General features: G+C 31.9%; 6 protein-coding genes and 1 long non-coding RNA gene across 10 annotated transcripts; 3 read left to right on the top strand and 4 right to left on the bottom strand.

Annotated features, from left to right (window-relative positions):
• Window positions 1-6212: 6212 nt before the first annotated feature.
• Window positions 6213-15570, bottom strand: LOC121119648 (condensin-2 complex subunit G2). 4 transcript variants are annotated; one of them, XR_011780841.1, is made up of 9 exons: window positions 14931-15570; window positions 13234-14866; window positions 12917-13158; window positions 12562-12841; window positions 12050-12505; window positions 11643-11966; window positions 10427-10626; window positions 10008-10366; window positions 6213-6390 (listed from the first exon to the last, which is right to left on the bottom strand). XR_011780841.1 is itself a non-coding variant. In XM_040714377.2 (7 exons), the coding sequence occupies exons 1-7, from the start codon at window positions 15084-15086 to the stop codon at window positions 6279-6281; spliced, it is 3486 nt and encodes a 1161-aa protein (XP_040570311.1). In that variant the 5' UTR covers window positions 15087-15570; the 3' UTR covers window positions 6213-6278. The 4 variants fall into 4 exon arrangements, 1 of the variants encoding a protein (XP_040570311.1); XR_005864805.2 differs by having other exon boundaries at window positions 11643-12505; XR_011780840.1 differs by lacking the exon at window positions 10008-10366.
• Window positions 15571-17636: 2066 nt separating this feature from the next.
• Window positions 17637-19190, bottom strand: LOC121119298 (uncharacterized). The gene has a single exon (XM_040713928.2). The coding sequence runs from the start codon at window positions 19112-19114 to the stop codon at window positions 17942-17944; it is 1173 nt and encodes a 390-aa protein (XP_040569862.1). The 5' UTR covers window positions 19115-19190; the 3' UTR covers window positions 17637-17941.
• Window positions 19191-19649: 459 nt separating this feature from the next.
• On the top strand, window positions 19650-21715 carry ppan (Brix domain-containing protein peter pan). Its single transcript, XM_040713927.2, has 2 exons — window positions 19650-20203; window positions 20268-21715. Exons 1-2 carry the CDS (start codon window positions 19955-19957, stop codon window positions 21648-21650), a joined length of 1632 nt encoding a protein of 543 aa, XP_040569861.1. The 5' UTR covers window positions 19650-19954; the 3' UTR covers window positions 21651-21715.
• Window positions 21716-21774: 59 nt separating this feature from the next.
• LOC121119299 (metallo-beta-lactamase domain-containing protein 1) lies at window positions 21775-23001 on the top strand. Its single transcript, XM_040713929.2, has 4 exons — window positions 21775-21919; window positions 21984-22124; window positions 22356-22480; window positions 22534-23001. Exons 1-4 carry the CDS (start codon window positions 21775-21777, stop codon window positions 22708-22710), a joined length of 588 nt encoding a protein of 195 aa, XP_040569863.1. The 3' UTR covers window positions 22711-23001.
• Window positions 23002-24903: 1902 nt separating this feature from the next.
• On the bottom strand, window positions 24904-26778 carry LOC121120391 (uncharacterized). The gene is made up of 2 exons (XR_011780839.1): window positions 26026-26778; window positions 24904-25940 (listed from the first exon to the last, which is right to left on the bottom strand). It is a non-coding gene; the product is annotated as an uncharacterized lncRNA (long non-coding RNA).
• A 15010-nt stretch (window positions 26779-41788) lies between these two features.
• LOC121120358 (A disintegrin and metalloproteinase with thrombospondin motifs 3) lies at window positions 41789-50729 on the top strand. Its single transcript, XM_040715203.2, has 6 exons — window positions 41789-42815; window positions 44093-44430; window positions 46946-47115; window positions 48986-49607; window positions 49676-50028; window positions 50097-50729. The coding sequence occupies exons 1-6, from the start codon at window positions 41828-41830 to the stop codon at window positions 50518-50520; spliced, it is 2895 nt and encodes a 964-aa protein (XP_040571137.1). The 5' UTR covers window positions 41789-41827; the 3' UTR covers window positions 50521-50729.
• Window positions 50730-57681: 6952 nt separating this feature from the next.
• LOC121119711 (cyclin-A2) lies at window positions 57682-62039 on the bottom strand. Its single transcript, XM_040714468.2, has 6 exons — window positions 60540-62039; window positions 60105-60470; window positions 59806-60029; window positions 59532-59736; window positions 59142-59389; window positions 57682-59060 (listed from the first exon to the last, which is right to left on the bottom strand). Exons 1-6 carry the CDS (start codon window positions 60702-60704, stop codon window positions 59015-59017), a joined length of 1254 nt encoding a protein of 417 aa, XP_040570402.1. The 5' UTR covers window positions 60705-62039; the 3' UTR covers window positions 57682-59014.
• Between the last annotated feature and the right edge of the window lie 46280 nt (window positions 62040-108319).

Below are 108319 nucleotides of genomic sequence, written 5' to 3'. Positions count from 1 at the left end.
TAGCTGTCTTCTAAAAGGGGGGAGGGAAAACCAGTTCATCAACTTATCTAGCCAAAACTGCCGCCCATTTAATTATAATGACGAATATAATTAAAGAATAATAATAATCGTCAAATTCTTATAAGCACTTTTCTTCTCTTCTCTTTTTTTTCTCCTCTCCCTTAAAAACACGTGGTTCATAACAATAATAAGCATTATTCATTCATGATTTCAGAGGAGAGGGGGAGAAGGAAAGAGAGAGAGAAAGAGCGGGCCCTCGTACTAACACTACTAAGTTATTAATATTATCAAACGAATCTCCCAAAATCATTGTGAAAAGAATCTCTCATTATATTTTTTATAACAAAACATGGAAAAATTTCATCAATTATTATTATTATTACTATTCGACAACTTGAGTAATTTGTACGCAGACATCCTTACAGTTATTCTCCTACTCCTCCTCCTTCTGTAGAATGACGCAGAAAGTGTCAATTTAATTGACACTTTCGCTACAACTGAAGGGTACTTGTTTGTAAGATATAAATTATAATATTATCTCATCGGATAGTTTTTCAAAATTTGAGGATTGATTATATTTACTAAGGGGATTTCAAAAAAGAAATTAAAAACTAATTCGTCAAAGAAATACGATTATCAATAAATCGTCTACCTATGTACTATTTTGCTAGTAGCCTGCTATTGATTCTATATATATAGGTAGCAGGCTACTCGGGGCCCTTGAGCACCACGATGCATCTTCAAGTGCATTGAGAGAGATTACTTAAATCGAGCATTTGGTTGAGCAAATATAATTTACTGTAAGATATTAATATAAATATTATAGGGCTCTGCAGTTATGAAAAGGTTGGGTACCCTTTTATCAGTAGTATTAATTATCGGCCCTATTTAGGGTAAGTCATCCATAATCACTCCAATCAGGTCCTCCTAATAACACAACCATCATACTAATCAAGCAAGGGTTCAAAAGACAAACTGATATATCCACAAATACCCATATTTGGTTCATAGTCTTTAACCTAAAGACCATTTTAATCCAAACAAATTGAAATAGTACGATATTTCATTTAGTGATCGACCAACTTTCAGTCGACTCCGATAGAGTAATATAGCCATGAGTAGTGTTGTGTCAGTCTTATTTATTCGGCCTAATCCAGTCTTAGAACCAATCCTATCGTCCTTATGCAGGACTGAACTGGACGGGACCGAGACTAGGGTTGGCAACTCTCTGAAAAATAAATAAGAGGTACCGAATTGGCATTGTCGGCCATCCTCAGCCCGCCATGGGCTACAGAAAAAGTTCCACAACACACCGTGCAGTGCGCTTTATATACACGCACATTTTCTACCGAGGTGTTAGCTTTGGTTGTAGGACTCTTACCTCCCGACCAACTACTCCCCTGCCCTTTAACACTCCTCCAATTACCTCCTTTTACCCCCGAGCCATCTACCTCTAGCATTTTACCCCCTATACAATAAATAGCAGCCATACCACCAAACATTCAATTTTTTAAGAACCATCCTAATGTAAATATTAATTTAACTTATTAATGTAAGTATTACCCTTTTAAGTGCATATGAATAGAATGTTTTCATTGATGTCATAAATTGTACCTTAATAGGAGAAAACGCCATCTTGACTTCTCAAAGTATCAAATGTATCGGACTTCTCTTGACCTGATCACTCATCACCTCTTGAAAGTTAGAGGAGTTTTCAATTAACTATAGAATTATTTATGATTTATTAATTGTTATTATAATAATAAATGTATAATTTAAAATACAATGGTCAATTATTGCCAGATGTATGAACTTAGGCTCAAGGCTTACGACTGACTTGGAATTGAGTCCATGTTTTTAAGACGATCTCACAATCAAAGACTCGAAACTTTGACTCCATAGATAGGCCTCAAATTCGACTTGGACTCTAAAGCTAGAATATTGTGCTCTCAAGAAAAACCTTAACACTATGGATTCTGTATTATAGATATGGTCTTGTAATGAGCTTGAACAAAATCTCAGGATTTGATGAAAATATTCAAGGACTTGGATATGCCATGATATTTTATGTGGACTTGCAGTATAAGGACTTTGTCCCTACTCTGATTAATGCTGTGTCGTAAGCTACAGGAATGGGAACGACATTCCGAAATCATTGGAAGCTATGGCTTAAAGATATATCTAGAAATGATTAGACACGTACTAGAATATATGTGTGGGCTCATTACATCTTCGAACAAGGACATATAAGAAGGACCTATCGTTTTAAATGTTATGGACTAATAAAAAGAAGCAAACTCAAAAAGATATATTTAGTTCCATCAATATTTGTACTCAAAACACACTCCTTAATCTTGCTAAGGGTGAAATACAAATTGGATGTCTTCAGAAGAAAGACGCTGGAAATTATTTGAATTATAAAATCAACAAATAGACGCGTTTCACTCCTGCGATCAAATCAATAATTTGTCAGATATCAATTAAGATTGTTTTTAGAGAGCTGACTTTTTATCCTTACATAAATTATAAGAAGCTTCCAGTTTCAAAGCTTGGGAATATTGTGAGGTCGAATAAAGTTTTTGATGCAATTCATAACGTTATAGCTTATTTGAATGGTAGAAAGATTATTATGAAGAACCAAAAAAATGACTACGAAAATTGAGGAATTGATTTCTTCTAACGCCTCGTCTACAAATAAGTTAAAATTTGCTCATTATCATCAATAAGGGTGGAGGAAGACTAATATATACAATGGATCTGGTTTTTAAGTGCTATGTGTTGTATCTTGACGAGGTTGAGGAGACACAAACTATTTAAAGATGGAGAGATCCAGGACGACCGAGGGAAGTGAGGAGAAGCAAAGGCGTGGAGGAATATACAACGGTTATTTATAAGCACATCTGTATTTTTATTAATACAAAAACCTACTCTAATACATACATAAAAGACACGACTTAAACAAGGTAAAATACTGTACTTTACACATATATATATACAAGAAAATAAGAGAAGAGAAGAAGGGGGAAGAAAACACTCATACATTACACTATGTGCGCGTAGTAAAATTATAGGATGATTTTTAAATTGGTTGAATGAATAGCCTATAATACGTCTAATTTTATAATTAAAAAGTATCTCTGTTAATGTGCAAGAAAATAGAAAACGCACAAGAGACAGAGTGATCCTGGAGCAAACTGTCAAATGTATCTTGAATTGTATGGGTCTAAATCCAAAAATTATTGAATTTAATATTATAATTGTATCATTAATACTATGGCTAGTAAATGTGCATTCCATTTCTGAATTCAGCGTGATATATTATTTTTATTGAATAAATTATTTAAACGGATGAATTTGTCTTTCAAAAATAAAGTATCAACTTCATTTTGTGTTTGTATAAGATCATTATGTAGTAAGTTCCTTTCAAATAACTAATCAATATGAAATATTATTCTTCGATTGATCTTTCAATATTATTGTGATTATTTCATAAAGTCACTATATTTGCACAATTATTAAAATTGACTTGGAGTCGTGTTATTCAAATCCAAGATCACAAAATATTAGATATGTGTATTTTAATAAAAAATTTTATGTTGATTTATTATTTTAGGGGCTAAAAATTTGAATTTAATTTCTAGAGTATGATTCGAATAGTTTCTTGAGGTTGGATTTATAATATTTAGAGATCCCGGCTCCAAACCTGCAGGTATTTTGCGACTTCAAATCATAGATAAATAAGCATATTTTCTGTGTTCCAAACTGACTTCGTAGTAAATAACACATTAGTCCTAATTATTACTTAATCGGAATTAGATTTAAAAAAATGGAATTGTTGCTTAAAATACCACGTGATGTTGAGACAAAATTACAACTACGACAAATATTATAATTCTATAATCGTACAAAATTCGTATGAGTTTACCAAGTAGAATTTATCATCAAAAATGAAATGCATCTAAGTCAGTATTTTGAAACTTTCCATTATAAATATGCGTTTAATTTTTACTTGAGAAAATTTGGGATGATTCTATTTGACTTTTGTAATGTTGAAACAAAAATATTAAAAATTAGATATACGTAGGGTTGCTAAATATATTTCTGGCCTAATAATGAAAATGAGAATATTTATCATCAAAAATGGTTTTATTGTTTTTCAAAGTATTCTCCAGCATGATTAACACACTTTTGCATGCTCTCAAACCAATTGTCGAAGCTCTTTTTCCACTCCGATTGAGACACCTCCAAAACATAGTTTTTAAACGCTTCAGCAGCATCTTCTGGCGACGAAACTCGTTAACCACGTATTTTTTTTCTTGGTGTGTGGTAATAAAAAGAAGTCATTGGGTGCCAAGTCAAGGCTGTACGGCAGATGACCCATCAATTCAACATTTTGGTCACTCAATATGCGCTTGTTTGAGTCGATGTGTAAGAGCTCGCATTGTCATGGTGAACAATGATTCGTCTTCTCTTGTTCGTTTTTCGAATTTTTCCGAAGACTTCAGGCAAACAAATTGTGATGTACCACTCAGAATTGACCCTCCTACGATGTTCAAGTGGAACAGTCGCTACATGACCAGTTTTGCCGAAGAAACAGGCGACCATTTGCTTCGAAGTGCTTCTTCTACGAACAACTTTCCTTGGATTTGGGTCGTCTTCCAAGACCCACACGGTTGATTGTTGTTTTATTTCGGGCTCATACGCGTAGATCTATGATATGTCACCTGTGACGATCTTATAAACGTCTTTTAAAGTGCATCAAGCGTATTTTTTCAACATTTCTTTGCACCAATCGACACGAGCCTTCTTTCGAGCGATTGTCAAATTGTGCGGGATCTAACAAGAACAAATTTTTTTACGGCCAGGTGTACATACAATATCAAATGTATGCTAGTAGAAGAAATGTCCAAGGATGCCTCTATCTCACATGACGATCTTTCATTATCACTTCACGCACGGCATCAATGTTATCTGGCACAACGGCCGTTTTTGGACGGAATTCGTCTTTGAGCGAGCATCGGCAACGATTGAATTCATTAAACCAGTTTTTCACAGTGCTATAGGATGGTACTTTATCGCCATACAAAGATTTAAGTTCATCAATACACTCTTGTCGTAATAATCCCCGTCGAAAGTTGTGAAAAATGATCGCACGAAAATTTTCTCCACTTAATTCCATTTTTTTCCCAAATTAATTTTTTCAAGTCACTGTAAACATCACAAATGATGGTCGTACGTCAAAACATTCTTGGTACGATTATGCTACAAAAATGTCAAACTTACCAAAGGAAATGTCAAATTGCACCTGGAAAGATTTATTGTAGCCTAGGCCAGAAATATATATAGCAGCCTACGTAATTAACAAATTTATTTTTGACTTCAAAAATATAATCCTGCAGACGCCACTGTAATGTAGCACTATAGATAATTATAATTCGACGTTTGATTAAAATCGTTTAAAATACCGATGCATCGATGTGTTTGTATATCAATCTATGGAGTTATTAAAAAAATACATTCTTTTTTTTCCTCAAAAAATCCATACATTCTATTATTAAAAACAACGCACGCCTTGACAAGAAACGCCATATTGAAATTTGATATTCAAAACAGCAACTTACGAAAATAGACATTCATATAATATCAATAAGCTAAAACCATGAATTATAATATTCCTACAGCTAGAGCTTTCAAGTTTTGAAATTAGTTAGGCGTGGGATTTACCACGTGACGTCATCAAATAAATATTGAAGTCAAATTTGTCGAGAAGACGGTTTTTGTCAAAATTTGAAATAAAAAAATCCTTGGAACGGCCTTCAATCTTATACGTCAAGTTTTGAAATAATAGGACAAGGCCTTACCTCGCTAACACAATAACGTACAGAGTATTTTTTGACACCTATTGATGATAACCCCCACCAGTAACCTATATTAATATTGCAAAGTTTTTCTGTGTTTCTTTCTATATGACATCTGAGAGTCATTTTTGATATAAGATTAAGTAATACGTTATTAGTGATGATTTCTTGGGAAGTTATCTTTTATATTCATAAAACAAAGTGTGTGTGTTCTTCAACTCCTAATAACTCAGGACAATGCCTCCAGTAAAAAAAGAAATAAGTAGTGATTTTATATCACACTCAACCGCCCAAAATACATAAAAATCCAAACATATTTGGCATCGAAGAAGCTTATAATAATTTTACAACATATTGTATAAATTATAATAATTATTAATAAATTAATTTGCGTAAAAAAACAAAAAACAATGAGTATAATTAATCAACTTGGGAATCTAGATGAGATTGAATGGACTTCATTAATTCCAGACCTCTTGGATCCTTAACTTGTAGTTGCTTCAGTTGGACAAAGCAATTTTGTAGGCTTGTTCTGAAAATAATTTATAATTAGTATTTTTTTAAATATTATGTTTTAATTATCAATATAAAGACTTTTATTACCCCCCTGCACAAAGATATCCAGGTACAAGTCATTATAATTTGATAACAAAAGACATTTTGGTTCGAAATCGGCCTCTTGTATCGTCTCAAATATGAGGAGGCAATGAGTCTAAAATTGTACTTTATATATTTTTTAGTATTTGGTTTATCAGTTAAAAAATAGAGTTCGCCCAAGGTTAATAGAAATACAAGGTTAGAACATCATGTAATCGAGCTTGCTAGAATTTTCAATTTGATGTACCGTACCGACTGCCGGGCAAGACAGACAGGTTATGCCATCATAGAAAATAACAGCAGTTCTCTAAAAGTAACAATCAAGGAAGGCGACATATAGCTACTCTTGATCAAAATTATACTCTTTGAAGTCACCATTAAAAAGCGTGGTGGAAGTCAAACACCACTCGGAAAAGCGTTATGGTATAACCTTGAGTACACCTTGTTCTTGATAATTTAAGGTGTATAAGATGTCAGATATTCTCAAAAATCCATTGCTATTGCATTTTTTTTCAAATATGATCTTTTTCTGGTATAGCTATACAGAAAAAATTTCAAATATAAAATTTTATGGAATTTTTTTCAAAAACCATAGCTTTTCACAACTTTTTTTTTATTGCTCTGCTCCATAATTTACTCGAATGACTTTTTTTAAAGAAAATAATTAGAGAAAGAAAAATAATTACCCTTATTTTCGCAAAAAAAACAAAATTGTTTAATTCCACAATGATTTAAGGTTTTTGCAATTTTTTACAAATTAAAATAGCATGAACCTCCCAGAAAATGATAAGAGAGACTTATAACTTTGCCTGCCAGTTTTTTATATTGTCTCCAGCAGACAGGGCATTGTGGAGGAGAAAAATATTCACCTCAAATGAGGACATTCAAATGTATACAATGGAACAAGGGTTCATGATGATGACCCTGGCTTGATAATAAGAAACAATGTACATACTTTTGGGGAAATATTATTTCCATTTGAGCCTGAGCAGGGAAGTATTGGATAGTGGCATGAAAATTTTATAACTCTCTGAGACCTTTATCATTTTTGTTACATTATTTTGGTCCTTTAAATAAGTTTTTTCTGGACCGGTCTTACTCCATAGATGATATAATGGGTGTTTCAATAATGTGAAAATCGGAACAATAACGTCATAAGCAAGAACCGGACCGACAAAGTCGAACCGAGACGAAAATATATTGCCTATCGGTCTCGGTTCTTGTGATTTTCTTCCTTTATAGAATACATAAAGAAAATACAATATATATTATAACAAATGAATTTGATTTAACCAATAAGTCAATTTTCTATTTTTTTTTTTTTTTGATATGGAAAGTGGTTTTAGGTACCGGACGGCGTAAATAAGAGGGAAGGGGTGGGGTTGATTATTGGTCCATGCCCGTTACTAAGCTTGTCGGGCCCCAATAATATTTCTTAAGCTGGGGTTTCCCAAACTTTACTATGCCAAGGTCCCCTACTATAAAACATTTTTAGCTGAGGCCCCATTTATACGAAAAAGTGTACTATGGATGTGTAGACTGAAAGCAATTCTCAATTCTCCATCTTCCTGCACCCCCTCCCCTCACGGCCCACTTTGAAAACCATTGTCTTAAGCAACCTTATTTTTCGGGGCCCCTGGTGGAACTTGGGACATTACGGCCCTGTTTGTCTAATATATCATTTCTTGGGACATATTTTCCTAACGACGCCCCTTGTTTCAAGTGTCAGTTACCAAACTGAGCCTGTATAAAAAAGGACAGAGACCGTTGAAATGGAAGAACTGAGGCCGCGACCGATAGAACCGCTGAACCTGAACCGGGAACAACCTTGATCATAACAAGTTAAATGTGTTGCATAAACCATATTTGGTCAACTTATAAATCAGAATAGAGGAGAAAATAAGTACATAGATTGAGACCGAACAGGGGGAAAATCGGTCTAAGCCCGAGTCTCAACACTAGTAGTAAACTCTTATTAAGTTTTTTGTTTTAATTGAAATGTTATTGGAAAAAAAATTTAAAAAATTAGTGCGGTCTTATCTTTCTGAAAAATCTCGATTTGAACGAAATAACATTTAATCTAGTAATACATCTACGAATAATTTGAAATCCTTTAAGTTGTATTTTAAACAACTCTGACGAGAGTTTCAAAAAATATGACCTAAAATTTGAGTACAACAGAATACGTGATGCTTATTCAGATTTACTTGAACAAAATGGTTCTTCATGTATGGATTTCATCTAATTGACAACCACAGAGGTGGGGAATAGAAACTCGACTTGATCACAGACTCTTCAGATTTGATTTGCATTGGAAAGTCATTTCAATTTTTTCAATGCATATAAAGTACTCTTTCTAGTACATTATATTTTATCAGTACTTGAACAATAAACATGACTCAATGAAAATTTTCAAGGAATTTCAGTTAAAGGACTTTTTCCCACCTCAGCACTCACAACATACAAAATTGTTAAACTGTCCTTCTTTTTGAGGGGGAGTTTATCTAATTGAGACAATTGATATCATGGTCGCAATTATATAATATTTGTAGTGAGGGGTTGTAACCCGCCCTCCAAAATATGGATTTTTTTCTTTTAACTGGAATTTTTTGGTTGTTTTACTTTTGAAATTTTTTCCCCCAAAATTTAATTTTGTTGTGAGTAACAAAGGATTTTAGATTTTTTTTCTCTCAAAAAATTTAATATTTAAAATTTAATTTTTTGTTAACAGCTGTGGATTTTTGATTCTTTTCCCAAAAAAATTAATTTTTTGTGAATAGCTATGGATTTTTAAAAAATCCAAAAAATGTAATATTTGAATTTTTATGTCAATATCTATTGATTTTTGAATTTTTTTTCAATTTTTTTTAATTTTTGGATTGTTTTTTATCCGTAAAAATTCCAAAAACAAAACTCCCTTCTCCCCAAAATATAATCCTCCGGACTCCCCCTGTATAAGGATCTGTTCCATCAACATATGGGTCTTCTAAGAGTCCATTTTCACATCTGGAGATAGGCGACAATAAAATAACTCCTAACTTCCAAAAATTCTACCTCAGACACACAGGATTTGTGTAGGATAACATATAAACAGATCATGACTTCTTCTATCAATATTGGTGAGACCGATATTAAAAATATCAAAGTATGAAACATACACATACTATGTTGAATAAGCCGAAGTGTATCCAGCTCGGAAGAGAAAAATTGAGACTCATTGTACAAGCCTACACTAGACATGGTCCTTTTCTAGCCCACCTAAGCAAGTGGAAGGACGTAAGCTCAACATGCAATGTATGCATGGAATAATTGCAAAGTACAGACCATCTCATCAACAGATGACCCGCCCTTTATTACGAGAGACATCAAGCCATGAATGAGGAAAACGAAGACATTCGTATTTCAAAATTTATGACATGTAAAAAAAAATGATTTTAGAATCTGCTGCAGGAGCACAAATACCCCGTTGTGTGATCATGTTCGTTGCACTACATTTGTACAATTTTATATTATCTCTATATGTAAACAGTAATAAATATTTAACTGACTAACCTATAAACAGATAATAAACTACAGCTGTTACTTCAAAGAACCCTCTATATTCCTCATCAATGGATTAAGCAGTATGAATTTGAGGCGTCAAGGCAGATTTAAAATCCTCACCAACACTTCAAGAACCCTAAAGGACCCCATCTAATTTATCAGTACTTTTTTTATAATGGCAACTTCGACTAACAGTTTTTCTGCAGATGGGAAAATTATCTACGTATCCTTAAGATGGGTCAGATCCATCTGTAAATGGAACATATTGGCAGATACATATTTATTATAATATTCCGGAGGGGTATATTCCTAGAACCAATTGATACATAAGGTTTACTACAGTGGATAGCACACGCCGAAGTTCCACTCTATTCTTATGATGACAATAGTTAATAAATTATAAAGTATAATTAATTGGCATAACTTACGTAGATATTTTGAACTCTACATCAATAACAAGGATATATATAAACCAAATAGCCGAGAGGATGTCCTTCTCACTCAAGGATTTCAATTGTAGGGATATTCTCAATTCTTCTATTAAATGCTTGCCATATTTGGGGACCAATAATTGGATCAGAAAGAGGGATAAAGGAGGTAGTTCTTTGGAAAAATTTGGAAGAGGCTCCTACAAAAAAGAAACATAATTTAATATATGAAATACTATACCTTAACAAAACATAGATTATGATAAAATCAATCAGAGAGAAGATTAGATAATCATACATATCAGTGAAGGATCAACTTTTAACACAAAAAGTATCCGTCTCAACAATGCAAAAACATATCTTTCATCATTACAAATTAAATAGGAAATACTAATTAACCCTATAACGCTCACTGTATGGTAATAATTTAATTGAAGAATAACTGCCTTATCTGTTCTTGCTGATGTATATTAAAAAATGACACTGCTGTGTACAAGTTGGAATTTCTTTGTCTTAAAACCAATTGTTTAATTATAACATGGGTTGTTCTAATATCAACTATACATTGGTACTATCATTTCCTTTTGATTTATCAAAATAAAAGTTTCAAGAATCTTAATATATTCATGAAAAATTCCAAAAAACCATAGCCATTCATAGAAAATTAATTTTTTGGAAAACAATTTGAAAAATTAAACTTCATATATAAAAATTAAAAAAAAAAAAAAAAATTCAAATATTAAATCTTTAGGAAAATAATTATTCAAAAATCCGTTGCTATTCACAGAAAATTAAATTTTTTGGAAAAAAATTAAAAAATTAAATTTCAAATATAATTTTTTTTAAATTTTTTCTTCTTCAAATATTACACTTTTAGGAAATATTTTCAAAATTTCATAGTTATTCAAAGAAAATTAAATTTTTTTCTCTGCCTCATAATTTCCCCGAATGGCGAGAAAAATTTCTAGTAAAAAGCAAAAATTTCAAATATTAAATTTACCTTATAATGTGCTACAGAATACTTAATTAGTAATTTGTATTATTATAATAGTCAAAATGGCATTATTAATATAGGATCATCTATGGAATATTCTTTATTGTATGATCCTTATCAAAAGTACCTAAATCCTTCAAAGACATCAAATAAGATATATATATAGCGCGTTATAGGGTTAAAAGTAATCCCCCCCCAAAAAAAAGGCAACTTGTACAATACCTCTTCAAATTTCTTCAAATATGCGTTCATATCCTCTATGATCATTTGCGAAAACACTTTCATTAAGTTGAAAAAGGAATCGGGTTTGGAGGTATACAATTTACAGGAGTCAACAAACGAGTTTAAACTCTGTTTTATATCACTTGTTATGGTATGATTTTCGTCACTTCCGAGTTTTAGATTCTTTAAAATCCCTACTAGACAACCTTGAATTGATTTTAAAGTGGCATTGATATCGGTTAAAGACTTCTGATGGAAAATCCATTCTTGAATTTCACCCAAAAGAGCCAAACACAAATAAGATACTTCCATGGAGTCGTCTTCCTCCACAGCATTCGGAGAATTAAAATGGTTAATAAAAATGACCGTCTCAGTAAGAACTTCTTCATTACTATTATTCAGCTTACCCAAGCTAAAGGCGTTACTTAGAAATAAAAGGAATGTGCAGAGGACGTAACTCCGAAGATTTGACGAGGATGTGCTTAATCTAAGATAATTAAGCCACTCAAAAACAAATGAAGAAATAACACTATTATCATCCTCGACCATTAGCATAGTCTTTAGATATGTTTCCCATGTATAGAGAACATATTGCTCTGTGGCTGCATCCTCGTTGAAATGATTTTGTTCTATCTCCCTCTTGACGAAATCCTTAATTTTAGACAGTTCAATATATATTTCCTTCAACTCCTTCATATTCTCAGAAGTTACTCTTTGCTTGTTGATTGAATGGCGAAATACATATGTTAAGAAGGATATGGATCTTAATTGTATCTTATCATCCTTTTCTATAAAACGAACACTCTTGCGACGCTTGGCTGATGAAGCTAAGGATAATGAGAGTCCATTGATGTTTTCAAATCCTAAATTTAAAAAGGAAATATTCAATAATGCATTTGAATCAATAAAGACTTATTACCTTTTTCAATTCCATAGAGTATGAGCTCCATAAGATCTTGTCCTTTTTTCCAATTGCATAGAGCATCGATGAAAATAGAAAAGTTTTGAGGTTCCTTCGAGAAAAAATTTCCTTTCCATGATGAAATTGCGGATTTTGTATCTAATTTAGTCCCTCCTTCAATTAAAGCTTGAAAGTCACAAGTCTTTAAACTGGATAGGCAATACTTTACAATGGTATTGACTGATTTTTGGGAAAATAAACTGCAAAGGTAAATAATCTTTCGAGACATATCTGTTCCCTAAATGGTAAAAACAGATATATATATATTGTTAATATACCAGATTATAGTACACATAATTAAAATGTATATTACCTTATATACCCTGAACATATTCGTCATGATTTTTGTGGTTTTCTTTTCTAAAACTGCTCGATACTCCGTATTTTCTTCTTTCAACAAATCCTCATATCTTGAGATCCACATAACAGTTATAATATCAAGAAAATTGTCCATAATAATGAAATCAGATAAAAAAGAATCTGCTTCAACTCGGGAAAACGTATTTGATATATCTTGTTCGCTATTGACTAGATTGCTTGGTTGTTCTTCGTCAACTATAAATAAAATATATATATTAAAAAATAATAATAATTTAAAATAAGATCTCAAACGTGAGAGTAATTAAGTACCGTTTTCCTTGTTTGAAAAACTATCATCTTCAATACTATTTTGATGCGAGTTAAAATTAGGAGCAACACTCAAGTGTCTCTTAAAAGAGACTAAAATTGTCAGCATAAACTTCACGGAATCGACCAATTCCATATATTTATTGGAATACTTGTAAAATTTATTTGCTGCTGATACATTTTTCTCTATCAAAAAGACGCAACGTTCTAATTTCACGGACTCGGGTTCTTTCATGGGAAAGAAAGAATTAAATATTAACTTAACGAGTCTCCGACAAACAGCAGGAGAATTATCTCTTGAAAGACAATAGAGGAGATCATCTAACGAACATATTTCCCAATACGCGATATATTTAACACTCTTCACAATGGATAGTAAATCTAACATGGAGAGGCGAACATGTTCATTCACATCCCTAAGAGAATCACCCACTTTGGGAAGAATGTTTTTAAGGTACACATGACTGGAGGGAGCATCTTTTATAATATCAGAGAGTCCATTGAGAACAGCAACACGGATCTGCACAGAATCCGAATCCCTCGAAGACTTTTTTATAAGAGTCATCATTAACTCGTTAATGGAGTCGCTAGAGAGAAATGCCCAATAAGTGGATAAAACTTGACATACTCCTTTCACACCAATAAGGCGCACAGAAGGTTCTTGATCAAGTAAGAGATCATTCATAACTTTAATTTGGTTGTCATGAACTAGAGTTCGCTCTTCCAGATTCAAAAATGGATTTTCACATGGAAATGCACTGAATAAAAATTCTGCTGCATTACAGCGGACATTGTGATTGGGTGCCTTTAAATTCCTCCACAAAATCGGCTCCCACAAATTGTAAAGCATAGCTTGAATATTCTTGTTATTTTTATCTTGATGAAGAGGATCTAGCAAGCGTAAGATTTGAGGAAATATTTCATAATCCTTGGGAAGATTTCTATTTGCAAGAACACCATGATACATTAGGTCCTGAATGCAATTTTGTTGGAAATTTTCTCTTTGGGACGATGTATATTTCAACCATATTTTCTTGTATAATTCCCCAATTGCATATATATTCTCTATTTTCATGCCGGGGAGAATGGACTTGGTCATCTCATGAAATTGATTGCCATAATTATATTTTGATTTTACAACTACGAAAGCCAGGCATTTAATACCTTCCTTATTTAGATAATAGGACTTTTCGTTGATAGTTCGTAAAATCCAAGGTTTCAAAGTGGGTTCCAATGTTTCCATGATACGAGTCTCTGTTAGTACATTAATAATTCGTTTAGCAGTACTTGCAGAAAAGTTATCATCTAAATTTTTCCTTAGTAGATAGATTATAAGATGAGATACGAAGACTTGATCAGATATAAAGTCCTTAAATTGTCGGTCACAAATGCTTAATATGTTGTTTCTTATCGTATCCGAATATTTATCAGAAGAGAGGAGAGGATTGATAGTTTTGATAATGGAATGGAGCGGTGGAACGACTTTTTCGTCCTGTAAAGAGGATTTGATGAGATTCAAAAATATGCTGAAAATGGCGGGATCTTGATCCGTATACAGTTTTGACCAATTCTTCCAACATTCTAGAGTTTGGCTCTTATTTAAATTCTTAAAGAAGGACTCTAAATGTTTAGTGCCCTAGTAGTAAAGGATTTAAAAAAATCATAATTAATGGGAGAAGAACGAAGTTAAAAGAACCTACTAGTCCATGAAAAGTCCCGATAAATTCCTCAACGCTATTTCCAGATGTTGCCACAATGTCATCGATTGTTTCAGCAGGAATAGGACCTGCCAGATCCAGGGATGGGACTCCGGATTTTTTCTTTTTTAACCGAATAGAAGTTCGAGAGGAAGACATGAAGATTGAGGATTGATGTGAAAATGCAAAGAGATGATAATATCCCGGGCTCCATCTCTTTATTATTCAATATTATAATATTCCTCCTTTTTGGAAGTTATAAATCACCAAACCTTTCATCCCAAAGATAGTACAGCTCACATAGTTGCTGCTAGCTGAGTAACTACATGTAGCGCCCACTGGGACAGGGATCCAACTATTAATATAAACACTTAACCAGTGACAAGCAACACTTGACATATTCATTCTTCTAAATTTATATTATATCAATGCAACTCCTTGAAATTAGCTCTCTTCTCAAGATGGTATTAACACCGAATGAACGAGCAAAGGGTCTTATTGTACACATTTTTTGTAGTACACGTACTAATTTAATTAACATACTATAAAAGTTCGTGTTTTTCTAGACTGGCTACAAATTTTTAGTTAATACTCTTTGTCTGAAATGTCTTGTTATCTGATTCAATGTATGAAGAAACCATACAAGTGTCTTGATTAAGGTAGTTGTGATGAGTTAACACAAAAACAATCTTGAAAAAAAATCAAAGAGAAAGAGAATGTGAAATTCAATGCCCATTTTTGTTTTGTTTTGTTTTTACATAGAGCCCAATATTTCATAGACATATTTTGGTCAATTATAGGCTTTGTATTCAAATTTATGGGATATCTTGCGATACCCAAGAATGTTAATAATATTTTAGTGACATCATTTGATTTAAGAGATTTAATTTAGCCCCGATATGGCCTTCTAAAAAAAAAACACCAATCAATTTCAAATTATTTCATTCTGACAGTGTGAATGTTTACTACTTTAAGGATTAATCAGAGTATTTTATAGATAAAATTAACAATAATTCATTGCCAAATACTAATATATTCTTGCTTCAATATGGATAATAATTATTTTAGCTTGTTTTTGTGTTGACAGGTCACACTATTGTTCGATTTTTTGAAGAAATCTGTTTATAAAATGATTTGAAAATATAATAGTGTGGATTTCAAAACTCATGAGCTCTGTAAATATATTATTTCAAGCCAGTCAGCGTGAAAAAATAATGTAGACCCCGGCTCTTCTATGAATATAGGTCTAGTTATGGGACCTGGGGCGTACACAGGATTATGTATATATATATATATATTTTTTTTTTTTGGGGGGGGGGGAAGGGCTTGGTTTTTTTTTTTTTGAAAAAATTTGAAAAATCCATGATACATAATCCATCTATACATAAAAAATTTCAAATATTAAATTGTTTTTTGATCTGCTCCATAATTTCCCAGAATGACCTTTTAAAAAAAAAAAAAAAAAAAAAAAAAAAAAAAAATTACCTCTATTTTCTACTAAAATTTTTATATCCTGACTAATTTTTTTTTTTGTAAAAAGGAAAAGTTCCTTAAAATGGGGGGAGGGGAGCTCCCCTAGGGATGCCCCTGAGGACTGTATACATTAATTAGTTGAGGTAAGTAATTGAATACTTAACGAAAATTCGTATGAAACCAAGACAAATTAAGAGGGCCTGAACGTTTGGAGTGATGTATACTCAAAGATTTGAAAATCAACTTTCGAATTATGTATATTTCCACTGTTACTAAAACTAAAAGCATATGAAATGAATAGAGCAAGATAAGTTAATTTATGATATCTTGCTCATGGGTTCACTGGAGTTAACCTCATAGGCAGCTTAGAAACTTTGCAATACGTAAATAATACTTCCAGAGATATAGGTGTCAATATTTGACTAGACTCGCATTACAACGATAAAATCTCCCTCAATTTTTATTCAATTATGTTGAAAATTTGTATGTACTTAAGCATATAAATTCCAAAAATGCAATTTGTATACTTATAAAATGAATAAATGTAGATACATAGAAACTCAAAAATCGTTATTTCCTACACAAATATTCGAGGCATATTTAAGGTATGTGGGGGAGAAATACGGATTACATTTTCAACCATTAAATCATGGAATTCTAGAAACCTTGAATAACCACGCAGAGTTTTTATTCCTAGATGAGGGGAATACTAAAGGAGTCACTATTTTTTTTCTCTCCATTCCTTCAAGAGGGAAAACATAGAAAAACAAGCTAAGCTATATAATTCCATTAGGTGAATAAATACACTCAACTAGTGTTTTGTCTGTCCCTATTCATTCGGTCCAGTTCACTTTACTCTTAAGGGTGGTCCTTACGACTGTCAGTACTACTAGAACTGATTAAACAAAGAATAAATAAAGTAGGGTGACGTCATCAAGGATCGAACATTTTAGGACTAAATTAGAAGGGTCTACGGTTTTACAGTCCTAAATAAGGACGGACATAACACTACACTCAGTGACATGATGGTAAAAAAAAAAACAGCTAGGAAATTCAATCGGTTTATTCATGATCCTAAATTATTTTATTTCCAATCACAAAATTATAAGAATAATTTTAGATATTTTGTGATTATTTATTAGTTTCTATTCTATAAACTAATAATGGAGTTCTCCTACCCTTTCGGCGGATTAATGAGCTAATAGGGCAATAAATATTTTCATGCAACTTAAGAGCTTAAATCATAATGATATATTACATAAATACATCATTTTTATAAAATAATTGTATCTAAGTTATGATAACTCATAAAAACAAATAGACTAAATTAACAGATATAGAAGACATTTTCCAACATCATTAAATATGGGTAATGTCACTTAGTACAAGATATATATATATATATATTAAAATAATGAAAATATTACGTTATGGGGCCAAAAGTAAGATGGACTCTATAATAAGAGGGAGAAGACGCATTCATTAATAGCTTTTTACAACGATGAGGAGCTTGTTGATATATACATGGGGATACATATTCATTATTCATTTGAACTATCCGAGTGATGAGCTAAATCCATAATTCCGTCGCTGGGCGAAGATGCAGTTTCCGGAGTACCACCTGAGGGGACAGTGATATTCCCACCACCTGGAGTACCAGCATTCCCTGTAACATTCTGTATCTGAATCCCTTCCATCATTTCCTTTTTGACGCCATGGACTCTATTTAAATGAGAGTATAAAGAATTTTGGCTTGCATATTGTTTACAACATTGTGGACAGATGACAAAAGTATTCTCATTCTTAAAGTGAACGTCCTTTATGTGCCTTTTGAGAGACATTTCATGGAAGTCTTTATGGCAATAGCCGCATGTCTTGCGGTTATTGCGATCTTTCTTGGGTGTGGATGGGGATATAACTTCAGTGTGTGTTGGAGTTAGATCCTGAGGTTCATTCATTTTATCTTCAATCGTGACCATTGCAGCGGGTGTGGGTGTTGTTGGATCCGTGTTAATCATAAAAGGATGAGAGGGAAGTGAAGGTATGAATTCCCCATCGTTGGAAGATATAAATTCAGTTACAGCGGAGGAGGGGACTTCTTCTTGATTCGCAGCGGATGTAGCGAGTATTATGGGAGCATCTGTGGTTTTATGGGGATGTTGTTGAATGATTTGTTGAGTTGTGCTACGTAGAACAGAGGAAGTGGTGGTCGTCATGAACTTGGCTCGTTTACCATGACCCGTGGCCACGTAGACTGGGTCTTTTTTAGGTATTTGAAAAGTCGTCTCACAAAGTCCCTTGATGCGCAATCTTTGTGCTACAGCAAGGAAGGAGCTCAGGGCCTCATTGTTGATGTTCACCTGTCCTAAATACATAAAATCAAGTAGGGCGTGAAGATCTCTGGGGCGGACGTCCGTGAGAAGTAGAACAGGGTGCACATGCCAGGGACTCAGTGTCTTTATTAAAAGTGAATGGAAATAGGAGGAGCATGCACTCAGAATCACACGATGGGCCTTGAAACTCGTGGACGAGTCGTCTTCAGAGGAACAGCCCGCAACCAATGTGACGTCTGCGAAAGATTCGTCGTCTCGCAAACTACGGAAAGACTCCGCGTATTTCTTCTCATAATCGTTTAACCGCAAACAGTAGTTTCTCTCATGCACTGCGGCGTTGGAGGTAGGATTGGACCCTCCCGAAGGGCCCATTCTTTTCATTCGGAAGGAAAGGAAGGGAAAAATATACCCAATCGGAATTGGAGAAACCTTCTTAAGTGTAGAAGAGTCCAAATCGATTAATAATAGTTAGTTAATAAATAATGTAGTAGTAAATGTTTGATGCTGTAGCAGAACAGCCTGTGAGACGAGTGACTGCTCAAGCTGTTCCTATAATAACAGGCTAGCAAGCTTATATAGAGTTCCTTGAGCAAGAAATAATAACACTGGAGTGTCACGAGAATTTTTCACTCAACCTCTTTAATAGAAACACGGAAAGGAAATATTTTATTTTAAACTCTAGAAACTCAAATGACAAGCTCTAAGTACAATTAATACTCTTACCTTCTCAATAGTTCATACAATGAATCCCTCTTACTACTAACAGACATTTTTTTCAATGTTACATAAAAAACCCTCGATTGACTAAGTATTTAGACCTAGGAATTGGGAGGAGGATACAGACATTTCCTTTAACGTTGTCCTTCAAGCCCATCACATAAAGAGTTTGCAAAAGTATCGACAATTTTATTTTATACATTTTGACAGTGTGAGGTTGAGTGACTTTACATTGTTCCTCATCAGATATTCGAGTTAACCTTGTTCTTCTCCCCTTAACTACGCACGTACAAACAAATAAACAAAAATATAAAAAACAGCTGCATTTTTCAATTTGAATGTACAACTCCTGACGTCAGAACCATTCTAATGACGTCATTCCAAACATTCTCACATTCCAAATTCGGTTGTAAATTTACTGACAGCACGTGTGCGTATTAAGCACTTCACTTATATTATTTATACTAGTTTGTAGTATCGAATTGTAAGTATAATTGAAGCGAGATGGGACGTCGGAAGGGTCGATCCACTCGGAAGAATCCGAATGTGAAAGAATCTGCCAGAGCAGAAGATGAGAGCTTGGTGAATGCACCGCATTCCTTCGTCATTTCCCGTGGAACGAAGCTTGGAAAGTTTATTCAAGATCTCACAATTGATTTTCGAAAAGTCATGGAGCCCTATACTGCTTCGGACATTAAAACACGGACTAAAAATGTCGTCAAGGATTTTTCACATGTTGCTGGACTTCTAAAGGTATTAACATTTATAATTAATTATATAAATTATGTAATTAATAACTTTGTCGTCAATCTCCTAGGTATCACATCTCATAATGTTTACCCGAACGGAAAAGAGCCCCTATCTCAAAATAGGGCGATTCCCTCGTGGCCCCACAATGACCTTTCGAATTCGTGAATATACTCTCTCTCGAGACGTTCGCTCTTCCCTCAGAAAACAAGTAACCCATGACCGCCAATACACAAACCATGCACTTCTCATTCTAAACAACTTTTCCGGCTCAAGTATCCCGAATGCAAAGCCTGGAGAAAATACGTTGGGCTCTAAAGAAATGGAGCTCATGACCTGTATGTTTCAAAATATGTTTCCATCCATAAACATAACTACACTTAAATTGAATTCTGTTCGTCGGTGTGTACTACTAAATTATGACTCTGAAACGGGCTTGGTTGAGTTTCGTCACTACACTATTAAAATTGTACCTGTTGGAGTGTCACGTAGTGTCAAAAAGATTGTGATGAATTCAAAGTTGCCCAATCTATCTCGCTATAACTCTGTATCTGACTATTTTGAAGGTGGAGGAGGTGCTGGTTCGGAGTCGGAGGCTGAAGGAGACGAGTCATCTCATGTCACACTTCCTCAATTTATTTCTTCTAGAGGAAACACTGCGCAGCAGAAATCTTCAATTAAATTGGTTGAGTTGGGGCCTCGTCTTACGTTAGAACCAATTAAAATTGAGGAGGGCCTACTCGATGGTGAGGTTCTATATCATAAATTACTTACTAAAACTGCAGAAGAACGGCAAAAAATTAAAGTAGCTCGCATGAATTGTCAAAGTGAAAAAGATAAACGTCGTAAACTACAGGAAGAGAATGTGAAGCGTAAGGAAAAGGAGAAAAAATTGGCAAACGCTAAGTCTTTGGAAGGTATGCATAAAAAAAGAACAAATCTTCCTGAAGGTTTCAAATCCGCCCCGGATTCTGATCCACAAAGTGAAGAAGACAATGATGCGGAGTGGTATGAAAAAGAAGTAGGGAGTGCTCCCGAGAAAGATTTGTTTGATCCAAAATCATCTTCCAATAAGAAAAGAGGAATGCCAATGGGTCTCCCAGCAAGATTTAGTAAAAAATTTAAAAAAGACACAGGGAAAAATAACTTTATGTCTAAAGACTCTGGCAAGACTGGCTTTAAGCCCAGAGACTCATCAGGCAAGACTAGTTTTAAGCCTAGAGACTCCTCAGGCAAGCCTAGCTTTAAACCTAGAGACTCTTCAGGCAGGTCTAATTTTAAGTCTAAACATACAGGCAAGACTAATTTTAAGTCTAAGGACTCAAATAAAAAAGGAAAGCGACCTAAGGATGTGTTTAACAACCAAGGGGTTGGACCTAATTTTAATAAAGGCAAAGTTAATAAAGGTCCTCGAGTTACATCCGTCAAAGGAAGAAAACCTAAAAGAAAGTGATTTTTTCTTGTACTTTATGATCTTAAATTGTTATGAATAAAATTGTGGTTTTTTTTAATAGAAAATATGAATACTACATTAATTATTTTAGATTATGTATTCGTAATCATTATTATTTTTCAGAATGTATAATATTCACATACTATCTGTTGGTTATTCCAAATTTGAAAAAGACACTTGTCTTGCCAATTGCACTAGCACGCTTATAAAAAGCCCCGATATCAACATTGTAGTGGATACAATGACTCCCTGGGATAAGGATAAGTTAGGTATTCATTTTCGAAATAAGCCTCGTTATTAAGTGTTGATTAATTATTCCTTCGAATATCTTAGTCAGGGAGTTGAAGACACACAGAGTCGAACCTGATAATGTTGATTATTTGATTTGCACTCACGGACATTCAGATCATGTTGGAAACAATAACTTATTTTTGAAAGCTAAACACATTGTTGGGCATTGCGTTCACTTCAAGGGTAAGGGAATACTATCTTAAATATATAAGGGTATCAAATTTTAACGACTACGTTTCTATAACCTTTAGAAAAAAGGAATATAAATTTTGGATCTTATGTTTGCAATGCTCTTATAAAATAAATTTTTATTGAGGAACCATTATTATATTGTCTAAATTGATATTGCGAAATTCTTTGCCACTAAATATTGTGTCATCCCTTAACTAATACTCCTTTTAAATATTTAAAAAGATGTGTTTGAAACAACTCCATTTTTTGAGAATAACGGTGAATTCAAAATTGATGGAGATAACTTAAAAGTCTTTGGTACGCCGGGTCATACTATGGATAGTATAAGTGTAAAAGTTCAGACTAAAGTAAGTAACTAATGAATAAATTAGAAGGATTAAATTATTAAACTAAACTTTAGGAGGGTGTCGTTGTGATTGCTGGAGATACATTCGAAAAAGAGGATGATGAAAATATTTGGGAGCATCTTGCTGCTTCTGAAAATCCAGATGAACAAAGAAAAAGTCGTGATTATATTAGGAAAATGGCAGATTACATAGTTCCAGGACATGGAAATATTTTTAAAGTCAAGAAATAATATGGTTTAGCATATTTATTGATATATCTAATCAAGCAAGGCCAATATAATACGATTATATCAACTATAATTTCTACAGAAACCAAGTTGTTAACCAATTATTACCCAAGTGGAAATAATACATACAAAATTAGTGAAAATATATGTATCTATAAAATGATTGTCGTTTCTAAATCTTAATACTGGATAAGATAAAATATTTTTTTTTATAGACGAGAAGTTAATCTTCTCCGGATTTTCTCTTATCCGAAGTTAATAAAAGTATCTTAAATTTTTGGAAACTTATTTAAACAGCTGGATAAAACTTTTTTTATATTTCTATCTGAATATGTTTGCTCTTGTGCCAATTAAAGAGTGATTTATTATAATTTTTTGGATTTTATCAAAGTTTGCACCGTTAGTTCCATTAATTTGAATATATCGTTTTAAGGAGTGAGTCCATCATATTCAGTTTTTCCGTAAGTTGTATTGTTTCATTTTCTCTCTCTTGTCAAAAATTATCAGAACCGAGTGCATTCAGAATGGATTAATTGGAATAATAGAAAAAAATTACTTCATGTTACTTTTATGCAAAGAAGTAAGAGAATTGTGTCAGAGAATCAGTTGTTAAATGCGAATTTTTCTCTTATACAGATTTGACCGTATTAAAACTAGTTGAAATTATGTTCCAATTTTTCTACGGTCGTATCCCCAAGTACTGTGCATAATATTTAGATTTTTTGTTCTCAAAAAATTTGAAAAATTAAATTTTTATTATAAAATTTTTGGTGAAAAAAATTTGAAAAATTAAATTAAATTTCAAATATTATAATTTTTGAAAAAAAAATTCAGGATTGAATTTTCTAGTAAAAAGCAAAAATTATTTAATTTTTTTGGGGGGGAGGACGCCCCTGATAATGGTAGCTCATGTTACAAGTTTAAATTGCTAGAAAAAAAATATTTGATACGAGCTACAACCAGTCCCAGTGGCCCCTAATCCAAAGCGCCCATTGGCACCCACTTTAATATAATTTTTATAATTATAACAATAAAAAAATCTTCTTGTAATTAATTTTTTTAAATTTCATAACTTTTAGGGGAAAAAAACATTCAATTTAATTTGGTTATTCGTGTAAATTTAGTCTCTTTCTAAAATATTTAGTATCTTCCAAAAAAACAAAATGTCAAATTCTATATAATGACTGGTTTATAAAAATTAATTATCCTAAATAAAATAATATTTTATTGGCCATGTTCTCTAGTCTCGTCCCTAACATGACAAACTCAAACATTGTTCATTGCGACTAACTAATAAAATATTTGTTGTAGTCACACGAATTGTTAAAACAAAATTGCTTTGTCTCGCAATCGTCATGCACAACACGTTTGTTGACATAATTAACACCACAAGAGATAAATATGTTTTTTTTTATCTTCGGCAGTTAAAGCAAAAACACATATTACCAATTTTTAAAATTATCAAAATGTCAGTTAAATCCTTTTATTTTTGTCGTAGGACATTAATCTATTCTATAATATTTCCAATTCAAAATGAGAATAATCAAACTTTAATTGAAAATGGTATAGTATAGTTCAAATCGAAACCAAATGACGAGAACCCAAATTGATTAGTGCTACTCTTTAATCCGCTATCTGAATGTATCATTCAAATAACCTAATTGGAACTCTGAACCAGTTATTTGAGTATTTTGGCAGTATCTACAATGCTAAAGACAAGCTAGTAAGTTCAGTGATTAATTAACTCTATAACATTGCATCTATGAAGATTTTAAGCTAAGAAATTATCACGCCCCTCGAATGGAGGATTCCAAAACTCGTCTCAAATATGATATGTATGACGTTATAGTGTTAATTAATAATGCATTATTTGCATTCTCCTGAACGATGCTTAATATAAATGTTTAGGGATGCGAAAATTCTCCAAATCCTCAGGAGCATTCATTTAAAAAAGAAAGTATTTGATGGTAATCTGCAAGATATTAGTGCTCTTTTTCTGTAGATATGTCGTCTATCAATGTTGTCGACATATACTTTTCTTTTTGATTTAAACACATGAGGATTTAGACAATTTTTTACATCTTTGTAAATATTATATGAATCGTTTGTAATATTATATTACATGCTAACTCGCGAGCTGAGTTTACCACACAAAACCTGTTCTGTAGATTAGAAATTAGAAATTGTACTACAATCTAAAAAGGCTACAATGTATTTTAAATGCTCACAAAACAAGAAAATAGAATAAACATTAACAAATACAAAAGTTAAATTAATTAATATAATATTATTTCAATATAAACAGGAGTTATTTGATCTTTGTTATATGAAGTGTACTATCAATCATACTTGGGTAACGATAAAAGATATTACAAACTTAATAGAAAAAATATGAAGCTCAGGAAAAATCATGTACGTTACTATAGAAATAATAACCCATACGTATAATTAATTAATAATGATTAAAGCTTCTGTACATTAGAAAATAAATCAACGCCATTTTGAATGTTGATATTGAAGTGAATACTTTTAGCACTAACATAACATAATACGTATTTAAAAGGGGGAATGTGAGTCATAGCATTTAATGGAATAAACAAACTTGTCTGAAGGAATGTATTTGATTAAATATCGAAAAAATGCTTATCGTTTGAAACGAATATTCACAGATAATTTAGAGCTTATGTATCATGGTTCTAAGTAGGGGGTCACGGATGGACTTAAATCACAGATACACGTCATGAAATTATGTTACAATCAAACATGTACAACTGTTTTAAACATCAATATCAATGTACTGATCCATATTTTTATCCAGGGTTATGAGAGAAGTCCCTTTTCCATTATATGCAAAGTCATCCGACATCTTATGAATCACAAAGCAAGACAAGTATATTAAATGAATTAAAACCACAATTGTTAACAAACATATAAGACCCAAAATAATGAAAGGTACACTTCTAAAGTTGTATTGTGTGCTGAAGGGATGGAAATAGAGTAGTCCAAGGATTAAGAATCCCAAGAGTATGAGGAGCGCTATTCGTTCAAATTTGATTTTTCTTTTGACTTCATGCTTATATTTATTTCGAACAATCCGGAGTCCCAAAGAGCTTTGAAATTGCTTAGGCGTAAGGTATTGCTTGTGTAGGTCGGAGTTGGGAATGTTTGTAATGATGTACTTGGGCTCCCGAAGGGACTCTTCTAAGTTATACATTGGATTTGCCATGAGGAGGCTGTAACAATAATAAAGGGTCAAGACACAGCCAAGACGGATAATGTTAACAGGGTTGCTTATTTACACAATAATATTAGTATTACTTTGAGTGAAGTTTGGAGTGATACATCTTGTTCCAGGCTTGTACTTTGTTCAATATGAATGACGTATTAGGCTCTATCTACACCACCATGAGCGTACGCGTTGAAGAACCCAATGTACTACGGAATACGCCCTTCAACATCCATAGTTTTTTGTTTTTCTCAGTAGCACTCTACATTAAGAATATGGAGACTAACTTTTTTGGGCGTACGAGGTGGATATGATGAAACTTGTATTGATTTTTTTTTAAACAATGAAAAACCAAGCATTGCATTTACATATTATTTTATAGTGTTTTATCTCTAGTAATGAACATCCCAATGATCGGAATTAAACATATTTGCATCTAAATTATTCGAATTCCGGAAGCATGATAAATAAAATGCTATATATAATAAAACGCAAATGGGGGCTAACATTCCAAGGATGAAATTTGTCACCTTTTTATTTTCTAGGTCATGATGATGGATCTGCTCTGAGGAATTCTTCCACCATAGGGTAGCTGAGAAATAGGGCGAGGGGGAATCAAATCGAGGATGCACGAATATTTTCAAATTCCCTTCGTCATCCATTTCTGCGATTTTTCCTGGTGTTTCATTTAAAAAAGTGAGGATGAAATTCTCGGATCTCTCTACATGCTCATTATCATTGTCAATAGAAATACAGGATCCTTGAAGAGTTTGATTGATTAACTGATTAAGGCAGGACTCCTTCCTTGTGATGAGGAGATTTAGTTGTAGAAGGCATGAATAACTAGAGGTCTTTATGCGACGTGAGGTAGCTTCAAGGCATTTATGGATTTGTATGAGTTCTGATGTTATGATGAATACAGTTGTGTTGTTGGAGCTGCTGGGCCCTTCATTTTCAGACACTGAAAAAAACAAATATTGGAATTTATGGCCTCTTTAATTGATCAGTTAGAATACACATTATATATATCCCTTAAAAACTATATTAATAATTAGTGCAGTAAAAAAGTTATGAGTATTTTCTCACTTTATTTTGACGATAATATTGAAATAGTTAGAATTATCTCATTTAGATGGTTTCAAACGGTTTTTGGCTAATTTTCAGTTCCTGGGCAATAGAATAAGTGCTCACATGCCGGTCCAACTCGACGATTTCCATTATTTTATCGATATCTTCGACGTCCATATTACCAGAATGGAATTGTTAGAACTATCGCTTTGCTGGTGCATTCGATACTGGATTGCAGGGTGTCCACAGGGGGTGGACTGGAGGTAATATATCCCCCCCTAAAAAATCTTTTTACTAGAAAATTTAACACTTGAAATATAATTTTTGAAATTTTGTACCTAAATCATTAATTTTTTGCGAACAACTGTAGATTTTTGCTTTTTTTTTTACAAAAATTTAACATTTGCAACTTAATTTTTTATTAATCTTTTCATCTTGGTCGTAGTAATACTGAAGAATATATGGAATTTTCTTTTTTATACTTCCATTTTGGAAAGTTGTGACATACAACTGGTTACACCAAACTGTAAATGAACTTTTTTTTTAAGTGTGCGCTTAACCATTAAGTATACTTTATGCTTTTTTTGATGCAATGTATTAATTTGGGAAATAGATCACTAAAGATATCCAGTGAAAAACGCTTAGATCTTATTACTTAACCTAATATTAATTGATTATTCTCTAACTAATATGTATCAATCTAATGTACGTCATGTGTTCCTTATAAATCATACATAGTCTTATTTCCTTCCCGTTACTCCTTGGTCGTCCTCGATTCCCTATTACTTAGAATGTGTCTTAAGACGCCTTGTCAACTCACGACACCATAAGACCTTAAGTCTAATGGACCCGGCAACTCATATGTTGTCTTTCTAATATTTTTAGGAGCAACAATTTAGCATCCTGTAATATTATAAGTTGTCCGTAAAATATAGAAACTTTTTTAATGTATTATGAGAACTGGAATGATTGATTCTTACTAGAAAATGTAATATTTGAAGTTTAATAAAATGTTTCAAATTGTATTCCAAAATATTAAATTTTTTAAGAATGGCTATGAATTATTGATTTTTTTTTGTAAATGGCCATGGATTTTTGAAATATTTTCTCCGAAAAATTTGATAATTGCAAATTTTCCCAAAAAATTTTATATTTGAAATTTAATTTTAGAAATGTTTTCCAAAAATTCCTTTTTTTGTGAACAGCTATGAATTTTTGAAATATTTTTTCCCAAAAATATCAACTTTTTTTGAATAGTTAATATTTTTGAATTTTTTTTTTTAAATTTAATATTTGAAATAATTTTTTAATTTTTTTTCAAAGAAATTGTAAAAACCAATGAGCTCATTCTAATTTAACCAATCAATGTTTAGAATACTGGCCAAGAGAAAAGAAGCAAAAACATCTACAACTGACGATGGAATACACAATTTTTGTGATAGCGAATTAATGCCGTGCAAGTAAATCAACAGGATTATATTTAAGGTGGCCTTTTTTCCAGAAGAGACAAAAAAAAAGGAATTTTTATGGCAGTTAATTTTTTTAGAAGAGGCTGAATTTGACCTAATGACCTTTATAAGTTGAGAAAAAAAAAAAGAAGATTCTGAGCCTTTTTACCTTTAACTTTTGTTCTGAACAGCAATAATTTTATAAAGTGCTGTCCATAAATATTTTTTTAAGGGGCTAAGGCTTCTCCATCCCACCCCTGTGGACGCATCTACCGTCCGGTAATACAAAAATATAGACTAATGTTAGCTGTTACAATTATGTTTCTTTTCTCTTCATCAGTGTTCTGGATATTGATTGGTTGAATTAGAATTAGTTCTGATATACCGTGAGCACTACTTAAAAATTATTGAATAAGAATTAATTATACAGTTGGTAAGAAATGGATAAGTACAAACTGATTTTGAGCTTTTTTCAGGGTTCTTTTCGGAGGAAAGTTTGCGTGACACAATAAAGGTAACGACATGTAGGTTTGTGTTGGTCACTATTTATTCAGTCTAGTCCAGTCCAGTTTAAGGACCGATCCTTAAGACCGTTTGTCCTTCATACTATCAGTACTAGAACTGATAAAAAAAAGAAGAAATAATACTGAGTGACTTCATCATGGACGGGAATGCCGTCTTCAGTCCTATATAAGGACTGACAAAGCACTGTGTTGTACTCTTGTCACGATAGCAATATTTTCGTACCAGTTATCATATGAATAATTGAATCAAATATTGAATTATTGTTTTTATATTGATTAATTATCTTGGCAAAGATTGGAAAGGGGATGTAGGTTGGGGAAACGCATTCCAAAAATGATGCTTTTCAATATTTTAAGTACTATAGAATTTGTTATTATTTTATTAGTAAAAAAACAATTTAACTTAGAATATATTTTGTCTGTATATGGAAACTTATATAACCAAAAAAGGGGTGTCGATTGGGGGTCCCAAATAGATATTACATAGTATACTTTTAGAATTGTTGCATATAATTTAATTTTATAAAGTGCTGTCCATAAAAATATTTTTAGGATGCAATGGCTTCTCCAGCCCACCCTCTGTGGACGGACCTGCCGTCCGGTAATACAAAAATATAGACTAATGTTGGCTGCTATAATTCTGCTTCTTTTCTCGATTATGAGTCAAAAATGATCACTGAGCGCCTGTACTGGAAAATCCTTTATCTCCGTATTGAAGGTAAAATTAACTGGTGCAATCAAATTTCTTCAAATTTATTTAGTTAGATTACTTTTTAGTGCTCTAGGTGCACTGAGAGTATCATTAATTATCGGGTGGGCCATTGAAATCTGAATACTTACTAATTCAATCATTAATGAAGGATAAAAATTAATTCATATTATAATATATTGAAGCATAAAGAGTTAATTAGAAAACAAAAGAAACCTGAGCTCTCTAGCTTACGTACAATTCGAGAAAAATACAATTGAGCGTTATCGACGAATTTCTATTCGTGCCCTCCAAGCAGCTTGGCGTTTCCAGGACCACTGTTTACGCCGTCTGCAAGTCCTAAACGTTGGAGGGGAAAAAATGTCTCTCCCAAAAAGGCCAAACTGGACCCAGAGGAATAAAAGAAAACATGCCGAGACGAATACCCCCTCCAAGTCCATGTGGGCCCTTGCAAGAGATCTCGGGGCTTAACATCCAACTGTCTAGAGATTCATCAAAAAAGTGGATGGAAAGAGTGAAGTGTAGAGGCGCTTTTCATACCAACAATGAAAGAAACCCATCTCCTCCGATGCAAGACTCTTTTGAATGAGTATTTAGAGTTATTTTAAACTCTTTTTTTTTGAAAATTTTGGCCCCTACAACGCTAATGCCAACCTTTTTGACTATACCTTTGGGTACATGTTAAGGGGAAGGCCTGTATTGTCCATTATCCAAACACCAAGGCCCTGAAAGCCACTGTCAGCCAGCACTTGGACGCCATGACAGAGGAATACATACGCAGTGGGTACTAGGCCTTCTTCCACCGCCTGGAAAGCATCATTTCCGCTAAAGGGGTGCTACATACATCTATTCATAGTATTAATTTTGTTGAAATTCTATTGTTGATTAATAAATTATATCTTATTGAAGCTAAAAATTCAAAGTGTTCAGATTTTAATGCAGCACTCAGTACTCTATTACCAACAATGCAGCTTCCATGAATTAACCCTTAGAAGAGTTCAAAAAGTGTAGAAAACATAGTCTATGTCACCCTTGAAATCGAAAGAATAGTTTTTTTTTGTAGCCAACTCAAATTGGACAAAATTCATCATGTAGTCGTCGTTTCGTTTCTTTACAATGTTACTATAATCCCGTTTTCTCTTTTTTTAATTCAATTTGCTTATCATTATATATTTAATGACAACTTTATTTTTTTGTTAATGACCTTGATAAAGCATAGCTCCAATTATTACGCAATATAAAAATTGTGCACATCAGATAATTTTGTAGATTGATCACGTCGTGAGTTTGATTGTATCTTGCAACCTTTCTTCCAAAAAGAAACAAGGGATAAAGGGCCAAATTAGTCTATAGTAGTTAGGTTATTCTTCCCTACTATGAAATTATTATTCAACCAGCATTTCCCGGATTAATTAGGGGTCAAAGAACAGGCAAAACTTGTTTTAATAATATAGGAAATAACTACCAAAAAAATCCACAGTGTTACTCTCCGTTTCTCATGAGTACACTCATACGTCACTACTCAATACTTACATGTTACTCTCTTCATGAATGAAATAAAAATAATAACAGCTGAAGAAAGAAAAGAAAACATTGCTCAGCACAAACAAAACAACAACAAACAAACACCCCACACTACAAATGCTTAGTATTTACAGCCTTAAATATATGTACTGAGTACTCCCTCTTCTTTTTAATATGCCAAGATAAACCATGTAGGACTTTAGTCTCTAGAACACTCCCTTGTTGCTAAGCCACATTCATCATTTTTATTTTATATAATGTACTTCTCTTTTTAATTTGAGTTTTAGCTAAACGTGCTCGATGTTAAAAATGAGTCCTCAACTCATATTTTATAGAATCTATATAGCATTGAGTTGTATGCAATAATTTTTAACTTCAATAAGATATATTTGATTAATTAACAATAGAATTTCAACAAAATTAATACTAGAAATAGATGTGCGTCGGAACTCTCTTAATTATTAATGTAGCACCTATTTAGGGTATTGATGTTTTCCAGGCGGCGATGGAAAGCCTCGCACCGGTTGAAGATATAGCCTCTGTCATGACGTCCTAGTGCTGGCTAACAGTAGCTTTGAGGGTCACGATTTTCGGATGACGGACACTGCAGGCTTCCCTTCCAAATGTAACCAAAAGGTGTAGCATGTGAGTTTTTTATTTTCTCAAGCAGTTATTATTATTTTTGAGGCGAAGTCATTGAGTATTAGTGTTAGTGTGCTCTAGAAAAACGTAGAGTAACACTGAGCTTTTCTTGGGGAGCTAGATTCTATATTAATAAAGCAGTGTTTGACTAATAACACGGGGAAATGCGGCGGCGTTACCTCGATGACACTAAAGCTTGAAGTTTCTTTTCTTCATCGGTGTTCTGAATGTTAATTGGTAGCTCTTTTTTAGCTGTGAACAATTTTCAACAATCATGGAATAATAATTCCATGGTTGGAAGAATTGGCTTACTAAAAACTAATTTTGAGCCTTTTTTACCATATTTCTTTCCGGAGTGAAGGTTGCGCGCTATAATAAAGCGTGTTGAGTATTATTGATAGGCCCTTTGAGTTGTAAATTATCAGTATTTTTGGGAGTGTTAGGTTTTTTAATTTTGTAATTGGAAATCTGAACAGTGTTTTTTATAATGTTAATATATTATCTTTAAAGCAATGGTCTTAAAAGAGTAGTAGCTGTACCACAAAAATCATTCAATTGGAAGCATTTGCCGATTAATAGATAAAGTGAGCGATTAATTGCCTATCAATTGGTGTATCCATAATATTGGCCTTTCAATTACAGAAGAGAAATTGTTTTTAAAATGACTAGTTCAGCAAAAATATTGATTTCATTTCAATTTTGAGGCAGAAATATTTCATAATTACATTTGAAAAGAACAACAACATTTTTTTGTTGACTTGTGTAGCTCAAGTCATGGAATTCTTGTGACCTGGTATAAACCCACATAATTTTTATTCTCGTATGAGGGAAATATAAAAGTAGTGATTGGTTGAAAATAAGGAAAAAAAAAAAAAAGAGCCAAGGTCATTTTTACTCAATTCCGCCAAGAGGAGAAATACAGAAAAACAAGCTAAGCTGTATGCGTGATTATTCCATATGGCTAGAATTCCATACGGAAGCTAATAATTCCAGTTCTCATAATACAATAAAAAAAGTTTCTATATTTTACGGACAACTTGTAATATTACAGGATGCTAAATTGTTACTTCTAAAAACATTAGAGAGACAACATATTAGTTGGCGGATTAATTAGACTTAAGGTCTTATGGTGTCGTGTCTTGACAAAGCGTGTTAAGACACATTCTAAGTAATAGGGAATCGAGGACGACCAAGGAGTAACGTGGAGAAAATAAGACTATGTATCATTTATAAGGAACACATGACGTATATTAGATTGATATATAATAAATACTACTCTACAATGTGAAAGGTGACAGGTTATGTATGACAAAACACGCAACCACTCAAAGTATATGACGTTACTATTGCTAGAATTTTCAATTTAATGTATCTTACCGACTTCTGGGCAAGAAAAACAGATTTTGACAAAACACACAACCCCTTATACACTATGACGTCAAGGTTAAAAGTGTGGGGGAAGTTAAACATCAGTCGTGCACGCGTTATGGTATGACCTTGTATTTCTATAAGTTTTGATGAACATGATAATATAATATAATTAATAAGAAAAGGTAGAAAGAAGTAGAGAAGATCCTATGATCCTTATTACATACGCAACATATGGGATACACACTTTTTTAGAATCAGTGTAATAGTTTAATAATAAAATTGTAAGGTTGCGTGACTATGAAGTAAAAATTATATAATTTGTCCCTGCACTTGGAAATATATCCGGTGATTCTGGTATATAATATCGTAGTTGTGCAGCATAGAATGCGTTAGGTATCATTATCCAAAAGAGGCTGGTTATTAATAGAGGCTGGTAATTTGGCCACGTAACATATTTGCCGAGTTATATTTGGTTCTAAGAGGATTCGCCTTGAATAGTTTTGCCTTGAACGTTTCCGCCTTGTAAAACTTTTGTCTTGAGACGTTTTTGCTTTTCACATTTTCGCTTTTTACTGTTTTTGCCTTGCAACGTTTTCGCCTTGATACTTTTTTTTCTTTGTATAATAATAAATTGAATATTACTTCTTCTTAGTTATACTGGAATTTTTGCCCATGTATTCCAGCTTTGATAAATTAAAAACAAAAAGGTAAACAGCTAGACAGTCAAAATTATTCTAAACGTTGTAGGTTTCAAAGCATTTGAAATGGATCACCGAATTACTAATACTACGGTATATTGCGAACAATCATTGCAGGGGGGTCCGTAATTGATCAATGAAAAAAAAAAATAAGATGGAAAAAAGGTCATTAAAGGATCAATTTTTTAAGGACTTTTTTCCTTTAGAAAAAGGTAATTCGTTAAAAGGAGGGCGGTGAAAACAAACTCCCCTCCCGCCAAATATAGTCCTGTAGACATCCCTGCATTGGCGTTAATATGCAGTCTATTTCTTCATCCAAAGGCCATGAAAATATATATATTGAAATCTCCACTTACATCAAGGATTGTTCAAGCCTTATAGATTGAGGTAAAATTACCTAGAACCAAAATGGATATAGAAAGAAGATGCTAAATTTGAGTTCATACAAATATTAATATGCAGGGGCACCAGCACAGGGTATGCTGGAAGCAGTAATTTTTCCAAAAAATTTAATTTTTTGTGAATAGCTGTAATTTTTGAAGAAAAAAATTATTTTTTGTGAATAGCTCGAAAAAATTTAATTTTTGAAAAAAAATTAGAAAAAATTTAATTTTCAAATAAAATTTTTGAATTTGTTTTTCTTCAAAAAATTTTATATTTGAAATTTAGTTTTCGATATTTTTTGGCAAAAAATTGATTTTTTTGCCAAAAGCTATGGATTTTTCAAAATTTATATACGAGTAGATATATATAATAATGACCACTTTGTGCGGAAAAAATAATAAATATATATGATGATGATTCATGTTTATTTAAAGTATACAAGGGCCACATAAACTATGTTGAATGTTTATCAAAGTACTAATGATATAACTAATTACTTAATTTGCATATATTTATGGACATAGGTGGAAACAAGTTCCAAAAACATGTGACATCACTTTCATTCGAAATGGTTCCCCATTGCCTTTCCCACAGGCTGAAGTCTCTCAGGAAAGGACTTGCATGCTACACGCACTATTTTCATGGAGATGAAGTGCCAGGCAGCCACCAGTTTGACCTTCAGGTTGTCCAAATTCTTGCTGGTGGTCAAACAGGTTATTTTCTCAATAATGGACTACATGGAGTAATCCATGACGTTTAGGTAGGGGCTAGAGGGGGCCAGATTGTCTTGTCCCAGAAGCCACTCAAATTGGGCTCACACCCCCGCTGCGTCTCTCTGGATGTGTGGGAGGGAGCACCATCCTGTTAGAAAGTATATGACTCATTCTGGATATCCTGTTGGGCCCAGGGAACAAGACCTTCCTCCAGGATGGCGCTGATGTACTCCTTGGTGTTGATCTTCACCCTGGCTGGTACAAACACCAATGGGGACTTCCCTATCTCAGTCACGGTAACCCAAACCATCACAGACTGTGGTTTCTGCACTTTATTCACTCCGTTGTCACCCAACTCAACTTTTTTGGCCAGAATCAGATTTGTTTGGGGGTTAAAAGCTTGCTTGACAGGTGATGTCGCATCTTCAATTTGTAGGCATACATCCCAAGGTCATCTCAAATAAGGTATCTCATTGTTATTGTACCCATGTTGAAATCCTTGGCAATCTTATTGAGGTTCCTTCTAGGATTTCTTTCCATCCTTGCCTGGATCTGTTCTTGATAGATTCTTTCTTGTAGTACTTCATAATGGTTCTCTTGATGAGCATGGGGTTGACTTCTAGCCTCTTCAGGTTTCTCAAGATGGCTGGTCGAGATTTGCCCTTCAGGTACTCCTTGATCGTAGCATCTCTCTCGGCTTCCACTGTGGTTAACAAAACTGTTATTATATTCAAAACTATTTGTCTTGATCTAGTTTCGATGGAACTAGAGTTTAAACATAATATCTCGCAACCTTACATATCATTATATTATATGAAGTTAATGTGATATGCCTTTCTGTGCACTCTGTCAAGTGTTTAATTATTTTGCCACGAATTGCGATGATGAAGTCTTAATTAATTAATAATTTATGTAACAGTGAATTGGTTCGAACTGCTATTAGAATCTCTGGAACAAAAATAATGACATCCACTCAATGAAAAAATTAATTAAAACGATACAGTTTTTCTTAAGGGACAGGGAATGAATCAATAAATATTGAGACACAGAGGACAATGCGAATTAATCAAGCGTTTGGATCAAGTGTGTTGCAGCTCCTATGTACCTGGTCAAGTCCCGATTGACCCTCCTGTATTTCGAAGTCGTCTCTGACACTAATTATCAAGATGTGATTGTCATTGGAGTCACGTAACTTTTCCTCCGAAAATAAATGGAAAAAAGGCCCATAATCAGTTGGTAGTTATCCTATTCTTCCAACTATGGAAATATAATTCCATATTTTTTCAGAATTATTCACTGCTTAAGAAAAGCTCTTTCGTTTTCAATGAATCAACGTTCAGAATACTGATAATAAGAGTAAAAGAAACAGAAAAATCAACAGTTGACAATAGAATATTAGATTGAGGAAAAAGTAATTTCGTATTTTTCTCTTTATTTCAATGCTTATCAAAGAAGTGCTACAATCATCCGATTTAAGTCAAGTATTTCCGCTCTGTTCGATAACTTGTTGCCAACGAGAATCCAACTTCATAATGCCCTTTTCCTATTAGCAAAAAACTCGGACAATCAATTTTCACAGGTCTCTATTGAGACCCAATTTGTACCACAAGCACATTGGCCATATATAGGAACAGGTTGTAGTCACTTGGTACAAGATCCGGACTGTTGGGTGGTTGCATTTGAACTTCCCAGCCGGGCTCCTGAAGCTTCTGGCACGTCATCAAAGATGTTTCCATCTTGATGTTGTCTTGATAAAACACGATTCATATTCTATTCGAGTTTCTTTTTTTATCCAGCCTTCTGCAAATAGTTCAAAACGATTCTATGATCGATAACAGCTCCCAGGCGATTCTACGAATTCTAAGATAATAATCTATCTCGATATTTTCACCGTAAGACCTGCCATTGCCTGGTGCCATTCACCTCCACTACATCAAACGAAATCGCTAGAACCACTTTTACGCAATACGAACCCAAAGAATATCGGTACGTATACATTGAAAATTTTCTAGATCCCTTTTTGACGTGTTTTTCCCTTATTGGTAATAAAATATGGCGAATTTCTACATTTGTAACCTCTACTCGATGCACCATAATTCACAACTGAACTGGCCAAGCGCAATACTGTCAAAAAAAAAAATAGTTTGTAGTATACTTAGTTAAAAAAAAGGGGCAAGAAATACGAAATTTATTTTTCCCCAAACTATTACAATGTGTATGATTATATAATTTGGTTATTAAGGACTTGTGCTGGGACGATTAATCGGAATCGGAGAATCGACTGTTTTTTCTGGGATCAGAATAGAGATCCCCATTAGGAAAATAAAGGTTAATTTGCGATTCCGATTCTGATTAATTACTGGTATTTAAGTATTTATTACTTTTCTAAGTTATGAAAAAACAACCCCCCTCCCCACAATTTAAGGAATTTTTGTTTTTCAATAGAAAGTTATATATTTGAAATGTAAAAAAAATAATTATATAATAGAAATTTAATTTTTGAATTATTTGTCCCAAAAAATTTATTTCTTTGAGAACATCTATGTGTTTTTGAAGTTTTTCTCTAAAATTTTTATTTATTGAGAATAGGCAGGAGTTTTTGAAATTTGTTTCCAAATTGTTTTATTTATTGAGAGTAGGCAGGAGTTTTTGAAATTTGTTTCCAAAAATTTTTATTTTTGTAAATAGTTGTGGATTTTTGAAAAAAAATTAAATATCAAATTGTATATTTGAAGACTGTTTCCTAAAAATGTGATTTTCGGTTTTTTAAAGAAACAAGCCCCCAAAAAAAAAAAAAAATAAGATATATATATATACATATATACTGTGGACGTCTCTGATAGCAATTTGTATTTTTAAACTATTATTTAAAATATTAAGGAATTGGAATCGGGAATTTTTACAACAATTGCATCGAAATCGGCATCAGGATTTTTTTAGGAATCGTCCAATCCCTATTAAGGACCCTTCTAAGATGTTCGATATCCAAAAAGCTATAACACTCTATATTAAAATGAATGAAAGGGATTAACATACTAGTTACGCGCCGTTTCTTATTCAATTTGTATACAAAAATAATATATTCACGCTATAAAGGAAACCAAAAGAGTTCCCATTATGATTTATACATAGTTATAAGTAAAATTCATTCAAAACTTGGACGACTCAGGATTATATCCAAATATATTACTATAATAAATATTACATGAAATTTGTAAGGTTTCTTGAACTTTTATTCATTATTATTTTTTTAAATAAATAATAATTGATTAACATTGTAGTGTTGGATTCAAGTTATAAACAGGGTTGTGAGGATTTGGAGGAATTATAACGAATTCGACTCGACTTATGTGAATTATTCAACTCTGACTCCGACTATTTGAAATTATTTGACAGTGACCCCCAACTTTTTGTAACTTGTTGACTCTTCCTTAGCGAATTATAAATGAAATTTTCAGAAATCGTTTCCTTATGACAAGAGATGTAATTTGTGTAAGAGCGCCAGGGGAAGGCGGGAGTGAGGTAAATTGTATTACTGAATTAAGGCCCTTGTTAATATCAGCTGTCTGTTATATGATTTTGAAGGAGAAAATAAAATTACTTCTATTGAGAGAAGAACCTTCTAGATTTAAATTAGTATTTATAATTATGTTTAAATTCAAATATATTTATGTCGTGATACATTTTTCAATCAATTTACACCAAAAATAAGCAAAAATTCTTCTTTTCGAGGGATAAGTTAACACACCCGCGACTTATTTAATAATGAACTAAAAAGAAGAGAAAACACACACGTGAACCGTTTGTCTTTTTCTAACACTATGCAACAGCATTTTTGCACGCAGGCTGAAACCCACATTTATTATTGTTATTTAAGCCGTACAACGCGAAAAATTGAAGACCTGATGAGTTATAACTATTCACAGAGGTTGAACACTAATCAATTATTTTGAATAACAGGATCTATAACCTTATTTAAATCCCCTTACGTCTAAATTATTAGTTATATAGTTAGAAATAAACTTATAGGCAATTCAATTTTTTCTACGGAATATTATTGTAATCTATATTCAACGCAACCTAACCAGCTTATTTTATTACATTTCTTAATAAATATTAAAAACTAAATTTAAAAAATTTCTCTCATGTAGCTGGCAACTTTAAGAACACTCAGATATATGTTCTCCCATACACACTGCCTGGTCCTTCTTGTGTAGAGATACCGTTGGAAGGTAAATCTTATTTTTTTTTGTAAACGAATTTTCCCAACTGAAATACGATTTTTTTATATTTTTGTGTAGTAAATTGATTTAAGATCTCAAAATCTCATGCAAACGTTTGCTCAAAACATGAGAAACTTTTATACAAGCTCAAGCTAATTATCAGCTTATCTGGATGATTTTATACGAAACCTCGTGAAAACATGTTCCCTAAGACTGTGCCTTCCAAGCTTTTTGTGCCCCAAGGCACACCAATTTTTTTTACACACCTTCTTTAATTAAACTAATCATTTGGATTATTATTATATTAATATTAATAATAAAGAACAGTCGAATTCACATGCACCTATAAGACTAAAAAATGAGCGCAGCTAATTGAGTGGGAGCGCGCTCAAGTTTATTGAGCGGACTAATGTTCTGCGAATACATAATAATATTTCAAGTTTTAATCATTGGGGCTTAAGTTTAGTGGAGTTTTTCAAATACAATTTCGTGCAAGTTCGAGTAATTTTTATAAATTGTCTACTTTAGTAAAATCGAACTATTTTTGAGTTTCAAATCCAACATTAATAAACAGTCAGACCAATATTTTTCTTACCAGAGTCTAGCATTGGAGGAGACAATATCCAGCTATAGGATACATTCGGTTCTTTCATTTTAATCCAACAGTTTATATCCATATTTGTATCCTCGCCGCGTAGTTGTATATTTCGATCGATATGCACCCTCCCAATAGTCGATTTAGGATTTGCAAGGACAACAATCACACATCCAAATAGAAATGTGAGTTGCCACTGAACCATTTCAAACTATCATGCACGACGTGTCCTCACTACTAACTCACAAATTTACACACTATTTCGTTTTCAGGTGTCGATCTTTCCGCTTCTTTCTCCCACATCAGTGTTTTGAACGTTGATTGGTTGAATTAACCCTTATTAAACTGTGAAATATTCTCAATAATGATTATAGAATAACAAATCCAAAGTTAGGGAGAATTGGCTCATTTCTGCCAATTGTTTTGTGGCCTTTTCCCTGTTTCTTTTTGTATGAAAGGTTACGAGATAAAATAAAGGCGCTCACGTTAATTGCATAATAGTGTTTAATCAATTATTGATATAATTATTTTATGAAATAAAAATCTCCTTCAAACTAACAAAATATATATATAAAGTGCTTTGTGTGAAGGATTAAATACTGAAGGTGAGATGGCGTTTTTATATTTTTCCTGCTTTAACTGTAAGGTTTCCTTAGCATTGCATGTAAGGTAGACCGGGAAGGTTGTTAGGGCTGTGACTAGTGTTGTATGGGTCCTTATGTATTTGGTTCAGTGTTAGGAGAACTCCTTAACTGTAGGTATGTCCTGGGCGGACTATTGGCCGAAAACATTGTTGTAGAACGGATATTTTGGCCAAAGACTATTTGGAATATTTTTTCAAAAAAAAGATTTACGCGATTGTATATTTTAATTTAATTTAAAATGGCACTATAATAAATAAGTATTCTTCAAATGCTATACATCTCATATAGGATACATAAATGAGTAGATTTAGGATTTTTGAGCAATTTTCATGCCCAAAATGAGTACAATTTACAACTCTAACTATGCTCGTCCTCCCGCGCGCCTGATACCATTGATAATTAGAGTTAAGCAAGGTTAATAGAAATAAAAGGTTAGACCATCATGCCCGAATTTTCAATCTCTTGTATTTCTATTAAACTACAAGTTAAGCAGCGTTTCATGGAAAAACTACCTTTAAAAATTAATATAGGAACCGTTGGTGCGTGTGCTCTTTCTTCCTTTTTGTACATTATTTAATGAGTCGCCGCAGAGTTTTACTTCTTCCTCTGAAGTATGCATTCTCGCCTATCTTTGGTTAAATTGTTTTTCAAATGCATTATGAAATATATATTTATATGAAATTAAATATAATTAAAATATCTTCCCTGTATTAATGCTATTTTTAAATGTAGAAGGTTCTCCTTTTTATATCAGTAATTCATTTTCTCCTCCCAAATTCATATAAAAGGCAGCTGATATTAACAAGTGTCTTAATTCATTAGTACCAAACCACTCACTCCAGTCTTCACCTCGCACTCTTTCTTTCCTTACATATATTTCAACTCTTTTAATAGATGTTCGCGTTGTTAACTTATCCCTCTGAAGTATGCATTATTACCTATCTTTGGTGTAAATTCTTGTGAAAATGCATAATAAAATAAATATAAATGAATTTTACCATAATTATAATATTTTCCCAGCACAAGCGCTATGTTAACGTAGAAAGCTCTCCTCTTTATATAAGTAATTCGTTCCCCCAACCCCAAACAAGGGTCTTAATTCATGTATACGATATATCTAGCTATTGCCTTATCCTCTGTCTCTTTTTTATAGCAAATTACTCAACTCTAGGGATAATGTATGCATCTTTTCTACAATGCTCATAATGTAATGAGCATTATGTCTCGATTAAGACAAAATATATTATACACTTAATAGTCTGAGAATGAGCGTGTGTTAGTAGTTGATACTTAATTGAATAATTGGCGAGACAACTAAAAAAATAAACATCGTATCAATTGTCAGTCGAAAATGAACATTCTAATTTTATTCATATGTGTCTTTATCAGTGCCGGTTCATGTCATTGTAAACAGCAAAGGAAGAACCCCGATGATCAAACTCATGGGATCCTTGTTTTTCCAAGGATCATAGCAAGTACTCGCCAAAAACGAAGTTCAGCCACAAACCAGAAAGACAACGAATCCCTTATGCGACTCCATTTATCCAATGGCACTTTGTTACAAGAATATCGGATAAGAAGGAATGACCATTTGATTTTGGATCAATTGCAAATTGAGGGATTCGTCTCGAACAGTACATTACCACCAAAGAACTGCTTTTATGTGTCTTTAGAAAGTTCTTTTGAGAGAGCTGCTCTGGAAGACTGTGATGGGGCCACAATTCGAGGAGTGGTCACTATTCACGGGCATATGTATTATCTTACTCCATCTCATGATGGCCATGGTCACCGAGTAAAAAGAAGTGAGGAGTCTGACAGCGGATATTACCTGGACAAATTTTGGAAGACTACGAGAAAGAGAAAAAAGGATGCAAAGTATAAAAAAGTTCCAAGCGAGGTTGTCTGCAATGGACCCTACTGTGAATATTTTCGAGTAAAAAGAGACGAGCCTAAATGGTTAGAAACAGTTGTGGCTGCAGATTACAGTGTTATCGATTTTCATGGTAAGGAAACTGTAACAAGATATGTTCTAACTTTGATGAACATTGTGAGTGCCATTTATGGAGATCAAACTCTTTCTGCTAATCTCAAGTTTGTGATTTTGAGATTGATTTTCTATGAAAAGCCAGAGGACTGTCCTATAGTGGAAGGCCGCTCCAAAAAATCACTTGAAAATGTTAATAAATGGAACTATAAACTCTGGCATAATACCTCAGAACATCGTCGACATGATATAGCGTTATGGATCACAAAATTAAACATAGGAGGACCATCAGGGTATGCACCTGTAGGGGGAGTATGTGATCCTTCTCGCAGTTGCTCCTTAAACAAAGATGAAGGTATACCCATACAATCATATATATATATATTTTGTGAATAGTTATAGATTTTTTTTTCCCGAATAAATTTAATATTTGAAATTTTTTTTCCAAAAATTTAATTTTTTGTGAATAGCTGTGGGATATTTTTTTACCAATAAGTTTAATATTTGAAATTTTTGTCTCAAGAAATGTAATATTTGAATTTTTTTTTCATCTGAACAATATTTTCTATTATTGACGAAATAAAAATATATATTAAATGTTACGAAGATGGGACGAAATATGATGAAACATGACGAAAATAACCCCTGAAATTTTGCCCAAATATTTGTGTCTAGCACTAGTTTTTTTTATAGAAAAGACATTTTTTTTATACCGTTTTTTAAAATAATATATGATTTAAGGAAGTCTTTTTTATAAAAATTTTAAATGGCGTGTTTTTTGTTTTGTTTTTAAAGAAAAGGACAAACCTTTTTATGAACTATTTTGATTAGTTGGCTCCATACTTCATTTAATGAGGTGTTTTTTTATTAAATAAGGATAGCTCTTTTTATATTTTAAATGATCTTTTTCAAAAAGAAAATTATCATTATTATGTATATGTAATATATGTAAATTATATCCCAGTCGTAAACAGCCCTTGGTGGTGAGGGGCAATTTTCCACATACCCTGTAAAACACTTATGTATATCATAAAGTTATCCATTTTTAGTATGTTAAAAAGGAAATCCCAAAATTATCAAATAGTTAACCTGTCAATTTTCATTTAATTTTAATTGGAGAGCAGTTTAGCTGTCATAAAGTTACATTAAGTTATCTGCAGATGAAGAACATAAACGCAAGTCTCACTCCGTATCAAACAAAGACAAAGGCAGGAATCACTTCGTTTTCGATCCAAGAGGGACTTTTTTTTCTTTGGAAAAAAATTAAAAAATTCAGCTATTCAGAATGAATTAAACTATTCGGAAAAATATTTTAAAATTTTACAGCTGTTCACGAAAAATTTAATTTCTTTATGAAAAAAAAATGAAGATTTTTTTTTTGTAATTTGGATTTATAGCCAACCCCTGCTACATGCCAATAACAATTTTAGATTATTCTTATTAGCAGGAGTCATTTTATAGCAAATATAGACTATTCGAATAATATTGAACCAGAGCAAAATAGACATATTTCTGAATATTTTGAGAAATAATTCAGTGAGACAAATAAGAGGAATGTTGTTCAAATATTGTTAAGATTTATTTTAAAAAAAATGCTGTGTCACAATTCAACGTTTGTTCATATTATTCTAGGTCTATCAAGTGCTTTCATAATTGCACACGAACTTGGTCATCTTCTTGGTTTGTCACATGATGGAGATCCTGGAGCAAGTAATAATTGCAATGATGAAGTAGACGAAGGAAGTATAATGGCCAATACCGTGGGAGCGACCTTTAGTTATTTCCATTGGTCACCTTGTTCTGCTGGAGAGTATCACTATAAATCATCATCGTGGAAATGTATGTTTAATTATCCTCATGATTATAAGAACTCTACTTTTATCGGAGATGTTATTGAGTTCACCTATAGTCTGGACGATCAATGTAGAATGGAATTTGGAAATGGTTTCATATTTTGTATGAGCTTTGAGGTAGGTAATAGTTGGGTGGGGTCAAAGGGATGTGTTTTTGCGTTTGAAGGTTTGTTCCCAGAAACAAGGACCAAGTCCCAATCTGAATATGAATCACCGGCGCTTGAATGTATTTGCAAATGGAGGGACAAATTATATACTGGTGACGCAGGATTTTTTTGAGGGGAGTAGAGCTGTCACTAGGATTTTTATTTGCAAAAGGGTGTTGGGCTATTTCGACAGAATTTTTTTATAAAATTTGACAAATAACTTTCCTTTTTATAAAACTTTTTTTTAAACATTTTTAAGTTGTAATTTTTTGGTAGGGCTTAAAATGAGCTTTTTGTCATTGAAAATTTATTTAACAAGATTCTGCCGAAATAGCCCAACACCCTTTTGCAAATAAAAACCCTAGTGACAGCTCTACTCCCCTCAAAAAAAATCTTGCGTCACTAGGATTCAACATTTAAGAAAAATGATCTTATTTTTCTCTCTAAAAATGGAGTTGCACTTATTAAGTATAAGTAAACATTATTGTATCACATTTACTCGAACTAACCTAGGAATCTTCTTTTAAGTCCATATTCGATAAAAAATACGGAACGACGTAGATCAATGAACAATGCGCTCTGGTGAATTTATTAATTGAACTCAATCTGCGTAGATTTGCGCCCGGTCGTTCCTAGAGAAGGAAATTTTTTAAACGAGTATGGACTTAAAAGAAGATTCCTAGGTTAGTTCGAGTAAATGTGATACAATAATGTTTACTTATACTTAATAAGTGCAACTCCATTTTTAGAGAGAAAAATAAGATCATTTTTCTTAAATGTTATTTTTTAGCATTTAAAAATCTCATTTTTCTCAAATGTCCTTTTCAATTTTTCTTTCAAATCAAACGCGTGACCTAAGACAGCCCTCCCCAGAAACTGAGTTAACTTTTCTAATGTTTCATGTTTGTTTGTCAGCATTACAGATCCTTGTTATTAAATCCTCCTACGAAAAAATAATTTGGAAAGAAATGAAATTATGAAAGTTCAAATTAAAATTTTACCATTTTGTTGGGTCAAATACCCAGTAAATGATTTCCTGGGTAATTTCATTTAAATTAGAAGAAAATCATGAAAGCTCCTAAAACTATATTATTTATTATAAAGGAACTTCTACCTAATTGTTATTTTTGAGTTTGAGGAACTCTAATTTGGTTGATTTTTTCCTTTAATATTTTAAAATTTGATGATAATTATGCAGTTGATAACCATAACATTTAAGGAAAGCATTAGTGAGCGCCACTCAAAATTCTTGAGCAAGAGTGTGCTCATTGTTTTGAATAACAAGCGAGAGCTCGCTATTTAGAACGGCGATAAAATCGCTCAAATTTTCGCTTATTTACATAAATTTGTAATATTTTTTCTGTTTCTTAATCTAACATCAAAAAATTTGTGTGTTAAAGAATAACTTTAAAGATTGCAAAAAAAAGATGGTTGAAGTTATGTATCTAGATAAAATTAAAAAAAACAACTCTATGGTGTATCTCTGGCTCCCTGGCGTCTTCGGTTGTCAACTTTGTCTCTCATCTAGCTGGTCACTCTAAGAATACTCAGATATCAGCTTCCTCAGAGATACTGCCAGCTCCTTCGTGTGTGGAGATTACGTTGGAAGATCAATCTTTCTTTTTTTGTAAACGAATTTCCCCAACTGAAATACAATTTTTTTGTATATGTTTATGTAGTAAATTGAAATAAGATCTCAAAATCTCACGCAAGCATAAGTTGAAAAACTTGAGAAACCTTTATACAAGCTCAAGCTAACTATCAGGCTGAACTGGATGATATTCCTCGAAACCTCGTAAATGCATGCCCTCTAAAACAGTGGTTCCCAAACTTTTTCTGCCCATGGTTCACCAAAAGACAAATAAACATTTATTGACACACCTATTTTAATTAAGCCAATAATTTAGGTTATTATATGCTATTTCAAATAATGCATGGTTATCACAAATCGTAGGGGACACTTGAACTTGCCTCAAGGCACACTGTTTGGGAACAACTACCAATATTTGTGCTTCATATTTGCATGATGCAATGAGAATTATATCAATCTAATAATTTTTATTCAAAGATATTTGAATATTTGGCAGAATTGCCATTAGATTTAATTAAGCATAAATTTTACCTTCGGATTTATAGACTGCTGTCCTTTACTGCTGTTGAGAGAATATTTTCTAAAGGTGGTCAATTATTTAAGGATAGATGCCAGAGTTTAAAAGATGAAAACTATGAAAAAAAAAAAAAAAAAAAAATTCTCGATGAATCAAATATTTAATAGTTTAACAATTGAATTAATCATTTAATGGATTTTACTTATTATAAATATAATTTTAGATCTTTTAGACTTCTTGAGCCGACCAATACTATACATTTTGTATAATTTTTGAAAGTAAAGATTAATGAACCGAAAACTAAAACACAGTCATTTGACAATCCCCCTACCATATTTTAATATGTATACTATTCCATTACAAAAATCATAAATTTAGTTGAATGATCCGTGTATCCACCTATGGTGTAGTCACAAAGACAGTCCAAATCTATGTAAAACTAAAAGAGGATCACCCATGGATGGGACAGAATGCGGCAAGGATAAGTGGTGCATTAATGGATACTGTGAATCCATTTCGACTCGAAAAAAAAGCAAGGACGGTCTATGGTAACTACAAGATAGCAAGATATTAGTACTACAAAGTTCAATATGCGTGCGTTCTAATATCTCTGTTAATATGCGAGTTCGAATTTTAAAATATATTTATACTTTTAAGCAAAATGAACAAGTTTTCACTTTTTAATAATGATGAGATATCCAAATTTAACTGCTCTTTTAGCTATCAACACTTGACCCTCTTGGTTTTTTGAAATGATATTTATTTTTGCTGCCTTGCCTCTGTGACCAAGTACATCTTTTCCAATCAATTCCATCATTAATTAATGATATAAGGATTGTACCTTGTCTATAAGCCAGATCAAGAGAATCGTGTCGAAGGTTCGGAAAGGATCAAAGAGGTGGATCCTCTAACAAAATCCTAAATTCCAGTTTATCCAGTAGGTAAAGATAATTATGAATAAGGATCGTTGTAAAACATCTAAAATGGCATTAATTTATCTCAAATGACTATCATAAATTGCATTTATAAAGATCTTGGTCCTAAAACGGCTTAAAAGGCTCATTCCCTCCCTGGACGACTACCCTATTCCTTCATTTTATCTCTGGTCGAATCCCATCACCTTTTACCTCCCAGTATTTTACTCCACCACGTACCATTTACCCTCTGAACCATCTACGCACAAGCACTTTACCCCCTCTTAAAATAAATAGGAACCATACAACCAAATATTTAATCTTTTAACAGCCATACAAATGTAATTAGACATTTTACTTAATCGCGTAGGTATTAGTGAAATATCAGACTTCTCTTGACGTCATCACTTGTCCCGCGGCAATTTATTTAAACTTTATTATAATTTCATTTTGGAACTGGAAAACCTCCAATCCAATTCATATTACGAGCAATATTTTTTTCCTTTCCTATTGTACCATATGAAACGTTTTTTACTAGAGAAAAATACTTTCAACCCAAAAAAAAAAAAATAATAATAACATTTCCACAGTTAAGTATGTTTTAATCTATTTGAGTATGGGAAAGCTCGCCTCTAATAAAGCAACTGTAACTGTCAGAGTGTAGGCGATCCTGAGAGCTACACAAATATTAAGGTAAAGCTCACAAACTTAATTGCTCCCCTAAACCTCGGCTGTTGATGACTTAATTAAGTATACATGCCTATTACATTTCCTTGCAAGGAAACTAATATAAAAGGGGGTCCCCCAGCCCTAAGGGGTTCGAGTTCTTTTATATATTTTCCCTGGAGTTGAATGACTTTACCTTTAAATGAAAATATTTATTGATCCTTTTTGCGTTTTCTTATGTGTAATTACTTTCTGATTCGAACTCAAAAGTAGCATTGCTCAACAATTGCTCCTTACAAACTTAAAGTTGATCTATGGCTATGGCCATCTATCGTTTACTAGTAGTACTTCTCTCAAAATTAACTATAACAAATGATGGGGCCAAAGGGTTTAGGGGTGGATGGCTCGGGAAGTGGAATGTTAGGGACTAAAAGGACAGCGGTAGTTGTCTGAGGTCTGTTCCCTTAAAATGATTTCCTTGATATTTTTTCATCACAGCACTCAAATGATAGAAGGAGATGCGCAAATAAATAAATCCAAACAATAGACCATCCAAACTTGGTCATAATAGACTTTTTGTTCTCAAAAGTAAGTAAAAAATGACTGCCAATCTTTTAGTCTCTGCAAGAGATACCGATCATACCGAGTCTAAAAGAAAAGACCTTTAATAAAGGCTTTAGAAAATGGAAAACAAGGATCTCAAAAAATTATACTGAAAAATAATATTTATATTGTATACCTTTGTCTAAAATTAATTAATTAGTTATCGACTCACACGCATATTCAACTTTGTTACCTTCCTATATTGACAAAAAAATAATAAATATTTTTCCTATAGGCATAACACAATGGATGGAAGTTGGAGTGACTGGAGTTCATGGAGAAAGTGTTCCCGTTCATGCAACGGAGGAGTTCAGTTCAGAACAAGACTTTGCGATAATCCTAGACCAGCTTATGGAGGGGCGCCATGTCCAGGAATTCGAGAGGATTTTCGTTTATGTAATATTGATCCTTGTTTTGACAAACATTCTGATTTTCGTGCACAGCAATGCAAGGAGCTCTTTAGAAGTATTGATAACAATTCATCTCGTTCTCAGAGCCGTTGGCATCCATACGAACATGAAAATGGAGAATATAAATGTAAGCTGAGTTGCTTTAATCGTCAAAATGCGGAATACTATCAGAGTGGGGAAAACGTGATTGATGGAACCTTGTGTAGCTATGATGATCCATCTAACATATGTGTTCAAGGAAAATGTCTAATCCTAGGATGCGATAAAATTGTGGGGTCATCAGTCAAAGAAGATGCTTGTGGTGTTTGCGGAGGTGATGGAACCAAATGCATTGTTAAAACTAAGAAATTTGTTCTAAGTATGGCAAAGGATAACTTTGTGAAAGTCTGTAACATACCCAAAGGTGTTCGAAGTATTGAGCTCCAGTCAAATTCTCTTTCTAAAAATGTAAATACAGGCTTTTTAGCCAAAAACAAGAGTAGTTGTAAGTTGTTAACTGAGACATAAATTTCCAGGTTGATGTTAGTATTGGTGTTCGATCTCACTCTTACAGCGGATTTCTGTTAAAAAACTTCGAGCACAATTATACTACATTTATTTCTGATGGAACTAAATTCACATACAAAAAAATGCATGGAAATGAGACCCTCAGTGCAAGGGGTCCCCTTCAAAGTGGAATATTTATATATCTATATAATGAGGGACCACTGATTCAAACATCCATGACCAAGTATGAAGTAAATTTGAAATATATTGTGTCCAAGGAGAATGATCCTCTTTTCACGATAAGGCGATATGAATGGACCTCCACGGGATGGTCTAAATGTTCCTCAAAATGTGGTGGGGGAACTCAAAAACTCTTGATGAGGTAATATTTGCCATTCAGCCCCAGATACCATTTGTTTTCATCATTAATCAAGTATGTATTTGATTTAGATGTGTAGATAAAAAAACTGGTCGGCGGATTCGTCGCCATTCGCAATGCAGAAAATCCAGACCAGCTATAAAGAGACGATCTTGCAATAATTTTAGTTGCCACTTTCAATGGTTTACAACTCCATGGGAAGACTGTAATCAAAGTTGTGGCATGGAAGGGCATCAGATTCGACGGATATTTTGTGTACCTCGGAATAACATGTCAACTTTTCATGATCCCAAATTATGCAAAGGCAAGGAGCGTCCAGTTCGAAAACGATTTTGCAATCGAGTTCCTTGCCCGATGCCTTGGCTAGAAAAAGGATGGCGGCAGTGTACTTCAGATGAGTGCGGAATATTCGGGAAGAGAGAAAAAATCCTTTATTGCCCTAAAAAAGGGGTTTACTACTTGTGGTATAAAGCCAATAGTAAAAGAGGATTGTAAATTGCCGTGTCCCAGAAGCAGTATCAGTTGTCACGGCGATGAATTTGTTTTATGCAGTGATGAGACTCTACTAAGATATTGCTCCATTCAATCATATAAAGAAAAATGTTGCAGGAGTTGTTCTTCCGTAAACTATCTGAATGTACTCTAAAACTGATGTTTTATTATTTAATTAATTATTATTAATAAAATTATTACGTCAGACTTTACATATATTGTTTGTTCATGAGTCAAGAACAAGTATTTCTCCCAATGAACAATACCATATCCACATACCTATATACTTAACGCGAGAGATTTCAACCCTTTCCGACTAGTGTTCTATCAGCCATTATTTATTCGGTCCAGTCCAGTTTAAAAAGCGGTCCTATCTAATAAAAAAAGAAGACCTAAAGTTGAGTGACATCATCAAGGACCGAAGCTGTTAGGAAAAGTATACTCGACTAGATTTTTAATCCAATCTCATCCTCGACTGACGTAAGGGAAAGGAAAAATTTGAAAAAAACAACAACAAAAAAACGTATGGCCTTTTGTATTTTTCTTGTTGCCAATTGTTACTTATTATTGAAAGAATAATTATTATATAAATTGAATTGGTAATTATCTTAACACTGACGGAGTATGAAATGGCACGAATCCAAAACGAAGGCCTTTGATTGATATTAATTAATATAAAATATTAAATCCTTATGTAATACCTTTTTTAAGTTCATAATACGAAGAGTCAGCTGCTTTAAATCATAAAAAAGTGAACTTATGAAAAGTAACTAAAAGAGATGAAAGAAAAATACACAACATCTTTGTTTCATTCAAAAATTGAGGCTTGATACAAAACTGATCTGGACAGGAACGAGACTGAACTGTGCGAGACTTTAGTCCCTAGTTCTAAAGAAGACGCACACAACAATACTTGTGACACATAATACATACAGGGTCTTTCAGAGTTAGAGCACAATTAACATTTTGAATTTTAAACTTCAAAAGTATATAATTTATTAATTAACAATATAATTTCAATCAAAATAATACTATAAATAGATGTGTGTCTGAGTTCTTTTTACCATTAATGTAGTCCACCCTTAAAGGCAATGATGGCTTCCATGCAGTGGAAGGCCTGGCACCTGCTGTTGATGTAGTCCTCTTTCATGGCGTCCCAGTGTTAGCTGAAAATGGCACTGAGGGCCTCGGCGTTTGAATGAAGAACACTACAGGTATTTGCCTCGACATGTCGAGGGGACTAGCATCAGTGCTGTAGGGGACCAAAAGTATTAAAAAAAGAGTTCCAAAAAACTTAAAAGAATATTAAAAGGAAGGAGATGGATTTTTTTCATTACGGGGGTAAAAAGTAGCGTCTTCACTCTCACAAGGCGCTTTCCACCCACCTTTTTGATAGCTCTCTGAACAGTGGTGTAAAACCCCGAGATCTCTTGCATAGGACTCGAGGGAATTGGCCACGGCTATTTTCTTTTACTCATCCGGGTCCAGTTTGGCCTTTTTGACAAAACCCTCTTCAACGTTTCGGACTTGCTGATGGCATATACGGGCGTCCTGGAGACGCCAAAATGCTTGTGAATGGAAATTCGTCGATCATGTTCAAGTATCATTTTCTCGACTTGTAAGTAAGCTAGGGAGCTCAGCCTTATTTTGTTTTGTAACTAACTGTTTGTGTTTTAATATATTATAATATGAATTAATTTAAATCACTCAACCTTAATTAATTATTGAATTAGTAAGTGTTCAGATTTTAACGGATCACCCGTTATGTGTAAAGATTTCGTTACCCACATAAGATGTCAGCAGAATGAGGTCCTAGTCCACGCTGCAAATGAACAATGGTCCAAAGATATTTTTGAGTACTTTCGACACAAAACCTTTTGGCTACCCTCATCACTTGATCTTAATTCCACATACTTATTCAGAAGTGTTTACAGCTTTGTCGAATTACATTTTGCCGGAACGAACACTGCCGAAACAAATAATAAATATATTTGATGACGATTCATACTATGTTTATGATTCCCATTCATTTTACATTAATTTTAATAGATAAAATGTTGAATTATTAGCTAATGCTGATTGATTAATAGTTGATTCATTTACCTATAAGGATCCTTCATCAGTTGGCTCAAACCGCTATTAGAATAAAAATCATCACAACTGTATAATAATTAATTAAACAGACAAATTTGAATGAGAAAAAACGTTTAAACAAGGGGAGAAGTTAATCAATGATTGAGATTCAATAGACATTGCAAAGTTAATCAATCGTTTATATCAAATCTGTTATCCTATGTATCTGGTAGAGTCCTGATTGACACTCCTTTATCCCGAGGTTGTCCCTGACCTTATAATGATCAAGAAGTGTTTTTCATTAGAATAGTCTAATAGATAATTATTAGATAGTATTGCAATATGAATCATCATAAAACAAATTTATTAAAGTGTTCTTTTGGAAAAGGGTCTTCGAACTGCAAAAAAATATATTATGACGTTTAATCACAACGGACGATATTACACTGAGTGAGTAGAACTTCTTGCAGAAATTAATAAAAATATAATTTGTTAATTAAACAAGTATATATATACATTATTTTACATTCCTGGATCCAGAGATTTGGAGTAGTTCTTATGCTTTAAGTCTAAGTTAAGCCTCAAGTCTTTGCTCACATAATTACTAGACTTAGGATTTGCTTAGCTCAATCGCTCAATAAATTGTTTGCTATACCCTTTTCTGTGTGAAAATTACTCATTTTTCCAGTCTGGAATGAAATAAATATAGAAAGCTTGGGCTTTACTTCGAGTACACAATAGCTTTTGATGATTCCTTAATTATATTTTTTGAGAGAAAATCCAGCTGCAAAAACCCTCCTTCATTAGGCTCTCTTTTTGAAGGTAAAATTATATATATGATGCAATCAGGGTTATGATTACATGATCGAATATTGATGAGGGAGCCAGATTCCACAATAGCTAATTAGCGGAAGGGGAAATTTGGCTCAAAATTGACTGTTGAATGATCCCAGTCAATCTTGAATCTAATTGCCAAATCCAGATCTTCCATTAATGCAAAAGGTTGGATGTATTATCAGTGGTGACGATGATAAGAAATCTCGTACTAACAAGATTCCTGAAAGTCAAACCACCTTCAAATTTGCTCCAACTACAAAAAGTTGAATGGTCTTTAAGTATGTTTCAAGCTACCAATCATGATGGAAGAAAATCTTTCTGAAATCTTGATTTGTTGATATAATATAGCAAAATTTATGAATAAATTAAGATAAATATAAAATAACACTACTTACTTTTAATTATCTTTATAAAACTGTATTTTTCTTTAATTAAAAATTGCTCAATTTTGATATTATGGGTGCTCATTTTTCTAAATTTTAGCGCTCGTTCTTGGCTTATTTTTGCCAAAAAAAAAAAAAATCGCTCAAAAATATAATAATTACTATATACTAAAAATAGTCTATATTATTTAACGGGGGCGTTTCTAGCTTTCATCATTTGGAAGGAGGCTTGGCCCAAAAAATTATCAGCATCGCAATATAGTCTGTATATATATTAGGGTGTTCCATAATATTAAAAGTAATCTTTCAAAAATGAATATTCCCCACCCCACCATTTTTTTATCTAAGTAATATCAGCCACTCAAATAGGGAAAAAAAAACCTAAAGCAACGATAAAATGTGCCAAATAGAGCTTTAAGTCAATTCGATTACTTGTCCCTAGGATGACAGGTAAATTTACACATTCAAATGAAGATTACAAAAAACTTTCTTATCAAAAATGTATTTTAACTCGTTTAACTATTAGTATATATATGTATGTCTGTTGTGTAAAACTTTGGTCCGTCTAATATGATATATCTCCAACTAATTTAGTAAAACGTGCTTCAACTTTTTCCAGTCCACTCTACTGTATAATAAGATTACATTGCCAATTAATTTGCATGGGTGCCATTTTTGAACCTGGTCAGGCTAACAAGGGGTTCCCATTTTGGGGAGGGGGGAGGGTTATGTAAGGAAGTTGTTTTTGGAGCTCAAGGATAAGGAGTTGAGTTATAAATCTAAAAGTGGCCTATGAATTACAACATTATCTAAATTTATTCAAAATCAAAAAAGTTATGGGCAAAAAAAAAAGAAATCTGTGAAAAGTATAGGGTTGTTGTTTTTTTAGATGCAAAAAAAAGAAGAAGATTTTCACAGAATATTGGAGTCATCGAAAATATAAAGTTTGTAGAAATTTGTTTGGAGATTCGTTTGCATATAAATTTGACAAATAAAAATCGATGTTTATCTAAAATATCTTTCATTTTCTGAATAATTTTTTCAATTTTCTCTTTTTTTCATCAAACGTCAATTTTCAATTTTTTATTAAGAAATGCCACAAAACGATGCATTTTAGACCTAATAGTTAAAATCGTAATACTACACTGTAATATTATTATTTTCCTGAACATTTTATTACATAACTTTTTGATTTTTTTCAAAATGAACCAGCTATCATGGGTTATTTGTTCGACAACATTATTATCCATAACTTTTTGGTTTTGCTTGTACCAATAAAATCTTGCTACGTTTGTATTTCTTTTTACAATGCCAATAAATGCTACTACGTCTTTAGTTTTGGCAAATTTTCGACAAAAATGAAAGATGGAACTTTTATTTAGACAAATCTTTTCATGCATATATGTTGGTATATTATTTGAAGTTTATAACACAATATTTAAAAAAAAATTAATAATAATGATATATTTTATGTAATATACAAGCAATATATTGTAATAACATTGACCATTGTCAATGTGATTTTCCGCTTCCTCCTTGGGCTGAGCAACGTCGGTTAACCCTTTGCTAGTTATTTATATAAATAAGTATATTCGTTAAATATATATATATAAATTTCACAAATAATATCCTTTGTACGTATATTCAATATAAAACTAGGTACATGATGGTGGAAACATCTAAGAGGGTCCTCGATTTTTTGATTTTTTAATCCGGCAAATTTATCATTCGAAAAAGTTTGAAATCATTCACTATTATTAATAATTCATCTTAGAGGCGTCTGTAAGGTTGGCTGGAGCTCTCAATCGAGGAATCTTTGTCGTTTAAAGTTTTATTTTCTTTAAAAAAAATAATTTCTTAAAATTTTAATTCTAGAATTTTTCATGTTCCTTCTAAAAAATAGAGTCCCTTCAAGGAAAGTCCTGCAGACGCCTCTCCATATATAGGTATACATTGGCAGAACAAGGTTAAATACACAGAGTGGACCTTAAATACTGATAAATTTAAAATCGTATATAACTTTTTTATTGCGATAATTATTAACCTATAATTTTGAATAAATATTACTGAATGTCATAGGAATAGATAATAAAAATATATACAAAATGGTCGCCTTTTAGAAAATGTACAGTCTTGAGTAGGCATGAGCCACCCTCTTTGAAATTTGGCATCATTCCTTAATTAGGAGGGCTTTCAGAACATCCAAATTAGGATGGGGCTTCTTGCAGACTGTCTTTTCCAAAATGAACTAGATTTCAAAATCCATTGGACTCATTGAATTAATCATTTTATGATTTTTTTAAATATAATTTTAAGTTTTATTTCTTCTGGTACTTTATTCCTCTTCATTTTTGACATAAATAATATGCATAAATTTTAAGAATTAATTACAAAAATAATTAATATGATGTCCTGTCTGCCCTAATCATCGCTGTAGCCCCCTTGGCAGCAATGATGGCTTCCAGGGGTCCACGGAAGACCTTGAACCCATAGCGGATGTGGTTCTCAGACATGGGATCCCAGTGCTAGATGACGGTGTCCTTCAAGTTCTTGATATGTGGTTGACGGACAGTGCAGGTCTTTTACACAACATGCACCAAAAAAGTGAAGTCCAATGGGTTGGCATCTGGTGCGTAGAGGGGGGGGGCACATTTTCTTTGACCAGAAAGGTAAGTTGTCCTCCTACCACTTCTGGCCCATAGGGTACTCTGGAACTCCATGTTAGGGCCTATGTACAACGTACACACACAAGTAGGAAGGGGCTTGTATGTGCGAACTTTATATCTTTAAAAAGTTAAAGAATTGCGAACATTTTTATACTTCCTGGCTAATGTTATCAAATTTGTCAAAAAGACACATGTTTTTGTCAGATTAATTGAAGAATTTTGATATTTCAAAAAATATCATTGAAATTGTGACTTTTTTCCTTAAAAAAGGTCAACTGTTAAAATTTGCCCTTTCAAAAAAATTATCATCAAATTATACTTTTCTAAAAAAAAGTATTTGTCCAGTGAAAAAAAAATCCTTCTTTTTTATTTGTCAAATTTTTCTCTTCTATTAAAAAGTTATTAAAAACATTCAGTTTGGATGGAGTTGAGGTTGCAAAAGTTGCACAAACTTGCATATTTACTTTGTAGATAACCCCTCATATGATGGGTTTTCGATCTTGAAGTCCTAGGCCCATACCATTTTTGTAAACAGAGCCCATTCGTTCTTACTCAGTCCCCCCATAAAAAATTTTTTTTTACAATTAATATGAACTATAGTAACAAGAAATAAAAAACTATTATTTTTAAAGGATTTTTTTTTTTAAATTTTTTCCCATTAATGTTTATCTCCTGAGCAATCAAACAGTAATGACGGATGGACTCTACGATTTCCATCATTTTATTCACGTATTTGGCTGTTACAGTATCAGAACCAAAAACACTATTCATATTTGTATGGATTACATTTTCGTCTTGCTCTAAGACAAACTGTAAAATATGGCGTATTTTCTCTTTGAGACACATTCAACCAGTCCTATATTTATATAACAAGTTTTTGATAGTGCAACATCTTTTCTTTTTAACGCCATCTAGAGTAAAAGGATTTCTTTTTTTCTTACCCCATACAACTGGGATGGGAAAGTCATGATTGTGTCGATCCATATTTAGGACTGAAGAGTGCCGTCCCGTCCTTAAACTGATAAAAGTTTTTCCTTCATGGCGACACTCAACTGTATTCCTTTTTTTAAATTGGTTCGACAATCCTAACTGGATAAATAAGGACTGACATCACTACATGGATCCAGGATTTTATAGGTGTATGACTATGTCCTCAAAGCTAATAGTACCCATGACTGAGCAAAAATAAATCAAGCATGCAACACTAATATTGAATAACGTTTATTACAGGAGATACAAACAAAAATATCTATATAAAACACATACTTCTTGACAATAGTGGTCTTTTCTGCAAGAGAAAAGGCATTAAGCTCATCATCTAGAGGTATTTAAGTGTATATGATGAAGACAACAACATGGGAGGTGGGATACAGTAGTAGAAATAATAATATGGAAAAGTATTAAGTGAATTTAAAAACGTGGAATTGTGAAATTAATGTAGGATATTATTGAGAAAATGGTAATAGTATGTACGATTGGAAATAAATGGAGCCCCAGAACTGTGCGTACAAAGCAGAGAAGACTGTCTTTCTCATCACTAACCAATTTTAGGAAAATGGTTGTAAAATAGTATTATAATACAACACATATCTTGCCCACTTAACTAAATAGCCAAGACGCATAGTAGACAAAAAAATAATACCCCGAGTTTTTAAAACAAATTTAGCTTTTTTTTTTATTGCAAAAATGATAACAAAATAACGAATAAGCTTATTTATATCTTTGTAAAATTATTAAATAATTATATACCAATGTTATACATTTGAATTGAAGAAGAGTATTTTGTTGGATGAAAACAAAATGGACACAGAGGTCGGAATGAGATCAATTGGAATAAGCTTGAAACGTACTTTTCTAATCTACTATATGAGAGAATATATATGGAAAATAGATAGATTTATAAAATACAGATTTCACATTTAAAAATTAATTTATCTCCTTTATAAAAAAAAAAGTAAGTAAAAACGTACTACTACAAAATATATGTATACGAAAAAAAAGCTCTTCAGAATGAATATGATCTTAAAGAAGATGATGATGAAATAGATAACCTAATTTAATCTTTGGAATTGAATATATTTATGGGGAAAAATATATATACAGATCTTGCCACAATATTATCCTCTTACACAATTGAAATAAAAACAGAGGTTCATAGTAAGTTACCCCAATTACTCTTATTAGTTACAAAATGTAATGCATTTCACACACGCCAATATCGTCCACTTTGTACCAAGAGATTAAACATTTAATAAAAGGAGAAAGAAGGCATTGAAAGGTGGGCATTTCAACTAAAAAAAAACTGGGATCATGTATAGCTTTGCTCATTTTGCTTATATATATATCAAGAAATATATAAATAAAAAGGTAGACAATACGTCCAAATCCCCAGATCTGCAAGACGACAAATGAGTACATCGTTACTCATTTATGTTTTAAGAGTTGACACTGGATGAATTTGATTAACTAAAGAGCGATTATAATTGAATGAACGACATTCCTAATTTTGAATTAATTCGGCTAATGCTTTGATAAGTTTTAAGAGGATATGGGTAGTGGAGTCATCTCGGATACATTCTTATATCTAAAAAAGAAAGGAGATTTATAGAAATTATGCTCTGAATTAATTCCTTTCAATTTGCATTCACAATAGACGTTTACTTACTTATCTTGCTTATATTTTTCTCTCATGGCTTGCTGCTGAGATTTTGGTGCATCCGTAAAAGTCTTATGAAGGTTGACTAAACAACTTTGGAAATCCTCTACCCGATATCCCGTTATTTCTTCCATTTCTTGCGGCCAGGGTGTGAGTTTACACGTATGACGAGCCAAAGTCAATGATGCAGCACCAACGATTGAGGGAGTATAAACCAAGTAACGTTCTCCATCCAACAAGGTAAGTTCACTCAAGTACTATAAAAAATAAGATAATTAGAATAACTTAATAATAGATTCATTGGATTTTGTAAAAAAAAAAAATGATGACGTCATAGTTGATGGTTAAAAAATCTCGAGGGCAACTAGCGCCCTCAATAATCAAGTAATATCAACTTACTTGTCCCAAAAACGTAACTTGTTCTGAACTTTTTGAGAGCTTAGAAAATTGATTTACGAAGAAATAAGCTGTTGGCATCGTAAGATCAAAGCCAAGTACTTTAAGGACTAAATGTTCCATTCGTAGAACCTGTTTTTTGCTATATGTATCATCCGTGATATAAGTAAACTCGTTCACCTCTGGAGGATAAATTTCTTCGTATTTACTGTTGATAAAAGAAGAAGACGTTAGTTATAAACAATTATTTCCCACACTCAAGTGACAAACGTCTTACGCAGCAATGAACATACAAGCAGTTCCAACCAACTGCAACTTGGCCCTTTGAACTGACATATAGCTGAGAAAACGATCAATGTAATTGACAGAGAGGTACAGGGTTTCAGTACATAAATTATATTCCTCAGCTACTTCAACAAGCCAATCCACAAGGATGGAACGCATGGTGAACGTAATATCAGGTTGCTTGGTCATATAATTCCACTTGGGCATGAGTTTGGACTAGAAGAGAAAAAGAGGCCGAGTTAGAAGATTGAATAGAAAGAAGGCTGTAGGAAGAAGAAGGAGAAGACGCACCTCTGTTCCCTTGAGGTAATGAAAGATATCCAAAGTATACTCTTGAATCTCAATAACTTGACTATAACTGACAGGAGGAACGCGATTAATCTTCCAATTGTCTCCTGAGAGACTTGTATCCAGAATCATGGACTCCGCGCCATCATCTTCACTTTGCGAACTAATACTTGATTCAGGATTATAATGGGTGGTGGTGGTCATTGAAGGTGGAGGTTGGATTAAGGGTAGTTTGGCCACTTTATCCGCCCAAAAGTCCACTTCCTTCAATGGTGCTCGACTTCTTGTTCTCTTGGAAGCGGAAGACAAGGAAGCACAGCTTCCAGCCCCTCCAAAGGACTCCTTATCATCTTGATATATGGTAAAAGCCTAAAAGAACGCCAAATAAACAAGAATTAGTAAATTGTGCAAGTTTAATTGAAATAAGGCGGGATTTACTTGAGGTTTGAGGGGTTCCTTTGAGACACAAGGTACGGAGCTTTTATTGGAGAGATCCCCGAGGACAGCGCGTCCACCTTGACGTATAATGGGACCTGCGGATATTTTGTTAGAGGGTCCACCTCCATTATTTTCCTGATTAGAAGAGTGTCGCAGAGTAGCCATCTTGTTCTGTCGAGTATCTTAGTTGATGAAGATGAACGCGCACTATCAAGTAGTAGTAGTAGTAGTCCTAGTAATAATCTCCGTGCTGATGTATATCCTCACAAAAACAACCTATCTTTTTAATTCAGGTTAATTATTACACATATTTTATTTCTAATTTCTCAAATTATGACGGTGATCCTATTGTTCCTAATTAACTGCGCCAAATGTGATAGTATAAAGTACACATTAACCACACTCTGTAAGATCCAGGAGCCAACTGAACAACTCCTTTTTTTCCTTTACCTTTTTCCTTTTTTTCAAACGAAAAGCACTCTCTTGTACAGCCGTTAATTCATCGCTGCTACTTCAACTCTAGACAACTTATAGCAGGAGCGCGCCCGCATATCTTTCTTTTTCTTTTTTTCTTACTACATTTTTTTAATATATATATATATGAAAGGAAAACACAATGATGATTCGCTACAACAGTTCTGATACACATAATAAATAGCACAAAAACGCGAGGGGGGAGTCCTCTTTATATCATGATAGATACGCTAATTTAGTTATTTAGGCCCTACTACACAAAAATTAAAGCTCTTATAGGGACTATTTCATTTATTATTAACAATATTCTATATATATTTTCTTAGCCAATAGATTATATCTCTCGGCTCAGATGGTATATTCAAAATACAACTTTTTTTTTTTGAACGAGTACACAACGTTGCCCACATTACTATTTAGCTTCTTATTATTATTTCTGAATATTATTATTATAAGTCTCTACAAGCTTCTAATCCGTTCGATCATGGAGTTTTTATGGTACTCTGTTCATCATATTATTTGCTGATGTGTAATTTTTTTTAATACTGATAAATAAAACATTTGTGATAGCGATGAAAACTGCATGGGAGAGGCAATTCGTTTAATAGTTAGATTCGAAATTAAATAGCAAGTAAAATGATATTTTTTTGGTCACACGTACATAGATAGTTTTTATTTATAATTTTAATTCGCGGGTGGATTAACAAATCATATTCAAGGATCATAGTGTACATCCATGACGTCACAACATTTTAAATGAAAGCCCGCGTAATGAAAGAAGAAGAATTACACATTGATGATGGGACGACATTATATTTCTTTATATAATATACTGACATAAGGGGGCGTGCAGAGAAACTTCCACGAAAATGGATCGATACGGATGCAATAATAACAGCAAAGCAACCCCTCTACCCCCTCCTCACCCTACAAAACGACACTTTCTCCTTCGATCTATTTTTTTTTCAACGGTTAAAAAATTTCTTTTTTTAGTCTACACCATTATAACTAAGTAACCGACGACTCAGGGATCTTCCGTGTGTACATATATGTTGTTCAAAAATAAAAAGAAGAGAAAAAATTTCATGAATTAGACGCTTGAGGGTTTTTCTCTCTTTTTTCATGACCGTTTTTTTCATAGTCATAATAGTAGATTTGAGTCAAGACATTTGTAAAATGTACACGGAGTATTCCATAGATTCCGAGAGTTCCATCATGTTCTCTTCTTTTAAAGTACCTAAAGAATGTCGCTAATCCTTCTGCATTTCTATGATTCCTTTTATACCAAATACAATTTGTTAAAACCGCCATCTGTAGGCACAACAATATACTATTTATTGTAAATTTACTAAACAATATTATTACGTGGTATTGAGCCATTGAGTATTTTGTAAGAGTAAAAAGTACCAGATATTAAGAATGATTTTTTTAATCATTGTCAATCGCATATAAAATGACCCCCACGTACGTTGGGATTTTATCGCTATGTGTACATATATGTTATATGAGAGGAGGTAAAATGCTAATTTCCCTCTTAATCAGAGTCTCTCAAAAGAGAGCTGCTCCGCTGCTACAGACGACATAAATACAACAATATTTCAAAAAACTTCCCCCCGCTTCACATAGAAGAACTCATATCCCTAAGTTTCAACAGCGAAATTATTATTACTGCTCTATAGCCAAGGGAAGCAGATGTGTAAATGAAGAAAGCTGAGGACTCAAATTCTCATTCGGAGGGATGTTAGACCGAATTCAATATATTATTCATAAATGAAAGGTTACAAATAATAATGCTTTAAAGTCTGGGGTTTGCTCCATGTTAATTGATAAGTCTATATAATAACAAAGGCTATATATAGCCCTGCAATCCCTTTAAAAGGGGGACATGTAAATCAATAACTATTAGATTACTACATAGTGTTAATAATGTTTTGTTCGGTTCGGTTTTATGCAACTTTTTGCCTTTTTTGAAAAAAAGGTCACATATATATGATATATTTTTCACTAATAAAAACCGTCTTAGGACCGGATTAAATTCGAATTGTGCTACTACTGTGCTACTAAAAGACCGCTCCAGACCGAATTAGTTAATACTATAACGGTCTTAGACCGGTACAGATCCAAAACAAACGCAAAGTACAAACTATATGTATTCTCATTTCCAAAAAGAGGACACGGGAAGAGATTAATATTTCGAAAATAGGATTTTAAATATATTAATAAATTTAAATTATAAAATATTTAAAAATGAATTACTTGTACCACAGAAAACCGGGCAGTTCATTGTAAAAAAAAAGTACCCGTGCACTCCGGAGCGGATTTTATAATGAAGACAATACCTCCTCCATGATAAAAAGACGGTGGAATAGTCAACAATGGTGGACGAATAGAAATCCCACGGATCACACGCATATCTCTTCCCGCCATATTTTCTGTAAAATATCTTTTTACTCCATCATTCTGAAGACTGAATGCAAGGTCAACTGACTCTCATAGAAGTAGGAGGGAGTAACTTCTATGAAAATACATACATATGAATCAAAGGAAATGGATTTCCGATCTTGGTGACCTTCAAATCCAATGCATCACTATTGCGGGAAAAATGTAGGGAAAAAAATAATAATTCAAGTTCAGATGTTCATATGTACTGTTAAAAATAAAAAGAAGAGAGACTCAAAAAAGATAATATGAGGAGGACTGTGAACTTACCTGAAAAAAAAAATATATATATTATAAAAGAGAACAGCAGTTGTTGCTCAGTCATCATTATTTAACCGTTCTTGACCTTCCAAACGATGTTTTATATTAGGTTTACTTATGTAATACTTTGATCATGTTGCCATGATATAGAAATTATATATATGGTATATATATAAATGGGCTCAAAAATAATTTACAGTTAAAAATTGCGAAAGAAAATCAACGTTTACATTCCTTGGTGTAAACCAGGGGTCGGCAACCTTTTATATTCAAAGAACCATTTGGACTCGTTTGGATATCTAAAATGAAGCTTAATAATAAGTCATTTTTAGGGTAAAAGTGTGTTTAAACTACGATTTTTTTAAAGTTTCAATTCTTTATTTTGTGTCGTTTGAACAAGAAATTTGAATTTGTGAGCAATTTTGCACAATAATGACTGTTTTTGTGTGACAAAGATTTTGAAATCCCAATTTTGTAGACTTGTACAATCTACAATGTACATTACAAAGACCATTATTATGTTAAAAAGAAGGATAGTAGACAGGACTTTAAACTAAAACTGTTTGTTCTGTTGAATCTTCCATAACTTTTGTACAATGACTGTTTAAAAAATATGCCTCATGTGACAAATGGTGAAATTTTATATGGTTTAAATTATTTTTCATATTCAAAAACTATATATTTCAAAACTTTATAATTTACTCTCTAAACTCTTAAACAACTAATAAAAATGCATAGTTAAAGATCTGTTTCATATAAATTAAAAAGTTACACATAAATTCTAACCATACATGCACTAATAAATAAAAAATGCTGTTAGCTGTAAATTTAGTCAACCTTTGGGCGTTTTTGAGACGTACATGGGGGCCTTGATTTGAATAGAAAAAACAATAATTCACTCAAATGAAATGTTACAGTTTAAAAAAATCCCATCCCAGAGCCACAGCATATGGATGAAAGAGCCGCATGCGGCTCTGAAGCTGCAGGTTGCTGATTCCTGACTTAGGCATATAATATAGACTTACGACGGATGATCATGTGAGTCAATAATTATTTGATCAAAGTCATGACTACTTACTGCTGAGAATCGGTTGGAGACATGGTTTTTAGTTTCGTTTAGTTATTTGTGACTGTTTCTAGAGGGAAAATTCTTTTTTTAAAAAGGGACACAAATATAGATATGTTTTTTCACTTAAAAAAATGTAGTAGGATCGGGTCAAGATCGTATTTTACTGCTACGAGACCGGTCCAGATCGAATTCGTTTATATTATAACGATCTCAGACCGTTATGGATCCGTAATCAAACTCTAGGACGAACCATATGCATTTTCCTCTCCAAAAAAGATGAGTGATTATGAAGAACATGATAATAAAGAATATTTATGTGTTGGACACGATTAAAATTTATTATTTCTGCTTAAAATATAACAAGAATTATTTCAATTTCACATAATTTAATTTATACTGACGAGATTCTGCAGTTTCCTGGAATACCATAATTCACAAGTATATAGAAAGTACGTACGCAATTTCCTTTCCCCCTCCCCCTTTAATTGGTCAAATGTAGTTGCACTGATTAAGTATAAGGAAGGAAGGGATTCCTGTAAATAAAAAAACTAAGTATAGTGCTTTACAAACGGAAAAACGGTTTATTGGAGTGCTCTTTTTTTCATTTATGTAATAAGTCGTGGTGTACTAACAATTCCCTCGAAAAGAAGAATTCTCATCTATTTTTGGTGTAAATTGTTTCCAAATGCGTAGTAAAATTAAAATATATATGAATTTAAATATAATTACAATATTTTCTCCGCACTAATGCTATTTTAAATGTAAAAGGTTGCCCTCTATTTTCTCTCCCCCCTCCAATCATATAAAAGGCAGCTGACATTAACAATGCTCTTAGTTCAGTAATAAAATATGTATCGCTCCCGCCTTGTCCTCGCACTCTAACACTAATTCCATCTCCAAGTATGGAAGAAATAAAATAGAATTACACTTACTCCGTCTGACCTGGTCTACTTTGAAGCCCATATAACATATAGTATATTTCCTTCTCTTGGAACGACCGAAACGTGAACTTATGAACGTTGAGTTCAAGAGAATCATTTTTTTTTGAGCGCATTGTTCATTAAGCTACGTTGTTCCATAATCAACCCTACATCCCCTCCTATCTACCTCCATAGTCCTCATGATTAATGTCACAAAATATTAACACAGTCCCTCCCTTTCTATAAATTGTCAGTGATCGGACCATATGTCCTCTTTTTCAGAAAATATATGATAATCCTACACAATAGCGTTGCTCGCTCCGTGTTAGGGTTTAAGGCTGTATTTAGGTTTTCAATTATTCTCTACCGTTATAGTTCTTTATTTGGGATCCCAATGACGTCATCTGTATTGCTATTAAATCTTTAGTTAGAACTGAAAATCCTTGTTGACTAACCTTGTTTGAATTATGGGGGTGTCAAAGCAACGTGACTGTATCACTTTTCCTCGTGACGTATGCAATATTAACCTCCTTTTCGGGCAAAAAAGTAGCCAATTAAATTTGAGCAATATTGACCATGTGATTGACGTTCGGCCATTTGCTGTTATCATACGCTCTGTACTCCCAAGCAGACAAAAATTGTCTTTGGCTCAGGGATCAAAGATGTCTATCGAGAACAATATAAAAAGAAACCGCTATATGAACGCTGATTATATATTTTTCCGTTCAGACGCTCAAAAATGAACATTTTCAATTCAATCCCCAAGTCTTAATATAAGAATTACAACTCAATATATAGATAAGTTACCCATTCAAAAACCATGACTTGGAAACACATTTATCGAATAATAATAAAAATAATATTATAGTACATGAGTGACGTCAATGGTCACATCTTGAGACAGGATCATTGAATTCTCTCTATCAATAGGAAAAGAAAATTTTGAACGCTTAAAATAACTCCAAATATTTTTTCCTTCCCCAATTTTCTTTCTTCCTTTTTCTTGACCTCATTTCTTTTTCTTCATTCCTGAGAAAATGGGTTGTTATATGGGTACAATATATAACTATTCCCTCTTGACTGCTGGGAGCTAAAAAATACGCAAAAAAAAAACAACCATAAAAATCCATTTTCCTTGCAAAAAAAATTTAAAAGAAAAACCTTTTTTTTTTTTGCTTTGACCGAATTCAATGCCTTCAAATGTTGATCTTGACACATTATTTACAAATGAAAGTGGGTTTTTATATATGTTGCAAACAAAAGTTCTTTCATGAAGAAATTGGGTCATTCCAATTAATGATGTAATTTTTACTATTTAATGAAAATTACTAAAGATTATTAACTTATTAAGATTTAAATAGATTCAAATCATAGCAGACATATGAAAGTATGTTTTTATATATGTGCTGTACAAGTTGCGAACAAAACGTTATAAATGAAGAACTTGGAATAGGAATTGGATATAGGTTCATTCCAATTAACAGGGGTGCAGAATTTTTTGGTTTTTAAAAATAATTTTTTTTAGAGACAATTTGAAAAATTAAATTTTTTGGGATAAAATTTGAAAAATTAATATTTTTTTGAACCAAAATTTCAATTTTTTTTTTTTTTTTTTGGAACAAAAACTTGAAAAATTAAATTAAATTTCAAATAATAAATTATTTGAAAAAAAATGAAATATTAAATTTTTTAGTAATTCCAGTTGTTTTTTTTTGGGGGGCTACAACTCTTCCAGCCCATACCCTGCGAACACCTCGTATCAATGATGTAATTTTTGACTATTTCATGAAAATTAATAAAGATTAATAATTACAATAAAAAAAATGTACAAGTTGTAAAATACTTGCAATCAAAAGGACATAAATGAAGAAGTTACAAAAGGATTACAGATGAGTGTTTGGATTTTTTTTTTTTTTTAAATAATTTAAAAATTAATATTATTTGGAAAACATTTCAAAAAAATTAAATTATTTGGGAAAAATTTCAAATATTAAATTTTATGAAATAAAATTCTATTATTAAATATTTTCGAAAAATTTCAAAAATCCACAACTATTAACATCAAATTAAATTTTATAAAAAAAATTCAAAAATTAATTTTTTAGAAAAAAAGTTTTTTTAAACAACTCAAGATTTTTGAAAAAAAATTAATTTTTGTGAATAGCTATGGATTTTTGAAATTTGTCTCAAAAAAATTTAATATTTGCAATTTAATTTTTCCCAAAATACTTTTTTGTGAAGAGCTACTGATTTTTGAAATTTTTTTCCAACAAATTTAATTTTTCAATTTTTTTTCAGGAAAATTTAATTTTTCAATATATATTTTTTTTAATCCAAAATTGTAACTTTCACAATATAATTGTACAAGTTACAGTTTGTACAAAATACCAACTTGTACCCAACATATATACGTATAATATGAGGTGTCCGTTACATAAATTCCAATCGTGTTGTCCTCAAATATGTATTTTAATATTGTAAATACAATATTTCGAATAAAATGTCCAGATGTTTTCCTTTTTTGTTCTCCTTGCTCGCCTTACACCCCGCCACAACCTATGGTATGATTAGATGCCACATGTCACAAAAGGACCTATCTTTATATATACATAATTACCATGTCTCTTTCATACTCTATATATGTAGTATACATAGCCTTTCAGCTTTGTACTTAAACAATACAATATTTGTGTGTCGCTACATAATAACAGAGTTGATAAATCGGCGTTATAAGTAACGACGTTACTTATTTCAGTAACGAAGTATCTAATTTGATTAATATTTTACCTTTTATTTGTAGGGACTGTTGAATGGTCAAAAATAGTCCTCTGTTGAATCAAAATCTAATCTCAATGGAATTACAATTTTTCCATTTGACCTATAAATTGTCTTGGACTGAATTAGTTCGACCGAAAAAAAATCGTTCCATAGAGTGGGAGCGAATCAAAATTGGTATACAAAGTGAGACCGAAAAAAATCGGTCCACTCTCTGATACCGCAGTCCCGACCGAAAAATTAGCCCAAATCGGTCTAGAAAAAATCACTTTAGACCGAACCGAAAAAAATAATTCAGTATTGGACCGAGTCTCAATACAAAAAAAAGTATTCAATTTGAACTGTCGTTGTTCGCTCATCTATCGTATTATTGTCAAAAATCCTTAGTTTTATTCTCCCTTCTCTTCTTCTCTAAATCTTATAATCTCCTTTGAAAAAAAGTGTGCAAAGACATATACCAACATGCAGCGAGAATCATTCCTAAGATTTTACTGTGTTTATTTTTTCTTTAATATGAAATAGTTGTTTATAAGTAGGGGAGGGGGAATGCAATTTTAAGACTGCCAGTGCTATGAAGATTTAAAAAAATGTTCCCAGAGCCATCTCTTGAGCCTTAAGAACATATATAAAAAATGTCAGTAAAATCCATTCATTGCTTTGGTCCTGATTCCCAGACGCAACACAGACATTACCATTTAATATATAGATTTCCTTCTTCGGAAGCGAAAGAGTATGAAACTTATGCACATGGAGTTCAAGAAAATAATTTCTCATGAGTGTGTTGTTCATTGAGCTACGTCCCTCTATTTTTTTTTTAGATGGTTGTTTGTGTTAAAATATTTGGTAAAAGACTACATTTGAATGAATATCAATTTTATTTTTTTAGGTAAATTGAATTGAATTATTTAGTGATGTATTGGTTCTTATTTAGGACCGAGGACTGCTGTGTATTGTTCCTTCCAGGAACAATACAGTCAAATCCCACTTATTGGTCATAAAATAAATCCCTTGTGACGTCATTGAGGGTGTGTTTCCTTTATTTAGTTATTCCGTGATGTATTGCATTGTAAAGAAAATAGGAATATTTTTTGGAAGTTATGTGCAATGATCAATATACATAAATATTTTATTTGCCTTAATAAACCATCAACATTTTATGAAAAATTTCAAGGACCAATAGGTCCTAGGATTGGACTGTACAGAATAAATAAGGTCCGACACAACCATACTGATAAGTATAAAAATTATGAAGAATGCTGGGCCACTGTCCCCTATCGTTCTAGAGCCACTGTCACATGGTACTCTGTTTTGTAAGCACCGCTGTTAAGGGATAACTATCGTGAATATCGGCTTTACATTTTAGTCCGAGTAACTAGAAATTAAACAGGGGCGTCTACAGAATTATATATAAATATATTGGGGGAGGGGGGTTGGATTTTTGTAGGGAAAAAATGCAAAGTTCATCACTAAAATTAAATTTTTTGTAACAAAATTTCAAATATTATATTTCTTGGAAAAAAAAACTTCAAAAATCATATCTATTCAAAGAAATTTTTTTTTTTTTTTTAAATTCATAGCAATTCATAGAAAGTTATTTTTTTTTGGAAAAACAAACTTCAAATATTAAATCTTATCGAAGAAATATTTCAAATATTAAATTTTTTCGATTTTTTTTTTCAAAATCCATAGTTATTGACAAAAAATTTCAAATACAATTTTTTTTTGAGAAAAAAACTACAAAAATTCATATTTATTCAGAGAAAATTATATTTTTTGGAAAAAAAATTCAAATAATACATTTTTTGATTTTTTTTTTAAATCCAAAGTTATTCACAAAAATTGAATCTTCAAATATTATATTTCTTAGAAAAAAACCCATAGCCATTCATAAAAAAATTTTAGATAGTAGATTTTTTTTCTCTGCTCCATAACTTGCTCACAAGACTTTCTTTTAAGAAAATAAATCTTTCAGAAAATATTTTTTATCCCTATTTTCGCGTAAATTTTTTCCTCTTCACGACAAAATTTCTTGTAAAAATCAAAAATTCTTTAATTTCTTTGGGGGCTAGATCCCTCTGGTCCACTCCCTACCGACGCCCCTAATTACTTATTTCAAGTAATGTCTCAACTGAGTCGAAGAGGCTCTTCATCAGTAGTCAACCTCAGGGATTTGTTGCAAATTAGCAACTAATTATCCTTTGACAAAAATCATCAAAATTGACACTCTAATTTGATCAATGGAATTTATAAATAATAACAATAATATTATAACCAAGGTTGAAATTGGACTACGGAATCATAAATCATATACAATGTGAATCTCATAAAAGTTATTCTCAAGAGAATCTCAAAATCTTTTTTTATTATTTTATTATTGCCCATCATTTATGCAAGGAGATTTAAGTTTTAACCCATGAGCCATTGTATGAACAACAAAATATTATTATTATTTTCTTCGTATTGTTGTACGTATGTAGTTATCAGCAGATCGCTGTTGTATCTGATTTTTGTTTCTTTCCCGCCAATTTGTTTATTAAATAAAAAAATACAAAAACTCATTTTTTTGTATACTCATAAATTAGAGTAAAAAATCACTTGAATGTTTTTTTGAACAGTTCTGTATGAATAATTATGTATCCGTGTTCGTTAGTGATGTGACCGTCCTTATTTAGAACTGAAGACTCTTCTGTTAACTCCTGGTCCAGTCCAGCTACGTCCTAAAAACTTATAAAGTTCGATCATTAATGACTTCCCTCAATTCTATTTTTTTTTTTAAATGAGTTCGTGTAGTGACTGTCCCAAACACAGGTCCTCAGACTAGTCTGGAGTGAATAAATTAGAAATTAAGCTAATCACTCCCGAGAAAAACTATTTATTTATCTAAAGGATGATTAAGTTTAAATTGTGGTTTTGAGTGTGTGTGTGTTTTTTTTGAGGGGGGGGACTGAAGCCAACCCTTAATAAAGGGATTGATGGAGCTGTATAAAACATGACCCTAGTGGAATGTAAAAAAGAATGAAAAGAAACCGAAAGGTAACATGGTAACTCTGACAATTTGAATAATGTTTGAAAAGATAGGAGCTTATCTATAAAGATGTTTTGTATAATTATCTTCGACCAAGGAAATATACACAATTCTTACTCTATATTTAGTAAAGCCGTATATAGACTGGTCAAGTACCAAGGATTGATAAAACCCGTCCTAAGACTGGAATGAACTAGACCGAATAAATAAGAACCGATGCAACTCTAATGTTAGTGTTTGATGGGTGTAAATAAACTAAAAGGCCTGGAGTCCTATCAGTCCGGTCCATATTAATTTCGTCAGTGCTCGGACAGGTACTTACTGGTCATTTATGGTAACTATCTGGTTTCAGCTCCTCAAGTTTAATCATAACCTTATTTTCTTAATACCAAATTTGGTTCACTAGATCTGGACCGGTATCAAAGAAAAATTAGATCTATATCCCCCCTCCCCCCCTCCAAATGGTAATGATCTGATCTTATAAAAAATCGTATGGATCAGTGTCATTTAAAGTTTTATTTAAACGTATTCTATTTATGAATTGTTGACGACCTCATTTATGTTTGAATATTGTGAAGATTTACCGACACAATAACGTCATATGAAGTTAAATGTGCTTTGTTAATTATGCTTGGACAGCACATAAACAAAGATAGCTGAGAAAATCAGTTCATATATTATGACCGAAAAAATATATCTACAATTTGAAAACGAATAAATTTCAGTCTTCAGTCTGAGATTGCTGTCTAGACCGAAATAACAGAGTTCAAATCCTAAATTTAAAAAAACAAACACTTAAGACCGAGCTGAGAAAACAATTTGGGTGTTGGAACGATTAATTATTTGCTGATTTGAGCCTTAAGGCTTGTCTTGAGATGTCTCGTATAATTAATTATTTAGTCATAATAAATCAAAAGTAACGGCCAATTCCCGAGACAAATCTCAATTAAAATAAGTAGCATTTCATTAATATTTTTGCTACCTATTCTGACACAAAATTCAGGTACTTAACTCAGCGTACTTTACATCCACAGAAAAAAAATATGAAATGATCGTATCCAGAATGAAAGGTATACAGTTCAGGAAAGCATCTAAGTCTTTTAGTTTTCGTGTACAAGTGAAGTCTAAGGGTCTTTGATTTTGAGCTCATATCAAGTCTTGCAAATTTAAAATGGAGTTTGAGTCGAGTATACAAAGTTGCGAGACTATAACTTTAATATGAAGGGGGAGGGGGGATTGTTTGGTTACTATTTAACAAAATTTCTAAAATGGACAGTTTTTGACAAAATATTATCGATTTTTTTTAAAGACATACACATATTTTTTATTAGTATTTTTTTTTTACAATACTACTTTAATTAAAAATGAATTTCTAATTTGGAAACAAACAAAAAAATTATATATTAAGTTATGAAAGCGTTTTAAATTTTGACAATCGCTTCTTTTTACGAAAAATATTTAAAAATTTGACAAGAAAATGTTTGTATGGATTTTTTTGGGTGTACTCCTTTTTACACATCTGTTTAGTCACGCGCCTCTGAGCATCAAATTCCCATGTCTGGAGCTTAGTGATTATAACTGTGAATCTCTATACATCTTCCTAATCCAAATTTGGATGAGAGGAGCGGCAGAAATTATTCTCCAAGATGCCCTAAAATGCAAAAAATGACACAAAAATAGAAATCGGTTCATAGATTGAGAACGACAAAATATGAACTCGATTTGAAACGATTATATTTCAGTCTACGGTCTGATATCAGGGTTTGTATCAAAATATGGGTCCAGATCAGTCTAGAAAAAATCAATAAGACCTCATTACAAAAAATCTATCTCGGACCGAGTCTTAACACTAGTAAATCAATGACGGTTTTGCGCTTGTATATACAACAGTCTTTTATGTTTGTCGTTCTCATTCCGAAAGGGCATTGAGTTGTGTTTTTCTTTACTCCCGTTTCTCAAGAAAAACAGACAAATTTATTGCAAAATAAAATTCGTCTTAGAAAAAACATATTATGTACAATTTCAAAAAGGAAAAATACACTTTCGGGTTTCTTAGAAGAGAGACAAGTAAGGGTCGTCGGATCTGCTTTATATACATTATTAGTATACGGGGGATATACACATATTATATGGATTTTAAAGCATTGTAAAAGGCTCCTAAAAAAAATGTAATTTCTTTTCTCACACATCTTCATTTTTTTTTTAAAGGAAATACTTTAATGATTTCTTCTCGTTTATAAGTTGTAACTTGTGTCATATCAACATAAAAACAAGCTGGAATTGAGTGTGGATTATTACATTTGCACTCCTCAACGAATATTCATCAGTGGCAATAGACAAATTAGGCCTTTGTGTGTATTGCAAATTACGCAAAAAGTATTTTAAGCATTTAAAAGATGTCATATCGGGGCTAATACAAGTAAGTATCTTATATAAAAAAATGGTTAAAATCTAAAGTTAAAATTCCAGGGTATTTTAACTCATCCCAGAGACATTTGAATAATAAGCCAATAATTGGCTCAAATATCTATATGAAATATTGAGTTCTATGTACATTTGGAATAAAAATTAATTTGGGATTTTCTGGTTTTTATCAAAATTGTTTTTATGGTGTAACACGACACATTTTGAATCTTTGTAAAATAGCTGATGAAAATATAAAAAACTGGGATCTCAAGTTTTGAAATCAGTTTGATTTGATATTTTTATCTTACTTACGAAAGGTGACGTAATATGTAATATGACGTCATTCTACTGGTATTCGAGGAGAGTGGGCTGGAGGGGAGTTTTTTTCTACTCTGAAATATCAAAAATCCCCAAAATATAAATTCTTCAACTATTTTTTTTACAAAAAATTTAATTTCTGTGAATAGTTTTGGATTTTTAAAATAATTTTTTTTGAAAAATATACCTTTATTTTGGGAAAAAGCCAAAAGCAGTATAAATATGAGCCATTTTGGACACTAATTTGAATTATTTAATTCAATCGTAAATGGATAAAGGACTTCTTTTATAATATCTGGGCAATATAAAATTAAATAAGTGAATAGATAATAAAATTAAACATAAATGATATTGCCTCACGACATCTTCATTCAAAATTATAATACGTCATAACTCATATGTACGTCATACATAAAGTTATTTTTATTATTATAAAAGTATAAAGTATTGTATGATCACTTCATATTTTCTTTCCCTGTAATAATCAATTTGATTGATTTACTGCCCCCGACAATAGCTGACATGAAATGCTGATAGGACAGCGACTGAAGGAATCTATAGTTATCTACAGTTCTAGAGTACTCACAGTCCAAGGGACAGGTCTTAAGACGGGACTTGATCAAATAAATTTGGAGAGACACAACTCTATTTGAGAAACGTCTGCAGGATTATATAAGCATATATTATTATTATTACTTTTTTTTTTTTGGGGGGCTTGGTTTTGGATTTTTATTAAAAAGAAAATTAAAATTTTTGCTTTAGGAATTTATGAAATTATTTAGAAATAATTAAGAAAAAAAGAATTTTTCAAATTATATTAAGTTTTTTCGAAAGTAACTTCAAAATTCCAGTTATTCAAAAAAACTAAAATGTTTGGAAAAAAATTTCAAAAATCTATAACTATTCTCAAAATAATAAAACTTTTTGAAAAAAAAATTCAAAAATCTACAGTTGTCGAAAAAAAAATTCAAAAATTCATAGATATTTTCCAAAAATTTTATTTTTTGGATTTTTTTTTAAAAAATCAATTGCCGTTCACAAAAAGTTAAGTTTTTTATAAAATTAAATTTTAAATATAAAATTTTTTGAAAAAAATTTCAAAACCATAGCTATTTACAAAATATTTATTTTTTTGAAAAAATATAAATTAAAAAATTTCATTAAAATAATAGTACTGTTATTTTTTTAGGGGGGCTTGGTTTTGGAAAAAAATTGGAAAATAATTTTTTTTGGAAATAATTATTAAAGATAAAAATTTTCTCAATTATATTAAATTTTTTTAAAAGAAATTTTCAAAATCTATAACTATTCTCAAAAAATTAAAGTGCTTGGAAAAAAGTTCTAAAAATCTATAATTATTCTCAAAAAATTAAATTTTTTGGAAAAAAAATCAAAAATCTACTGCTGTTCACAAAAAATTTCAAAAACCAATAGCTGTTCTGAAAAAGTTAAATTATTTTGAAAACTATATTTCAAAAATATAATTTTTTGAAAATAAATATTGAAACCATATTTACAAATAATAATTTTTGTTTGAAAAATTTCATTAAAATTATAATACTAAAAAAAATCAAATATGATTTTCTTATAAAAAGCAAAAAATCCTAAATAGCGGAGGGGGTGGAATGGGCTACAGTTCCTCCAGCCCACCCTCTGAGAATGCCCCTGTACTTGGAACATTTTTATCAAGTAAACTACTCAAGTGGTGGTGTTAATTTTTGTGTTTTTTATGTATATATTAAAGTCTATCAAACAACGTCAACAAATATAATAATATTTGTTTTCACAATTTAACAATAAATCCGTACATAATATTATTAAGAACAACAGTCATGATTAAAGAAGAAAAAAAAAGTTAACCGTTTTTCTTTCCTTCTTTCATTCAAGCCCCTTTTATTAGAACTACAAGAGGATCAACCTTGAGTAATAATAATTCAACGGTCTTTATAAGCTCCTCGCAAGAAGAGAAAAAAATCTTTTGTACTTGCTAAATCTTTGTGATTTCTAATTGAGAATAGGCACGTGCAATACACTTATAATATAGGTAGCTAAGAGATACAAAGACTGTTTCAGTACTGTACACATTAGTGTTGCGACTCGGTCCGAGACCGATTTTTGTTCGGTTCGATCCAAAATAATTTTTTTATACTGATTTATAACAATATTTCCGTCCAGACAGCGTTCCTAGAACATAGAGAGTGGGGACATACAACTTGCAGTCATTTAATTACGATTTTATTCCCGTTATTTTTAATTGCCAGGTTTATTTACTCAACCAAACAACAGCTGAAACAAAAATAAACAATTTGGTTTTCTTGAAGACTAAAAATGTCGGAGCATTAACAAAAAAGCCTTGCTGGCTCCTCATACTCAGTTCTTTTTTCGGGCATGCCTCGGCATGCAACATGAAGGAAAATTCGAGAGGGTGGGCATCTGAATGCCACATTATTTTCGTCCAGAACGGAATGTTAGTTTCTAAGAGGACTGTGTAACCTAGGTTGTGTGTGCCGATGTGTTGAAGTACTACATTCCCTTCTGGATCCAGTCTCTGATCACTAAAATCAACTTAATCCTCATCATGTCAACTTAGCTAATAGTGTTGAAACCTTTACTCATTTTGGTACCAGATGAGTGGCATCGCGTATTCATCGAATGAAACAAATCCAAAGCGCATACGAGTCTATATTTACTTGGAGAATAAGATGGGTGGACACCATTGTTAACAGACGAAATGTTGGGTTCCTTTGCGGAAACAACCTTCTGGACTTTGCAGTTGGGGGTGTCCTGGAGAATAATACATATATGCATCTTCAGTTTGAGCTGCCGCCATGACAGCGTGGTACTAATAGGATTTATGTAAAATATTACACTTCACATGACGTAATTGTAGGTCTAAGTTCACAATTTTAAAACACAACTCCCTTCATCTATAGAATCACTCAAGACCGAATTTTAAATTATAATATTTTTTCTTTCGGACCGATTAGTTCGCTCCTCTACAAATAAGAGCGAACCCCAGCTCTAGTACACGTCATGTTTTTTTTTGTCTAAAGAAAAACAAAACTTAATCTTTATATGAATCGACTTATGTAGTTAATACCTGATAAGTAATGATTATACGAGATTAAAAAGGAGAAGATTTTAGTGAACTGAAAGTTTATTGCAAAAATTACTTAATTACATAGGGGGCATACCTTTATGAGATTCAGTTGACAAGGGAGGGGGTTATACTGATTTAAAAAAAAAAAAAAAAAAATAGGACGAGGGGGTGTATGGGATATTTCAGAGTACGCTACATTGAGAACCGATCACTGTCTCAGTGATCAACAAAAACTTTTCAATATTTCCAAACGATGGAATTTTTGTTATATGATAAACATTTTGGGTTGGTTAAAATTTACAGATACCCACACACTATATATTTAGCAGAGATGGAGAAAATATGGAATATTTATTTGGTCATTGTTGATTCATAATATGTGGCCCGTGAACACAAAAGCAAGCAACATATATTTATATCAAAGTTGATTGTAAATTACATTTGTATTCGTTGACACCTTATTGTTAATCTCTATCAACAAATTTTTCCTATGAACCCTTTATTTTTGAACCAAATTGAAGTTAAAGTAAGCAAAATCTATCGTAACAATATAAAAATGAAAAATTGAAGGATTTATTTGGAAAAACCATATCGGGTCCAATATAAGTATCATAAATCAAATGAAGGCTCTAAATTATAGCTATAGATCTTGGGTATCTTTATTCATACCAGAAATTTGAATAATGAGCATATAAAGTTAACTTAAAAATGTCAATAGAGAGGAAGCAAGATTATAAGGGGGATGGGTTTTATTTTTTGCAAACAAATTTTTAAAATTAAAATTTTTAAATTTATAATATTATTTTTTTTTGAAAACAAAATTCCAAATTCCACAACTACTCAAAAAAAAAAAAATCTTTTGGAAAAAAAATTCAAAAATCCATAGCTATTCATTGAAAATTAATTTTTAGGAAAATAATTTCAAATATTATATTTTTTGATAAAATTTTTCTCAAATCCTCAATTATTCACAAAAAATCAAATATTTTGGAAAAAAAAACAACATAAATCCATAGCTATTCAGGGAAAATCAAGCGTTTGAAAAAAAATTCAAAAATTTAATTTTTTCGAAAAAAATTTCAAAAATGAAGTTTCAAATATTATATGTTTAAAAAGAAATTCAAAAATTCACAGATATTCAGAAAAAATTACATATTTAGAAAAAAAAATAATTAAAAATGAAGTTTTAAATATTTAATTTTTTTTTAAATTTCAAAAATTCAAATAATAAATTTTAATTTCAAAAATCCATAGTTACTCATAAAAATTTCAAAAATCCATATCTATTTACAAAAAGTTAAAATTTTTTGGGGAAAAAAAAAAAAATTAATTAAGAAGTAATTTCTGCTTTTTACTAGGAAAAAACAAAAAAAGAAAACAGAAATTACTTAATTGCCCCTCCAGCCCACTCCTTCGGACGACCCTGATAAAATATTGCCCTGTCTGTATTTTATAATTTGGGATTTTTCCTTTTCTTGATTTCTGTTCAATATTGTATTTATGTTGATCAACTAGAAATGATAACTGATAAGACTACAAACATATGAGAAATAAACCCAAACTTATTATATTGGATTATGCTGTTCTTAGCTCCTTCATCAATTATTTCTTTCATTTCATTCTTCAATAGTTGGAATTGTTCACAGAAATTATATGAATTTCCACGTCTAAGGATGTGCGTACACGTCACAACGGGTTGTGATGGACAATTTGGGATTTGGACTCAACTTGGGCCTGAGCTCATATTTTGAAGACTTACAACACAAATTCATAACACAATCAAAGACTCAAGACAAGACTTGAAATTGAAAAGGTAATACTCACGACAATACTCGAAGTAAGTGTCGCTGTACCCCTCACACTTCTTTTAATCTAAGTGTAATAGTTCTTTAATAAAAAAAGAAGTAAGGTAGGTTGTGTAACTATGACGCCACTATTATAAATTTACACCCCCTCCCCCATTTGTAAATACAATATTTGCCGCGGCTTGTACACGTAAGTTATTTCATACTATTTATTTCAAATTTAGGGCAAATATAATTTTTCTAAGCTATAATGCTTCAAAAAAAGCCAATCTGGCACCTTTTTCTGGTGCGTCTGCAGAATATATAACTATATATATTGGGGGGGCTTGGTTTTTATGAAATCGTTAAAACAAATTACCTCTGTTTTCTAAGATTTTTTTCCCCCAGGGCGATAATTAGTCAAAAATTACTTTAGACCCTCCAGCTGTCCAGATTTGTGACAATTCGGTCGATGGACTACGACCAGGTACTCAATCAAATTATTGTCATTTGATAAAATCAAGACAAAGATATAAATTTGCTATAAGTCTAAATTTTGATAATAAACTTAGACTTAATTTTTTTCCCTACTATCGACGCCTCATTTTTGAAATTGCGATTTCTTTCTTATAACTGTTTGACAATCTGATCTATAAAATGAAAATGTAGGTACGAGTGTGTGTATTTAAAGCTCAGCACGTTATATTAAAAAATAAATATTCTCTACTTGAATAAAATAAAGTTTGTCTGTCTGTCAATGCTTTACTCCTCCAGTAATTCTATAATTAAGATAGCATCTATTTTTTTTAAATAAATATTTTAAATTCTACTAATAAAATAATAATGCAGCAAAATTACCAACAGCAAAAAAATGACATTAACATGAAAACATGAACGACTTGTCGATCTAAAAAATCGGTATTAGTTTACCGAAAAACTCGGTCCACAATTTGAAAAATCTATATTTATGTTTCAATCAACATATTGTTATATGTAGAAATATCAATTCAGACCGAATGGGGAGATAAAAACCGTCTTGGACAGATGTTCAACACTACCAAACTCAAACATCCCTAGTTTTTATAATTATGATCTTCAAAGTCGTAGATGAATTCTACATTAATTAAAAGTTTGGGTTGATCTTTTGAAGAAGAAGAAAAAGAAGAAAGAAAAATGATTAAGAAAAAAGTATATAAGAGAGGCCCGCCTTCATTTCATCTGAGGTGGTCTTAAGCCCTGAAATATGTAACTCAACTATACATTATCATCATCAGCTAACCCCCTCCTGCTTATGGAATTTGCTGGGTTTTTTCTTCAGCTATTTTTACTCCAGTTCAAAGGTTTTATTTAGTGAACTTTCTGTATAAAAATATCCTTATGATTTAATTAAAATCTCAGAGAGGAAAATATCTATGTAGACATTTATGCAAAGTTGTGCCCTTACCCATCTAGTAGTTTTAATGGTTTAAGCTTTAATCAATAAGTCAATTTTCTGACTATAATATTTATTAAGCCAAGGCCGAGACCGAAAAGGTTGAAATAAAAGAACCGAGACCGATAGAACTGCTGAACCTTGACCGGACAGAACCTTCTATTTAAGTAAAGGAATTTTTTAGGAGGAGATTTTTGTATCACGAATTATATATGTTGTGTCTAATAAAGTATGTACATTATGCCATTAATTGAGTTGTATAAATCATCTTATGAAGGCGAAGTGACTTTTTATAGTAACAACTTGAACAATTATTATTTTATTTTCCAAAATCGTTATCATTATTAATTAATTTTTGAAGACAGAACGTCTAAGTATAAAGTAAAAACCAGTGCCTGTGCTCATAAAATATGGATCTGAGTAGCAATGCTAGTATACTCGTGAGTCCTTGTTAGACTTGGAGTAGAATTTAGGACCCACATCACTGTAATTACAGCCAATATGCCCTTGCTGTGTAATTACAGCTAAACTGATTTACTTCAAAACATTTTTCAAATTGTGAGGCTGAACATGTTAATTCTTAATCTTTTTGCATTTAAATATCTGACTTTATATTATGTAGTCTTAATTTGTATTTAAAGACTTAACTGAGTAATTTAATTTAGGATATTGATGAAAATCAAAGTAATATTTAATGATTAAAAAGCAAATCCTTTTATTCTTTTCAACTTTGAGGTCAAGAGGGACCTAGGGATGTATAAAACATGTTCTAGAAGGCAAGAGTAGCTCTTTCTAATTGTCAATTTGAACAGGACTCTTTTATTTTTCAATGCTGTTATAATTATTATTTAATTTATGAAGGAAAACGTCCAAGTATAAAGTAATCCCTTGTGCATGCGCTTATAAATGACGAAGAGCAACAGTGAGGAGTTGCTCGGGAGTTATAAGTGAAAGTTCTCGTTAGACTCTAATAGAATTGAGGATCGACATTGGAGTAATTCCAGGCTATATTTCCTTGCTATGCGGGGGAGAAATGGGGAAAAAATAGAACCCCCAATCAGATTTAAGGAATTGTTTCTAAAACAAGAATAGAACCCCCCCCCCCTCCAAAAAAAAATCTTGCGGATACCGAGTGGGCTTTGTGTTTATTTCCTTCCTTCCTTTCACAGCTGCTTGAAGCTAATATAATACAATACCATGACAGCCTCCAAAATATTCTTTAAACTATTTGGATTATCAGGTTCATTTTCGTTTTTTTTCAATTTTACATACCGGGAGGTCATATTTTATACGGTACTACTCCTCATGACTAGAGATGTGAAAACACGTATTTTTAAGCGAGGAATGATCCAATTTGCATATACAGGTTATTATTTCCCAGTTGTAACTTGTAATTGTTCCATTTTATCCGCGCATGATTAAAAATTCACGCATTTTCACTTCATTAGTGATCAATAATTATAAAATGCACTGCTCTTGAAAGTCGTACTTCGTTCAATTTTCTGAATGTTCCCTAAAAATTTATAATTTTATTAAAAAACTCTCTTCAAAAAAGATTAGATCTTGAGCTAGAGGACAAAAAAAGTGGGTGCTATACAATAGTTTATATATCCCTTTTAATCATTTTAGGGTAAGACTTAATTAAAGCTTTTGGAGATTTGTAAAATTTCTCTAAAATAAATATTTCTTATATATTGCATAAATGAATTTTTTTTTCAAAAAATTTAATTTTCTATGTATTGTTATAGATTTTTGAAATTTTTTTGCAAAAACTTAAATATTTGATTTTTTTCTCAAAAAATAGCATATGATTCGAATGTATTTCGAATCTTTATCTGAAATTGTAGAGGACCAAAAACCTTTCCAGAGAGTTGCCTCAACCAGCCATACGTATCACAATTAACCAAATTAGATAATTACAGGAAATGTTGTATATTTTTTTTAGAGCTGTTTTTTTAGTCATCCTAAAATGGACCTTTAGCGAAATGTTCAGATTGTAAATTATCATTCGGCAAAACGTACATTCTGCAAATGGTCCTTTGGTGAAGTGTCCGTTCGACAAATTCTCCATCGTGAAATCAATTGTTCTAGAACCATAATCTTCGTAGTAAGTTCAATCAAACCAATTTCTAACTTTTACCATAATCTTTGTAACTAACAGACAAACCTTAAATCTATATTCACTTTGTTGCAGAGGTAATGAGAAATTGATAGATTTTATGGCTCAAATGGTGCCGTATCGGGTTGAATATACGCCTTTTAAAACAAATAAAGGTTCTAAACAATAATTAAAAACTCTCTTGTATCTTAACTCATCCCAGAAATTTGTTTAATAAACCTATAACGTACCGAAATATTAGTTTTAAACAAAAAGTAAAAAAATTATATCTGGATTTCTGATTTTTGTTCTGGATTATTTTATGCTGATGAACAACCTGTATATCAGTTATTCATGACATAAAAGTATGAAAGATATACGGTCATTATGGTGCTTACAAGTACGATCTCTAGTTTTGATGAGCTGTATATTCAAGTTTGAGGCAACCTTGAAGTTTATTGCATTTTTAACCAAAAGGACTACAATTTTGGAATTTATAAATAATATATATTTAAGAGCCCCTTATATCTACTGTCATTTCCAACGGAAGTAAACTCTAATTAAGTTATGGGAATAAATGAATACATTTTTATGCCACTGAGTATAATATTTTATGAGAATTACCTAATAAATATTTTCTTAATTATAACGAACAGATTTGATAAATAAATTTGTTAAGGAACTTGAGTAAACACATTTTCTTTTTTTTACTACAAAATGTTACTTTGTGAAAATAATTTATTTTTATATTATGGAAAACATGTTTAAGAGTTTTTTAATTGACATTTTTTCAAAATACTCTCATTTGATTTTATATTCATTAGCACTTTTGTTAATTAAAGTAAAAATAATTCATTGTTTGCTTGCTTTCCACGTCATTAGCTCATTTGATCAATCAAATACGTACAGGCTCCATAAGTTAAACTCTTGATTGAATTTTTTAATTAGAAATTATTCAAATTAGTCATTTTAGAAGGAGTTCATCTGTAGCTTTTTGGTTGAAGGAGTCATATATTTTAAAGAAATACAATTATAATTCATTAAATCTATTTGTAATTTTATTTATATGTCATATATATTTCCTGTCATCACAATAGCAAAGTAGAATGACTTTTCTCACAATGGAGTGTGGTTATATATTCTTCAACGAATGATCCTTAATTTCTATCATCCAACTATTCTTATAAGCTCCTTGGATGTATAACAAATTGCACATTAAGTAGTAGCCAAAATTGATTATCGTAATAAATAATTACAAATACATATATAAGGTATAAGTAAGAAACTTTATTGACGAAGTAAATAACTTTTTTGGAGGATGATTGATATATGAATGTTCAAGACGTGGGTGGCAAGCTACAATTAAGGAAACAGAGCCCTATTGGTTAGTATCTTTCTTGGAGTTGCATTATTTCCCGCAATACGGCGCCACTATCGAAAGCTTTAAGCTTTTTAAGAAAAAAAGAGAAAATTCGATACATTCTTCAGGATCACTGATACTGGAGAATGTATCGAATTTTGATACAATATCACTACGAACAAGGTGAAAAGGCGGAGTAGGTGGCAATTTTTGTGCTGTTTATAGACCCAATACAGTATAGAATGTAACACCAAAGCTGTGGTTCAAATGATTCCGTTCTGGTAATATGGACATCGAAAATGTCGATGAAATAATGGAAATACTCGAGTCGAACCGGAATGAGGCTAGCGTCGCTCTTGGTTCTTACTACCATTCATTCATTTCTTTTTTATTATATTTTTCAAATCCTAGCCAAGGTGTGTTGGGGAGTCCTTAGGGCCATTGAATGTTAAAAACATACACCGTACAAGTTACAACTTGTACGGTGTACTCAATATAATCATTATGGATATGGGCAGACAAAACAATCAGAAAGTGACTTGGTAAAGCTTGTTATAGGTAGGTGACACCTGAGCCAAAAAACAAGGTTATAAATGAAAACATTATATAGGGGAAGAAAAAAATTGAAGTATTTTTTTTCCAGCTGTCACAATTGAAAGATTTTTTTGAGTGTGAATCTCCCACATGAAATTGTAGTGAATATACAATATACTTCTATACATAAAAAGGTCAAAGAACCGTATTAAGCCTTCAATATAGGGACATACGGATCTACAGGGTGATGCTTTGGAATTTTCCCTCACGTTTTTTGAAGGAAAAATCAATATAATTAATTTTATATCATTAAATAAATCGGACATTTTTATTAATGTGTCCTCCACATGAAGAATAACTATACAAAGTTTGAGAATCATTTCTATATCCTGAAAGAATATAGAAATGTATCGACATATAATTATTAGTTTTGTTTTCCTCCCATGTCTCTAAGTGTAAAATTGTCAGATTAGCAACACACTTTGACTTTGCAGTTTGGGGTGTCTTGGAAACAATATATTCCGCACGTCTCTTCAAATTTGGATTTGCTCTAAGAGGTCATCAGGACATCATGGTACACCATGACCGCGGTCTTTAATACATAAAGCCGCCAATCTATTCTCTGGTGGTGTCGAGGCTGTTATTGCTCGTAAAGAAGGACATATTGAATAAAAAATATAGCTGAATATAGTATTTATATATATCACTAATTAGTTTTGAGCTATACTTTCTTGACTCCATGATAATCACGTTTTTCGTAATTTAGTCATGCGACTGCACCTTGGACATAAATATATAGAGACACGTTATTTTGTATGACAGTTTGGCATTGGGCGAGCAAACGTCTTATTGAATATATAGTTTGAGTAAAAAAAATCCGGTGCTATAAAAAAAATTGGAAAGGGATGTTCTGGGTTTGAAGAACAAATTTGAACAATTCAATGTCTACCCATCTCATTGTTTTGTTTTTAAATCAGCTTGATTAATTGAATGACATTGTTAAGACCTGAAGGAGGTGTGAGAAGATACTATAACAAAGGTCATCATAGTATTGCGAAAAGAGTAAGGCTAAGTAGTCCATGGTATCTACCCAAGTAGTTGTCTGTTTTGCATACCTCTTCCCACCTGTAAGTATTTTTATTAAAACTTGTCTTTGTCATTTCAAAACACCTCCTATCTGAGTACGTCATTTGTACATAGCCCCTTATAAAGTGTTTAAAAATAGCGATAACCTAAGGGGAAACATTTATAGCCACACCTTTTATATATATAGGGTGTAAAATCAAAGAAACGGATAAAATCCCAATATGAGACTTTCAAATAGAATCTATCCATTTTCCCTAATTTAAGTGTAATTTGTGGTTCATCAGAAGAGTTAATACAAATAATTTATTTTATAGAAAATGACGATAACTCGTCGAAAAATACTCTCCACACTCAATTTTGAGAAAAAGTTATTCTAGGTTACTCTTATGTTGACGGCCTCGCTTTAAAATGTTAAAACCTATACTAGTTCAATGTTATGATTTTTCCCCCTACAATGATGTCTCTTTAACCCTTTATAAAATGTTTAAAAACAGCGAACACCCATGGGGAAAAAATCTTATTTTCACCCTGTATATTTATGTTGCCTCGAATTTACTTTATATGATGTCAAAATCCCTGCAGTCGAATATAGTTAGACATAAAGCAACAGCCGACACTGCATAACTATATCTACATAATATTTAAACCTATATGGAACTGAGAAAATAAATGCAGTTTGAGAAGGACTCCTGCAGATGCGTTCGAGTTTTTTTATATAATGAATGTATACAATAATATATATATGAAACATGGGAATGCCGGTGGGAAAATGTCTATCTCATTTTGCATTTTGATAAAGGATTATCAAAACTGGGATGTGACGTCTGGGTGTATTTATTGTTCATGCTTAGGTTTGTAAACCCTAAGCACTTTCTGGTGTGTCTGTTTATTTTGTAATTAACAACCTTGCATCATTGTTCTAGCTGTCTTTCTGTAATTATTTTTTCAATTTAAAGTTTGTATGCTTAGAGCTGTATAAAATATGACCCCGGGTCACGGATGAACCCATTAAAATCTGAACACTTACTAATTCAATAATGAATAAAGGTTGAGTGATTGAAATTAATTCATATTTCTATATATTAAAGCATAAACATTTAGTTTCAAAACAAAAACAAACTTGAGGATGAGTTAGTAGCATCTCTTGGAAGATCAGACACCAACTTTTAGGCAGATCGGTCTAATTCTTTCTGTTTGACATTTGTTTGAATCGAAGAATCGGCTGGAAAGATTATGGTGACTATCTTTTGGATTTGCAAGGAATAATCCTTATTGACCGTCCCGAAAAGGGTAAAACTATTGTAGGTGCATATTGTTATTGGGCCGTTTGAAAACCGAACTACAAGATAAACAACCACGACTGGCCCACAAAAAAGTCATTACCTTAGCAGTTGTGGTCCCAAAATTAATTAAAATAGAGTTCCAACTCGAGATGCCCTCAGCTCTGACAATCTCATGCACCTTCAGTCTTCAGTCATCCATCACCATATTATGGATTTTATCTATGATTTCTGAATTAGTAACCTCAACAGGTCGTCCAGAATATTCAGCGTCACTTGTGCCCATATGGCAATGTATAATTGGTTCTAATCGAAGGTGCAGGGTCGCCCATAATGTTCATCGAGTTTCTTTTTAGTTTCCTTAGGCGTTTTTCCTTTAATAAAGTAATGTTTAATGAACACACAAATAAAAAATCGTCAATTTTTGGAAAATCCCTCCACTTCCTCGATTCAAACGAATGCCAAACAGACAGAAATAGACCAATCTGGCTGAAAGTTGGTTTGTGTTCTTCCAAGAGATGCTACTAACTAAACATAACTTCAATGCAGGCCAGTAGTGTCACCTCTTGGACTTTGCATAGACTTTTCAAACGACCCTCGTAATGTTAGTCTATAATATGGAAATAAGATTTTATGACGATGTAATAACATATTTTTAATACCTTTTAGAGTCGGATATATACTAATATATTTCTTGGTCTCATTTTGAAATACTAATGTTCAAAAATGTTCCTTAATATAATTGAACAAAGAGTTTTTATTGCAATAAAAACTTGATTGTTTATGATTTCCAAAAAAATGGCCGATATTAACAATGTTGACGACGTACATGGACATTCTACATGTTCTATGTCCTGTAAATATTGTTGTAAGTACTTGATTTGGAGTGATTGATGGATATTTTCTATTGTTTTGGTCAACTAACTTTCGACTTTTAAAATTTTGCATTGCTTTAGTACTCTATGTATTTAATCTCTAAGAAGGGTGGGTTGGAGGGGATGTAGCCACCCAAATTAAGGATTTTTCCTTTTTACTAGAAAATTTAATATTTGAAAAAAAAAAAAAAAAAAATGATATCCCAAAATTAATTAATGAAATTTTTTTCAAAACATTTAATTTTTTTGAAACAGATTTGGATTTTTTAATTTTTTTCAAAAATAATTTCCTTAGATTAACCATAAATATTTGAATTTTTTTCTTAACAATTTAATATTTGAATTTTTTTCTTAACAATTTAATATATGAAATTTTTTATTAAAATTTTATAAATGAAATATAATATTTGGAGTTTTTATCCAAAAAATTTAATTTTTAGTGAACAGATAAGGATTTTTGATTTTTTTTCATAATAATTTCTTTAGAATAAACTATAGATATTTGATTTTTTTCTAAAAATTTAATATTTGAAATGTTTTATTATAATTTTATGAATGAAATTTAATATTTTAAATTTTTTTTATTAAAATTTTAATAAAAAATTGAATTTTTGTAATTTTTTGCAACAGCTGTGGATTTAAAAAAAAATCGTAAGTTTAATTTTTGAAAATGACTAGATTTTGAAATACTTGAAATTTAATTTTTCAAATCTTTTTTTGTCCAAAAATTTCCAAAAACCAAGCCACCCTCAAAATATAATCTTGGGGACTCCCCTGATGGGTGTATGCCCTTTTATTTGTTGATTCCATTCCAAATAAACATAAATAGTTCACTATTTTCTTTAATATTCATGCAAAAAGTGTCACATTCTTATTATAATCTTACATAGTTTTAAAAAATTATAATTTATATGTGTGTACGCAAGGCTATTTTTATCTTGATCAACCCAAATTCCTGGGTTCCGGAGTCTTGCTAATAAGTTTTTTTTCCATAAAACAAGATCAATTCCCTGTGTCTCAACGTTTTTTAAAGGTTGTCGATTGGAAAATAAACAAAAAAAACTAAAAATTCATATAACAAATTATTGTCCTAACGGAAAAGGGAGAACGTATATTAAATACGAATTAAAAAGGGAATAAAGGAAGATGAGGATTAGCGAGTTAGTCTTAGTATGTATCTTTATTATGGTTGAAGAAAGAATATTTTATATAATAATTATATTTATTACAAGGATCACCCTTAATTCTGTCAAGAAGAGTTTCCATTTTGCATTATAAGAGAACAGTTACCAATTCAGTTAGCAATGATAATAAATAAATGACTGTCAAACATTTGATAAAAATGGTTAAAAAGATGGGTTTAAATTTTTTCATGCAGACGAATTATGCAGCAGAGCATAAAATTTAATATTTGCAATTTTTTTGCATAAAATTGAATAGTTGTAAATAGGATTTTTGAATTAATTCCAAAAAGTTTATTTGTTTTATGAATAGCTATAATTTTTTGAGTTTTTTGTGAACTACTCGCGTTTTTATGAACAAAGGAAAAAAAATACAAAAAGATAAATATTTAAAAAAAAATTCAAAAAAATTAATTTTTTCAAATTCAAAAAAAATAACAATAATTTTCTCTGAATAGTTATGGATTTTTATAAGTTTTTTCCAAAAAAATTAATTTTTTTGTGGGCAGCTATGGAGTTTTGATTTTTTGTTACAAAAAATTAATTTTTTTGTGAGTAATGGGGCATTCTTGAAATTTTGAATTTTTTTTTTTTTTTTTGTAGTTTTTGTGAATAACAGTGTATTTTAAAATAAAAATTTAATATTTTCAGTTTGGTTTAATTTTTTTTTCCAAAAAGGCCCCCCTCCCCACAAAAACAACAACAGCATATACATATATATATATATAATCCTGCGAAACCCCCTGTATATTTTTGATGAACGGCAAAGTGGATAGTGGATCGAAACCACAAGTTAATTAGTGTAGTATGTAAATAATGTTTTTTCCTATTATAAATACAAGAAAATGAGTAAAACTAGTGGAGGAAATTGAAAATGGCTCAGCTGTGAATGGGAGAATAAACCTACATATCATCCGGAGAGAGATAGAAGGGGGAAAAGAAAAGCAACAACTTGGGTCGTTCACAACTCACATCTGCTGCTTTGAGATCTATTATCTTACCTATTGTAATATGCTATACTCCATGTTGTGTGTACATACTTTAGGGTGGGTTGTTTTAAGGGGGCTTGATCTTGAACGTTCTTCAATTTTGAAAACGGTGTTTCCTTCGGGAAAAGTTTTGTTTTTATATAAAAAGGATTATTGTGAATATGAGCTCAAAGGAGTGGGTGTTAGGATCTCAATTTGATTTTTTTAAATATTTTTATCTATATATTTTGTACAATTTTTAACTTGTATATACATACTGTACAAGTTGTAATCAAAAAATGAGATGACTAATTTTAAATGAAGGATTTACAGTTCTTTTTATAAATATTCCATATATGATCGATATGTCATTTTTGATTATTTGAATAAAAACGACTAAATGATAAGTTTTATGTGGACAATTATAATGTTAAAATACCCAGAGTTATATTACTCATAAATACATAATAATCATGCCATTTTAATAGATCAAAATCTAATATCCGTTAAGAGTTGGTAATTAGAATGACCATTGTTGTATCTAATTAAATAATGTATTAACTGAACTTTTGTAATTAAAAATTACTTATATCAGATCCATTTCATGGTTCCCATTCTATAACATGGGCAATTCTTATAAAAAGTTTGCTATTTAAGCCCCATAATTTTGATAAAATAAATGCAATTATAAGTAGTTTTCAATTCGTCACTATACAAAGTGAAAAAGATCACCTTAGTACAATTTTGAAGGTTCCCCAATTCAGTTGAAACTTTATTATGGAAAGAGAATAAAAAAATGGACCCATCACCCTGTGGCTATTAAAACACAGTTAGGCTAGTTCAGGGTGGCCTGTATCTAGCCCGTTGGGCTAAGTAAATACAGCATATACATAGGCAGTTTTGTGTTCAGTTCATAAATATGACCTTGTTCAACGTTTCATGCGTCAAATAGACATTGAAAACAAATATTACGAGTCATTTTTAAGTCAAAAAATAAAATAAAATAATACAAGACAAATTTTGGAATATTTCACTTCCTCTGTAGTTTGGAAAAGTATTTTTTAAATACAATGACATTTCTTATCGTGAAACACAAATTAAATTCGGAAAGCAACCGATCTATTTAACATATTCCGTAAAGCACTTTGTGTGCCTGTTTCTGATTGGACAAAACAGTATTGTATTTAAGCCAATCTCCTTATATATACCAAACACAAAGGTAGTTGTTATTTTGTGGTATTCTGGGCTAGTAACTTTTTCATAGATTACCAAAAAAATGACTAGCTCTGTTGGCTAGTGGCTAGTTTTAAGTATCTCCCCCCAAATATATATATATAATCCTATTTAGGAATATAGCATGGAATAATCTTTTAGAGTATTACAAATTTCTCTACGCTCCTTCCCAACATAATTTTTTTAAATCCTGATATTCTACCCACCCTAATCTACATAGATATGAATATTATGTGCAGAGAGCAGTTTGCGACTCTTTTTCTTGTAACAACAGCAGCGAGTCTGGGTTTGTATGTATATAGAGCTTGCGGGGGAAAAGTACGATCAAAATTTGTCAAATATTATGAAGGATTAGACCTGATGATGACTGTTGGCTCTGACTTGTGAGCTTAATCGGATTTATATTCACATAGTGTACATACAGATATACATAGTACACTTGTACATATTGTATAAACTTGGTTTTACAGAGCCGTTACTCATTTCATGTATTGAGTTAACTCAAAATCAATCTGGAACAAAAGATTGAGAAAAGGAAAACTAGTGTGCAATGTATTTTTTTTTTTTTCATCATACATTAGTGATGGACGATTCCAAAAAATATCCCGATTTGGATGCAATTCTTGTTTAAAATTCCTGATTCCATAATATTTTAAATAATAGTTACAAAAATGCAGTGGCGTCTACAGGTTTATAAATATTTTTTTTGATTGGGGGGCTTGTTTTTAGAATTTGATTGAAAAAAAATTCTAAAAATTTACCTTTTTTGGAAAAAAATTGAAATTTTTTTAAAATGTACAATTTCATATTAAAATTTTTTCAAAAATCCAAAACTATTGGCATAAAATATAATTTTTTGCAAACAAATTTGAAATATAAAATTTTTTTGCAAAAAAAAATTAAATTTCTTACATAAATTTTTTTGTAGAAAAGTTCAACTATTAAATTTTTTGTAGAAAAATTTGAAATGACATAATTACTTATAGAAAATTAATTTTTTTGCAAAAAATTTGAAATGAAATAGTCATTTAGAGAAAACCAATTTTTTTTACAAAAAATTAGATAAATTATATTGGTGAAAAAATAAAATTGAAAAATTATATTGGTGGAAAGAAAAATTGAAAAATTAAACAAAAATTCAAATATTAAATTTTCTAACAAAAAGTATAAGTTCTTTTATTTTTCAGGGGGGGGCTATTTTTTTTTTTTTTTTTATAACTTAGAAAAGTAATAAATAGTTAAATACCTGTAATAAAGAATAATAATTAAGAATCGGAAGGGAAAATTAAACATCATTTTCCCGATACGGATTCCGATTTCAGAAAGAATACCCAACTATCTGATTCCGATTAATTGTTCCGTCAATATCATACATACATATTGTCCAATATTATCATATTTGGCTTACATATAGGCATGTATTCAAATTTCTGGCCTGAGATAAGATACCCAAGAATGTTGTCAATATTTGAAAATCTTCATTGGATTTATGAAACTGTATTTGAGCCAGATAGGACCATTCAATTATAATCAATCAATATTTAATTATCCATTTTTACGATAAACTTGTGCTACGTTAAGTAGTGTGATTTACGTGGACTCTCTAGGCCTTTATGACCTATGACAGAAGGTTGTTTGGTGTTCTAATATATTAAGAAAATCCCAAGTCGCCCTTCACGGGCCTCGTGAAGGTCCTAGCAGCTATATAGAAGTCTTTGGTGAGACAATTAATGGATTTTGGGGTGATTCTCGTCGATTTTATTCTCCTAGCTGGACGGGAATTCTGGATCCCTCTTTAAATTGTAACCTCTACTTCCTTCTTTCCTGAAGAGGTCTTCTTCATTATTCTTCATTTTGGATACCTTAAAAACAAAGGCTCCTGGAGCACTTCTCAATCTCCGTTATCATCACACCTCCACTTCACCATCTAGGGGATCTAAAAACCGCTGACTTTTAGCTTTTTGCTCACTCATGATGACGAGATGACAGAATGTTTATTTTAGATTGCTTATGCACAAAGGATGGCTCAACCAGAATATCAAAAAATAATCATTAATAATAAGTATTTCCCGATTTTGTAGCACGCAACCTTTCATCTAAAAAGAGATGTCCCAAAATCAATTTATAGTTAGGCAAATAAGTCAACCATAACAACTGCTATTTATCTATCGTTGTCATATTATTTATCCACAATTTTTGAAATGAATTACACGTTTGTATATGATAGCCAAAATTTGATCATAGAAATAATAAAATGGCCAATTTATATGTATTCGACAAGGAATCCACAAGGAATTGTATTTATGCCCTTTTTGAAACGGAGCATAAGGGAAGTACCGGAATACCGCTGAAATCTGAACTCTAGATTATTGGCAAAAGTTTTACAGAGACATATAAAATAAATTTAGGAACTTTGATCATTTGATAACTAACACTTTGTAGAAATTTCATTTGCTTATCTATTTTTTAAGATTTCAAGAAAATGGGTTCTGAACATGACACTATCATGAAGATCTCTACAATTTGTGATGTAGGAAATAAAATCTGGTGTCTCAGTTTCTCCCGTGGGTTCGGGATAACTTTCCAGGTGATCACGTGGTTCCTGGCCACACTACCAAAACTGCTTTAAGATGGTTGAGCGATAACATCAATTTCTAGCAAAAAGAAGTATGTCTCTCATATTCATCTTATGCCAACCCTTTGTACTACGTATTCTAGTCACATGTGGATTCCAGGACCTGAGCCCTTAGGTATGAAAATATCAAGGCCTTGAAGGCCATTTTTATCGAACACTGGGCTGATATGTCCAAAGAATACATAAGAAAGACGTACCAAGAGTTCAGGAGGCTCCTAGAAGCCATTGTGGACGCTAGGGCCGACAATATAGCGTGTCAGCTGGTCCCCAATTATTATTATTTTTTTACATGTCTAGTGGCTATGCAAATATATATCTCGTTAAATTGAATAGAATTGATTGTTCAGAGTTCAAATTCGTAGCTGGTATAACTTCGTTAATTTATGAAAAGGAATAAATTATGAAATAGGCTTGACGTATCTATTGGTAAGTAGGAATGGACAACTGACAACAAAATACAAGGGGTATTTTGTTGTTAGCGAGGTAACGCCGTGGCATATTTGATTCAGATATAAGCTTTAACTTCAAATTTGTGGAATGAGGTTAGATACCCAAGAATTTCATTTATAGTTTAAAATCTTTAATTTATTTGAGATCCATACATTTTTTTTGTTGAAGAACCACATATGTAAGCTTAAGAGCGTAGGGAGAGGGCAATGCAGTTTCCATGTACAGAAATGACTCCTTTACAGCAGGTGCGACAGCTGTTGTACTGTTAGTGACAGTGAGTAGGGCTTCCCGCCAAGTTTTTTTTTAAATAAAGGGAAAACTATATTTAAACATTTTGAAAAAGAAGAACGGTTTTTGCGTTTGCTCTTTCTTTTATTTTGCTGATTATTGAATAAGTAGTGTTGACATGTTTGTAATGAAAAAACTACATTGAAAAATTATATAAAGGAAAAACGGTTGTTGTGTGGCCTCTTTCTTCTTTTTTATTCATTATTTAATCTGCCCTTGTGGGATTAACTTCTCCCTCTGAAGTAAGCATTATTGGCTATCTTTGGTGTAACTTGTTTTTACAACAAATCAACATACAAATATAATTATGATATTTTGCCTGCACTAATGTTATTTTAAATGTGGTAGGTTTTTCCTCCTTATAACAGTTGTTCATTTTCTCTCCTCAAAATCATATAGTAGGCAGCTGATATTAACTAGGGTCTTATTTCAGATGTACTATATGTATTGCTACCACTTTTAATCGCGCTCTCAAATTTTTTATCTACGTTTGTGAATAGTTTAACTATTTTTAATATACTTTAATCCGGGACCTCCCTGTGTATTAGATACATTGTATTGGATTAAGTAATACGTGGGTTGTTGTTGTTTTTTTCTTAGGTATTTTGAGACCCAAGAAATATGTTGTACATTTTACATATAATGCATAACTCCTCCTAGTCAAACCACAAAAATGTACTCAAAAAAATATACCTAATAACAATTAAGGATGTTTGTTACAGTTCTTTCCTTCTGTTTGACCCAGTCAGATTGAAAGTTATGCAATGATAATTATTATATTTGTCAAATAGGTAAATTAAAGAATGCAATATTAATTCTTGTATCACGTCCTTACCTATCAAAGAAAAAAATATACAGTGTATTTTGTTGTTGATAGCTCTCAATGTTTCTCCTTCTTGTCACCAAAAGCAATGTTCTGAACGTTGATTAGTAGTTTTGAAAATCGTGTGTTTTTTTGGGAATGTTCAATAACGAAAGCAAAAATTAAATTGATAGCCCTGACAATTTGAAGAATAATTTAGAGGAGAGCAGGTTAGCTGTCATGAAGTTTAATTAAATCCGTTACAATCAGCTGTGACAAGGGAGGAGAGGGAGAAAGAATAAAAACGGACATAGCGAATAATTACTCCGATCTCGATCCTCAATTCGACTCTGATTCAAAGAAGGACTTACAATTATAATCCTCATGGTTACTCTAAGTTTTATATGAGAACACACAAATGTTCCATCAAGTTTTGAATATAATTGAACATAGTAGTAAATGAATTTGACAACAGCTAAGGAAAAGAAAATTCATTCTTCAAATTACCAATTTTAAAAAACAGGCGTCCTAAAAAAACGATTTACATCACGATTGGTGAGCTCATTTTAAGCTATGAACAATTCCCAACAAGTATTGAATAATAATTACAATTGATTTTGGGCCTATATTTAGGTTTTGTTTTGTTTTTTAGTAATGTTTGTGTGATACAATAAAGGTAACGACCAAGATTAATAAAAATATAAGGTTAAACCATCATATAATTGGGCTTGCTAGAATTTTCAATTTAATACATTGTAGCAACTGCTAGGCAGGACAGGCAGATTTATACGTCGTAGAGAATAATAGGAAGGAGTGTGAAACATAGCTATCTTAGTACAGCTATTCTCTATGACGTCACTATTAAAAAGCGTGGTGGAAGTTAATAATAAGTAGGAAAAGAGTTATGGTATAACCTTGTATTTCAGGGCCATCTACAAGATTATATTTGGGGAGGGGACTTGTTTTTTTGGATTTTTTTGGAAAAAGTTAAAAAAAAAATTTAAATATATTAAAAAAAAAATTCAAAATTTATTTTAAAATATAAATTGAAAAAAAATATATATATATATATAATTTTCTATTAAAAAGCAAACAATCAGTAATTTAATAGGAGCTACAAAAGTTCCACACACCCCTGCGGTCGCCCCTGTATTTCTATTAACCTTGATAACGACGTGATAAAATTACAACAATAACTACAATTTTTTCATAAATTTATGGAAAATTGTGAACTAAGACCGTGTATTTAGAAAATTAAAATTTTCCTATTTGGGATGTGAAAACTGTCTAGATTCTCATGAGTGTAATTCCGAAAAGAAAGTTATATGTTGGCAACAATGATGGACGACATTTCTGTTGACCAAGATCACTATAAAACTATATTACTCCTTGCTAACTAATATGTTTTGAATTTTCAGAATTTGCATAAATAATTAATGAGAGCACTAATATCTTGCAGTTTTTTCAAAAGGATTTTGACAATTTAAATATCTCTATTTATTAAACATACATATATGAGTAGAGTTGTATAAAAAAAGACTCACCAGTATCTTAAAATAAAATTAATTTAAAATGACATGGAAATCCTGAAAAATGAATAATGTTTTGGAAAAGAACAGCCTAGTTGCCATAATGTTTTTTTAAATTAGCTGCAAGATATTTGGTTTATATGTCAGGGGTGTTTATTATTATTATATTTTTGTTTTATTGAAAATAAACAGCAGTTTACGAAAAAGTATTTTTTTTCTAAAATAATTTAAAAAATTCACATCTGCTTTCTAAAAATTAAATTTTTTTGAAAAAAAATTTTAAATATGAAATTTTTGCCAAAACTTTTATAAAATTTATAGATATTAACAGAAAATTATATTTTTTTCCAAAACAATTTAGAAATTAAGTTTCAAATATTATACTTTTTGAAAAAAATTCAAAATATGACATTTTTGGAGAAAATTTTAAAAAATGTATAGCTATTAACAGAAAATTAAATTTTTTGGAAAAAAATTTAAAAATTAAGTTTCAAATATTACACTTTTTGAAAAAAAATTACAAATATTAAATTTTTGGAGAAAATGTTTAAAAATTAATAGATATTAAAGAAAATTATATTTTTTGGACAAAAAAAATTATAAATTTAGTTTCAAATATTAAATTTTTTGTAAAAATTTTTCAAAAATACAGATTTGTTCGCCAAAAATTAAATTTTGTGCGAAATAATTTCATATATTAAATTTTCCAATAAAAAGTAACAATTTCTTTTTTTGTCTTAGGGAGGGGCTACAGCCTACCTTTTGTGTTTGTACCTGTATATTGTACACAATTATGAGTTTTTACTTTTGTTAGACCTCATTCATTTATTATGTATATGGTCATCCATTTTATTTATCAAAGATGGCCAATTTCCTTTAGATCTGTTAAAATTAGTTATTTATTACGCATTGAGGAGTAATAATCACTCTGGGCATTTGAACTATAAAATATTTACTATCGCCTACTTATCAATTAGTTAGTAACTTTCCTAAAAATACATTTAATAAGGACACCATAAATATATTGACCATATAATGTAATTTCAATAAATCCATATATTTTAACAAATAAGACTGTAAATTCTTCATTACATTTATGATTGCAACTTGTACAATCTACTCATACAACCTATGCACACATTTTTATCAGTAGTATTTAAGTGGAATCGAATGCATCTCTAAAAACTTATTGTATATGTTTATAATATATTACAAATTAACATATGAAAATTTAAGTGTAATTGAAAATGAATATATTTGGTTTATTTTTAGGTAAAAATATTGACCTCGTGATTTTATGCAATTATCTATTAAATGGTTTTTAAAATAGATTGGTATCTTCAAAAATATTCAAAATATAGCAAATTAAAAATAGGGTAGATGGCGTCGAGGTCAAAACTTTAGAAGCCTTTAAATCCTAAGCCGGAGCACAAAAAGAGTGAAATTTTGGATTTTTGAGTTTATAACTAATATTAGAATATGTGCCAAATATGAAAAAATCGAAGATAGAGCTGTGGAAAGTGTCCTTTTTTTTATTGATTTTAATCTCCTTTAAAAAAGTGCAAGAATATTTAGCTACATTGAGCGAGAATAATTTTTATTTTGTAATAAGCAGAAGAGTTTAGAATTAGTCTCAAGTTTTTTAAAAAAGTGTGCAAATCATTTAACGAGAATAATTCTTATAATTTTACTGTCTCCGTTTATGTTTTAAATGAAGGAGAAGACTTCAGAATTAATTACAAAATTTCTTAATGCCCTTGGTATTTTATTGTTTAAGCCATCAAAATGAGTTTTTACACATAAGGTCAGCACGTCAATATTTTGACATAAAAAAAAGGAAACATGTCCATTTTGAATTTCACTCAAATTTTTATTTGAGAATTTGTAGTATATCATTAACATATACAATAACTTTTTAGAAATGCATTCTATTCCTTAAAATACTTAAGATGGAAATGTGAGCAAATTTCTGAATATATTTACTAAATATTATACTCAAGCTCTTGCAATATTTATGTTTGTTTTTTGGGCTTGTAGTAATAAAGTGGAATTTTAACATATCTTTTGCACTTCACTATTTGGGATCCATAGTGAAGTCAATCACTCAATCCAACTAGCACCAGCTTCAACCACAGCCTTTAAGCTTAACTTTAACGTCTTATCTATGTTGAGCACTGCTTCGATAATGGAAGCCCCGCTTCGAGTGACTATTTGACTCACGTCTTAAATTGCATTATAATTGAAGAAGGTACATACAATCTTGGGGGCTGAAAGTCCTCACATTTTTACAACATAAAATGTACCAATTTCCAATAAATCTTGATTAATTTTCATCAAAAGATTTTAAGAATATAAAAAGACTGCCGTTCTACATTGAATGTTACTTGATGACAATGATAATCACTCATATTAGAATTAAATCAGTGTAATAAGTAGATAAAATCCATATTAAATCGATAAATTTGTATTCTTCTTTCTTTTTTTTTCTTTTTTTGATCGATAAAGGATGAGTAAAGTCTTATTATATCCATTGTAATAGTCAATTTATTGTCTACACCAGAGATGTCCAACCCTGGCCCACAAGCTGCATTTCTCCTGCTTAATGCTCAAGTGCTTTCCACTACTTATTCTCACTTCAAGTAGTAATATGGTCACGATATCATCAAAATGCGTACAAACACTGAAATTTTGTCCCAAATAAAGGAATTTTTAAAAAAAATATCGAACTGGCAGGGAAAAAATTAATGAAAAAACAAAGAATTTTTTTTTTTCAGGATTTATTATTCTATGAAAGCTGTCATTCGATAAAAAATACTGCAGCAGAGCAAAAAACCAAGCAATCACCCCCTCCCCCTCCCCCGGCCCATCCCAAATGGCTTTGACAAATTAGATTTGGCATAAACTTGAAATAAATTTAAGAGTTTTATTTTATGAGGCCGTTTTTCATCAAATTAAATTTAATATTAGACACAGTATAATAGTGTGTTATATATCTCACAATTAATAAATTGCGTAAAATATTTTTTAAATGTTAAGTGTTCACTTGAAAAAAGTTCCTTTACAGTATTGTGTTTGGTGACGGAAGTTGTGCGTTAAAGCATTCCAAGATCATTAATAAAAAAAAGAAAAAAAATCAATAAATTCTTGAGTATCACTACGGCCAAGGTGAAATGGCGAAGCAGTTGGCCAAGAAAAAAATTGTGCTGTTTATGGATCCAATATAGTATTGAATGCAGAAAAGCAGAAAACCGGTGGTTCAGGTAATAAGGACGTCGAAGATGAGGGACGCTCTTGTAGGACAATCATCGAAAATGTCGATAAAATAATGGAAATGCCTTCAAAATGGACAAAAATTATCCAACAAAACGGCACATATTTGATCTACCAACAATAATCCTCACTATATTAATTTTAATGTTGAAATAAAGCAAAAAAAGGCTCAAAACTTTTTAATTCACCTGTTATTAAATCAGTCATATATACATATCCTACTTAGAAATAATTTATATAGTATGAAATTCTATTTTTTTGCTGTAAATAAAATCAAAATTGATAGTCACAAAAAAACACATTAGAAGCTGTGGATGTGCAAATAGGTTCATAATCTAATCAATGTCTTTAAATGACGCACTGTGCATTGAGAAATGCAGGTATTTTGTAGGTTTAATTTTGGACAAATCAACTAGAAGATCATACTCCAAATTAAGTCGCCATTATTACTTATTTCTAATATAAGTTAATACGAAAAACTGTCTTTTTTCACATAAATCACTTGAGCAATCTGGTAAATCCAAAGCTGCTTTAGAGAGGAGTGCATGCTCATTCATCACAGAAACTAAGATTTCTTCATTTGTTTTAGAATCAAAATATGAGTTGGTTTTTTTGCGGTTGGTCACATGAAAGTTCGATAAGAACATTTTTCATATCGGACGACAGATTTATTAGCGTTGGGAGTAAATGAGACGTACCAAATTATGTTTTTGTTCAGTACTATCTTCTGGGAAATACGTTTCAAAAGGATTTAGAAAAGACTAATAAAAAAAATGTATATTCATCATTATTTAAGTTTTGATGGAATTAAAAGTAATTTCTTTTTTGAATTATATATTTATTTTTACTTGGAAAACATCTTGTAACCCCCACTTTGAGAATCACTGGTCTACAGGTCTTGGCAGTAAAAAAATAATCATATTTTTCTCTATTTTTTTAATATAAGAAGATTTAGTGATTATTTTTTGATATTCTGGTAGAGCCATCCTTTGTGTATCAGCAATCTAAAATAAACATTCTGTCATCTCGTCATCATGAGTGAGCAAAAAGCTAAAAGTCAGCGGTTTTTAGATCTCCTAGATGCTGAAGTTGAGGTGTGATGATAACGGAGATTGAGAAGTGCTCCAGGAGCCTTTGTTTTTAAGGTATCCAAAATGAAGAATAATGAAGAAGACCTCTTCAGGAAAGAAGGAAGTAGAGGTTACAATTTAAAGAGGGATCCAGAATTCCCGTCCAGCTAGGAGAATAAAATCGAAGACAATCACCCCAAAATCCATTAATTGTCTCGCCAAAGACTTCTATATAGCTGCTAGGACCTTCACGAGGCCCGTGAAGGGTGAGTTGGGACTGTCTTAATACCTTAAGACCCCAAACCACCTTCTGACAGAGGTCAATTAGGCCTAGAGGCTCAAGAGTCCACGTTTTGCTGCCTATCCCTGTATACAATCAGGGGCTTCCGCAGAATTATATGTAAGGGGGTAGGAGTTTTTTTTTTTGAATTTTTTCCAAAAAAATCGAAAAAACAAAAAAATTTCTGAAGAAAAAATTGAAAAATTATATTTTCCCAAAACAAATCTGAAAAATTCAAAAGTTCATAACTATTTACGAAAAAATTTCAAAATCTACAGTTATTCCCAAAAAAATTACAAAATAAATTTCCAATATTTTTTTTTTTTTTTTTTTTTTTTTTTTTTAAAGATCCACAGCTTTTCACAAAATTTTTAAAATTTTAATTGAAAATATTAATTTTTTTTTGCAAAAAATTGGAATTATTAAATGTTCTAGTAAAAAGCAAAAATTCCTTAATTTGAGAGGAGGCTACAGCCCACCACCTCCTGTGGATTCCCCTAACTACATATATAATTAAAACTGTATAATTATGTCAAAACATATTTTGATACATTTTAGGGTCGGATATATAATACAACTAGACATTAGAGGGATAAATTTTTGATAAGATAGTAACATTAAAGTTCTTTCATTAGTTGGTCTCATTTTGACATCCAATAGTTTCCTTATTTATTAATGAAAGGAGGGGTATTGATTGTTCTTAAACTTGACTGTTTATGCCTCTCACAAAATGGCCGACATCATCAACAAATCTGACGTCACATAATTCATATAAACAGTAATTTCTATTTATTGTTTTTTTTTTTGTAGAGGATCTCGAGTAAAGAGAATATTTTTTCCGTCATTATTACTATTATTATTTTCGTGAATCTATTATTTTTTTTCCAAGGCACAATAGACATTATAATTTTTTCCGTTCCAACAGGTTAACGGCTCAAAAAAAAAAAAAAAAAAAAAAAACGATTTTTTCCCTCCATTTCCTTTCCCTCCTTATTTTTCTCTTCGCTCAGACATAATAAATAGAATATACACATTTTTAACAAAAACACCAGGCCCGAAAAGAATGTATATAATAATAATACATACACGTACATCGAGCTGAAGGAGGATAGGTTTCGTGATTTAAATTAAATACAAAGGGATTATAGAATTTCTTTCTTTTTTCTCTTTCTTTCTTTCATCCTATTTTTTTTTACATATATGACGCATCAACATAAAAAAAATCCTTAAAAAAATGTAAAAAAAAAGAAAATCCAAATTTTTTTAAATACAGCCCAATATTTCAAAGACTTATTTGAGTCACTTATTGGCTTATTGGTCAAACTTCTGGGATGAGCTAAGATGCCCAAGAGTGCTATCTATTGTATAAAACCTATATCTGATTTAGTAATGACTATTTGAGTCAGATACGGCTCTATCAAATAAAATTTATTTTTTTAATTCTTGCAGCTCAATATTTTATAAACAGATTTGCTTCAAATATAGCCTTATTATTCAAATTTCTGGGATGAGTTAAGAAACCCAATCTATAGTGTAAAACCTTTATTAGATTTAAAGACCTGAATTTGGTTCGGATACGGGCCTATGAAATAATCTTAATTTATCGATTTCTCACACTTTTCTTGTGACGATCAATTTGTCGTGGTGCGATGCTTCTAAATGGTTAATAAGAATGATTTAAATATATAAATTGACACTAACTATTCGTTGAAGAATGCAAAGTGCGTCGTCAATATATAAATAATCTTAAACAAAAATCAAGAATATTAGATAGTCCCATTTTTTTATTACTTCATATAAAAGAACCAATATTTCATAGACATATTTGAGTCAATATTTGGCTTATTAGTCAAATTTCTAGTACTAATTAGTAGTGAAGAAGTATACACCCAACAAATTTTGTTTCCTTGGGGTCACCAGAATTTGACAAATGTTATTGAGGGCTCACGGAAGCGGAAAGGTTGGGAGCCCCTGTCGTTAACCCTTTGTTTTTATTAAGGCCGGAAATTGCACTTAAAGTAGGCAATAAAAGAATATTACATTAATATACTTTAATTGAAAGGGGCTATATAGAGGCAACTATAAGTCTCTTAAATCAAATAAAGGCTATCAACTATACCTTAAATATTTAAGAACTAAGTCAACAAGTTTGAATAATAAGCCTATTATTGACTCAAATTTGTTTAGGAAATATTGGATTGTATGTAGATATAGGGTGTGCAATCTAGGTATGCCGCCACTTTGGTGGGCTTTCTTGGGCAAACGTGGGCACTTTGACAGTTGATTTTTGTTTTGTTAGACAGCCACTTCAAAACTGCATCAGTTGGAAAAAATAGAATCAATTGTCAAATATTTGGAAAATGCAGAGAGTCCTCCTTGGAATCAGCATCAAGAAAGGGAACATAAGAATTGCTCAAACTCTCGGATTCAGTGAGACGTTCGTTCGTAAGTTTAGTAGGGGAATTTGGGTCCTCTAAAGGTCATTCAGACAAAGTTCCTAGCCACATCCTGATGTTTCGTATAGTTGGCTCTGAAGGGCCTATCATCTCCCCCCATGGACTCAGGGACAACACTGATACTCACCCGGATGTGCTAGAGACCAAGACGAAGCCCTGGATTGACATGGTTGTCAATGAAAGGCTTTACACGCTGCATAATTTGATTCAATGACCTTTTTTAGAAAACAAATACTTCAAAAATAAATCTTCTATTTTTTCATTAACCTTTTTTTTCCTGAACAATACTTTTTCTTAGTGCACGGATTTTATTTTTCTACATAGTTTTCTTGTTTATCTACGAAAAAAATGTTCAGAATACACTTTTTGCTTATGACTCAACCACTCCGAGTTGGATTGACGTTCAAAATTTAACAAAACAAGCCTTTAAATATCTGCTATTGTTTGAATATATTCAAAAGTTACACTTTCAAAAAATATATTAAATGACAGCTCGATACTCAACTCTCTCAAACGACTTTTACATGACAACTGCACGTCCAAAATGGCTGAAACTTTGTTGAGTACATATCAACAGATGCTAGATAGATGTGATTAGCTTTTATTTACGAGTGCTGCCATCTTCACGTTAAGGTTACCCTTGTAAATCAGGATAGCCATGGGAGAAAATTGGTTAATAGATTAACATCAGAAAAATCGATCCATGGTTGAAAACAATTCAATTTTGGTCTACTCTAGATGGGTCCCAAAGAAAAATTCGGTATTGATCGGTTCGCACTGATTCTATATAAGTATTTAAAGTGTTGATGACGTTATGCCGTGATTACGTTTCCAAACAGGGGAACATCGACTTACTATAAATCATATGAAGCTAAATGTGCCACATAAGCAATATTTGTTCGACTCATAAATTAGGAGTGGAGAGAAAATCGGTCCATAGATTGAGACCTACAAAAATCAAGTCTGTAATATGTTTGATTGTGTGATCAAGTCGAGTCGCAAGTCTTCCAAATGTGGACTAGAGTCCTGGTCGAGTCGCAAGTGCAAGGCTCCACCTTTGCTATATATGGGTTAGTTTTGGTCTGAAAATACAAGACTGTCTGAGAGAGACTGTTATGATTTTTAGTGTAACAAATTAAAGAAGTTCGATCCGGATCGATCTCAAAGAAAAATTCTGTCTGGACCGGTCTAATTTAAACCTCGGTCTAGACCCATTGACGACATCATGTGTTTTTCAAAATTGTAAGGCCCCTTATATGATGAAAGTTAAATGTGTTGCATAACTCATACTTTTGCCACGCATAAATCAGGATCAGGGAGAAATTCGGGCCATAGATTGGCACCAAAAAAAATCGGTCCACGGGTTAATTACCTTTTAATTCTCGTTCTACAGTCTGAGATCATAGTCCTGTACTGAGATATTGGTTAAAATATCTTTTAAGAAGACTGAACCAAGAAAACAAATTCGGGCATGGTCCTAGTCGCAACATTTCTTAACAGAAGAAAAATTCACTTTACTACATACTACCGAGTGTTCCATTAAAATCTGGACACTTTGATTTTTAAACTTCAAAAAGATATACTTTATTAATGAACAATAGAATTGCAAAAAAAATAATAATTTAAAAATATGTGTTCTGTGGTCTCTTAATCATTAATGTAGTTGCCCTTAGCGGCAATGATGGCTTCCAGTCGGCTGAGGAAGACCTGGCATCAGCTACAGATATAGTCCTCTGTTATGGCGTCAATTGCTGGCTTTGAGGTTCTTAGAAGGCCTTCCCCTCAACATGCACACCCAAAATGTGCTGAAGGGGGGGGATAAAAAAAGAATCAAAAAAGAGTTCAAAAGAGTATTCCAACGAAAGACATGGGTTGGTTTCTTTCATTGTTGGTGTCAAAAAGGGGGGTCTTTTCACCATCACAAGGCTCTTTCCTCACACTTTTTTGATAGCTCTCTGGATAGTCTGGTGTGAAACCCCGAGATATTCTGCATGCATCGGTCCTCAAGGACTTGAGGGGATTGGCCTGGGAGGTTTTATTTAACTCCTTCGGGCCCAGTTTGGCCTTTTAAAGAACACTTCTTCCTATCAAACGTTTCAGACTTGCTGACGGCTTAGACTGTGGTTCTGGAGACGCCCAACTGCCTGGAGTTCGCGAATGGAAAGCATCGATCGCGTTCCAGTGTCTAAAGTATAAGCAACTAATTGCTTATACTTATAATATATATAAATATGAATTAATTTCAATCACTCAACCTTAATTAATTATTGAATAAGTAAGTGATGCCAATAGAGCACCGGCTTGTGGAAATTCTCAAACTCAAAGTTAAGCGATATTGATATTTTGTTCGAGTTCGAGTTCGAACTAGAGTTTAACATTTTTTGACTCGACTTCAACACTATTGTGAACCAACTACATATATGCCTTACTAAGTAATGTCCATTGTGAATACTTTTAACGTTTAGTAGATGAAAGAGAGAGAGAGGAAGGGAGAGCCCAAAAGTATTTATGGGTAGTTCTTAAAAAAATACACTCAACGGTTCCTCCATGAAGAAATATGTATGTATATATGTACTATATATTCAAAGTAATAATAAATATTTTATTTTTTATTATTATCTGTCGAAACGTAAATTTTACTTTATTCATATTAAGTATCCTACAAGGAAATGGTCAATTATTTCAATAATCAAAACATTGTCAAGTAATATAAGTAATCAGTCATTAATATAATTAACTAGTGGCCGTACCCGGCATTGCCCAGAGTTAATTAGGCGTTGGCTAAAAGTCAAATTTTGTGTAGATGACACGTTTTTTTTTGTTTGTGTGTGTCGATGACAGGCCCACGAGTAGTTGTCGAGGTCCATGAGGACACCCAGGTTGATTGATGCGACGAGGTCGAAGATCAACCTCAAAAAGAAGCACTCTATGACATGACTTATGAGGGTGGTTTATCTCAAAAAACATTAAGTAGGATGGTCAGGGAGGACCTGATCATGAAGCCGTATCGTCTACAAAAGCGAAAGTGCCTCAGCAGGGTCACAATGACCAAGGGTCCGACCTGGGCGAAGGTTCTTCTGAAATTCTTCCATTCTTGTATGCACGTTTCAATCATTTGGACTAACCAGAAGATCTTCACCGTGGATCTGGCTTATAACAGCCATAACGACCGGCTACTGGATTGGCACATTAAGGATATTTCCCTGAATGAGCGCAATGGTGTTCAGGAGACTTAATTCAGCATCAGAGACGGTCTAGGAGGGTTCACCTCTTGCAGGATGAAAATGCCCTTAATCTTCATTCCTGCGGATGTGAATGCCAATCAAGACGTCTTTCTAAACATGTTACAGTGCTAAACCACTTTTGAACACTTTTGGAAAAGGACATGTGGCCCCTTCTTCCCAAGAATGGACTTCTCGATATAGTCCATTCTGGAGAGGGAGTTTAGTGTGACTTCCTATTGTAGTGTCGATGACTTGAAGGCCGCCACAGTATCCGCATGGGACAAATTGTTGGAGTATACCATCCGTAGAACATGTAAAGCAGTTTTGAAGCGTCATTCAGCTGTAGTTTCTGCTAATGCTGCAGAATGAACTTGTAGACATTGTAAAGGAAATTTCACGTTGATTGTAATAGTGTAAAAAATGTATCGAAAAATACTTTTTTTTTTTACTTTCTTGGCTTCTAATATCGTCCTAATATTTACGGGTTACCCAGTATAATGTTTACTTCGATTTAATCTATTGAATAAATTATGTAAATATATAATATATATATATGGGGCATGAGGAAACTAAAAATTATATATTAGCCGCAAAGTGGTGTGACTTTCTGAAGCCTAGGCTAATATAAATGTAGATTGCTTGAGGTTGCTGGCGTTTCCTCAATGTAATAATGATAATTATCAAACAGGGAGTTGTATTATTTTGTCACACTACACACCACTCTCCAGGGGCTGTAGTCCCCCCCAAAAAAAAAAAAAAAAAAAAAATAAAGGAGCTTTTTTGTTAGATTTTTTTTCTTTAGAAGGAATAATTTTTAGGCTAAAACAAGGTTAGACCCTAACGTAATAGGGCTTGCTAGAATTTTGAATCTAAAGTATTGTACTGACTGCTGGGCAAGATAGGCAGATTTTGATTAAAAAACACGCAACCACTCATAGTCTATGACGTCATTATTGCTATAATTTTCAATTTAATGTATTGCACGGACTTCTAGGTAAGAAAAACAAATTTTGACAAAACACATAACCACTCATCCACTATGACGTCAATATCAAAAGTGTAGTAGAAGTAAAACCTCAGTCGTACTCGCGTTATGGTATAACCTTGTATTTCTTTCCAAAAAAAAGTGCATAATCCTGTTATGTCCCTCCATGAATT

Source organism: Lepeophtheirus salmonis, chromosome 6 (genome assembly GCF_016086655.4).
Source record: "Lepeophtheirus salmonis chromosome 6, UVic_Lsal_1.4, whole genome shotgun sequence".
NCBI lineage: Eukaryota > Metazoa > Arthropoda > Copepoda > Siphonostomatoida > Caligidae > Lepeophtheirus > Lepeophtheirus salmonis.
This window is presented reverse-complemented; position numbering and strand designations above follow the sequence as displayed.

Coding starts and splice junctions, on each gene's coding strand:
- LOC121119648 (XM_040714377.2), bottom strand. CDS start 15,086: ATGTCTTCCTCTCGAACTTCTATTCGGTTAAAAAAGAAAAAATCCGGA. Junction 12,506..12,561: donor ACTCTATGGAATTGAAAAAG/GTAATAAGTCTT, acceptor TTTTAAATTTAG/GATTTGAAAACATCAATGGA. Junction 6,391..10,426: donor GTAGAGTTCAAAATATCTAC/GTAAGTTATGCC, acceptor AATTATTTTCAG/AACAAGCCTACAAAATTGCT.
- LOC121119298 (XM_040713928.2), bottom strand. CDS start 19,114: ATGAAAAGAATGGGCCCTTCGGGAGGGTCCAATCCTACCTCCAACGCC.
- ppan (XM_040713927.2), top strand. CDS start 19,955: ATGGGACGTCGGAAGGGTCGATCCACTCGGAAGAATCCGAATGTGAAA. Junction 20,204..20,267: donor ATGTTGCTGGACTTCTAAAG/GTATTAACATTT, acceptor TCAATCTCCTAG/GTATCACATCTCATAATGTT.
- LOC121119299 (XM_040713929.2), top strand. CDS start 21,775: ATGTATAATATTCACATACTATCTGTTGGTTATTCCAAATTTGAAAAA. Junction 22,125..22,355: donor GCATTGCGTTCACTTCAAGG/GTAAGGGAATAC, acceptor ATATTTAAAAAG/ATGTGTTTGAAACAACTCCA. Junction 22,481..22,533: donor GTGTAAAAGTTCAGACTAAA/GTAAGTAACTAA, acceptor ACTAAACTTTAG/GAGGGTGTCGTTGTGATTGC.
- LOC121120358 (XM_040715203.2), top strand. CDS start 41,828: ATGAACATTCTAATTTTATTCATATGTGTCTTTATCAGTGCCGGTTCA. Junction 42,816..44,092: donor CTCCTTAAACAAAGATGAAG/GTATACCCATAC, acceptor ATATTATTCTAG/GTCTATCAAGTGCTTTCATA. Junction 50,029..50,096: donor ACTCAAAAACTCTTGATGAG/GTAATATTTGCC, acceptor TATTTGATTTAG/ATGTGTAGATAAAAAAACTG.
- LOC121119711 (XM_040714468.2), bottom strand. CDS start 60,704: ATGGCTACTCTGCGACACTCTTCTAATCAGGAAAATAATGGAGGTGGA. Junction 60,030..60,104: donor ATTACCTCAAGGGAACAGAG/GTGCGTCTTCTC, acceptor TTTCTCTTCTAG/TCCAAACTCATGCCCAAGTG. Junction 59,737..59,805: donor GCTTGTATGTTCATTGCTGC/GTAAGACGTTTG, acceptor TTTTATCAACAG/TAAATACGAAGAAATTTATC.